This window comes from Phoenix dactylifera, chromosome 5, assembly GCF_051530095.1.
Source record: "Phoenix dactylifera cultivar Ajwa chromosome 5, Ajwa_hap1_PhDact_Kaust_v1.1, whole genome shotgun sequence".
In the NCBI taxonomy this organism is placed as follows: Eukaryota; Viridiplantae; Streptophyta; class Magnoliopsida; order Arecales; family Arecaceae; genus Phoenix; species Phoenix dactylifera.
This window is the reverse complement of record NC_143194.1, coordinates 19,473,501-19,616,321: the sequence shown is the minus strand read 5'-3', so window position 1 is coordinate 19,616,321 and position 142,821 is coordinate 19,473,501. Positions and strand designations below refer to the sequence as shown.

Below are 142,821 nucleotides of genomic sequence, written 5' to 3'. Positions count from 1 at the left end.
GGCGTCAAATTCTTGATTCATAGCCTCCCTCCAATACGCAGGTTTGGAAGCTTCTGTGTATAATGTGGGTTCTGTAAGTTTAGGCAATGATTCTGCAAAAAGTGCTTTTGGCAATGGATATTTTATCATGCCAACAAATGGTTATTTCGATTTAAGAGAGTTTGTCTAAGATTGTGTGGTCATGTGATGAGTTGGTTATTGTGGCAGCAGAATAGTGTGCTGGCGGTCTGTGCAACAGCAACATCTGAGCTGGGTCGATATCCTTTGCTAGAGTTCCATCAACTTTTGTTTCTATATTCCCATGTTGAGTGTCAGAGATTTGATTAGATTTAAGTGGCATGGTACTGGAGAAGACTGAATGATACCTACATGGTTAGTTGATAAACTCGGAAAACTAAAGGTTATATTGATCGTGGAGGGCAAAGGTCTAACATCAGAATTTGATGGACTCTTATCTAGAGTGTGGAAGGCAGAAGGAGATATGTTTTGATTGAAGACTACGTATCTGGACACAAAAATTTTCCCAGTGGACAAATCGAGGTACTTGTAGCCTTGGTGGTAGAGACTATAGCCAATAAAGACACATGTTTTTGAGCGAAAATCAATTTTATGTTTGTTGGATGCTCTCAAATTTGGCCAATAGGCACATCCAAAGACACACATGAATTGATAGTCAGGTTTCTTGTTATAGACCATTTCGAAAGGCAATTTTTGTTGGAGAATTTTTATGGGCAATCGATTGATAATATAGGTAGATGTTAAAAATGCATCTTTCTAGTATGATTATGGAAGATTGGAGTGAGCTAACAAAGCTAAACCCATTTTAACGATTTGCCTATGATGCCTTTCAATAGAGCCTATTTGTTCATGTGTGTAAGGATATGCTAATCGATGATGAATCCCACATGTTTTAAAAAATTGATTAAAGCGACGATATTCGTTTCCCCAATCAATTTCTATAGCCTTTATCTTAGTGTCAAAGTGGAGTTCTACATATTTTTGGAATTGAAGAAAAATTGATTCAACATCTAGTTTTTGTTTAATTGGAAAGAGTTAAATAAATTTGGTGATCCATAACTTGAAATGATCGAACTTGGTCCCCAGACATCATAATATAGTAATTCTAAAGGTTTTGAAGCTTGGAAAGCAGAAGGATGAAAAGGTAAATTATGGCTTTCAGTCATCTGACACTCAGGGCAAACATGTTGCCTCTTATTCGTACCAACTGGGAGTTTATTTGCTGAGATAACATGATCAACAGTGGAAAAGGATGCATGTCCCAACCTACGATGCCAATTAGTTATGGAGACTCGAACACCAACTAAGGTTGAAAGAGATTGCTATTGAAAGAGCTTCGAAAAACAATATAAACCATCTTGTAGATGGCCTTTATGTTGGATGCTCCCCGAGTAATCCTTTATCAGAAAAAACTTGTCATGAAATTTAAAGTAAACGTGATTGTCATGAGCAAACTTGTGAATAAAAAGAAGGTTTTTTTAAATTTGAGGGACAACAAGAACTTGAGGAAGTAGATAGTTCAGCGGTACCAAAGTGTGAAATGTTCAAATCTGTGTCATTGCCAACTTGAATTTGATCAGATCCATTGTACTCATCACTGCGAATATTGAGGTTATTAAGATTGGAAGTCAGATAATGAGTAGCTCCAGCGTTGGGATGCCAATCATTCTCAGAGTTTTGCTGATTGGAAGCGACCATGGCTTGTGGTTTCTTTCGTTGAAGTGGGTGGAGATAGGTGATATCAAAATGATGGAAGCACTTGTGGACTGTGTGTCCGGGCTTTTCACATAATTGGCACCAAAGTGAAGAGTTATTGTTACCATAGAAATTGCGGTTTGAGATGGTATTGTTTCCTCGACCATTACCTCTGCCAGCATTATATTGCTCATGCTGCCGTTCTCGATAATTATTGGAATTGCTATGGCCTTGGCTCGAGCTGTTGTTTTGTTGTCTTGTTGCAACGTTGGCATAACCTCCTGGTAAGGATGGGGGCTGGTTGTTGTGGATGATGCGAACCTCACTAGTGAGGAGTAGGGAGTATACCTCTTTTAGTTGTACTAAGTTCTGGCTGGAGTTGATCATTACAATTATGGAGTAGTACTCAGGGCTAAGACCCGCAAGTATATATGTAGGTTATGATGTCATCACACATCATCGGTTGACTAGCTATGGCAAGTTCATCGGTGAGTCTCTTGATATGCATGAAATAATCAGTGGCTGACATGTTACCTTTTCGAGCTGTTGCGAGTTTAGACGGCACTTGGATGGCTTTGGCTCTGAATTGAGCAGCAAACGCAGTTTCAAAGGCGTACTACACAACTTTGAAAGTTGTATAGTGGACAACTTGAGCGAGTTGATTGCACTAAGAATAAGATTGTTTTGTTTATCCCATACATCATAATCGGGATTTGGAGAGGTAGAGCTGTCAAGTGTAGTGAGCCTAGTAGGAGGTTTTTTTGTAGTGCCATCAATGTACCCGAACACTTGTTGTCCTTTGAGGTATGGCAGCATTTGTGCTCTCCATATGGGGTAGCTGTTGCGGGTTAGTTTGGAGGTATTGGGAGTAGATTGAAAATGGGAAGAGGGATTGTTGTGTTATTGGAGGTAGAAGATTGAGAAGAAGACATATTGAGTAACGTTTGTCTTAGAGCTTTGATACCATAAAAAAAATTCAAGATGAGAGTTGAGGGATAGAATTTTTCATTTTCTCTTATTTATTTTTTTTACATTCATCATGTTTACAAATTTATATAAATATAGCGTATTTGAAATTCAAATTTACAGCTGTTATGACAGCTAAGAATTTCTCTTTTGGTGAGTCCAAATTTGATAGCTATTGTGACAGCTAAGAATTCCTCTTCTGGTGAGACCAAATTTGAATGAATTTGAAATTCAAATTTACAGCTGTTGTGGCAGCTAAGAATTTATGGGATTGGGCTTCTCCTTCACTTGCGCAGAAGACTCGGACTCTTCTGGTGAGTCCATTCCAACACATGAGAGGCCACCTAATCCGCTGTCCTGTTGGCCTCTCTATACACATGCTTCGTCTACAAGGCCATCCCACCACAGACTATAGCCCGGATGTCCCAACAGTGGGTGGTAGTCGCCCATTTTTCTACTTGACTTTGTTTCAGAAATGTGCCTGCTGCAACCCCGACTTCTAGCTCCTCAATCCTTGAAAATAATTGCTACGGTGCCACTCCAAGGTCAACCTTGACTCGCATCAGGTATACACCCCCACAGGGAGAACCAATTGGGGTTGAAGTGAGTGGCTCAGAACAGGAGATTTCATCACAACCTATCAAAATTTTCAAAACATGCATAACTGCAAAATGATTGTAACAACATTTCGTAAACATATGCTCATTCCTGATATGGAATGCAAGGAACTGCTGAGATGCCTGAAAAACTAGGTCAATGACCTTAATATCTCAGACCTTGGTTTTTTGATGGCACGGCTGAAGTTGGCAGAACAGCATCAGGTAACCTCTGGTGATGTTTCAGCATGGGATGGCCAGTGGGAGAGCCTTTAAACAGATGATATAATGATATTCCAAGATGTATATCTAAGACAGGTAAAATTATGGAAACTTCAGTTAATGATAGTCAGGAGAATGAGCTGGTGGAGGTATTGGACCTGAAGGTGTCATATTCCAGATCATGGGAGAGCCTACTGGGGTCAATGCCTGAGTTGTTGGCATCAGCCTTGCTGCACACAATATCCTGGCATCCTTAGAAAATAAACATAAATAATAGACCATCATGCATAAAACTATGCTTCTGTATAAAACTCAAGACAAAAAAGTATTTAGGTATTGGCATTGCTAATAATGTGGTAAAGAAGAAAATTAAGCTAATAATTTTATACAGGGTGCTGATGCCATACACTGATTCAGTAGCCAGAAAGGAACAACAAAATCACTGCTGATGTCTGTTCTCATATGATCATATCAAGGACAAAGTGAAAAGATGAGAAGCAACCATCACATCTTTTTTTAGTACATGAAATTTTTAGAAATATTGAATGGTTTGATTTAAGTATCAGTTATGCCTCTATAATTGCACACCCTGGGGAATTTTCTTAGAAGTGAGAAATCCCTTAGTTAGTGTTGCTTGTTCTTTTCTGATTGTAAAGTGTTGCTGGAAATTGGACCCGGGGGCAGTCTTCGGTCGAGGAGAGGGAGCGGCGGTGAGTTCTCACGGCGGGGCGGCGGTCCGTCGGCGAGCGGCGTCCTCCGTCTGGGGCGGTCGGAGAGAAGGAGCGGCAGGTCCTCGTGGCGAAGCGGCGATCCGTCAGTTGGCGGCGTCCTCCGTCCGGGTGCCTGCACACGAACCGGTGGCCGGGTTTTCCGGCGCCGGCCCTCCGACGCTCAAGTCAGGAAGGGGGCAAATAGTGTAGAAAGGGAGATAAATAATGTCTGTAGAGTGTATAAATCTTCCAAACCCCTCCTGAGAGGCCAAGGCTCCCTTTTATAGGCGGGGGTCGGTTTACCTGCGATGTAACAGGGCGAGGCCGTAGTACGGCTCGGCATGTTGTTCAGGTCGGCGCATGGTCAGGCGAATCATTGCTCTGATGTCGGCGGTGAGGGCGTCGTATAACCCGAACTAGCACGCTGTCAGACGAATTATTGCATTGGTGTCGGAGGTATGGCCGAGATCGGAGACTTATCATAGTTGACTAGACTCTGCTGGGCTGATTTGCCGTGGAGAGCTGAGAGTCCGTAGATGACAGGAGCCATGCGCATTTATGGTGGAGTAAGCCGGAGATCTGCATTTATTGTGGAGTAAGCCGGAGATCCGCATTTATTGTGGAGTAAGCCGGAGATCCGCATTTATTGTGGAGTAAGCCGGAGATCCGCATTTATTGTGGAGTAAGCCGGAGATCCGCATTTATTGTGGAGTAAGCCGGAGATCCGCATTTATTGTGGAGTAAGCCGGAGGGCTACAGCGGCCATACGCAATAAATGTCAGAGGGGCGCCAGGGTATGGTCCTCGGCCGGACCTCAGAAGTGCACGGCCGTGGTAGGTGGTTGACAAGAGTAGACCTCGAACATCAGAGTTTTCCTTAGGTCGGAGGTCTCGAGGTTGGTTGTCTTGAGGTCGAGCGTTCCGAGGTCGGACGCCGACTTCGGTCGTCCGGGGTCGGAAGTTGTACGGCTTCTTTGGGGCATTTATGTCATTTGGGAAAAAATCTTATTTCCCCCAACACTACCCCCCGACTTCCGAGTTCGAGCGACTTGTGGGCTCGGACGTGGGAAGTAAAGTCTGTCACTAAGGTCGGGGGGCGAGTCTCGTCCGCCCCCTTGCGCTTCTCGGAGCTTTCATGGTGAAACCTGCGCCCTTTGGCGTCCCGAGCCTGCTTTATTCAGTGAGCCTATGATGAAGCTCGTATCATTACGCTTCTTGAAGCGGAGGTGGCGTCTCTTGAATCGCCAGGATCGCTTTACGGCGGATTAATGATGGGGGTCCTCGAGCTCGTCGAGGCGGTGCCTCGATCCCGTAATCGAGGCTTCTCGCTCATTAATGGGTGTGCCGTTACGGGGTTTAAAACGGACACGCGGCGTGACCCAAGGTCGGACGCTTCCGATTTCGTGTTAGTGGATCATAATTCCGGAGAGGTGGAGGCCACATCGAGGCTCCACGTGTCCCAGATCTTATTAAATGAGGGGAGCGGGGCAGCGTCCGCTCGTTCCTCAAGACGATTTGATTTTGCGGACCCATGATGAGGCCCCGAGATCCGATGGGACAACGCTTCGATTTCGTACCCGATTTATTAATCCGGAGTGAATACGGTGCCTCGGCTTCCGAGGTCGACACGTGGCGCAACCCGATCGGGGGGTGGGAACCGACCCCATCGATCTGGGCCGTCAGGGGGGTCTATATAAACCCCTCGAGGTTGCCCTAAAGGTCATGTTTGGCTGCTTCTTATTTTCGTTGCCTTTCTCCCTTGCTTCCTTTCTCAACCGAACCTTGCCGTCGGTGCCCGGAGCGATTTCCGGCGATGTCCAGTAGGTTCCTACCCCGTGATTGCTAGAGTTCCTCTCTTCTTCTCCTCCCCAGTTTCCATTCGCTGTCTTTAACTTTTATTTCGTTCTTCTGTCGGAATGGGTTTGGGTCCTGAGGAAGTGGGATCGAGCCTGTCGGGGGAGGAGTTGGAGCTGATCCGCTCCCGGTTCTTCTTCCAGCCCGGGTTTCGTCTTGAAACTGCGGGGCCGGAGGACAGGGTGACGCAGCCGCCCCCAGGTCGGATCGCGGTCTACCGCGAGACACTTTGGGCTGGCCTGCGTTTTCCCGCCCACGAGTTCGTGAGCCAGCTGCTGGCCGAGTACCAGCTCGTCCCGGCGCAGTTGGCTCCGAACTCGTGGAGGACCATAATCGGGTTCTTGTCCCTGTGCCTCGGGCACGGGATCCCGATCTCGGTAGGCCTCTTCCGCCGGTGTTTTCTGTTAAAGAAGAACCCGGCGGACGCAGGGTGGCTATACTTCGCCTTTCGGGGCGGTATGTCACTCTTCCAGGGTGCCCCTTCCTCGATTCATGAGTGGAAGGGGAAGTTTTTCTTCCTGGCGTCCGAGGCGCCTTGGGGGTTCGACCCGAGGTGGGGGGATCCTCGGTTGAAGACCCTCAATAAGCTCTCCGAGCCCTCGAGGAGGGAGCTGAGGACCCTGGACTCCGTGCGAGCCCTCGGGAGGGGCAACGACCTGACCGAGCTCCTACGGAAGGAAGCCCTGGCGAGCGTGGGTCTGAGCTCAGCGCGCCCCGAGGGTAAGGGTAGTTATATTACTTCCTTTCCTTATCTTTTGTTTTTACTGCCACTGGTCTAACACTCAGTGAAATTTTGATTTCAGACATTCCCCGCATGCCGACCAGCAACACATCACTTTTCTCTCGCCTGAGGAGGCGAGAGGCCGAGGCCGGGGGAGCTAGGCCCCAGCCCCGGAAGAGGGCGAGGTCGGACGGCGCCTCCAGTTCAGCCGGCACGAGTGGCCTCGAGGCGGGGGCCCCTGCAGCCGACCCGAGGCGGGAGCGGGTCGTTAGTGATGCGGGCCCGTCGGCCCCTCCTTGCCCTGCCCCCCTTGCCCAGCGGGGGGAGTCGTCCATGGCCCCGCAGCAGCCAGAACCCGGGCTTGCTCGAGGCCCCGAAGCGAGCGGCTCCGGGACCTCGGGCCCGGTCGTGCCGAGCTCTTCCCGGGCTTTCCGAGAAGAGTCGGTCGAGCCGGACTCCCCTATTCCCGAGGGGAGCTCGGCCTTTCAGGATGCCGAGGTCGCGCGCTCCATGTTGCGGCGTGCGGTACTTCCAGCGGACCGGGCCGTGTTCCGGAATGTTTCGCTGGAGGAGGTCGTTGGCAGCGCTTACTGCAACACCGCCCAGGTAAGCTTCCTTCTTAATCTCCTTGAGTTACTAGCGTACTTGTGTGCTTTTCAACTCACAATACCCTCGTTTCTTTCTTTTCAGCATATTCTCGAGCTCGACACCTTGGCGTTCATCGCCCACGGGTGTCGGGAAGAAGTCCGACAGCTCGGCCAACAGCTGGAGCCGGCCAAGAAAAGAGTCGCCGAGCTGGAGGCGGCGTTGGCCGCGGCCGAGGCTCGGTGGGCGGCCACCGAGGCTGAGCGCCTCGCTATGGCGGAGGGGCTCGGGGAGGAGAAGGCCGCCCACGCCCTAACTAGGTCGGCCTTGCGCGGCACGGAGTCGCGCTTAGGGGAGGCCCAGGCCGAGGTCGCGGCCCTCAGGCATGAGGACGGGGTCTCCCGCCTCCGAATCGAGCAACTTGAGGCCCGGGAGAGGAGGGCACTCGAGCGAGCCGAACATGCCGTGGAGCTCTTCAAGGAGTCGCAAGAGTTCCGCGACATGTTGGAGGAGGAGACAGTGGACGGGTTCCTCCGAGGTTTCGAGAACTTCCGGGCTCAGATGCGCCGGTACTGCCCTCAGTACGACCTCTCGACGGTCCGTCCGAGGGAGGACCTGGGCTGGGGGTCCGACGTGGAAGCCCTTCCCGCCATCCTGACATCCGAGGCGGGAATATATGAACAAGACCCCGCCGAGCCTTCGACGGGGGTGGCCGAGGCGGTCGGTGTCGTGGAGGCGGCTCCAGCGGCCGAGGTGGACGCCGTCCCGGAGCCGGCGCCCGAAGCTCCTGCCCCCGACCCCGAGCCTGTTCCGGATGAAGATCATGAGGTTATCAATGTGCCGGACGACCCCCCGGATGTTGCTCCCGCCGCTTAGGACTTAGCGTATTTTTCTTTTCTTTTTCGTTGTATCCGGGGTCGGCCCTTGAGTGGCCGACTTCCAATTTTGTAATTGGCCTTCCGGCCCTTTGTTAATGAAAAACACTTTCATCATTATGTGCTTGCCTTTCTTTTTTGTTGCGAACGAGGCTAGAGCCTTAGCTAACTGCCTCGACGACCTCTAACTTCACATTTTAGTTTTCGGGTTGCTTAACGAGGTTGCTCCTTTTTTCCGAGCTATGTCTTAGCCTCCTCGGGTTCCAGTCATTCCGACCAAAAGGAGCTCCGAGTCTTAGGTTTTTTAGAAAATTTCTCTAAGTCCTACAGCTCGGATCTGAGAATCGTGGAAGTCATCACGTTTAGCCTTCAGGGAAATCCCAAGGCATCGAGGTCGGGCCTTAGCCCTTCAAGTAAGACCAGACTAGGTCTGTGCGTGCCGCTATTCGGGGAGTTTAGTCGGGTTTCCGAACTTAACTCCGAACCTCTCATAGGGGGCGCGGGCTAATAAGCAAGTTATTGCCGAAGGTTTTCGTAGTTATTGTTCTCGGACTCTGCCGAGATTTCGGTAAGCAAGGCTGGGATTTCCACAGGCTGTTTTGGCACCCGTGTTTGGCTGGTACACTCGTGGCCGGGACCATTTTCTCAGCTGGACGTCGGGGCTTACGCAGAAGAGCCGAGTTGGGCCCTAATTTATGAAGCCTTCGTACAGATTGCGGAGACTTGACGAACGGAGCCTGCATAATGTAGTTAGGGGGTCGATCTTAAGCCGACCCATTGGAGAGGCCCGACTTTGGGGCGAGATAAGACTCCCATGTTGAGATTCCGCTCAGCAATATGTAGATAAAATTTAACAAGGAGGGCGTCCAGTTGGATGTACCTCTTGCATTCTCCGAGTCATGCTTCGCATGGTGGAGTAGGTTGCCTCCTTTTCTCGTCGACCTCCAGAGTCATTTTGACTTAAAGGGGGGCTCGGGTTTCTCACGGACCCAACAGCGCCCACCGAGGTTGAGAGGATTTGGCGAGGCTTTATTGAATTGTAGCTCTCTGCGAGGTCGAGGGAGTTTCAGACCCCATGGTAGGACCTCGGGCGCCTCAACCTTGGTCGAGGGATCTTGCGTCAGGTCGGCGAGTCCGTGGACGCTTTGCTGACCTGTGGTGCCTTCCGAGGTCGAGGGAGTCTGGTTCTCTACGGTCGACCCTCGTGGCATCCCGACCTTAGTCGAGGGATCTCTCGTCGGGTCGGCGGGTCTGGGCACGCTCTACCGACCTGCGACGCTTTCCGAGGTCGAGGGAGTCTGGTTCTCTACGTTCGACCCTCGGGGCATCCCGACCTTAGTCGGGGGATCGTTCGTCAGGTCGGCGGGTCTGGGCACGCTCTACCGACCTGCGACGCTTCCCGAGGTCGAGGGAGTGGTTCTCTACGTTCGACCCTCGGGGCATCCCGACCTTAGTCGGGGGATCGTTCGTCAAGTCGGCGGGTCTGGGCACGCTCTACCGACCTGCGACGCTTCCCGAGGTCGAGGGAGTCTGGTTCTCTACGGTCGACCCTCGGGGCATCCCGACCTTAGTCGGGGGATCGTTCGTCAGGTCGGCGGGTCTGGGCACGCTCTACCGACCTGCGACGCTTCCCGAGGTCGAGGGAGTCTGGTTCTCTACGGTCGACCCTCGGGGCATCCCGACCTTAGTCGGAGGATCGTTCGTCAGGTCGGCGGGTCTGGGCACGCTCTACCGACTTGCGACGCTTCCCGAGGTCGAGGGAGTCTGGTTCTCTACGGTCGACCCTCGGGGCATCCCGACCTTAGTCGGGGGATCGTTTGTCAGGTCGGCGGGTCTGGGCGCGCTCTACCGACCTGCGACGCTTCCCGAGGTCGAGGGAGTCTGGTTCTCTACGGTCGACCCTCGGGGCATTCCGACCTTAGTCGGGGGATCTCTCGTCGGGTCGGCGGGTCTGGGCACGCTCTACCGACCTGCGACGCTTCCCGAGGTCGAGGGAGTCTGGTTCTCTACGGTCGACCCTCGGGGCATCCCGACCTTAGTCGGGGGATCTCTCGTCGGGTCGGCAGGTCTGGGCACGCTCTACCGACCTGCGACGCTTCCCGAGGTCGAGGGAGTCTGGTGCTGGAAATTGGACTCGGGGGATCCCTTCCTCTAGCGCCAACTGTTGCTGGAAATTGGACTCGGGGGCAGTCTTCGGTCGAGGAGAGGGAGCGGCGGTGAGTTCTCACGGCGGGGCGGCGGTCCGTCGGCGAGCGGCGTCCTCCGTCTGGGGCGGTCGGAGAGAAGGGGCGGTAGGTCCTCGTGGCGAAGCGGCGATCCGTCAGTTGGCGGCGTCCTCCGTCCGGGTGCCTGCACACGAACCGGTGGCCGGATTTTCCGGCGCCGGCCCTCCGACGCTCAAGTCAGGGAGAGGGCAAATAGTGTAGAAAGGGAGATAAATAATGTCTGTAGAGTGTATCAATCTTCCAACCCCCTCCTGAGAGGCCAAGGCTCCCTTTTATAGGCGGGGGTCGGTTTACCTGCGATGTAACAGGGCGAGGCCGTAGTACGGCTCGGCATGTTGTTCAGGTCGGCGCATGGTCAGGCGAATCATTGCTCTGATGTCGGCGGTGAGGGCGTCGTATATCCCGAACTAGCACGCTGTCAGACGAATTATTGCATTGGTGTCGGAGGTATGGCCGAGATCGGAGACTTATCATAGTTGACTAGACTCTGCTGGGCTGATTTGCCGTGGAGAGCTGAGAGTCCGTAGATGACAGGAGCCATGCGCATTTATGGTGGAGTAAGCCGGAGATCCGCATTTATTGTGGAGTAAGCCGGAGATCCGCATTTATTGTGGAGTAAGCCGGAGATCCGCATTTATTGTGGAGTAAGCCGGAGGGCTACAGCGGCCATACGCAATAAATGTCAGAGGGGCGCCAGGGTATGGTCCTCGGCCGGACCTCAGAAGTGCACGGCCGTGGTAGGTGGTTGACAAGAGTAGACCTCGAACATCAGAGTTTTCCTTAGGTCGGAGGTCTCGAGGTTGGTTGTCTTGAGGTCGAGCGTTCCGAGGTCGGACGCCGACTTCGGTCGTCCGGGGTCGGAAGTTGTACGGCTTCTTTGGGGCATTTATGTCATTTGGGAAAAAATCTTATTCCCCCCAACATAAAGTACCATTGCAATACTATGGCTCAAAACATTACAACCAAAATCTAATGCAGCAGTGCAGCCTAAAGATTTATCATATTTTGAAAATGAATTAGATATTCATCGCTTCATCTAGTAATTCTTTGGATGACAAATTGTTGTAAGAATATTAACTTACAAAGGGTCTTCCTTGAGACTCCGCAATATGTGATTTCTACACACATGCCTGGAATGCAAGGAACAACATGGCTAAAGATGTAACATAATTTATCATGAGGGACAAATATATGCATATTCCTCTGTTTTATTTTTAAGTAGCACTAAGCAAAAGAGAAAAAAATAAATGTCCTCCTCTTCTCAATTTTCATTGATAATCTTTACTCCTCTTGCATCATATTCAATTTCTTCTCCTCCATCCCTTCCTTCCACCTGAACTTACTCTTTCATTGCTGATTTCAGTTAAGTACTGCCCAACCATTCCTCACCCTTTTCTTTCTTTCTTTCTTTCTTTTTATTTTGGTTCTGAGAAAAAAGGAGTGCAGACTCTCTCATATTATAATCATCCAAGTCTATATTTTTGAGGATGCACCACCCAGGAATCAAACTTGGAACCTCTTGTTGCTACGTAGAGGAATGTGACCATTGGGCAAGCCCCAATGCATACTCCACCCTCTTCCATCCTTTTAGCATTCATATTAATGGTTCTAGAGTTCATAAAGCACTATGCCTCATAAATCTTATTGTACATACATGATCTGCCCCTTAAAATAACAGGATGAGCTTAAGGATGACCCTTTGTTTAGCATGACCAGCTTGAGTTAGGTTTATCCCATTTTGCAGTTGTAGTTCTACTCTTGTATATGCTTCTCGTTATGATATTTACATTATATATTGATTTGCAGGCTCCTATTACAAATCAATGCCGTTCTACTGCTACTGATAAACTATGTGTAATGGCCCAAGAGACGGAATAACGTGTGTTGTAAACATAAATGCATGATGTTCGCATCTCTCTCTCTCTCTCTCTCTCCCTCTCTCTCTCCACAGAGGGAGAGAGAGAGGGAGAGAGAGAGAGAGAGCAATTCTCATATTCTTCTACGAAGCATGGAGAGCTAAAAAATATCATTAATTTTATGGTTTTGTTTTTGTGGTGAAAACGGCAATTCATATTGCTCTAACGTTAGTATATCCTGCCAAGTCAGAAGCAAGTAAAAAGTATAATGAGAGCGGGAGCTCTATTGTGGACGTCCATAGGAACTCTCCGGAATGCCGTGCAATATAGGAGGTGACCCAATCTGCTGCCCTGTTTGTTTTCCAAAAAACATGTGCACAACCAGCCTGTATGTCTTACGAATAAGTAGATGACCATCTCTATATCTGTCCGCACCCCATATCCACTCGATCACCATAGATGAGTCCCCTTCGATGTGCATCCGCTCGACACCGAGCACTCGCCTCGCATATGATATACCCTCCTAGGCAGCCCGAAGCTCTACAATTTTATGATCTTTAGGGAAACATATGACCATACATGACTTTGTATATGTGTGCAAACATAACACGTTGACATTGTAGAGTAAAAGCGAAGAACAGATTTTTTTTTTTTTTTAAATTTTAAAAAACTAACAGTTAGCTACTAAAGCCTAATTCTACTTGAACATTTTTTACTAACTCGTCACTAAAAAATAAAAACAACCGCAAAGAATAATGGTTAGCATCCCAGCTGAACTTTGATTCAAAGGACCTCCACTTAGACATGTAGCCCTTCACGAACTAGATTGGGGCTAATGGTAGTTTGATGTCAGCGTGCCGCCATTTTGGATCAAATGATGATTCCCTCCTCCTCACCCTAATCTCTTTCTGCAATCCAACCCACAAACCTATCTGCAAAGCATCGACTTGTCAATCTCCAGTGCAGTGTTTTTAGCAAAAAAAATCTCCAGTGCAGTGGAATAAAAACAGCCTCCCCAGTGTGTGGACTTTGGACTCTGGACTCTGGAGTCCTCTCCGATGATGCATGAGTTCTAGGCCTCCCGAGCTCTCTTCCCTCAGTGTCCCTCTCCCCTCTCCTCTCCTCCGGATTTTTCGCCTCCCGAGCTCTCTTCTTTGCCTGTCCCTCTTCCCCTCTCCTCCGGACCTCCGCCTCCGCCCTCTCCTCCCCCTTGCCGACTACTTCCGCCTCCCCGTCGACGGCGACCGCGGCGGCGCGGTCCGGTGCTTCTCGACCCGGCCTACGACGTCGTCTCTTAACGATCCTTCGCCGAACTGGAGAAACCGGCCGCCCAAGGAGACCATCCTTCTCGACGGGTGCGACTTCGAGCACTGGCTCATCGTCATCGAGCCCCCCGATCCCAGTCTCACCCGGGACGAGATCATCGACGGCTACATCAAGACCCTCGCTCAGGTCCTCGGAAGGTCAGGGTTCTCCCTTCTCCGCCTCCCTTTCCCTCGCGCTTCTCTGTATGCTTAATTTCTCTGCTTCTATTTTTTCTTCCTTAGGGAAAAAACCCTTTCTCTCTATTTTTGCGCATTATATACAAAGTCTTGGTTCATTGATTTAGCAAAATGCAAAATAGGCTTGAATGTCTATAGGGCAGTATACTTTCGACTACATAATTATACCATCTTAATTTAAAGGAAAACATTGTAGTCAAAGGTAGATCAAAGCTAGTCGTTTATGTTGGAATGCGAGTATCTTGCTCAATTGACCTCGAGTTAATTTTTCTTCTTTATGTGTCCAAAATATGTGGCCAAATTATGATTTCTTTATTTTTCCCTAGGAATACAGCAACTGCATAACAAAGTATGGAAGGATAAATTGTCTAGCTTTTAGTGCTGTTCTGGGGCTTTTAGCACCCCTTGAAGTGCTTAAAATTCCTGGCAATCACTGGTTGTCAGAAGTTGATTATTTATTTTGCTGCCCATGGATTTTGGTTGTTGGAAGGATGAAAATTCAAAGCTATTAGCTAGTTGATAGATGCCATATTGGTCTATAAGTTTATAAAAATAGGCCTTTTTGATGCATGATTAAGTTGTATGAATCATTTGATTTGATCATATTTTCTGTTGCATAAGAATTAAGGATATGAAAGTGAGTGTATGCGAAAGACCAATTGTTTAGAGTTTTTTATAAATAAAATAGTATTATGTAATTAAAGCAATTATTATCAGGAAAGGATTGCTTTGTGGGTTTTATTTGCTTACATTTAAATAGGATTATTTTGTAAGAAAGTTGTTCAGCTATTAAGGATAAAAGGTGACTGCTGAGTAGAATTGGAGCAATATATACTGTTTTTGTCATCAAGTCATCCCCCCATCCAGCCGTGAAGTGCTAATGATAACAAAGTAAATAATAGCAGACCCTTCTTTTCTCTTCTATTAAAATGTTCTTGTGATCACAATACACGGAACTAATCTTCTAGGAATTTCTCTTATTATAAACATATAAGAAATCACTCCCTTGCACATACTTCAGATTTGTCATTAGACTGATGTCTCAACACACAGTGGCATCAATCCCGGAGACTAATATTTTTCGAGTTGCATGCATCTATTGATTTGATATTTGTTAATGCTACTCTTGTTGTTGATCATAGATAGGGTTTAATATATATCAGATAAATGTCCAGTAGTGCCAGTGGTTAGTGTGTGTTTTTTTTGAAGAAAACAAAATTTTGACAGAGATGGTTTAAATATGTACACCATAAGGAAGCTACAAAGTCTGGAAAACTAGTTCAGAGAATGGGGACTGAAGATTCTGGATGTAACAAAGTTCAATTGTTTTGTAGGTGTTGCTTAGATCAAACAGGAAATTCTTACACTTGGGAAGTTATATATCACCCATCAGATGCAGTAATTCAGATAGTAACTCTTGAGCTATATAATTGGATTGGGGTGGAAAACAATATACAGGACATGATCAGGTCATCAGATTACGGGCTTCTTTTGCCTCCATTGTTCATCTCTAACATAAATTGATGGTCATCAGATTACAGTATTCTTTTCCAGCACTGATCTTGCTGCACGACGGCCAAAACTCTCATAGGCAGATGGTTGCCAATCTCTGGTCCTCTCCCTGTCAGATACCTGCAGAGGCATGTCATTAAACATATTTTACTCATCAGATTTTAAATTCCGACGACCATTCTTGTGATCAATTTGGATTATTGTAGGCTATTTAAATTTTTTTTGTCACATAGTAGTGAAAATAGTATTTTAATGAAAATAATATTTTAATGAATCTTGAGTACAAAAGTTTGATTAGTAATTTTGCATCTCAAAAAGCTAGGCGAATTATGTTTAAATAAATTTTAAAAGTATTTTACACTTATTAAAAAAAATTTATCATTAAAAAAAAAGGCCTCTCTTAATGAGTTCGCCTTAGGCCCTCAAATGCATTAGGCCGCCGCCGTCTTTACGTGGTTTTAAGCTTGGTGGTGGATGAGTTTCTTAAGTCATTACTTTTGGGATGCCATTTTGGATTGTTTCTGTGTTTCTTAAATGTTCGGTAAGGGAGTCCATGGACGACAATACGTGTATTAGATATGCATATATGCATATATATATATATATATATATATATATATATATATATATATATATATATATATATATATATATATATTCTCATGCATGCATGTCTGCAAATGTTTTAAGAAAGTTTTCTGTTGTTATACTTTTTACAAATCATAGTTGTATACACCAATAGATGAAGCGTATAAAATGTTTACAAAGGATGAAGCTAATAAATGAAGTCGTTGACCTGACATAAGCTATATAGTTTATAGATTCAAGTCACTACTTGATGTAGATTGTATTCAAATTTGGTTTAGTTTAGTTATTTTATTTCTTGGTTTTATTTTTTGAGCTAATATGCCATTTAAGTGAGTCTTAGAAGTCTTATGTTCAGGTCTTCTTGGAGAAGGTTGGGAATTTTAATTTGCTAGGAATTTTCATACTTAATTCTAGGCTTAATGTTATTGGTGGTTTCTGAATCTTATCTTGAACTGGCATCTTTTTTATGAATTGAAGAGATTCTGGTGGCTTTTATGTGGGGTACCCTAGAGATGCCTCTTGCTATTTTCAGAATGTGTAGAAGTATTTTTCTTTCTTTTCTTATTACTTTCACAAGGAAGAAGTATGGAAGTGCTTTGGTCAATTATAGAGTTGTTTTTACAAAGTCTCCGTAAGAATTTATCTACAAAATGAGGAGGATGGTCTAAATGTTCCCCCGGGGTTGAGCATTTCACATATGCTTCTTTCTTCCCACCTATTTTTTCTATTATATCTTTATTCCTTCTATTCTTTATTTCACATAGCCTTCGACCAACCAATCAATGCCCGTCATGTGGCTGACTCTAGGGTATGTGGAAAGTCCTTTCAATTTCAAACTTCCCCTTTGCTGGTGACACCTCGGCCACAATCGTGAACAATTTTCATAACTGCATGACGAACGAGTGTGATACGCAGGCATTATGACCTTCAAGACATGCAATCGGTTACCAAAAATGTCCAATCCCCACGTCCGAATTTCTTGGCGACGGATGCTGGCCTTTGCCTACATAAACCACTCTCGGGGATCCTCTAGGTAAGTGCTCTCAAGCCTTCTTATGCCCTTTTGCTGCCACTTGGTCGCTCTCGCAATTCTACTATTCCTTGAGAGTCCATTTGACTTAAGTGATGTAGGGTCCCCTGCCGAATACTTTCCGGCAAGAGAACTTTCTTGTCTTTGTTATTTTAAGTTGGATTAGGCATTTGAGCGAAGGTTCGAGCATGATCTCTTCCAAACTCCATCTCGAGAGCGACTAACATTGGAGGCATCGCCATCCGAGCATAGCGGCCACCACATCACCGCCTCGGAGACACATCACAATCTTTAGCTGACCTTTGCGATCGGAACAATTGATCTTCCAAGCACTCTAATAACTCAGCCAACTTGGTGCCTTGGTTGGACCAATTTTCAGCGGTAACGGCATATAAAATATCTTGCAACTGGAGGGGGCTGATTGAACTGAATCCCAAACAAAAACATCCAAGTGGCTAGCCACATATGAAGCTATCCAATCCGCAACCCTATTTGCCTCATTTATAATATGGGTAGCTTTGAACGACCATAGGGTGGAGATGATCCTTCTTAAGTCCTCCAAAGTAGGTACAATTCTTCTTTTTTTTAATATAGTTTGAACCATGGTCTGCCGTACCGGCCGGTAAGTACCGATACGGCCGGTACGTATCTATCCGGCCTGGGACCGGTACTGGATCAGCGTGAAATCCAGTACCGGTAGCTTATCGTTGGAGAAACGGTATGAGACCGGTACGGATCGGTACAGACCGGTACGGGATCGGTATGGGACCTGTACGTACCGGTCCGGATCGCCACCGGTACGCCGATCGGTACTAGTACGGCGGACCTTGCTTTGAACCATTTGTTTTGGATCAACGGTCCAATAACTTATATATTATATAATTTTTTTCAAATATATGAATATAAATATCAAAAAAGTTGCGTACTACATGGATATGATGTGTTGAGTGGCACACCTGAACTGAGTAGTAGGTTGGGATTAGCTGACCGGAACCCTTCCCCCTTACCCTGATTGATGTTGGGTCAGTTTTGGGTTTGAAATTGCCACCCCTTGCTAACGACGTTAGGGCATGTCCTTGATGTCGGTGTGATTTCGTGAATTCGAAGCTGGAGTGTGGACGTTGAAAAGGAAAAAAAAAAAGAAAACGAGAAGACTCATCTGTCTTCATCCCAAAAAATAGAGGTAAGAAGCAATCCTTCGGGGCTCGCTTTATTTTGACAATCGTCAGTGCTCTTTTTGGTAATCTTTCTCTCCCATATTCGATCTCTTTTTGGTCTCCAATTTGATTTGCAGTTGGTTCGTTTTGCTCTCTGATGAAGCTATTTTTCCAAAGGATTTTGAGTTTTATGGCGATTCATACATCAGATTTGTAGCTGCTAAATGATGGGTTGTTCCTGGATTTTGCTATCTAGATGCAAAAATGGGTGGCTGATTGATGTTTTTAGGATCTGTTCCGGATATTGAATTCCTCTGGTCTAGATTTTGGGTTTCTTTGCTTCTCTTTCTTTGGGTATTGTTTTGTTGTTTACTTTGGAAGAATCTTTAGTTCATGTCCGTTATTACATCAGATTTTCAGTAGCTACTGGATACCCAAATTTTAGAGTTTAGCGGTTTAGGTGCTGGATGGTTGGTTGGATCGATGTTTTTAGGTTTTAGTCTTTTTTATTTTTGTTATTTTATGGATTATGTGATGGTTGATATAATCTATGTGAATGTTGAGATTTTTGTGGTTGTGGCACTGGACTCCTAACCAGTAAAAGATGTTCGAGGGTTCTAGATTTTTTGTGGTTGTTTGACAAGCAGCTTTAGATTTTGCTGAGAAATAATTATGAATCTATATTTTAAGTTCTTCTGTGGATCCAGATTGAATCTTTAGAGTATCTTTTGCTACTATAGAAGTATCTATTTGGTGAAAACATAAAATATTCAAACTTGAGCCCATTTGCTTTTTTAGTGAGATCTGTAATGAGAAGGATAGAACCTCTGGGAACTCTTCTAGAGGAACGAGGGAAAGCCCTTTTGATTTTTGACAAAAGGAAGAAACCTCTTCGTACATTCTGTCTATTGTTTTTGGGACTGAGGATCTTTCTATGGACCAATAGCGCCAGATAGTGATGCCGGCAATTTTTACAAGATAATTTGAATTGAATTGGTTCATTTTGTTTTCTTGTTCTTCTTTTATTTACATGGTTGTTCATAAACTGTCATTGGCCATGTTTACAACTTTGGCTCTAGGTCCTACTTCCTCTAGCTTTATTCTATTGTTTCTTTACTTAAAGATTATCACTACCTGACCTTTTAAATTGAAGATAGGGAGGAGAAAAGTACAATCTTGTGAACCGTTGCTTTTGGGTTGATGTAGGTTCATGTTGTTTGGACACTTTGGTTTGATTTAAGAAGGCTTGCAGAGTAGTATGAAGCTAAAAGTGGTATGTAGGAAAGTGTATGATTATATTCGCTACGATCTGAAGGAAATTGCTTTCCCTTCTTCTTTGCCTGATCCCCCGCATATCAAAAAACGACAGAAACTGACATGGATAGAGCGGTGGTATGTTTTGAAGGAAGCATCTAGGCTTTATGCAGCTAGTTGGGTGCGGGATATAGGGCCTGACCTCAGACCGAACGACTATAAAAAGGATTCAGGGGATGATAGCAAACCTCATGAGGAGAAGGCTGCATCTAAAGAAAGAGAACCCTCAACGTTGGAGGATCTTGCGGTTGCAGCAAGAGGCGGAATGGAGACCCTAAGGCCTGCACTGCAGCGTGTGTATATGACACGTGCCTCTGCGTACAGGGATGCACTTAAGAGCTTTATAGAAGGTTATCAAGAAGGGATAAAACAAGTCATGGAAGGGAAAGATGCTAAGCCTCAACTGCAAGATGATGAACCAAAGAAATCAGTATGATCTTTCTTAATGACAGGAAAGAGGAACTTTTGTAAGTTGTTCTCTATGCCATGTTATTGACCAATTTGCAGTAATTTTTCAAAAGTCACTAAAATAAAATAGCATCTAATGATATAAACTCAAGTGCAAAAAATTCTTTCTGTAGTTGGGTCTGGGCTCTAGCATAGTTTAAACATTGATTGCCCCCCCTCCACCCCCTCTCTGGCCTTCCATGTTGTTGGATGATAAGGCGAGGACTGTGGTCCTTTTCTTTCTGATTTAATTGGCTTTGTGACTGTATTTACACGGTGCTTTTTCTTTTTGGTGTTTGAGTGTCTAACTGAGCCTTCCATTCACTGGATTTAGCATGCTTCTACTTTTAGGACTTCTTAAATTAGTCCTTTTTTACCCTTTGGATTTCTTACAGTGCTACATGAGGTTTATATATCATGCTCGGCACTAGTTAGTGCAGCCATTAAATTTTGGTGATTTGATGCTCAGACGACCACCGGCACAAGTTGTATCTGGTAAGAAATGTTTGATGGATTTTTGAATTCTGCACTGCAGTTTAGAGTTACTGCAAGTTTGGTTTGGAGTTTTTGTATTTTTTTGTTGCAAGTACCTACATCAATTTGTATTAGTTGTAGTGGCATGACATGGAAATTACAATCACCTGCATCCTAGAGTCTTAAACATGTAGAAAAAATTTCTGTTTCTTCTATATGCAGAAATATGCAGGATTTTTTTAAAAAAAATTGGCAACATCTGTTACCACCTGCATGACAGGGAAATCGCAATCACCCGCCTCCAAGTCTCAAAACCATGTGTAAAGAAAAACATGTTTCTTGCATATGTCATTTCTTTTGAAATATGCAGGAAATCTTTTCAATGATCACATCTAGTATCAAGCAGTGCATAGTGATAAAATGGGTCATAGGGGAGATGAGTTTGATAAAACATACAAGAGGTAGCCAAAGATTGGATCCAATAGCTGAGATTCTTTTGGTAGGAGACTGCTCGCCAGGTAAATGTATTTTGTGGATTTGCAGTGCTATATGATAATCTTCCCAAAAGAAATTTCGGGACTTTTTTGTCGCTCTGCATCTCGTGTGCATTTGTGTAGGGTTCAGCATTTACTTGAACCTCTGAAATAGTTTTTTGGAGTGAGTACACTGCACAGCACAAACGTATCCCAAGTCAAGATGTTGGAAATTAATTAGCAGCTGTCTGTCATTAGAAAAATCTCAAATACAAGGTTAGACTATTTGCAGATAGTGGCTTAGTTACTACGATAATATTCTAGCTTCAGTTTTTTTTTTCCTCGTTTTGTTATTTTTTAATTTTTTTTATATCAGATACTGATTTTATGGTCGGTAGCTACCTTATGTACTCCCCAGAAGACGGTAAGCTCTTTATAGAGTGACTCAGGTAGCAGTGAAAGGGGTGATAAGTTGCCACCAAGGTGGTAGCTTGGTGGTAAAGGGCTTGGACTCCACCTGAGTTGTCCGGATTTGAAACGCGCGGGCGTCGATTAAATTAGGGGACCGCATGCCTCATATCTGGATGGTTTTGTGTGGATATGCTTTTTTTCTATCGGTACTGAGGTGGCGCTGGGGTGACGTACTTATACGTGGTTGGGGAGGGCACGCGGAAACTTGCGACCCGCATCGAACATTCTTTGGTAGAAGAGGGGCCCAGTGGAAGCTGCTATGCGGGTGGGGTTCTGCCCCTCCCTCCTTCCTATTTTTCTACCAAAAAAAAGAAAAGAAAAAGAAAGGGGTGATAAGTTTCTGACTCGACTAATTTTAAAGGTGGTGCTATTATTTCTTTAAAAAGAACCGAAAAAGGAAAAATTTGACAAAGTAGAGACGTGTGGATCTACGATAGTCTGGTTTAATTTTACCGGTCTATTACAATTCAAAAAGGAAGGGTGCAAATGGCTGTCAGTTTGCAGTGATCCATTGCGATCCAATTAATGCGCTGCTTTTGATCCCCATCTTCAGGCCAAAATACTTGACGTGGTAGATGTTTCTTATGGATGAGAGAATGACTTCAATCACTTTCTGCTTCAGCACTTTCCTGGTTTTATGTGGCTATTGCGGACAGATACTGCTTAGAACCCTTGAATGTTGTTAGAGGAATGCGTTGACAAAAATGCAAGCAATATTAAATGTGGAATTTTAGCTGGTACAAACCATTGAAAAGATGATAAAACATTTTTGAAGCTGAATATTTGAAGGCCACAGTTTATTAGCAGGTGCATTTGATGGATGACTGTGATTGCAATATATTTGTTGAATGCATTCTTTCCTTTAGCTCCTATACTTTTGCTCGGTCATCGAGTTGAGTTCATAGAGTGAATGTACAGAAAAAGGATCGTATTTGAGGAAATGGCATTAACAAGCTCCACAGCAGCATTCAAGAAAACTGAAGGCCTTACAGCGGCGGGAGTTCAATTTGTCCCCACCCTCCGCCCTCTCTGTTTTGGGTATCGATAAAATAATCTGGCTGAGAATTAAGAGTGCAGCAACAAAGCTTGAAGAGATTTTTTTAAGTCAAATAATTCGGAAACATACCATAACTATGTTGCATGGTCATGGTTAGAATTCACTAACAAGTTCTACCGTGAGCGCCAGTCTGTCTTTGAATATAATACTCAATTGTTAGGTTCTTGAGCTTCTTCACCTAAAAGCTTTGATCCATCCTGCTGAATTAATACAATTGACTTGTGAAATATCCCAGTGATCACACCTCTCAATTTGACCACGTCGGAGTTTAAGACTTTTGGAGGCGGATGAACCCCAAGTATTTGGCCATTGTTACTTTTCATCTCTCTCGGGGAAAATAAATAAATAAACATAGATCTCGTTTTGGTCACATTCATGCTGCGTTAGCAAGTATTTGAAAAATTTATGCGTTGTCTTTATTTGGATCAGGTCTAGTTTGACTCTGGTAATCTATATCTCATCCATTGCCTTGGTTCTGAATGATCTGACTGTGCCCTTTTTGGTTTTTATGATGCCTCTAGATTAGATCCTGACTGCCAAACAGTATCTTTGATCTGCGGGGTCCACCATCATTTGTCTTTTCTTTCTAAACAGCCAAGCGCTGCCATCTTCTCGGCACCAGAATACTTGAGATTTTACCAAGCAAACATAGCCTTGAAAATGATGCTTAAATAAATCTACATATTTACATATTCATGCACTCATCTCACCCAGATTTGGTTGCGTATCCAGTTCTCTTTTCCGCACCTAAATACATGACTGACTTTGCAAGGATATGAACCAAAACAACATCGAAACCACCCTGAAAAAAAAGAAAAAAAAAAAATCATACTACTGTTGAAACTCTTAAACACAATGAAAACCGAAAATTGTATTCCTTGCTTTCCAAGAATCTGCTTGTAAACCAGGGCAGGATCCAACCTTCTGAACGCCAATTTGCGCAAAAGCCTACAAATATCTGTTTTACTCTTCAGATTGTCATCTGAAAAGCAAAAATTTAACAGCCTAAAGTCGGCAATATCATTGGGGGGACGCCAGGATGAAAGGGCAGTGCAATGCTTTATCTTTTTAGTTAATTCTTTCAATCATTACCGTGGGTGGAGGAATCATATCCCGAAGAAGATGCCAGCGGTTTCACCACAAATGGATGCTCTAATAGTTGATCAGCAGAAGGCCGTTCTTCTGGGTTAACCTTCACACATTGACTGATAAAATTACGGGCATCTCTTGACAGTAGTTGGGGATAGGAGGGTGTTAGCCTTGGCCAATGCTGAAGAAAGCTTGAGTCTGCAAATTAGAGAGAATGAACAATTAGTAAGAACATCGTAGGGCATTGAGGTAGGTAGCATCTCCTTTCAACAATTATAAAACCATTGTTTGCAGCTTGCAACATGAAACAGAAGTAAATATATCTTCAGACTTTCAAATTTTGACTTCAGAGGAAAAGGCGAGCATAGAAGTTGCATGATAGGCATGGAAAACTAATAAGATGGAGAAATCTAAAGAAGCTGCAATATCTACTTCAGCTGCGTTAACTACTAGAAGCACGTTCTATGACAACAAGGCTCAAAAGCAAAAGTTATTATGATCTTCTGCTATTTACTTTTAGGAGATAATGTTTTGTTCTTCCGTATCTCTATAGGATGGGTAAGATATTTTCATCAATAAGAATTGGATTCATCATCTCAAACTCCCGTGTTTTATAAAATAGCACGAAATTTTCATCAATGAGAATTAGATTTATCTTCTAAAATTCTTGTATATTTCTGGTATAGGAGATGGCCATTTGGCCGATCAAGGTCTGCCGAGCTCGACAAACATAACCATTGTCAAGGGGTCCGGCTAGTTCAATAATGAAGAAAATTCTACATTTAGGCTCAACCTACTTGCTATACGTCATAAATAAAGCCTGGTGACATTATTTGATCAAGCAGCCAGCTCGAATAGGTTTCACCTCCAATCCTCTTAGGTTTGACCCAACAAGTTTGTCGATATACAAGTACAGGGACATACCAGACAGATCTAACCAAGTTGTTTTATATGTCAATATTCGTGTTTTTCCATCACTTTATGAGAAATGATCTGTAAAGATATTACCTTAATTACAAACTTTAAATAATATACGAGCTATTATACAAACTTGCTGCTAGAGCTACTTTCCTTCTTGGGATACAGTTTCATAAAGAGTTGTATATGATTCGAACAAAGTATTTTATAACATCTGGGTCACTCTGGATGGACTCATCTTCTCCAAAATTATATCAACGACAAATTATTCTGAATAAAAGATGCGATAATAAGTATATTGTCACTCGAACTACTATCTAGCTTTTCCTAATTGCATTATAAACTACTGACATAAATGTGGAACAAGTTTGAAGAAGTCTTGAGCTTAAAAGTTTAAACATTGAACAATTTTGAGCAAGGGATGAAAAATATACAAACAGCCTGTTGCTTCAAAACTGCCATAAGTTAGTCATTATGCGAAAATTGATATTGAATTTTCAAGGGACCTCACAACCCACATGTATCAGAGAGTGCATATGAGCATCTTTATCTGAAAGCATGTAGAAAAAATTTCTGAATTTTCGAATTTTAATATCTAATCCGGAACAATCTATATGATCCCAAGCACCTTTTTAAACCCACGTAAAGGACCCATGAGCTTGCCCAACTCACCTCCTGGAACATCGGGTCCGGTTGGTTGAGTATTTTAGCCTTCTGAAATTCTTCAGCTTCCGTTTCTCGGAATAAATTAGTCCAACATAAGTGTAGTAGCACTGACCAACTATACATTAAAATAAAATAGATTAAAGTGGAAATATAGAATTATATATGCAAGCATATGAGGATTAGCATGCAAAAAAATTCCCTTTTAGATATCTAATTATTTCTAATATTTGATTGTAATAGTTGGAGAATATGAGTTCAAAATGATCTTGCTCCGCCCTGACCAAACCAAATGCAGTCTTGTATCCGAACCAAATAGTTCCATGAACACTCAATTCCATGCTTTGATATTAAAGGCTGCAACAACCCAATCAACAAATCTTAGTATAAAGTACATGATGGACAAAGTTAAACCTTGCAGCACCTCGATGTCTACTTCCTGTCAGTTATCAAAATTTGAAGGTCAAGAATTTGATGATCCCCATCTCTATCGAAGTATTGTTGGCGCCTTACACTATTTGGGCTTTACCAGACTAGACATCACATTCGCAGTCCACATAGTCAGCAAATATATACATCAACCCCGGATACCTCACTAGTAAGCTGTTAAAAGAATACTAATGTATCTCAAAAACACAATTTTCTATGGTCTCCACTTATCCACTCATTCGGGTCACACTCTGCATGGTTACACCGACGCTAATTGGGCCGGGGACTGTGATGGCAGAAGAAGTGTTGGTGCTTATTGTATTTTCCATGGTGCAAACTTACTAAGTTGGAGCTGCAAACAATAGCAAACAGTTACGAGAAGTAGCGCTGAATTAGGGTACAAATCCCTGTCCAACACTGCTGCCGAGCTTCAATGGTTGCAGTCCATACTTAATGATATTCATTTGCTCTTTCAGGAAACTCTTATATTATGGTGCAACAACATAGGTGCTACCTACCTCTCCTATAATCTAATCTTCCACGCCAGAACGAAGCATATTGAAATTAGTTTCCATACCGTGCGAGAATAGGTGATGAAGAAATAACTAAAAGTGTTATTTTTATCGTCAAAAGATCAGATAGCCGATCTACTCACAAAACCTCTATTGGTAGTGAGATTTACGTATCTTCGAGATAATCTTCATGTGCAAGAACATCCCATTCGATTGTGGGGGTGTGTTGGAACGGAGTCACCAAAAGAGTCCGAGCTTTCTGCGCAAGTGAAGGAGAAGCTCAATCTAAAAAATTCGTAACTGCTCCAACAGCTGTAAATTTGAATTTTAAATTCATTTAAATTTAGACTCACCAGAAGAGGAATTCTTAGCTATCACAGCATCTATCAAATTTGGACTCACAAGAAGTGGAATTTTTAACTGTCATAATAGCTATAAAATACGCTATACTTATATAAATATATAAACATGATGAAAATAAAAATAAAATAAAACAAAAAAAAAACTTGTCCTCACCTCTCATCTTGAATTTTTTCTTGAATTTTTTTAGGGTGGCATACCCTTGTCTAGCTGATCTCCACCAATACGCGAGGAAGAGAAGCGTTAAATAAACTGTTTTCCTTAGGTGTCAATCTTCCCGTCCACTGACTCGAAGGACACAAAATTTGACGAGCTGCTGGATGCCTGGATGCATTCCAAAGCAACAAAGAAAACCAGCATTCCTTCCGTCCATGAACGCAGCCATTCATACCAAGCTGAGACACCCATTCCTCCACCTTCTCCACCAAAACTCCTCCCTCTTATCCACCCACCTCCTCCTCCAACTCCACTCCCACCTCGTCACCACCGGCCTCATCGCCGACCAATCCATCCTCCTCAAGCTCTTCCACCTCTGCGCCTGCAAACCATCTCTTCTTGATCATGCCGCCCTCCTGTTCAACTCCATCGAGCAGCCCGATGCCGCCACTTGGCATGCCATGATTCGCCGCCATGCGTCTGGAGGCAACCCGCGCCGATCCCTTCATCTCCTTAGAAATTTGCAATGGAGTGTGAATGGCAAAATGCCATCCTTTACTCTCGACCTCTTCACCTTTGCGTCGGCCGTAAAAGCTTGCGGTAGGCTGATGGCGATAAGAGAAGGAAAGTCTATTCATTGCCAAGTTCTTAGACGTGGACTGGAATCCAACCTAAATGTCCAGAACACCCTGATCCATTTCTACTCGAGCTCTGCGAACTCGATTGGCAGCGCTTGCAATCTGTTTGATGGAATTTCCTGCCGAACTATAGTTACGATCAACTGCATGCTTTCGGGGCTCTTAAAAAGAAATTTTTTTTGGATGGGGTTGAGCTTATTCAATAAGATGCTGGATGGTTGTCTTGGTGAAGAACTGAGTCCTAATGATGTTACTTTGGTGATTTTGATCGGTGCATGTGCTGAGTATGGAAACCTGAGTATTGGGAGGTCTCTTCATGCCTTTTGCTGCAAATCTTTTGGTTGTTCGATGATTTCAGTGGGTAATGCTCTTATTGATATGTATGCCTCATTTGGGTGCATCAAGGATGCTGAGGATCTGTTTCATGCAATGCCTGAAAGAGATTTGGTTTCTTGGAATAGTTTGATTGCTGGTTATAGGAAAAACGATGATGCTGATAAAGCTATATCCTTGTTCGAAGAAATGAGAAGCCAAGGTGTTGAGGGCGACAGAGTGACTCTAGTTAGCTTGATTTCTGCCTGTGCTCAGAGCAAAAATCTTGAAATGGGGGATTGGATCCATGCCTATCTGAGAAGAAGAGTGAACAATATTCCCGTTCCTGTAGCAACAGCTCTGATCAACATGTACTCTAAATGTCGGAAGATAGAGATTGCTCGAAAAATTTTTGATGAGATGCCCACCAGAAATATTGTCTCTTGGAATTCAATTATTTTGGCTTATGTTGAAAATGGGCTTTCTAATGAAGCCGTGAATCTCTTTGAGAGGATTCAAGTGGAAAAGCTGATCCCGGATGAAGTGACAATGCTAGGTGTAATTTCAGCTTGCCAAAACTTGAAGGCGTTTGACGACGGTGATCGGATTCTTTCTGACATTCAGCAAAATGGTCTTGCTGGGAGCACTGTGCTATGCAATGCTCTTATAGACATGTATGCAAAATTTGGGCGCATGGATAGAGCTGAGAGAATATTTAGTATGATGCCAAAGAGAGATGTTATCTCATGGACTTCTGTGATTGTTGGATATGCCATCAGTGGTAGAGGAAGGGAAGCTCTGGAAGTCTTTCAGCAGATGCGTGATGCAAGGGCTGAACCAAATAGCATCACATTCATAGGAGTTTTATCAGCCTGTGACCATACTGGTTTGGTTGATGATGGTATAAATATGTATAGAATCATGTGCCAAGATTATAGTTTAAAGCCTGAGATCGAGCATTGTGGTTGCATGGTTGATATGTTCGCCCGTGCAGGGTTGCTGGAGGAGGCGGATGATTTTGTAAAGAACATGCCTATTGAACCCAATGCAGTTATTTGGAGGATGCTTATAGGTGCTTGCAGAGTCCATGGGGAAGTTGTTCTTGGAGCAAGTTTAGTTGATAGGCTGATACAGCTGAAGAAGTTTTATGATCCTGAAGATTATGTCATATCTTCCAATACTTTTGCTGAATCAGGAAGATGGGATGATGTGTTGCTAGCAAGAAGGCTGATTGGAGCTCAAGCATTCCTTAGAACGCCAGGAATAAGTTCAGTAACTGGAGTAACAGAATGATTCTAAGAATTGTCTCCTGTTGGATTCGAGCTCTTTTTGTTCTACATATTTTCACTACTAAAATCTTAGACTCCAACTTAACTTGAGAAAGAAGAATATAGTGAGTTAGGAGGTTGTATTTGGAGTATTGAGAGCAGACATTTCTTATTCCTATTATGCAAGGATATGGTGAAATTTGTTCAAATCTGCTACCAGTATGGAGGCACAGTTCTAGTTTTTGCAGCCAGCTGCAGCATTGGATTTGCAGCAAAACTTGACATATCTGCAGTCCAGTAGAGCTCTAAAAATATCCTGGTTGGGCGTCTGATACTTTGTGGCTATCAAGTTGTGATGGCTCTTACGAGAAAGATTGTAGCAGCGTAGGTGAACAGTTTAAGAAAACAGATGCACAAATTGGAGGGGAAATAGCTGTTTGTCCAATGGGGCTGTTCCTGGCAAATGAAAGAAAATATCATGAGATTAACAAGGTAGCAGTTTAATGAGTGAAATCAAATTCCATAGCCTTGGTGATGATAGTGGGGATATAGCTGTACCTTGGTAGCTCTATTATTCTCTTGAAAGAATCCAGACCATTTTGTCTTCCAAAGCTTAGTTAAATGCATTGAAGGAGGAACAATCTGGAATTCTGGACTACATCTCAGTACCTTTGATCAAAGATGTCTCGTAGCAGTTATGACCATTGTGATATTTTGTTGCTAAATGGGCATCTACTACATTCCAAAAAACGGAGAAAAAATAACCTGTATATTCTCTTCTCAGAGAAAATAAGCATAAAATCTGGGTTTTGAAGCCAGATGGATCTTGATATCAAAAAGTCGAAGACTTTGCTTCCAGGGTGTGTCAAAAGACATCTCGATTTGTCTATTGTAAGTAATGAATAATCAAGAAAAAGCATGGGTTTTCTGTCATTATTGTTTGACATCAGCTAGCCTTCTTTATATCCATTTGTAATCCTGAAGTTTTGAGTTTATTACATGTTGATGCTCATTCCATTGAAATGTCTTGTTATATGACATTGTAAAAAAGTGTCGTTAATTTTATCACATATTGGCAATGGTGAATCATAACTATTGGGAAGCATTATTGACGCATCATGTTCTAATTTATCAGATAATTTCAATTAACTCTACACCATATTATTTCTGTATCTGCAAACGATGCATTGGAGCTTAGCAGATCTATCAATTTGATATAAATAAATAGCAGTATATAATGAGATCTTGTGCAAACATTTCTTTTGAGGGATGAGCGACAAATAAGCACTAGATATTAGGCTTAGTTCTGGAATAAGGGCATGGTTATATCTCATACATGATCTGAAGGGGCTGGGAAGAATTATAACTTGCAAACACTGGGTATAGCTACAGCACCTGAAACCAATATTTCTACGACTTTGATATTAACTTTACTTGAGAAGGTTTTACAAATTCTAGACATTAAAATTGTAATGACATCGAATGTTGCGCCTTAAATTAATCAGCATATTACTGGAAAGATTGAATCAAGGCTTCTGGGAGAACATATGTGAACCCTAACATCAAATGGAGACAAACTCTCTGAAAGGGCCAGAAAGAAGATAGTCATAGAGATCTGCCTACAAGTATGTATATTACTGTTAATTTCAATATTTTAAATAAATTTAAAGAGAACCCATGAATACTAGTTCAAGAGGTAAGCAGGGAAGTTCTGGATTTTCCTTGTAATGCTTGAATGATTCATTTGGGCAACCTCGCAAGACTAGCTTAGCCAAATTAACCAAGCTTTTAGTCATTACTCCTAAAATTCTGTGACCTCAATTTTGAACTAGCAGCCTAAGACAGACCCTGCAAGCCTTGCTTAAGGAGCAAGAGGCACCCTCTATAACCCTCTGCTACAAAGAAATACTAGCAAAATGGCTCCACTTTAAGAATCTTGTCTTCAGGAAGAGGGCCACATCATTAAGACTTCCTCATTTCCTTTTAATTTATCCTTTTATTCTGTCACTACTCTTTTTTTGTCTGAAATAACTATTTTGATACTTCCTCTTCTTTTACAAAAAATCACAATCCTGTGGACACCTCTTATTTTTAAAACCTTAAAACAAGAGAATCTATCTTGAGTCCCAGACCTTAGAAAAAGGGAACATAGATCTTTGTATGTAATAATCACTTGCATAATTGCTACAGAACTGCAAAAGACTACTTGGCTAATCGAAGAGAGAGCCGAATACTTATAACAATAGCTGTACAGATATGTACAGATGTACAAAATGCTGAGGGGAAATGTGGTTTACTGAGAGAGACTAGTCAAACTATAGGCTCTTATACCCTCACATGAATATGAAGTAATACCTACTATTTCAGTTATTAGATACAAAAACACTTTAATGCCTCAATTTATTTTTGTTGATGTGCATCAGTACATGCGACAAAGAAGACTATATACCCTCTTGTTTGTTTCTTCTTAAGACAAATTCACAAGAGGGGGATAATCTAGAGGTTGGATGAAGCCCAGCCACATCCAAACAAACAACCAACCCAACAAATTATTCCCTTTGAATAATGAACAATACATGAAACACTAGACAGGCTAATAACAAGACTCTAAGCACCTTTCTTTCAGTTTCAGGTGCTCTGTTTTCTAACCTGGATTATAACTACCTCTTTGTTGTTATCTGTTTTGCTCCAATATGTATGCATGGAGATCCATTCTCTATTGTTCTGCATAACTGTTTGAAGATGGCATTAGTGTTCTGTAAGGCCTGCTTTGTGCATACTTCTATTTATCTGTGTCAAGGGTGTAATATCTGATTTAGACATGGTTGGGTTGCTATCTTGATCCTCCATTTAAGTGGTTTGGCATGGTCCCATACCTTCCGTTTTCTCTCTCGCATAATGACAACATTGTATCATTGTTGTTGAAAGAACTTAATGACAACATCATATATCCATTTAACTGGACTAATTTGATGGAATATTTCTGCTTAATTGTACAGAATATTTTAGGCGCAGCAGCAAGAGATGCATTATAGATTAGCTAGTCTATTGTCAACCACAAATTATAGTGGTTTGCCGGTCTGCATTTTTGAGTTCAGGACCATCAATGCTTCACTCAAACAGAGTGGGATTAACTTTTGGACGAGGGGGAGTCGTATCTCATGTTTGATTTGAAGGGGCTAGTACAACTTGGACGCATTGCCTGGGACAGCTAAGGCACTTGAGACTAATGTTCTTACTGACTTCTATATTAGCTTACTTCTAGAAGGTATCATGAAACTTAGACAATAGATTAATGCCACTGAATGTTGTAGCTGAATAATTCAAAGTTGGCAACTGGGAAACATGTGTAAACGCTAAACATCAAAAGGAAATCGAGTCTCTGTAATGGCAAAAACATTTTATGTTTCTCTCATTTGTTTCACCATCCTATATGGTACCTCATATAAACAAGATCCTAGTTCAGGTAGAACCTTTAAATGCTAGTTTAATTGCAAAGCAGGGAAATGGTGGATTTTATTTTCTCCCCCTTTCTGATAAAGCAATGGATATTCTTTATTGCAGTTGCCATAAAAACAAGAGTCTGATAAGTTCCACATGTTTGTGATTTCATTCTTTTTCTGTTCAGTTTTTGAGCATAATTCGCTTTTCTCATGATCTATCCATGCTTGCATACGATGTACTGCTTTATGCACATGTATTGTTTTGGTGGCAGCACAGAGGTTTCCATTGCTTAGAGGGGAAGGAACTATCACACTTTGAGCTTCATAATTGCCCTTCAAATGCTGCAACCACTCAAGACTAGTTTAACTGGATGAACCATGCTTTGTTTAGCTGGATTAACCAAGCCTTTAGTCATTGCTTCTTTTCCTTAAATTCTGGTGCGACAATGCTAAACTAGTGGCCTCAGGCAATGCAACCCTTGCTCAAAGGAGCAGGAGGCACCCAGTCCAACCCTCTGCTTTGGAGAAATATTAGTAAAATGCCACACACTTTAAGAATCTTGCCTCCAAAGAAGGCTCGGTTAAAATTCCCTCGTCACTCTTTAGTTTCTTCTTTCTTTATTTCCCTTTTTTTCGGTAGTAACTTCTGTCTTTCCTTCTTTTACTTACCCTTACTTTACAGCAATCACATTCTTGTGGGCACCTCTTATTTGAAAACCATAATATAAGAGAATCTATCTTGAGTACAAACCTTGTACAAAGGAATCCAGATCTCTTTATGTAATTATCGCATGCATGATCGCGTCAGAACTGCAAAAGACTACTTGACTATTCTAAGAGAGTAACTTGTGCCAACAGTTGTCGAAATTTGAGTAGATGCATAAATCTAAGTTGATAAGATTGCTGCTTTGCTGGGTTACTTCAAACTCAAACTATCTAGTAGTTAGTGTGCAAGCCAACCCCCTTCAAGGGAGGTCGTTTACGAGAACCACTTTATAGAGCAACGGCTACTGTCGCTCTTTTGCTTTAACACAAAGGCAAAGGATAGCCCGACTGTTTGTAGCAAAATCTTGATCTCGGTTGCTTTGCTTGGCTTGGACTATGATCAGTGCACCACAATCTTGATCTCGAATGAAACCCCATCCCTTAGATTTTGATAAAGTGGCAAAGCTTATGCTGTTAGGAATCCTCCAGGTTGCAAGTGGTTATATGTGCCAATGGATATATAAAAGCAGCAAGTAAAAGAGAAGATGGTGCGCATAGGAAAACGAGAAAACTAAAAGAGGAGGAGGATTAAAATTGGTGAAGATGAGGGAAGCTAATTGTGGGTTCTCTTTAAAACTTTGAATCAAGTCTGGAGGCTTGGAAAATTTTAAGGGAAAGGGAGTTTGGCTGCAAGATAGCAAACAAAAGCGCAAAGAAGCCTATTCTAGCACGAAAAACCAAGTGCTGCTGTTATTAGCTGCATGGGTAGATGTGCTTTCAGAGGGGAGTTCAAAGTAGAGGAAGATCACAGTAGAGCAAAAAGAAAGGTTATAGCTTCCCAAGGACTGGCTTCCAATTACTTTATTCATTCCTGTGAGAACCTTCTAAAACAGCCTTAGATGTGCCTTGGTTGCTGGCATATGATTGAAGTGAATCTCAGTTTGTGTGAGTGTTTTGGGCCCCTGGGCAAGCTTTATTGCTTTTAGACCCAAAATCCAAACAGGGATATATCTACATAGACAGGACATCAGAAGTGAAGATGATCAGAGCCTACTACCATCTCTGTCTTCAAGCGAAGGAGCAATGGCTTTTCTCACTTACAGGCTCTTTGCTCTCCTAGTTTGTGTTGGTCTCTTGGCCATGGAACCAAGGATGGTCCATGGCCTTGGAAGAACAGACCTCGTCCACAGGCTGGGTCCAGGGCATGGGCTAGCAGCAAAGAAGCCACACATCCTCAAGAACATTGGCGTCGCAAACTTGAACACCAAGAAGAAATCAACTTCGGGATCTTCGTCATTCCAGTCTACCCAAATGAGCAAGAGAAGAGTTCGAAGGGGGTCCAATCCAATCCACAACAGGAGCTGATTTTCTAGTGTCTCCCTGCTGTATTGCAGAGCTGCCATGGAGGAAGAAGCATGAAGCTGGAAGTGTCCATGTTTTGGTGGAGAAACTACAAGGTTTTATTGATTTAAGGTTCCTTTTCTTTTCTTTCTTTCCTCATCTGGTTCTGTTTTTAAGATTAGTATTAGAAGGTGGTGGAGGATGATGTTGGATATCAGAAGTTACGAAATCAATATAGATTGTTTCATTTCAAGAGAGAGGAGGATTGATATGTGGTAGATTTTGCCTCTTTTTTTGCTGCAAATTATAGTGAAGTAGAGGAATTCTTTCATGTTCTCTTATATCACTTAATCCAAACTGGATTTAATCGAATTGGACATAAATGGTACAACGAAGTCAGATTGGCATGCTCGTTTTTTTCCTAGTGCACTTACACGACATCAAGATGTTTCAAAATCTAAGAAAATCTGAGGCCGCCATCTGAAAATGCCGCTCCATCAGGTACATCAGGTCAACAAGAAACTCCAAAACCTAAAGCTATAGGATCAATTACCTGGTCCCTTTCTCTTTTCTTTTTTTTTTTTTTTTTGGTACAATGGCTGCTCACATGTGTCGAGCATGGGTAAGGCCGACCGAATCAGAAAAGAGTAAATGACACAGAGAGTGGGTTCCTTCGAAAAACATATGCATAGCAAGAAATTTATCCTGTGAACGCCTACATCACCAACACTTAACAAGGATAAGTGGATTAAGCTTTCCCATAACCCTAACTTTGACTCGGGCATAAAGCTATGACATTGGTGAAGGCAGAGGGATATTAGTAAGTGATGGATTTTGCATTGAAAAATTCACTTGATTGTGGATTTTTTTTAAAAAGTTGGATTTTTTTTTTCCTTTTGCAAGTTGATACACATATAGGGGCCTTGAATAATTTTATTGTCATGTCCAAGTGCAACATGTGACATTCTAAATAAATACTTATTGGATGTGTAATATATATATATAGCGGATATACAATAAAATGCATCAAACGTATAATAAAGATGTATTATCTATTTCATACTTAAGCAGCTAGCAGTGATGATATAGAAGGATGCAGATAGAGGAAGATCTGGAAGCAGCCGCGATCCATCCGGAATGTGTAGATTCTTTCTTCTATTCTTGATACAACTGTTCCAATAACAAAATTGCATGCAACATCGAAGTGTTAACTTATACTATTCAGACATTAAGGGCAACCAATATTTACTTGGAGGTCGATTCTTTGATTGTTATTAGATGGCTCTCAAATCTATCTAATGCTGAAATCAAATTCCATCTTCTTCTCTAAGATTTCTGTTGATTGTTGTACACATTTCTTTCTTTTAACATTATATATATATATATATAGGTTAGTTAATAGTGCAGCTAATTGGATGATATCTTATATGACTAAATATATCAAAATTGCATTATGGAATTCTACGATAATTCTTTTTTGATTTATTATTAAATATTTTGTTTATTAATTCCTACGGATATACTTATACTTATTTGGATTAATTTGTTCGATTTACCCAAAAAAAATAGCACACGATGATCGTCCGGAAATATAAAATCAATATTATTTAGCGATCAATGCTTAGGAGCTATAGATGATAGACAATTACTAAATAGCCAACTGAAAATATTTTATCAAAACAATATTTGTTTTTGCAAGTATATTAATAAAATTTTTGAGATGTCAAAATTTGGGTCCCCTCGCCGGTCCGACAACATTCTTACCGACACATTCCATGTCTACGTGGCGACAAATTATTGCTTGTGTCACGGACTCTGTACGGTAAACAGTTTCGGGTTGTATCTTTTGCGCAAAAGAACCATTGATCTTCCCTCGCGAGATAGACCGTTGAATCGAGATCCGGCACAACACTCAAAGCACTCCAAGTTTCTTCTGGAAGCTACCAACTTCGCAATCCAACGGTGGATGCGCGGGAAGGAAGGTAAATCCTTCTTTCGCCCGAAAGATACAACCCCCATCCTTGTGAACAGCGGGCGTCACGCTCTTATCAAATGCAAAACAAAATCGGATTCATGTCCGGAGGCCTTTTCCTCCTCCCAAAGACCCCTTTTTTGTCTTCCTCCCCTTTCCCCTTCTTCTTCCTCCTCCGTTCTCCGCAATGCAAGAAGCCTCCGAGGAGTGATAACCCATCTCCCAGGTATATCCCCCTTCTTTGTAAACTGCGCGATGCTTTGTTTCCATTCTGGCTGTGTTATCGTTGCTTGTTGAATCAATGATGCAGCTGGTCGATCCGCTGGGGGAGAAGAATAGAAGGAAGGAAAAGACTCAACGGATGATCCTAAAAATGGAGGATCAGAGGAGAAAGGAGAGAGGCAGGCAACTCGAGATCCAGATGATGAAGGAAAAGAGGATCCAGCATCAGGTGGGATATGGCTCCTCCTCATCCTCCAATACGCCGCAGGTATACCAATCCCTTGAAAAATTTAATGGCTTCTTGTTTTTTTTTTTTTTGGTAGAAGGATGTCCTTGCATATCAAAAAGTTTTATTAGACTAATTATAACAATCTATTTCACATGTGGCTACATCTATGAGTACTTATTTCAAGTAACCTATTTGTTTAAGAACCCGAAAGGGCTTCAGATACTTCTCTGATGCCGCCGGCATACTCTGATGAATAATGATCTTTTTGACTTGATGATGGATGGTTAAATAAAAGTATATGATGTTGGATATTACTGCATGGATTGATGACTATGCTATTGTAATAGCTTGTTATGTTTGATGAATACTTGTTAATATATACTATGTAGATGCTAACATACATACATAAATAAATAAATATTGTTGCCTCCTCGATGTATTGTATCGCATTTTTTTCAAGATTTGTTGTATTTTTGTATCCATATCATGTCTTGTTCTTGCCTCTTATTCATGTGAATAAGTGCTTCATAGATATGGAATATGTTCAAATGCCACTTTTTATCAGGTTATGTCCTAACCTATGTCTACATCGCACTATGCAACCCCATATTGTGCTAGAAGCCCTTTACCAACATATCAATTCTTGTCCTTCTTTCTTATGGGGGTAAACTGGCGGGCTCAGATTAATATAGATTAATAATACAAACTTTTGAAACTTTCTATCCTTTAGTTGCTATGTATTTTAGTTACTGTTTGTTTGCTTCTATATTCACATATAGGTAATGTGGTGTATCATATAAGTTGTTTCTGCATGAATAGTATTGAGAACTTAACTAGGTTAAACGCTGAACTTGTAGTCTAGACAAAAGCCTCAGAAATCAAGGATTTCGAAATTAATAGGACGAAATAGTATAATGAATGACGTAAAGTGGAGATAGGAGTGAAATCGAGTTTTTGTTTGAAGTTGATGGGCATAATCATCCAAAACGGTGCTATTCATTTGGGCATAATGATCCAAGATTGAACTTTTGAAGGCAAATGAAAACAATCAATGTACACCTTAATCAAGTTTCCAACTCTTGGTTTATTCCACTATCACCTTGCACTTAACCTCAAACATACTGTAATTCAGCCTTTATAGAAAAGAGTAGTCCAAGTCTCTAGTACCACCTCTTACTCTAGCATTCAACTCCCAGAATGTTCAAAAACGCCAGCAAGGTCTGATTCTGGCTTTGTTTAGCAAATTTAGTTCTTCTTGTAGGTCCATAATGCCAGTTACTTCCCATTGATTTTGCTTTCATTGTGCAAGCAAGGAGGATATAAATTGAGAAAAGCTCAAGTGACCAAACCTTGACTACTGGAAGAAAGGACAATGTTGGTTACATCACCTTATGTTTTTACTTTGAGCATCAAAGCTGCTCGAGAGCTTGTGAAGGCACTTAAGTTTGATGACTCTAGGACAAACTGGGACTAACCCTTGTGTTTGCACCCATCCTAAACTCAAGAGGAGGTTATAGATTTGAAACTTGAGAGATGCTTTCCAAATATTTAAGTTAGGATTTCCTAAGGTGGCAGTTCGACTATTATTTACAAAAAGAAAGGACCACTCTAGCAATCTTTCTGCTCATATGCTCTCCACCTCTTCTTTGCAAATTGCCAACTGTGGCTTCTTTCCATAAACTTCTTCCTTCATCTGCTTATATCCCTTGTCATGTTCTTATATCGACTAGCTCTTTCACAACAGAGTGGCTGTAGTCATTCATCATCTCCTCCGAATTATGTGGAGAATCCAGCCTTTTTAAACATGGCTGAATTTTGCTGAATTTCAGTTAGAAACCTCTGGCTTTAAAAGAAATGGTTTAAAGGCTGAGTCCTCATGAATTGCCGAATTCTTTTAAACTGGATGATGTGCAACCATCTGAGTCAAGAGACAACCAAAGTCACCCTAACCTTCTTCCCACATCCCTACTGATATTTGCTTCATAACCAGAGCTAGCTATCTGTTCTTGTCAGTAAGGAGGTGTCACGCTAATTTTTCCACATTGAAAACAATCATTGTCCTGTTCCAAACAGCTTGCTTGAAAAGGATATACACTCTTGGCTTCTAGAGGTGTCAAACTTGATAATTAGCTCTCCATAACATTATGCATACGATGAAAGTCACCAGCACGTAAATCTAAATCTGAAGGAATCTTCATGTTCTCTTCAAGCTTCCAAAATCTTAATGAATTCTAATAGGCTAAGAATATATTCTATTACTTAATATAATAGGGTTTTATCAGTATTATGGATTGATAGAATATCTAACAGAATGTAGAACATTTTGGACAATATCCTGTTATCTGTATGCTATATTATATGTGATATTGTCTCTTAGCAAGTCTCAGTATGATGATTATACTAGTTTTCAACAGTTTGAATTGATTGACGCTAGTTGATTTTCTGTTACAATAGATAGAGGAAACAAAAGATAGCCAATAGCTGTTTCAACATCTGCAATAAGAAAGCATCTCCTTTCAAATTGCCTTTCACGAATATATCTTGTATCTGCTCATGGCATCCATCTTAGGGCTCGTTTGGTTCGCGGGAAAAGAAGGGGGGGAAGTATGGTCAACGGAAAAGTAATGAGATGCCTTTTGTTTGGTTGGAGTTTTCAAAGGAGAGAAATGGAAAAGTTGTATTCCCATGGGAATATGATTTCTACATTTCATGGAAAAGTCTTTTCTATGAGAAACATGAAAAAGTTATTTTCTCATGAGCCAGGAATAACTCCATTTTTATTTTTTTTTCCAAAAAGGCCCTTCAACGTTAAAGAGGCATTAAAGACCTAAATTTTGTTAAGAGTATAATAGGAATTACACATAACTTTTTTAGGAAAGTGGATGGTCAACCAAACATAAGTACTTTGAAAATCTATCACTTTTCCATGGTCAACCAAACATGCCAAAAGTACTTTTTCAGGCATCCTTTTTCTAGAAATCTGCTTTCCAGGAATCTTATTTCTAGAAGAAAAAATGCTTTCCGCAAACCAAACGAGCCCAGTTCTCAAAGACCTTTTGCTAGAGCCTCCTACCGAGCAGGAACCCAGAAAATACAGACACCTTCTACATAGACTTACCTAAGAAGTTAAGAACAAACTCAAATGATTCATTTTCAAGTGACTACATACATGATATGGTTTTCATGGATTGAGGTTACTTTCTCTAGTCTTCACCACCTGTACATGCTTGGTTACTGAACGGGATTGTGTACTTGCTCTATTCTTCAGCCTGAGATTTCCAAGATTTATTGATAACCTTTTGAAGGGAAAAAGTGGTTGGCTTCTATTCAAGTCCATGTATCCTACATGTCTCTGAAGATATCCAAGCTAGCATTTGCAGAAGGGCATCATCATCACTATCTCAAAGATGGATCTTGGAGGATCAAATAATCATGATCCACATCTTTAATGATTATCTGCATCATTTATTATGGCTAGAACTAAACAAATTGTTTCGTTACTTCTAATCTCTGTGATTTCAGAAAATAAGCTTCCTTCTGTCACATGGCAAAATAATTTAGTTTATTTTAATTTGGATCTATTAGATATAATTAAGTTTTGGGATGTGAGTTTTAAGATCTACAGATTGTGATCGACAACGTATATTCTCATTTCATATGAACCATTGTAGACTTTACAACCCTAGCCATGCCAATATCAACCATGTTGTGTACAATTAATGCATAGGTAAGAGAACTTCAAGATATCAGAATTTTGATTTGCTAAGTGTTCCAGATGTTATTTAGATGGTTGCAAGATGAATGGTTTATTTGAAAATAAGAAAAAAGGTTTGTTTTGATCCATACATATATGGTAGCCAAAGCACTTGAATTTTTATTAACTTGTGCATGATATAAAAAGATAGCAGGAATAGTTTGTAACACCAATTTGGATACCCATACACTTCTGATGCTACTTGGGCCTCAAGTAACATCAAAGTTGTCCAATACAAATTAATTTAAATGTTTCTATTTTATGTATATTCGCTACAACACCTATTTTTTCGAAAGTTTTTTCTTAAAGAAAAAGTTTATCATGATCTGGTTATGAATCGAAACAGAGTAGGATATAATTTATATTGATTTGTAACTAATCAAAGTTGCTGTTTGATATAATTGAAATCATTATGCAGTCATCGGTCATGAATTATGATTGCTATAACTCAGAAGTCTGTCTTACAATGATAAATTCTTTTCCAATTGTTGATTCCTTTTCTTAATGTTCTTATTAGATCATGTGTAGTTGTCAAGCTGTTTGACCATTGATCTTGTATAATTTTGATTTGTATAATCCATGCAGAAGGGAAGTACCTCATCATCCCTTGTGAAGGTCCCCACCTTGATTTTTACTCATCTACCCTTGCAAAGCATTTCCTCAATATTCCCACCTGAAGCACCGCTATCCTTGAAGTAAGTAGTAATATTTTCTGTTTATGTCAATGGTGAGAATTTGAGACAATAATATTTCTTATCAATCATTAGCAATGTTTTTATGCGACATACAATTGTCGTCAAATTGCAACTCTAACTCTCTTGCATGTACGCCACCTGCATATAAATTAGAGTCCAATGCACTTGAAAAGGGGAGACTCACAGAAGTTGATCAAGGTTCCATATTATTTTTGCAGAATTCGAATTTCGAGGGTGTTGAATTTTTCAATCCATATACAAGAGGAGTTGTCAGATGAACATCCAACAACTGAATGGTCAGGTTCTTTCTAAAGAGGTTGCTTATGAGATTAGGAAGTGGTATCTAGCTAAACTTTTCAAATGTAAGCATCACATAATTGCCAGTAACAGCAGTTAATTTTATGTTTTAGCTGGAGCTTTCACAACACCACAATCAAAGTTGGATTTCATTATAATGCTTATCTGTATTCATACTAATCCAAGAGGAGGAATTTGCGTAATGATTCGTAAAAATGGTCACTGGATGAGAGTCAACCTTCCGTATGGGGATGTGAGCATGAACAGCTTATACTGCATGATGACAAGATATATTGATAAGTTGTTAAAGCGGATTATATGTTATACTACTAGATTAAGATATAAGATTACAACTCTTTATCTCTACAAATTTTAAGTGATGTAGAAAATCAAGAGATAACATCGAATATTGAGCAGTTAATGTTTGAATGGATTCCTGCAAAATCCTATCCCTAGTTGAATTTCTTGGTGCTAACTTTTAATCTCCAGCGCTAAGAAATTCAACCGGCGGTAAGATTTTGTAGGAATCTATTCAAACATTGACTGCTCGATATTCAATATTATCTCTAGATTGTCTGCATTACTTAAAACTTGTACAGATGAAGAGTTGCATTCTCATATTTTAATCTCGTATTATGACATATAATCTGCTTTGATTACTTATCCACATATCTTGTCATCATGTATAATTAAGCTGTTCATGCCCACATCCTCATACAGAAGGTTAGCTCTCGTCTTGATCATTTTCATGTACTTATTACATGAATCCCTTTTATTTGATCAGTATGATTGTAGATAAGTACCATAATGGAATCCAGCTCTAATGGCGGTATTGTAAAAGCTCCTGTTAAAACATAATACTGGTTGCTATTAACAGATATCAGTAATTGTGTGGCTCTTGCATTTCAAAGATTTAGAAAATAAATATCGTTTGTTGATCTCATAAGCAACCACTAAATCTAGTGTGTCCGGCCGTGCCATCTACATCAACAACGAAGACCATTGGATCTCAATGCATATGATCTGCCCTGGAGATGAAGCTTGGAAGGTGTATGCCTTTAAGAAGCATGAGCGATTTACTTCTATAAGTGCTATGACTTTAGTCGGAATGCAGGTTCTGTGCATTGATTGTAAGAAAGGGAGGTTTGTCACTCTTGATCTGCTAGAAAAGAGTTGGATGTTCTTCTCACATCACCATAACCTTATAGGTGGTTCGAAAAACATTGTCGAAGGTGAAGGGGAAATTGTGAGGGTCTATTTTGTGTCTCCATGCTTCAGCTCTTTAAACTTCTCTGAACTGAATATCTGGATGATCTTGAGTTGGAGAAAACCAGTTGTTGCTCATTTTGCATGGAGGAACAGGGGAAGGAAGGTTTCCACTTTAAGACCGAATGAATATTGGGAGCCAAGATGTCTGGACCTTGAGGCAGCAAAACGGAAGAGATTCATCTGGGAAGAACCAACTGATCCTGATATGGAGTCAAATGTCTATATCCACAACTTGGCGGATGGCAGCTATGAAAGTCTACCGCCAAATTCATTCCCTGCTAAGCGCGTGGCATGGATCTTGTCAGCTAACAAAGAACTCTTTCTCAATCTGTGGGCCATCAGCTCTTTCTGTTTGCATGGTCATTCTATGTAAAAAGTCATTGACCTAGATTGTGGTGTTTTAGGGGCTTTTGCCTAAACAGATGCGAGTATGGAGGGGGATGTGACACATGACACATTGCTCTCTATCTTGCAATCCAACTGATCAAATAGATTTCAGGATCGCGTTTTGGCATTTTGTTTCATTTGGCCGACCGTTTTCTACATTTCTAACTGGTTCGCATTTATACATTTGATGATACGCTGCATCGCATGAACTGATGCATTTTATTGAGACGTGTGGGACTTTGTGTCCACGCATTTATCTGCCTTCAAATTTTTTGTCGTCCGCAGTGTTGTCTTGTTGCTAGTTTAACCATGCCGTGCTGTGATTGTCAAGCAAGGTTTTTTGAGAATGTTTCCATCGCTTAAGATTTTTTCAGCACCACAAGGCAATGGACTGCACTTGTTGGCTCATCGAGCCGTCTACTCCTCTGTCTTGGCCCATGGATGGATGCCCCTCACGAAAGCAGAGTCTTAGATGAAGATCATTAAGCAAAAAGAAAAGAAAACTTAGCAGCCCCTCATGGGAGTTGAAGTAATTAAAGGAAAAAAAGCTATCAGCATGCAAATATTTGGATGGAAGGCAATTCTTAAATTGTTGTTACCTGGATCAAGCCGACCGAAAAGAGGGAGCACAATATTATTCACATAGTGTTTCTCATATAGCATAGGTTATGAACAAGTTTCCTCTTGATGTTTACTTTCATTTTGCTGAATGAAAGCTACGAGGCATCGGCCTAATTTTCTCCTGAAAACACGTTTTTGCAAGATATCACATTTCTTGAATTAAAATTTCATATGAAGAACAAAGAGATTATGAGTGGGATATGAAGTCCTGCTCACCTTTTATGTTCCATCAAATGCTCAAGTTTTGCCTAGATCCCAAGACATCTGGAACTGCAGTTCTGTTCTCCAAAGAATCCACAGGTATAATGTTTCATTTGCTGGATATCCAATATAGAGTCCCTGAGAGAGCATATTATTGAAACCCTTAGTTCTGTCTTCGTATGTGCGTTTCTAACTATTCCATGTTTCGTTCCAAATGTCGATTTGATGTGAGTGGAAGGAAGAATGCATGAAGCACGGCAAAGGAAAATGGACAGATCACCCCTCGATCTATACATTTTTCCTTCCACTTGCATCAAATCTACGTTCCAAATCCACCAAGAGTGGAAGGTTCCGTATAGATTTTATGGTTATTACTGCTAGTTATGCTGCTTTTTTAGTACAACAGCGGCTCACACGTGACAGATGTGAGTGCAGCTAACAAAATTAGAAAAAAGAAAATAGAACAGAGGATAAGGTACAAACATGTGGTCTTCTTAGGTGAAGCCTTCAGAATGGTGAGCCCCAAAGGAGGCCGCCTAGTCAGCAGCACTATTCGTCTCCATGTAGACATATGTGGCCCGATAGAAACCACACTCATCTAAGAGCCTGTAGATGTCGAGGAGCAGCGGCCTAGAACCAGCGGTACGACCCCGACCCCGGATATACTCGATCATTGTGGCCAAGTCTCTCTCGAGGAGGATACAGTCCGCACCCAGCATATACCTCGCATAGGTGATGCCCTTTCATGCAACTCTAAGCTCAACACTGATTATAGATTTGTCGAAGATTTGCCAGCCCCTAGCCACTATCAGTCTGGCATCATGGTCTCTGATGACGAATCCTATACCTTCATTGCTTCCTCTCTCGCCAACACACTTCCTAATTATGTTGCTTTCCTTTCGTGGTTGTGGGCAAACTTATCAAAGCAATTTCTAGAGGTGCTTGAAAGTTCTGTAAAATTCATTAATAGCTATAGAGACAGGAATGATTTTAGATGTCTAGTAGAGCTTCAACTTGCAAAAGAGACAGGTTGTTTATAGCTTTTTGAGTGCTTAGGGACCAATAGTGCAGAGCACATTGCCCTTGGTATTTTTGAAAAAACACTTCTGCACGCTCAAAAATATCCAAGCACTCAAAATTATCTTATATTTTAAAAAACTTTATTAATAGCCATACGCAATTGCACGTGCATTATAACTATTTAGAGATGAAAAATTTATAAAAAAATCCTTTATATTCAACCGCTATTTTCACTGGTTATTTTTGTTAGCATTTGCGGTCCAATAAGCATTTTAAAACTTCACATAACATATTATGTTTATAAACTAACTTCAATGCATGCTATAATCTTATATCATTCATGTTTAGAAAGATTATTCTTAACCACCTTTTTTCCAACAAAAAAAGTGCCATACAATGCATTTGTATAGTGTCTAGCACATGCAGCAGATGTTTGTAGTTCAATGATGGAAAGAGAGTAAATATCGGAGAAAGAGAGGGAGAGCAATCCATCAGGCTTCATAGTTAGCTTCTGAGTATCTTAAGACCTTTTCTGCCTGATTACCGAAGTACCTCCACTATGATTTCTTCTACAACCCTGTTTGTCTCTGGTGCTACTAAAATTATCTCTTGCTTTGGATCCTGCTCTGCAATTTCTAGCCCCATATTCTGGGCGTGTTATGGGGGAATATTTGACGGGAATCGTGCACTTCTCCTTTCCTGAGTTCAGATCAACCACCGAACACACTGAGAATACAGATTCCTCCCAGAATCGATGGAGATTAAAAAAAACTTGGATCATGAGATGCAAACACAAACAACAAAATAAGGAAGAAACAAAAAAAAAAATCCAGAGAGAGAACACAAGGATTTTACGTGGTTCACCAAAACTTGGCTACATCCACAATCTGGAACACTGCCCAGGAGGATCTATTCAAATCCCGTTTAGAGCCGCCGCTTACACCCCAGAAATGCCGGCTTGACTCCGAGAAGAAAATCCAAGAGCACAACCACAAGCCCTAGCAAGAAAACCCTAGAGCACAACCACAAGCCCTAGCTTCTCTCTCTCCTTGATAATTCTTCTCTCTTATATCCCTAGGTCTCATAAGAGACCTATTTATAGTCCCCAGACTCTCAGGTGATCTCCACCGTTGATTTGCCACGAATAGGTAACTTAAAATCGTGACCGCACGGATTCCGCGCACAGTTGTCGACAACCCAATCTCCGTTGTCGACAACTGATGCCAAGATCACCAAAAAAACACCTTTCTGTCCTTCTGTCTTCTGTTCACAGTTGTCGACAAGTCTGGCTGACTTGTCGACAAGTTCTGTCCAGTTGTCAACAACCAACTCCCCGTTGTCTACAACTCCACAGTGCAACTTTCTGAAACAACCTGAAACGATCTTCAAGCATTCACCTGTAACTCAGACAGTCTTCCAGATCTTGAGTCTTGGCTCAAAACAAACTTGCCGAGCATGGGGCTGGACCTCTCCCCCAACAATCTCCCCCTCCAGACCCATGGGAAGAAGAGAACCACTGCACATCTTCTTCAAGTCATGCCCACGAGCTTAGAACAAAGCTCGTGCTTCCCTCGAGTCACAATCTTAGTAGCCATATCTGCGGATTTTTACTTGTGTCAATTTTCTTGATAACCATCTCCCCCTCTTCAAGCACTTCTCGGATCCAATGATACCTAATTGCTATATGCTTGGTCCTCGAGTCAATTGCACTCTGAGCATCACAATGTAATACAAAAGCCTCCTGCTTCATACCCAATTCAAGAAGAAACCTCTTCAACCAGAGAAGTTCCTTGCCGCCCTCATTCACAGCAATATACTCAGCCTCGGTTGTAGAAAGAGCCACACACTTCTGCAACTTCGACTGCCATGATACAGCTCCCCCTGACAAAGTGAAGATATAACCAAAAGTCGACCGCTTCCTATCAAGATCACTTGCCATGTCTGCATCCGTATATCCTTGTAAGATTGGATTGTCACCGCCAAAGCACAATCTGAAATCTGAAGTTCCCCTCCAGTATCGCAGTATCCACTTCACCGCCTCCCAGTGTTCTTTGCCTGGGTTTGCCATATATTTTCTCACCACACCCACAGCATGAGCAATGTCCGGCTTAGTGCACACCATGGCGTACATTAGGCTCCCCACGGCTGAAGCATAAGGAATTGACACCATCCTTTTTTTGTCTTTTTTTGAATCCGGTGACATACTATAACAAAGTTTAAAATGACCCACCAGAGGAGTACTTACCGGTTTTGCATTCTTCATACCAAATCTCTCAAGTACCTTCTCAACATAAGTATTCTGAGACAACCATAGTCTTCGACCCTTCCGATCTCTCTCGATATTCATGCCAAGAATGTGCTGGGCTGAACCCAAGTCCTTCATGTCAAAAGCTTTGAAGAAGTCCCTTTTCAATGCCCTAATCAAATCTCCATCCTGGCCAACGATCAACATGTCGTCAACATAGAGTAGAAGAACTATGAATCTCCCACCGGTAAAACTCTTTCGACAGACACAATGATCTGCAGTTGTACGAGTGTATCCCTGACTTACCATAAAGGAATCAAACTTTTTGTACCACTGTCGAGGAGCTTGCTTCAGACCGTACAAGCTCTTCTTCAAACTACAAATCATATGTTCTTTGCCTTTCACCTCGAAGCCCTCTGGTTGCTTCATATAGATCTCCTCCTCGAGCTCTTCATGAAGAAATGCAGTCTTGACATCGAGTTGCTCAATCTAAGTCCATCAAAGCTGCCATCGCCAATACCACCCGGATTGATGTCATCTTCACCACAGGAGAAAAAATCTCAGTGAAATCAATACCTTCTTTCTGCTCAAAACCTTTGACCACCAGTCACGCCTTGTACTTTGCTACTTGATCGGTACTATCTCGTTTGAGCTTGAACACCCACTTGTTGTGCAAAACTCTCTTTCCCCTTGGAGCTTCGACAATCTCATAAGTGTCATTCTTCTTCAAGGAATCCATTTCCTCTTCTATAGCTTTCAACCACTTTATCTTCTCTTTAGTACAAAGAGTTTCGTTGAAGTCCTCTGGTTGCCCCTCTTCTGTAAGCAAAGTATATTCCTCTGAACTATACTTTCTTGATGGTATAGGCACTCTAGTGGACCTCCGGAGTTGAGGCACTTTCGAAGGTGGGAGCTCTACTTCCTGCCTGGTAGATTCATCACGTACCAGAGCTTTATTACCACCAGCATCCTCAACCACTGGTTCTTCATGAGCCTCTCCCTCTCCCCCCTCTGAGAGCTGTGGGGAAGAGATGGGAGTTTCATCTTGTGGACTTCTATTATCATTTGGCTTCATATTCACCTGGATGTCGGCGATAGTCTCGTCTTCAAAGAACACTACATCCCGACTTCTCACTATCTTCTTGGCTTTAGGGTCGTACAAGTGCTTGCCGAATTCCTCATCCCCATAACCAACAAACATACACGGTATGCCTCTATCATCGAGCTTTGACCTATTCTCCTTTGGGACATGCACATATGCTTTGCATCCAAAAACTCTCAGATGGGTATAGGAAATCTCCTTCTTCAACCAAACACTCTCTGGAACATCCCCCTTCAAGGCAACTAAGGGAGACCGGTTGACTATATAGGAAGCAGTTAACATTGCCTCCCCCCAAAATGTCTTTGAAAGCTTTGACCTGAATAGCATCGCCCGAGCTTTATCCATCAATGTGCGGTTCATCCTCTCCACCAACCCATTGTGCTGAGGGATGCGGGGAACAGTCTTCTCATGCTTGATACCACGCTGAGCACAATAGCTTTCGAACTCATGGGAAACATATTCCCCTCCGTTATCACTACGGAGACACTTGAGTTTCTTCCCAGTTCCACGCTCTACTTTCATATGGAACTTGCTAAAAGCTTCAAATACATCAGACTTGTTCAGCAAAACATAAACCCATACCTTTCATGATGAATCATCGATGAAAGTGAGGAAGTAGCGGCGCCCACCGAGTGTAGGAACGTGGAGTGGCCCGCATACATCGGTATGGACAAGCTCCAGGAGCTCTTTCTTCCTCTCTGAGTGTTCTGTGAAGGACACTCTGTATTGCTTTCCTGCTAAACACGCCTCACAAGAGCGGAATGCCATCGATCCAGCATTTGAAGGAATAAGGTTCTTCTGACCGAGTAATTTCATCCCTTTCTCGCTCATGTGGCCAAGTCTTTGGTGCCATAATTCAGGAGTAGCTTCAAGAGCATTTACTGACTCCCTTTGAGCATCTATCTCCAGATATGTCTTGTACAAGGTACAACATGCTTTGCCTCTAGCCACTGTCATAGAGCCTTTGCTCAGCTTCCATGCACCCTGTCCAAACATACTCACATAGCCATCCTTGTCAAGAGCCAACCTTGAAATCAAGTTCAGACGAAGATCGGGGACATGTCTGACATCCTTCAGAACTAAGGTGCAGCCAACCTCTGTCTTTACACATATATCACCGATCCCAAGAATTTTCGCCACACTGCTATTTTCCATCCTGACATTTCCAAAGTCACCAGTTCTGTAGCTTGTGAAGAAATCCTTCCTAGGAGTCACATGATACGATGCTGCGGTGTCAACTACCCATTCAACTTTGTTGCCTGAGGTATGAAGGCATTCTCCTAAGTCTACAAAGACAATAATGCCATCATCCGAAGTAATGGCAGCCAATGTGCCATCATCCGAAGTAATGGCAGCCAATGTGCCATCATCCTTCTGCTTCACCTTTCCCTCCTTCAAGTCCTTCTTAAATTGATAACAGTTCTTCTTCATGTGGCCCTCTTGCTTACAATACCAGCACTGATACTTGGACTTCCCTTTTGACTTGGACCGAGCAATAGACTTCCCTCTGCCACAGGGCTTCCTGCTATTACTTCTTCCACGGTCCTCATTTACCAAGACTTGCGAAGGCCCTTCACCGTTGGCCATCTTGCGAGATTCTTCATTTAACAAAACACTATGAACTACTGGTACTGTCAAACCACCTTTTAGAGTCAAGTTGCTGATTGATACCACCAAGGTATCCCAGCTACTTGGGAGAGAACTCAGCAACAAGCTAGCCTGAACTTCCTCCTCAAAAGTTGTTTTCATGACTACCAACTGGTTTACAATACTCTGAAAAGCATTCAAATGTTCTGCCATTGAAGATCCATCTCTATACTTCAGGTTCACAAGTTTGCGGATCAATAGAGTCTTGTTTCCCACGGACTTCCGCTCGCACCTTTCGTGTAGCTTTTGCCACATCTCAAATGCCGAAGTAATTCCAGAAACATGGGGATAAATGCTTACATCAAGCCATTTTCGGATCATCCCGCACGTTTTCCGATTCAACACCCTCCACTGTCTAGGATCCATGTTATCTTTCATATCAGCATCTTTTAGGATAGGCTGATACAAATCCATGCAGTAGAGTATGTCCTCCATCTTCTCCTTCCAGATCGGCCACGAGTTCATGCTGGTGAAACAAAACATTCCAGTATCCTTGTTGTTGCTTCCCATGTCCATCTCTAGATCTGGATCTAGCAAAAAAAAAATAATTTCTCCACTCACTTGAACCAAAGGCTCTGATACCACTTGATGGGAATCGTGCACTTCTCCTTTCCTAAGTTCGGATCAACCACCGAACATGCTGAGAATATAGATTCCTCCCAGAATCGATGGAGATAAAAAAAACTTGGATCACGAGATGCAAACACAAACAACAAAACAAGGAAGAAACAAAAAAAAAACAATCCAGAGAGAGAACACAAGGATTTTACGTGGTTCACCAAAACTTGGCTACATTCACCATCTGGAACACTTCCCAGGAGGATCTATTCAAATCCCGTTTAGAGCCGCCGCTTACACCCTAGAAACGCTGGCTTGACTCCGAGAAGAAAACCCAAGAGCACAATCACAAGCCCTAGCAAGAAAACCCTAAAGCACAACCACAAGCCCTAGCAAGAAAACCCTAGAGCACAACCACAAGCCCTAGCTTCTCTCTTTCCTTGATAATTCTTCTCTCTTATATCCCTAGGTCTCATAAGAGACCTATTTATAGTCCCCAGACTCTCAGATGATCTCCACCGTTGATTTGCCACGAATAGGTACCGTGCACAGTTGTCGACAACCCAATCTCAGTTGTCGACAACTGATGCCAAGATAGCCAAAAAACATCTTTCTATCCTTCTGCCTTCTGTTCACAGTTGTCGACAAGTCTGGCTGACTTGTCGATAAGTTCTGTCCAGTTGCCGACAACCAACTCCCAGTTGTCGACAACTCCACAGTGCAACTTTCTGAAACAGCCTGAAACGATCTTCAAGCATTCACCTACAACTCATACAGTCTTTCAGATCTTCAGTCTTGGCTCAAAACAAACTTGCCGAGCAAGGGGCTGGACCTCACCCCCAACAATATTTTTGCGATAATGGAATGCACGCATTAATAATATAGGCGGTGGCATATCAACAAATGTCATTATTGTTATGCTGACTACCAGGCCGTGAGGCTTTCCCAGGATATGTTTTCTATTTACATTCCCGTCTGTCTAATGGTTCTATCAATCGACCAGACGGGTTGTGTTCCAAACTTCCAATCAAAAGGAAGCACCTAAGGAGGTTGGGTTGTTGGGAGAGCCATTTTGCTCCCTGGTCTCTGGCCCTCAGAGGACATTAGAAGCAAATCTGGAACAATTAATGCATCCTTGTAAGACTAATTGTTGGCAGGCCACTCAGGTAACTGATTAAGCCACTAATCATGCTTGCAAGCATGAATGGTGGACTGTGGCTGTCTAGACCCTGCATGCTTTTTTCCAATGTCCATCAATAACAAAAGAGGGATGCAAGCCGCAGCTCGGTTTTGATGCTATGATGGGATGATGGAAGTGTCTTGGTTTGAGGCTCATGCAAGCACTTGTTGAAGAGCTGCCATAGTAAATTACCAAATTCAACAAAACATTTGATTCTGTTTTATCCTGAAACCAATTTCTACTTTTTCATTAGTAAGTTCAAGCTTAGTGACTTTTTGTTGATGGAAGATCATATGATACATGGACAAAATCTTGTTAGCTACGCCTATTGCATGTGCCTCATACTAGCATAAAGGTAAGAACCTTGTATTATAAATAAAATTTGGTTCAAGTTCAACTAGTAGACACTGCTAATTAGTTAAAGAAAAGCATTATCTCATATCATAATCACAAAATTTAATTAAAATTATCATGATATAGTGAGTTAATTAGTTTCATTTCTCCTACAAATCAAAACCACGTGTAAGCATAACTGGGCCGGCTGAAAATTTCAGGCCCAGCCGTGAACGTTAGACCGTGTCAATAGGCCTTATTTATCCCAAATATAATAGATGGAGCAATATATAAGGCTAACGATTCCAAGATCCAACGGCCGGAAGCGGGAGATCACCAGATGAAAACCCTAATTAAAAGAAGAGAAACCCTAGAGTTCCCGGGCTCTTTCCCTCTTTCCCTCCTCCATCGCTCCCTCTCTTACCCCGGCTGCCGAGCCGCCGAATCCCTCCGGCCGTCGCCCCTCCGTCGAAGACCGGAGCCGGCCATTGCTTCCCTCTGCGGATTGCCGGTACTCTTGTCCTCACCCGCTCGTTCCCCCTCTTTTCCCGTCTTCTGTGAATCATAGCTCACTTATATTACTTTTGGAACGGGGCTTCATCGCTATTGCCCTAACTTATAAACTTTGAGAGCTGGAATTATGTCATCTGCGCTCAAAATCACTTTTTTTTATTTTATTTCGTCAATGATTTCAAACTATATGATGATATAGTGTGTAAATTTTTGAGTTTCTTCCCAAATTTACTCATCTATAAAGCGGTAAAAGTTTGCATCTTTTACTTGATTTGATTTGTAACGAAAGTATTCTATTTGGTTAACGAATCCGATCATCCTCTCTTCTTTTCCTGGATATTTCTTGCGCTATAGGTTAGTATTAACTGTGAGTGGATTATTTGGTGAAGCTGCTTTGAAGGTTATCAGATTTTCATGGCGGAGGAGGAGCCACAGCCCCTCACTTATGTCCATGAGACGGTGCTAAAGAAGAGGAAAAACAATGAAGAGTGGGCTATCAAGAGGAGGGAGCAATTGGAAGCACGAAAGAAAAGAAACAAAAGGGACTTGAAATTCGCGATCAAAAGGCCCGAGGAGTTTGTCAAGGAATACCGTGATAAAGTAAGCATATTGCATTATTTATGGCTGCAATATTGCTGGTGCTTGGTTTGGCCTATTAAGATTTCTCTACTTGTTGCTTATTATCCATTCTTGCATACTTTCATCAACATTTTGTAAGTTTGTTTATTATTTTCCTTTGTTTGTAATTCTTCAGTCTTCTTTGGTTCCTGATTTTCATTTTGATATATATATATATATATATATATATATATATATATATATATATATATATATATATATATATATATATATAATGACCTAAATTTTTTTGTGAATAATTTTTTAAAAAAATATAGAAGTACAGTTTATGTAACAAAAGTCCAACCACCATAAAGAAAATTGGAAACAAAATATTTGAGTTCTTTTTGCGTAACACCTGTAACCTTAATATCATAGATACTTAGCTCATTGCTAAACCTAGGCCATATCAATTAGATGACATGTTCATTTCTTGTCACTGCAAAGCTTTTTTTGGTTGTATGTTTGGCATCTGAAATTTGTAAATAGTTAAATTTGGAATTTTTTTTCCTGATTTTCTCACTCATTTTCCAGGAATTGGACCACATTCGGATGAAACAAAGGCTGAAGCTGCGGAAATTGGCTTCTGACAGTCTTAAATCTGAGTTACTTTTTGTTATTCGTATTCGTGGGTGAGTTGGGGATGTCATAATACCTCTTATTTTGCAAATTCTCTTGTTCAAAGCTGATTTTGACATGTTTGCCTCTGCTAAATCGGTTTTCTCCCTCTTTTTTGTGATAATATTCAGCTCAAGGGACATGCATCCTAGAACCCGAAAAATCTTGGACTTGTTGAGGTTGAGACATTTTTTAAGTGGTGTATTTGTGAAGGCCAGTGAAGCGACTTTGAAAATGTTACTCAGTGTAGAGCCATTTATCACCTATGGGTAAGAAATCTGATATGTTCTTCATTATTTTACCATAGTTCTTGTTTTCTCTTATGTTCATTTAAAATTTTATGTGATCGCAGCTATCCTAACTTGAAGAGTGTGAGGGAGCTGATCTACAAGAAGGGCTGTGGAATGATAGATAAGCAGAGGGTTCCTCTCACAAATAACAATGTTATTGAGCAGGTGCAGTCTCCTGCATTCTGTATAATCTTTCACCTGCCACATAACTTATTTTCTGTTTTACTTTTTCATGCATGGTCTGTAAATTTACTGTGACTATGGGTTAGGAACGGAAACCATCACAACAATAATTCATTTCATATTGCTTTGCATTGTTAATTTTTGACTGTACAAATATTTGAAATTTTATTTGGAAGGACAAGAACAAGATTCGCATTGAAATTTCTGGTAGCATTGTAATTCCTCGAAGTCAAAGTTCAAATGCTGAAAGATTTCCTAGTCATAGGCCTTGTCTAAGTGGCTTATACTGCATCTCATTCAGAACACAGAAATAACATCATGCTGTACCTTGGCCGTTTCCTCTCTCTACCTTAACGTTCTTGGATACTTCTCATGCACCACAATTCAAGACAGTGTGGAAAACAGTCACCACCTGATCGGATGTTTATTTGGCGGGTCGTCCCACCTTCCTACGGGTTTGGACAAGTTGTATTTTTCTCATTGCAGCTACATGTGACTTGACAAGTCTGAGTTGACCTGAGCACCTACGATGTTAACATTGATTCTGACCTGCATTTTTTGAATGGGAAAACAAATATAAACTCAAGTTTTATGCCTCGAGTAAACTTGGTAGCGATGAATGTGTTAAAGCTGCCTGTTCTCCATTGAAGATGATGTGCCCCACATCATCTGTTTCCTGCTTTAATTTAGGAATAATAAATACTTACAAATTGTTTTGCTGCGTAATTCAGGCACTTGGAAAGTATGGCATCATCTGTATTGAAGATATCGTGCATGAGATTGCTACGGTGGGATCACATTTTAAAGAGGTGACCAAATTCCTGTGGCCATTCAAGCTTAAAGCTCCTGAGAGACGTTTGCAGTTGAAGAAAAAACCCCACAAGGACGGTGGTGATTCAGGCAATCGTGAAGAGCGCATCAATGAACTCATAGATAAGTTCAATTAAGGTGGTATTTGGAGATGCAGTAACAGCATTCATGTGATGTAGCTTGACCATCATCAATAGTCTTAAAATTGTGATTTAAAGCAGAGATCTTATTGTATGTTTATGGTATTTGAACATATATTCTCTGATCCATTGCAATTTTTCATCTTTCTCTAAGTTTTTTTCTTTCACTTTTGTAATAGATGTCAAGAATTTAGTTGTTGAATCCTGCAACTTATGCCTGGTATATTTGTCTTGTTCAAACTTGGAGAGCAATTCGTCGGTGAATTAGTTGATTATTCTTGTTTTTGAGCTTAATCTTTTATTGAACTGAATCCTCTAAGCTTGGGAGATTTCTGTAATTCTTGACATTTGTACTTTTTTTGTTCTGCTGCTCGCTATACGTGAGAAAGTCTGCTACCTTAAATTCTATTTCGTAATGACAAATATTTGCTTATGCCTTTACTCCTTTTTTCTTGGTGGTTGGGTTGTGGGGGGGGGGGGGGGGGGGAGGGATGGACTGAATTGCTTTCCACATTTTTGCACAATGACTCTTCAAAATCCTACTTTTTGTATTAAGACCAGTTCCATAGACCAGGAGGAATTATCAAAAACAAGTCTTGAAAGACTAGTACTGTCTGTACTTGGGAGTTATTGAAAAGAAAGTCCTCAAAAGCCCTGGAAATTCTCGACATTCCGGCTGTGGAATTGTTGCAGATTAGGTTGAGGGAACCATTTTTCAAGGATGATATTTTGGAGTGCCCAGACTGTTATGATTTCTTGAACAGGTCAAGCTTCTTGTGAAGCAGGGTGTGTTGTACCTTGGCATCAAAAGAAAAAAAAATGATTGGTCTTCTTTCTTGTAGATCATTGGATCATGCTCTGTATAGATCTCAAAGCACTCTAAACTTCTTGATTCATCATAGCTTCACAGATGTCGAAGCGATCATCAGGCAGCAACGCAAGAGCCCTCCACTGCTATCCCAACACGCTTTTCCTTATTAGCAGGTGAGAAAAAATAAGGATATTTTGAGGTTGTCAAGCTCTATCTTTATCTCATGAATGCTAGCTAAGTGGTCGTATCTCTTTGCTTATAAACGAGGGTATCAGGTTTATGCCTCAAATGATGTTATTACAGCAGTCTTATTTCTCTCTTATCAATGTGTTTCTCCAGTTGCTTCTGGGTATTCTGTAATACTCCTATATTATTTTTCTGTTTTGGTATTTTGATACCTCATCTCCTACAGAGATCATCGCTTTTAACCTCTGTTTTCGGTTTTCACTTCATCTTCCAATGAAGATGAAAACTCCTCCCTATTTCTGAAAGAAGAGAACACCCTATCGCATGATCGGCCGTCCAAGAGAAAGAAGGAACGAACGGTGAAACTAGTTCTGGATATCAAACAAAACAGGACTGGATATTTTAAGGTTTGCAACGGAACAAATCTGAGCCTGAAACAGATGTTATATAGAACTTACAAAAGGGTGGCAAAGCTGGTCAAGAAGTTTCCTCATGTCTGATAACTGATTCTTATAATTAAGGAAACTACAGGTATTAATATTTTGTTCAAAAAACTGCAGAATCTGTATGATTCCTAATCTATACCTGACAACAGTTTATGGAGCTATATATCACAGTAACTTGTGATAATAATCAGCTCCGCAGAAGTTAACAAGAATGTCCGATAGACAGAATTTTGACGCAACAACACATGAATCTATGGAATTTAATCTTACAAGATGTCAGACTGCCAAACTTCTGAAAGGAATGAAGATTCATGATGACCTATTTTTCCTGCAAGAACAATCACTCTATGGCAGCAAGCCACTCGCTACATGGACGTATCCATTAATGAATTGCAGTACATAATAATTATAACTTAATTGCGCAAACATTTCACCAAACGACGGATTTTTTGTTGACGCTTGCATGCATGCATACTGGGCTGGGCAGGAGCCCTAATTGTGACATTTTGGTGCTGGGCATAATAGGCTGTGGAGGAACTTCCTAACAACAGTCTGGAAGCCTTATCCTGCCCGCAGGCATCATGCACCCGGACCAAATTCTTCCGAGGTCTCGTACCATTACCCATACCCGCCGTGGATCGAATAAAGTTACAAAAATTATTATTTTTAATATATGTGTGTGTGTATATATATATATCCAAATCAGATTTAGAGCTGCTTTTATCATTATCTATACCAGCTTCGGATCCATTGTGAGTCAGGTAAAACGGTGAGGACCCATGCGGGCCTGTATTTAGACTCATATCGATTATTTACTAGATAAATCTTGAGTGCTTATACAGGATTAAGAAATGCAGATAATTTCTTCCGATTAACCATTTTGAATGAGGTCCTGAGTTGTTACAATTGGTATCAGAGCGAACCTAACCCATAACCTATCTAGAATAGGAAACACTGCAATATAGATTTATTGGGGCTAACAACGGACCGATCATAATGCTTTGATTAGATTTGATTGAATTTGAACCTTTAGCCTGACGGATACGTCCGAACTTAAACGGAAGGAGTATGTAAGGATCTGTGCACGCATGTGTTTAGTCCCATATCGTTTCTTCACTGGATAGATCTTGGATACTTATATAAAATCAAAAAATTCAAATAATATTTTTCAGCTAGTTATTTTGGATGAGGTCTTAAATTGTTATAAAAACTCGCCCAATTTGAATTAGGTTAGGTTGGATATTCGATGCAACTGAGTAAATTGTCATCCCCATCAAGAGTAGTGATGGTGTTTCTAATAGTAACCGTAACAGGACCAGAAAGCCTGCTCTCCTTTACTTTGGCATTATGGTATCATAAATGAATTACTGAGCTGTACCTTGAACAAGAGGAGAATTGATGTCAATTTATGCAGGTTTGTGGGCAAAGGGATGAGATTTGTGGCTCATGGGTTCAGATCGACCTGGATCGACCCTATTGCCAAAAGGATACTTGAACCCATCATTCATGTCAGAGAACAAAATAGACCTTCATCACCAAGTAAAGCTCCTTTATGAACAAAATCTTGGGGATGCCATACCTAGCTAACACCACGCATGCTCAAGGACAAGTCTTTTTCTTCTGTTTTTCGACTTTTCTCTCTCTCTCTCTTTTTTAACCCCCTCCCTAACTTGTTGATATTACTGTTTGTAGATCTGTCATGATATTCCTGAACTCCTAGCAGCCCTGGAAAGCTTAGTATCGTGGAAAGGCAAGACCCCCATATTCTCTACAAGCTACACGATATTCCACAATTTCATGTCAAGATAGGTGAAAGGATAGGATCCTCATGAATGTGAAAAATCTTCTTGAATGGTGTAACAATAGTTGCAGATCTAAGCAGAGAGAGGGAGGCAAATATGGCCAACTAGTTAAATTAAAATAAAAATCGAATCAAACTGTAAAAATTTAGATTTACAGATAAAAAATCAAAAGGTGAGAGGCTTTTAATAGAGGTTTTCATGCAGACATTTTGATAAAAAGATAGTACATTTGATTAGGGGTCATACAAGCCAAGAGATTTTGGTGGTGGATTGAAATTCTATATAGGTAAAATGTTAGTAAACTAGAGAGGGGAAGGTAAGAATGAAAGAGAGAAAATTTTCAACCCAAAAAGGAAACAGTGGAATAATTTAAAGTAAAAAACAGTTTCCATAGCATCTTTGTGAAAGTGAGGTTTGTCTTTGTTAATTCAACCCTGATCACTTTATTTATTTATAAAGAAGGACAATCACTTAGGAATCCATTGAGAAGGAGAGATATGTCTCTTCATTTTTTGTCTCTAAATATAATATAAGAAAAATTTGGCCCAAAAGTTGTGTTATAAACTATGGGATCTTTTTGTTCAAATCGAACTAAATTAGTTTTAAAATTTTAATAATTCTTGGAGAGGACTATGGATGGTTTCACTTTTTTTTTAAAACAAAAGGGTGATGTTTCGCCTGTATTATATTTATCTAGGTTGGTAACTTGACTTGCACTAGTCTAGACCTAAACCTAGAGTTTCACTACACCAAAAAAGAAAATTTCCGACTCTTATTTGCCGACGCTTATTCCAAGCGTCGGCAAAATAATTTCTCCGTCAACATTTGCCGACGCTTTTTAAAAGCGTCGGCTAATGACGACGCTTTTAACGACGCTTTTTAGCGTTGTTAAATAACGACACTTTTAAGCATCGTTAAAAGCGTCGTCGGAAGCCAAAAAACCACCTCATTTTAGTCCCACATCGGTGGATCTGAAAAAGAAATAACTGTTTATATAGCCAAATCCAACCACTCTGCATGGATGGAATGAAGGTATCGATCGGGGAGGTTGTTTGCATTTCTCTTTGTGTTCCATCAGCACCATGGAATGGAGGAGAAGATGCAGATCGTCAATGGAAATTTTCTTATGATAATTAGCGACGCTTTAAAGCGTCGGTAAAGAGCGACGCTTTAAAGCATCGGGAAAAGCGAAGCTTAAAAGCGTCGCTAAATTGTAATTAGCGAAGCTTTTGGAAGCGTCGGAAAATGTTTTTTCCACTGTAGCATAGGCGACGCTTTGTAAAGCGTCGGGATGGTTTCTACCGACGCTTAAAAGCGTTGCTAATGTCCAAGTTTCTTGTAGTGTTTGGACTTTCAAATGGAAGAGTATGGCCACCGAGAATTCTCAATTAATATATTTTTTTTCTCTTTTTGATATAGATTTATTATTTTTATTAGAACTCCATTCATGAAATTCCTCTGGCAAGAAGAGACACTATATGAAATGTAGGTTGGAGAAATCAAGAACATTCTCTTCTATTTTTTTCCGAAATAAATTAAATGCCTTTCCTTAAAAATAGAGGAAGCCTATGTTTCTTCCTCTTATCCCATTTAATAAAAATTAATTAAAAACTTCTCCATAAACCAAAATTAAACACAAAAATGAATTTAAATATTTACTTATAAAGTTAGAAAATGTTTTGAATATTTTGATTTTCGCTAAACACTACATAAAATATCTTTTAAAGTTTGAAGAGTCTAGTTCACATCTGTTATCTAATACCCACCACGGCCGAACTTGCATACCACTTTAATACTCGTAGACTCGAGGCTTTACAGATCAAGAACAAAAAAATAAAAAATATGAAATTAAGCTAAAATGTGAAATTGAGTATCCTACCCAAGTGCTAAATAATTTATTAATATTTATTATCATCATTTTTAAGATATATAATTATAAAAATATGCAAAATAAATTATTTTTTCAAAAGTAAGAATTTTTGAAAGTTTACTATTAATTCTCAACATTCTTACAAAAGTAATTTTACTTTTCATTACTTTTCTTTCGGTGCATTTCACTGCAACAAGAATACCTTCAAAAATTCCACCCATTGTACGGCAGAAATCTAACCAGACAAAAAACAAGGGAAAAAAATAACTATGAAATGCATTTACTCTAACTTTTGCTCAACAATGAAAGACATTTACTACAGCCACTTTAAATTCTCATCAAAAAGTTCAACACACAAATAAATAACCATAGTAAATTCCTTGTTCAACAAAAAATAAATGCATGCTTAGAGTCCGTGACACTTGTACGCTTCTCCATCTCTCTCTCTCTCTCTCTCTCTCTCTCTCTTCCATATCTCTTTTTTTTTTTTTTTTTTCTTGGGCTTTTTAATCCCCTTACGTGCTCTTTTCTTATCATCACCGCTATAGTCTCACCGAGGCAACCCAAGGACTCCCTTCCCACTTCAACTTCGCCTCTCTCTCTCTCTCTCTCTCTCTCTCTCTCTCTCTCTCTCTCTCTCTCTCTTATTTTATTGGGGTAATTAATTCCCCACCCTCCGGATGACTCGGCTATAACAAACCGTCCCTGTTGACTGAAAATGAATTTTGTGGTCCAACGGCTCTCCAAACTATAATTCCCGGTTCCTGGGAGGATTAATCTTTGAAGATAATGTGCCGAATATGCCCCGATCCATGCCAACGCTAGTATTTTGAAGGCAGAAATTGAGACGTTTGGAGTTTCCGTAATCCCTGTTCGCGTGGCCAACGGAAGGCATTTTCGGTTTGAAGGCGGGGAAAAGTGAGTCGTTTGGAGTTTCCGTAATCCCTGTTCGCGTGGCCAACGGAAGTCATATTCGGTTTGAAAGCGGGAGAACTTCACCGTTGGAATTCCAGAGAAGACTTTGGAGCTCCACAAGCATAGTCCTCTGTTCTTTGAGGTTCCAACGGACGGTATGCTTATCGGGGGGCCAACGGAAGGGTTTTGGTTTGAAGGCGGGAGAAGGTTACCGTTGGAAGACCAGAGAAGACTTTTGAAGGCGGAAAATGAAGTCCTCTGTTGTTTGAGGTTCCAACGGACACCTGTTTGCCACACCTATTTGCCGTTGGAAACGCCTGCTAGTTAGATGTGGGACATCAACGAGGACATATACTGGTAGACGAGATGGTTGGCATGGTGTTTATATCAAAGTATTCAGAGCGATTCTAGAAGAGTTGAACCGCTACTACATTTGGCCGCGGGAACTGGAGTCGAGAGAGAACTCCATTTTCTGTTTGAACTTCATCCGGCAAACAGATTATATGCAGATTGCCCATCTGTTTGAACTAGAGTCTTCTCTTCTTTGATAAGCAGATTACCCATCTGTTTCCCATCTTCTTCCGTTTTGCCATAGGGTGTGGGAAATTAAGATTATGTTTTCTTTGTTTATGAATGCCCTGTTCTGCTCCAGTCTACCATCTTCTTCCATTTTGCCTTAGGGTGTGGGGAATTAAGGTCAGGTGTTTTTTGGAAGTTCATGAATGCTCTGTTGTGCTCCACTCTCCCTCTAAGTCTGTTATAATAGAGATATTTTGCTAATGTGCCTCTGATTCTGCACTCTTCGTCTGACTTTGTTATAACCGAGCTGAGCTCCAAGAATTGCCGTGACCTATTTCCTCCCGTATAGCTGCGATTCCTATGGCGAATAGTAAGAAAACATCATCTTTTTTTTCTTTGTTTTTGGATCTCTTTCTCGGTACATTTCAGTATAAATCCTCCTTTTGGATCCTTCTGTGTAGTTTTTTTTTTGGCTATTTGTTGTTACAGTAGCGAAGCTGTTATTATTTCCATTTGTGAGGACACAATTCTTGATCAAATTTTCAAGAAAATAGTGGAAAGGTGGAGACATTTATCTTCTACAATGATAGAAATTAAGTTTTATATTCTAAACAAATCTAGAATGCTTGTTACGCTCATGAGCGATAAGGATGTTCGTAACATGCATCAAATACATGTGAACTTAAATGCGGCAGTGATCGAGATGGTTGTTACTCATTCTCTAAGCTTGATCGATGCTGCTGATATGGTAATCAATACGAGCTATTCCATATTTGAAATTTTATTTTGTTCATTTGAAGCTAAAAGAACATTAATAAGTGTGCTGAAATTATGTTTATCGTTTTGTATGGACAGTGGCTCATCCCATGGTGCTGAAATTAGTTGGAGATCCAAAAATATTTCAAAGAGTAGCTCAATTAATTTTGTCCAAGTTGTTGAAGAAACAAGAGCTGCAATTGAAGAGGAAGAAAGTCAAAAAAATTCCTTGGATGCTTGGAAAAGCTGTATAGAGGGCGTTGGTCAGGAGTTCAAGAATGTCGAAACTCTTCGTGACACCATTCACAACTTTTGTATCGCAAATTGTAGAGATTTTGTGTTCATGAAGAACGATCGTGAGTGAGTTACTGTGGAATGTGCATATGAAGAATGTGAATGGCATATCCATGCTTCTCGACTTGGTAATGGTGAAAAGTTTGCAATTAAAAAAATGAACGGTAACCATACATGTGGAGGAGGGATGCAAGTCCGGTCGCATCCGAAGGCTTCAAAACGTTGAGTTTCGAACATTGTTAAAGATAAACTTCAAGATATGCCATTATATAAGCCGACTGACATTGTAAAAGATATTCGTCGGAAATATGGTGTTCAATTGCCGTATCATCAGGCTTGGAATGGTAAGGAGCTGGCTATGAAGGAGATTTATAGTGATAGATCACTATCTTATGACTGAATTTGGTGGTATTGCGACGCCATTGTTCAAACCAACCCCGGCAGTATTGCAGAGTACGAAATAATTGAAGGTCGATTCAGACGTCTGTTCATTTATTTTCATGCTTCACTATTGGGTTTCATAAAAGGATGTCAACCTTTAATTTTTATGGATGAGATATTTATAAAACATAAGGATGGAGGTGTATTGCTTGGCGCCACTGCCAAAGATGACAATGATGATATGTTTCCTATAACTTATGGTGTGGTAGATACAGAAACTGATGAAAACTAGGAAAGATTTTGCCGGATTTTCAAAGAAGCTATTCATAGTTGCAGTGAGTACCGTGGTCAAAAGTTGACATTTATGACAGATAGACATCAGGAAATTATTAAATCGATGCCGAAGTACTTTTCTGGTTGCTACCACTTATATTGTATTCATCATGTGAAAGAAAACTTTAAGAATCAGGTTTGCATCATAATATTCTAAATAATTTAAAGTAGAAAGTATCTAAGTAATATACCATCCGATATATCTGATATTTAATTGTGATCGCAAGTGCTTGTCTATTATCATGCAGCTGACAGAAAGAGGCTGCTTGATTTACTAAATACTGTTGCGTATACTCCAAGGCTTAATGTTTTTCAAAAGCTAATTGGAAAACTTACATCAGAAGCCCCTGGTGCTTCCACTTTTCTCCTACATGCCAACCCCGAGGATTGGGCAAATGCAATTTTTCCAGGTCCACGCTGGGGCACTACGACATCTAACGTGGCTAAGTATTTTAATGGTTGGATCTTGGAGACTCGTCATCTGCCCGTCCCTCAGATGGTTGACCATATCAGGCTTCAAATTATGCAGATGATGCATGAACGGCATAATCAAGGATATAGCATTCAAACCCACCTATGTACAGATGCTGAGAAAGTGTTACATAAAAATGCAGAAGACGGTCGGAGATAATCCGTGTTTACATCCAACATAATGATATATGACGTAAAGGATACAAACTACTCATGCAAAGTTGACCTCCAGAATTGCAGCTGCTCTTGTGGCGAGTGGCGAATCTTCGGCATGCCATGTAAGCATGCTTGTGCTTGTATCAAGAAGGCCGGCAGATCATTGTACCAATTCATTGACATTTGGTTCCAAACTGAATTGTATAGAGCAACATATGACGAAGCAATTAGTCCAATTCCTGATATTGAGGAGCCGCACAGTGCATCTGAAGAGATTCACATTCTACCCCCTATGACAGACACATCCTGGCAGGCCTAAAAAGAAGAGAAGACCTTCTCAAGTTGAGTTAGTACGTGATATGAGATATGGACGATGCGGGAAGCTTGGGCACAACAGAAGGACATGTAATGAGGTTATAGTGTAAACAATATGGTGCTCTAGTTTACATTGAAGGTATGGAACACTTGGCACATCCTTGGCACACCTTTGGCACACCATGGCATACAGTTTCAATCCCATGGCACGCCATGGCACACCATGTATTCTTATTATACATGGTATTATACTCCATGTTTTTATAATTGAAATCTGAAAAAGAAAAAAAAAATACCGTTTTTAGCTCTGTGCACATAATTACCTGTTCCCTGCACTCAGATATGGTTTCTATGCACACTTAAAACTTAAGCAATCTATTTTTTTTTCCTTTACTTATCTGGTACTTTCAGATTCGAGATGGTCTAAAAATGGTGCAATTGTAATGCCCCAAATGCTTATCGATGGTGCAGTCGAGTATGTATTCCTAACCTTTCATGTTTATATTTCTTTTTCTTTGCCTTTCTGAAATGTATTTATGCTGCAAGTTCACATTACTTATATTTGGTAAATTTTTCCATTGTCGTCGCAGATGGGGAAGGATGTGGTCACGTTGTAGTAAAGGAAGACCTTCTGAAGTAAAGGAAGTTGATTGTTGATATTGTCAACTAATTGAATTTTTGGATTATTTCAGAATTTATCAATGTGGAATACTATGAAGTTCCTTTTTTAACTTAATTTGTTGATGTTAGCTTATGCTATGCCTTTTTGGATGGCTGATTTATGTGGAGAGACCTTCTGTTGACTGGAATTGTTCAGAGATAGCTTTTTAGGGCTAACTACAATATTTGATCTATATACATGGTGTGACATGGCACATCATGGCACACAGTTACAATATATAAATCAACCATAGCCATGGCACACCAAGGCACAGTTTCAAAACTATCTGATTTTTGTCCTGTACTGCCAATGGCACACAATCATAAGATAGCGGCACAGCATGGCACAGTTAATTTATGTGACCTGGCATTTTATAAATCATTACAACCAATTTAGAGCACGACATAGAAGACAATTTGGTGAATCATCTGAATAATACATATGTATTCATCATAATTGTATGAATGTTACATTACGTAAAAAAATATAATGTCTCAATACATTGCCTGCTCTAATCTCTCTTTGTACATGTCTTCTCATACCATATCCAGAAACTATCATTTGTACTGCAGTGGTCATTCAACAAAATATTGCCTGCAATCCAGCTCCTGTATAAAGAGGGATCCTTGAACTGTTCTAGCAATGGTCTCGAAGTGCCCCATGTCAGTACCTCTACATACATGAGCACGTATACCCCGCAGTCGAAACTATCCGGCGTCTGCTGTGGACACTCTCGAATTTCATGAATGATAGTTTCGGGGATATGGTATCCCACGCGGTCGCTTAGCCAATATCGCAGAAAAGATGCCTACATGGATGTGCAGAATATATTATTTTTAATGTACATGTGAGTATAAATAAAAATATCACACATCTTTCAACTGACACTCACAAATTTAATAGTATCATTTGCAACATTGAAGCTCCACATGGAATTGTAGCATTGAAAACACTGCTGCTTCAAGTCCAAAACAAGTAAATACCAATACCATCCTGTATTCATTGGAATGAATAGATATCTACAGTTTTGGAGATCGCAGAGTTCTATGTCCCCTAACCATTTGAGAATACTAGGCTGCAAGGACTGTAAAATACTTTTGGTAACATCAACAGTTACCTCACAAACGCACAATAGATATCGATTCACGGCAGTCTACAAAATTTATTATGTCAGAATACACATAATTTTTAATACAATCTTAAAAATTTAAGGATGATTCAGAACCTGTATTTCATAGCACAAGAATATAGATGGGTTATCAATGCACTCAGTGTTTTCTCGATGCAAAAGCTCCAAGACACGAAAGTAAACATTGATGACCTGTGTTTATTAAAAGAACTTCATAAAATAGAACCGTCGATATAAAATTAAGTGAGGTATATGTCTTTAATTAACCTACATCACTGCGTAGTGGCCCATCATGTAGGAGCTAGACTATAGCATCACCATTGCATGATGGTTTCAAAGTATCTGCATCCTCCCAAATGGTGTGCCTACAAAATTCATTCCAATGTTTAAGCTACTTACATTATGATAAATGTGAAATTGCAAACTTAATTTAGGTAACTTACTCCATGTGATTTTCTTCAAGGAAGAAATCAACAGCTTCTTCATGGTACATAGGGAGTACACCTTCCCCCTTCCCGTGATAGGTATGTTTCCTTGCCACTTTCAGTTTACTCTTTGGTGTCTCCACTCTTTCAACATCAATAAATTTAGTGGTTTATTCTAAAAGCTAAGTGAAATGAAATGAGAATACGACAATTTTACTTAGCAAAGAACATGATATGGACTTAGCAAATTGCATATGTATGCATAATATTTAAGGAACTGAACAAATTCGTATACCTCTATAGGGGGTGATGTTTCTTTGTCGAGTGGAATTGACTTGCGGAGCTCCATAAGTGCAGTAGTGATAGGCTCCAATAATTTACTCGACCGAGTGGGCAAATCCTCCTTTTTATTTGCTAGTGCCATCCTACCTTCACCTAGAGAGTCTATTTTTTGTTTCTTTTTTGCCCTTTTATAAGTATTTGGAAAGTGTGCTATGGCCTTTGCTTTCTCTGTTGCCTTTCGCTCACGTGCTCCGAACTTCACGCGCCAGCATAAGGAGGAAACATATTTCGTGGAAATGGGTCCACCTTCTTTCTCACCCTCAACATCAGTGGGCCAAATAACCTGATAAAAATATGCATTTCATGTAATAAACAATATATTATAATGATAAAAAAATATTTTATCAAAATCAAATAATTACATACCTCCACCTCATCTGCACTATTGTGAATCTCATCTTTCTCCACTACACCTTTGTCCTTAGCTTCAACTGTATTATGCTCTTCACTCACCTAATAATGAGTTGTATTTAATTCATAATAACAACCATGATCCCCACGACGACATAGTTAATAATTCATCAAACTTTGCTTACTTCGGTAAAATCTGTATCATGCTGAACATTTTCGTCATCCACCAAGAGACCATTATCTCGGAGGACCTTCTCAATTCTGGACACCCTCTTATCAATCAAAAACAAAGACCTCTCAGCCACTTTTAAGCGGGTCTATAAGCTTTCCAATGTAGGTCCTTCACTTTGGCTGGATGACGGAAACTAAAACAACACAATAAAAGGAATTAAATGTGTACCAAGTGGTTATAAGTATGTGCCGCAAAATAAAAGGTGTGTGCCACATGGAAATAAATCTGTGCCAAGTACTTCTAAATGTGCACTACTTGACTTATCTCTTTCGGAGCTTCTAATAGTGGCCTTCCTCGCGAGAGAAGGTGCAACTCCTTCTCTCTAGGCTCTAGCTTCTCGATCACCTGTCGCAAGCAAAAACTTAAATCTTGCATCATGTAAAAATAAATGTGATGTTACAAATTAATATTCAAACCTAAATTTTTTTTGAAGTTCTTCATAACTTTGGCGATCACATCCACCTTGCAAGAAAATTTGGCGCTGCTCCAATGCAACAGATGTGGATACATAGACGGTGGTCGGTGGCTGCCTAAAAGGGTATTCGAATGCTCAACAGCCCATGCCTGCCAAAAATCAATGCGAACATCAAATTTCAACACAATACATATCTTAACAATGAAATTAAAAAAAATATAAAGATGCTTACCACCAGAGCCACCGTGCATCCATCCATATATCCACCAGATTCATTCCCGCTGATGTTCCTTCTCCTCACACTCTCGGATATACTAGGTATCTGCTGGCGAACAAAAGCAAAAACGGCAAGACCCCAACTATTAAATCATCAATATATGAATATAGTGCCTTAGGAACATTGTAGTATATAGTTGGAAACAGAATCGTCACAAAGAGGTATAGAACCCATAATTTGGTAAAATCTTCTACATCTTGTCGTCCTCTCTTTCCAACTAGTAATTGTAATCTATTTTCTATTGCATCCCTACCGGCCTTTTTGTGATCACCATAAAAAAAACGGGTGATAAGGTCAGAAGTAACCCTCCCCTCCTTATACAATTCTACCTCATCGCCCATGGCACTCAAACCAAGGATGAGTGCAAACTCACTTCCTAAAAAAGGCACTAAAACTTTACCAAACCAAAAACCTTCCTTGACATCATCCCAAAAAGAAAGCAAAGTGTCTAAGACAGGCCTACTTTGCTTGATATATGGCAAACTTAGCATATGTCCAAAAGGAGTTGCCGTCACCCTATCATTCTGCGGTCACCCTATCATTCTGCTCCCGAGACATAGACTGCACAAGGGTGGTAATAAATTGGACATAGTGGCTAAAGTAGCACCTTCCATTGACCATATTATTCGGACCAACAGAACATGCTTTGCCTCTACTCTGAATTGGAGCCATATAAAATGTCTGTATCAAAAATATTAATGAAACACATTATCCATAAAACAAATCTTTCAAGAATGCATTGTGAAACAATTAATAAACATCAAATTAAGAATCACTGCAGGGTAAAATTAAAGAAAACAGCAACCTTATATGATGTATTTGCAGGAAACTATACCAATATATCACCTACCAATAATCTTTCCTGGGCGAAATCAATAATCGATTCCATTGCATTCAAAACCGAAATCAAAAAATTATTCGGAATAAAAAAGTGGGAAGCAAGAGAGATTACGATTTAGTTTTGACTATAGCCAGCATTATGGTTCTCAAAAAATAAGAACAAATCTTCCCTGGGTGAAATCAATATTTCATTTCGTAACATTCAAAACCGAAAACAAAAATTTCTTCGGAACAAAAATACGGGAAGCAATAGAGATTAGGGTTTAGCTTCGATTATAGCAAGCATTATGGTACCCAGTAGCATTGGGCGAGTGGAACCTTACCTGCGATTCGGTATGCTTATCGGGGCGGACTCGGTCGACAGGAAGAGGACTTCGTCGACACGAACATGACTCGTTCGAGAGGAAGAAGAAGAAGGAATTTTTTCCGAAGGCGAGAAGAAAAATACTTGGTCGAGAGGAAGAGGAAGACGAAGAAGGGTTTCTTCCTGGGTCCAGAGGAAGAAGATAATGAGAGGAAGAGGAAGAGGACTCGCCCGAGCGGAAGAGGAGCAAAGAAAGCCGGAAAGCCCAAGGGATGAATAAAGGGTAGTTTCGTCAAGTAGACCTCAGAGCGATAGATTCCCAGTGCAAAACAAGGGTTCTGTTGAATTTCAAGTATTAAGTTTCACCAGTAAGATACGTAGACTTACCATATAGAAATCCAAAAATCTCTTGGGACCGAGAGTTAAAAGATCGGTCAAGAGGGACTATTCTGGTCCAACACTGGACCGGTGATTAGTTTCCCCTATTTTATTTGTTCTCTCTCCTCCTTTCTTCCTCGTTGCCGTCCACCTTCCGACCGTTCCTAATCTCTGAACCCTTTCTTTACCTCTCTACTAATTCTCTAAGAAACAATTATGGATTCCGTCACGAAAAGCTTCGACCTGGACACCCAAAAGCCCGTTTCCTTCCCCAACGGCACTCTAAAGAAGCAACTTCCCCGCCCCCCGGCGCCGGCGGCGGACGGCCACCACCAGTACCGAGAGTGCCTCCGGAACCACGCCGCCAGCCTAGGCGGGCACGCCGTTGACGGCTGCTGCGAGTTCATGCCTTCCCCCTCCGCCGACCCAGCCGTCCCCACCTCCCTCACCTGCGCCGCCTGCGGCTGCCACCGCAACTTCCACCGCCGCCTCCCCCTCGACGCCCGCCTCCGCCGCGACGACACCGACCCAGACGACGACGACGACGAGGAGGAGGAGTCGCAGGACGACGACGGGGAGCGGCGCCTCCGCCGCCGCCTCCGGAGCTCCGGTTCCCCGCCCCCCTACTCCTCCGCTCCCCACATGCTCCTCGCCCTCAGCGGCGCCGGAGCCGGCAGTGACGGGCCTGGGTCCACCCAAACCATGGCCGCCCCCATAACGGCGTCTCCGGGGGTCTTTCAGGCGTTGGCGCCGCCGTATGCGGCGGCGGGGGCGATGCCGAGGAAGAGGTTCAGAACGAAATTCAGCGGGGAGCAGAAGGAGAGGATGCAGGAGATGTCGGCGCGGCTAGGGTGGAGGATGCAGAAGAAGGACGAGGCGGTCGTCGAGGAATTCTGCCGGCAAGTCGGCGTCGAGAGGGGAGTATTCAGGGTGTGGATGCATAACAACAAGCACGCATATCTTGGCAGCCCCTCATCGAGGAGAAGTGAGATGGGAGGCAGCGGCAGTGGCGGCGGCGGCGGCGGAGATGGCGGCGACGAGGGGAATGGCCTTGTCAGCGGCGGCGACACTAGGGGCGGCAACAATTTAGCTGTGAACGGTTCTCCTTCCTCTTGAACCTCAACGAGATGCAGCGGTCTTTGAAGAGAAACTAGCTAGGGAGAGTCATGAATCATGTTGCAGCTGCTGTTCTTGTTTTTAATCTTGTTAGTCATCTTTTCTTCCAGAACAATGTTGTTATTAGCAGTGAAACTCGGTGGTTTTTTGACCTGTCTTGTTAGATTCCGTTTTTAGATCTACTGGGAGAAAATCGAGTGATGCATGGCAGAGGAGAGGAGACGGTAGATATGAGAGAGAAATGATGACCTTCAGTTTTTTTTTTTTTTTTTTTTTTTTTTTTGCTTTTGCCCCCCATCCTTTTCTTTAATGGATATTTGATATGAGGTTTGTCTTCTTTGTTGTTGTTGGTCTTAATTATCGGCTTTAAGTTTGAAACTAATTTCCTAGCTGCTGGTCTAATAATGCACAGGGATATTAGGAATGATAAATAAAAATTTCGAACATTGTAGCGATTGGGGTTTGAGTTTCGAAGCGACTATGTGCACTTGCGTATGTGACGAATTAGAATTTCTGATATTTTTTTTTGGGGCCTGGTATAGATTTGCTTACTCTACCTTAGGAATGATATTGGCCATTGCATTCATCTTTCTCCTGCTGTTAAGCTTTCGTTCATGTTTAAACTAATCATTCTTTCCATCTCGTTTTCATTTATTTGCTGCCTGTATACTATGTCAGAGTCTTGTTAAGCTGTTTTTAAAGGTTATTTAACCTTATTATTTTAATGGATGGAGTATTAATTGTTGCTTTTGGTATTGGGATTGATGGAGCGTCATGCGATTCTTTTCCACATGGAAAGTGAAAACTGCGTGTTATCTGCCTGCATCAGCAGCTGCTTTTATTAGTTTAATGATGCTTCGGAACTTCTAATCTCTGGGTATGCAAGTTGATGAAGTTTAACTTGTTGGGCTTTCAGGGGTCTGTTGTTACAGATCTTTGCCTCATGTTTTCTCATCTTATTGCAGGCACATGATTTAGACGATGATTCTGAGATTTTGCTGTTAGGTTGGCAGGGTCCATGAGATCTTTAACCTTAATATTGTAGTTCACTCTCCTCTAACTGTATACTGTATCAATCTTTTCTACCACAATGATGAACTATATTAGTGGATTAAAAGAGAGGTGCTCGCACTTAAAATAAGCCATGCTCATGCTGCCTGATACTCCCACCACACGCTTGTCAGATAGTGATAATTTTGTACCCACTTCTAAAAACACCCAATCCCACTCTTTCTCACTGACAGGGAACCACATTGGGTGGGACCCAAATAACAATGTGATGGATGGAGTTTGGTACTTGGATGTTTCTCATAGTAGATTATGTTAGAGTATAAACTATATCATTTTTAAATGAGAGATTCTCCCTAATCTTCTGTGTTTAAGCAAGGGACCAACTTCAGGACTTCCCTTCTCAGAAAAGGATGTTTCTCAGAGTACATGGGTCGAGCATAAACTGTATCATTTTTAAATGAGAGATTCTCCCTAAGGGACTATCATCAAGACTTTCCTTGTCGGAAAGGTTGCCATCAAAAGAGGCCAGCTACACGGAATATAAAAGAGCTTGTTAAGCCTATGTCATGCCTTTCCTTTAATGACCTGTCGTGAGGCTTGGAGTCAAGGATATGGTTATGGCTCCACTGCCGTTTCTAGCCTATCCTTATTTAAATTGGTGTTGGCGTCTTCTTGCAAGGGTTATCTTCTGGGATTCTGGAGTGGAGGTCGGCCGATGATGTGATCATGTGTGAAGCCATACTCCATTGCTTTAAACTAATCCTTTTACTTCTAGGAAACGGAAGTGGAATGGGATGCATGTACGTGTAACGTTTGTTTTATGTGTTAACTGACATCCATGGGAAACTTGTGGATATACGGAAGGGACAGAGTGTGGATGAAATGACAAGATTAGTACCTTTCGACAAGGTTCGCTAATGGTGACGCTCAATTGCCCTTCTTTTAAGCCATGAGGAAGCAATATAGTACCGGCTGTCTACTGAGTACATGACACAAGTACAGGTTGCAAATATGTATTAGCCGAGGCTTCAAATGATGCATCTGCTTTGATTTATTCAAACGAAATGTATCTTAGGGAGAAGTACTTCCTCAAGGTTGAGCATTTTCTTTTTATGGATGGCTATCATTCCGCGTTGCAGCATCTTTTATCTTTCTTTTGTTTCATATGTTTGTGTGAATATGATGGTGCGTTTATTGAAAATATGGTGTAGAAATGAATAGGGAAGCATAAAAACAATTGCAAACGGCATAATCAAGCCATTTGGACTGCCTGATAGGAACATGGCTTGGTCAACACATATGCTAGACATATGACTGATGCGAGTTGATTGAGTCCGGGTCTAATTTAGCCTAAGTTTGAAATGAAACTTGGTTCATTTATTATTTTGTAAACTTATTTCAATTAGCTTGATAACCTTAAATTAAGTTGACATCTAACAAGATTGTATCAAGCTTGAGTCAATCACTACTTGAATTCGAACAAAAGATAGGTTCCAACTTGAATTATAATTAAGCTTCTAATGATGGTGGAGAGGCATAGCTTTCGGCGGAGGGAGGGTTTGGTGTGGGCGAAGAGTTGGGCGAGAGAGAGAGAGATAGAGGAGGAGAGTTGTGGTTTGAAACGAAAAGATTTGAGGGACAGGCGCGCGTGCGGGCAGCTCATCCCATCACATCTCATTAATTACTTTTTTATATTTTTCCTTCTCCCAAACAGCAAGAGTTAGGTCGATTTCTAGTGAAAAGCAGGATTTTTCCCGAGATCCAGTCGAATGGAGCCTAATTTCTCTCTCTCCCCCTCCCTCCCTACCTGCATAGATATTTTACATATACATATATATACATACATAGATAGATATTTTACATTAGTAGATTGTTTGCTATATTCATGTTGAAAAGAAAAACAATAGGAACCGCATGTCTTTGGTAGCAGAACATCTTGATAAATCAAGAACTCAACCATGCAGCCTTTGCAAACATAATATTGCTGGTCCAAGATTCAAAAATAATTTAGCTGAAGGCAAAGACCCGAAAAGAATTCAAGTATTCAGAAACAAAAACAGAAATACATATGTTGAAGCAGTATATATATTATACTTGTTCATGTGAAGCTTGAGACAAACAAGAGAAGCAAATATAGCAAACAACAACAATATCACCAATTTGTAACCAACAAGTACTCTTTGAATAAGACACAAACAATTTGCAAATATATTAATCATAATCATAAATTACTGGATAATTTCTAGCTAACACAAAAATTTAATTAGCTTTAAGGGACATTCGACTCATGAAAAATTTGTAAAGACTCAAGAATATTTTACAGATCTGGAAAAATTGTTGATGTGTCAATAATCTACTGCAACAGTCTGCATCCCATGTGCTGTTTTCAGTAATCAATAGAATAACCATGGTCACAAACAAGATTCTTCCAAGGCTCCTCGTAGGATTCTGAAAAATGAAGTGAATGTCAAGTGGTACAAATCGGAACCAAAAAAAAGAAAGTCGATAGTGAAATCAATGGATGATAGTTAATCAAGCAGTGCTTTGTTCTGTCCATCTACCATGAGATGGTTGAGATCATGAGATGCGGCCACAATTTGATTCCAGCAGCTATAAGCATGATTAGCCCAGATACCCTAGTAATGAAGCAGATCGTTCTTCTTTTCAGCTGTTGCACCGTCCTTAGGCAAATAGGTATCAAATTATCATATCTAATTTTATGCAATTTTAGCTTTTGAATACAATAATTTCTGTATACCTAACAATCAGCCAACTCTCAATCTACAAGGTGCTGAAAGCAATAAGATCAGAAAGACTGCTTACGAATTATACAACAGAATTCTCCTGCATGAAGCCAAATCCATAATTGGATGAGGACAATTCAAAGGCTGCGAAACATCAATCTTATCACAACCATAAATAAAACACTGGTTGCACGCACATGAACTTCCTTGAACCTTATTGAACTCTTAAACAAGCAACAGGTAGCCAATTTAATTTATCTTCAGTGAAGTATGTAGGTATGTGAATCTCATCCAGTTAGGCAATTCTCATTGATAGGGGACAGAATGGATTGTCCTGCTCAAGACAGGGGACCACCCCATTCCGGCTAAGCAGACCTCAGCGCGGACCAAATTTGAACCACAACACTCATCATTATAAGGATTACATTGACTGTAAGGACATTGCAGTATTCCACTCATTAGTCCTATATACAGCATCCAGAAAATGAGATCATTTGCACAGTTGTTACTTCAATAGTCAGAAACAACAGCCGTCAGCTTTTTCTTTAGTATCTTGACCTTTCATTTACAAGTGTGGAATAAAAATGAGGATTCACTAAAGCTTTATATCTTTACATTCTCATGGACTTCTGTGATTTAAGCAGAAGCCTGCCTGTGGCTATTGCCGTCATCCTTCATATGATGAACCTGATCAAAAAATCATGCCCTCTGCCAGCAACTCCTTCAGTACATGCTTTAAGCAATTCATCCTTTTCCTTGCTTCCTGCATCAAATTTAGAGCAAAATGCCAATGCATGTCCTATAAATCTCAGGTCGATGATAATGACAAGCAAGATTAGTTTCTTTCTCCCACTAATGGTCCAAGGTGCATACAGATTGATGCCCTTAATTTACACAGCCACAAGCACTTGGACCTATCCACTTGCAGCTTTAGACAAAAGTCAAAAAACCAGGGTACAAGTATGAAGTCAACTATTTTGATACAGGAACAACATTCAACAACCAATATTCATGTTATATGCCAATGTGTACTGCTGCAATCTTTTCAGTAATTACAAGTTAACAAACAACTCACCTTATGAATTGTGGAAATACTTGTTTCTGCATCATTTAGCTGAGCCTCCATTGCTTCTTCAACTTGCAGGAGAAGCTTCCTGTGTGACGCCTCTACTCATATACAAGAACCGACAAAACCAACAAGGTTATTAACAACAATAAAGGACAAAGATATTTATATAATCACAAGGTAAGATCTCCCCAAAAGCCTGGCAAACTATTTTCAGAATACATAAGTTCATAATTTAGCTGAAAGGTGACTCATTGAGCAGGTTAAGGTACCGGGAAGGTCTCAATTTTACAGCTCCTGGAAATATCTTTTTGATCTGTTCTCTGATAATTATTTACCATTTCTGATTTCAAAAGGGAAAATAATGAAAATAAGGATCCTAGAGGTAACCTATGAAAACAAAGTTAAAGATAGCAGTGGAAAGGCCTTCAAAAATTTTCATTACATCAAAAACCTTTTTTAAATTAAGGAATGCAATCATAATCAAGTTACGGGCATCGCCAATATAGAATAAAATAAAACAAAACATAAGATTAGTCCAATGATTATTTGCATATGCTACTACAGAAGCCAATGTAGAGATGGGCACACAATTTGTACATGTACGAGTTAGACATCTGCACCACAAGTTCTACTGGGTGATTGGTGTTAGGCAAACCACAAACACTTGAGCAGTGGCTCTATTGACATTCAAAATAGGGAACTTAAAAGATGTTTTGAGGATGACTTAGTACAAGAATACCAATAAGAAAAAGAGAAATAAACAAATTAACACCCAACTGATTTGAGAAAGCTTAATCATTCCAAGACGTGATATGATGCATGATCATATCCAGGCTATCGAAGGATGAGAGAAGACCCCAGGTCATTCCCCTTAAGCTTATTTTTGTTATAACATCTGACCAAGGTGTAAACCTCACTTACTCTGCTGGTCTGCACATCCTTTAAGTTCTGTTTGGTATGCTCCAAACTCTTCCAGGGTGCTCCTGCAGTCCAGGAGGTGCTTATTGATCTCCTCTTTAAATTTGTCGTGTATAAACTTCAGCTTTCCTTGCTGCCTTGCATCCAACCAATTTCAGCTTAAACCAATTTAAATAAGGAACAATCTGAAAGAAAAATACAAGATGTATCAAAAACAACATATGGATGAAATGGGGAAAAAGCAGTAAATCTGCAATTAAAATATAAGAGTCATGATATTATATGATATGCATATTATATAACATACCTACTAGCTTATTGCTAAATAATTTAAGTTTTCTTGAAGAAGGATCACATAAAAGGGGCCCATAACATTGTTATCCATTTCATATTCAAAAAACAGAATTCCCATGCTTATCGAAGCCTGGAAGCGACTTGGTTTGACCAGTGATCTTGTAAAAGAATGGATAAAGTAATTTACTTAGGTGTTTAACCATTTATATAATCAGATATCTACCACACTGGTTAAAAATGTGGCATTTTGTTCTTGTTAGACAAACTTGGTGTGTTGATGCAGTTTCTGTTATCTGGTTCTAAATATATTGCACCTTGTTTTTTCTTGAAGGTAATATATTGCACCTTGTTATGGGCATGATAGCACATATATAGTGTGTTGGCAACTAAAAATTCACTTTCATGTCTTTCTTTACATTTGTATTTAAAAACGATATGCTTTCATTGTATCCATAAGCTCTTTTTTTTGAGATAGAGTTTCTTGGAAGATTTTATATGAATGACAATACATATTCATTCATGTTATATGGTTGTGCAATAGTATGATTTCATTTTCTTATAAGTTTGTGTATATAAATATTATACAGAAGTTTTATATTGGTTGTAAATACGTAGTGTCACACTTGCAGGGTCTGACTCCTAATTATATTTGCTTGGTCCACATTGAACTTTCGTGATTTCAGGGGCAACAATTGCTCATTTTAGATCTCCACATAAACTTTCAAGGTAATTCTGTCATATTTGTCCATATACTGAAAATATTCATAACCAGACTAAAATCAGCTTGACCCCCACTACAATATGTTGTGCTCCCAACCTGACCTGAATAAGTTAATGAAATCATATAAAAGGGACTCATAAAATTGGTATCCATTTCATATTCAAAGAACAGAATTCCCATGTTTATTGAAGCCCATATGCTACTTGGTTTGACCAACCATCTTGTAGAATAAATGGATAAAGAAATTTACATAGGTATTAACCATTTATATAATCAGATATCTACCACACTGGTCAAAGATGTGGCATTTTGGTCTTGTTAGACAAACTTGGTCTTTTGGTGCACTTTCTGTTATCTGGTTCTAAATATATTGCACTTTGTTATGGGCATGATAGCACATATATAGTGCGTCAGCAACTAAAAATTCACTTTCCTTTTTATAGTTGTATTTGAATATGATTTACTTTCATTCTATTCATAAGTTCCCTATTTTTCTCTGAGAATTTATCGGAAGATTTTACATAAATGATGACACATTCATTCATGTTACATGGTTGTGCTAGCGTATAGTATGATTATACTTTGTTATAAGTGTGTGTACATAAATATTATACAGAAGTTGTATAATGGTTGTTGACATGCGGTGTCACACTTGCAAGGTCAGTGTCCTAATTATATATTCTTGGTCCACGTCCTACCTTAGCATCATCAAGTGATTCAAGTTTCGTGGTTTCAGAGGCAACAATTGCTCACTTTAGAGCTCCGCATAAAACTTTGTTTAATTCTGTTAGATTTGTCCATATACTGAAAATATTTGTAACCCGACCGAACCAGCTTGACCCACTTTACAGTATGTGGTGCTCCTGACCTGTCCTGAGTAATCATTAATTTATTTTGGTCAAAGGAGCTATCTTCATCCTCTGATGGTTCATTTGATCAGATTACAGCAATAGAGCCATACATCTTGTATTAGTGAATAGGGCCCAGAAGAGAACATCTAGTTTTGTTCTTTGACTTTAGGATTTATAGGAGGCCAGATTCCTCATCATGCTTGGCCCTTGTTCTTCTTTTGCTAAGTTTTCTAACTTACTAAAAGAAGAGGTGGCAAAACCTGACCCCGACCTGCCAAACCCGTGAACTCATCCGAAAAAATGGGTTCAGGCTGGCCTTTTTTAAGTTCGAGTAAGCAATGGTCAACTCGAAATCAACCCATTATAAGTAGGTGGGTTAAGGTTTAGCTCCAAAACCAGGTGGGCACCAGGTCAAAATATATCACAAATATATCAGATTTTTGAAGTGTAGCAAAGGCAGCAAAATCACTTGCATGAAGATACACTAGCCCACAAAACAAGGAACTTCTTATTGCCTTCTCTGTTTTTATTATTACATTTTACTTAGCTCATCATTAACTAGTTTTTTATTATAATATATACTAAATTTCAAAAATTTTCGTCCTTATAAAAAAAATTGGAAGTTAAATATGTTCTTTTTTTGTTTGTGATGTTTGCATACTATGTTTTAATTTGCTCTTTAGTTTTATATAATTGACAAGCGAAAATTTAATGGGTTGGTGGGTAAGGTCCAGGTTTATGCAAAATAAATGGATAATTATAAATGGGTCTTGTTTTGGTTGGGAGTTTTTTGACCCAAACCTGCTTTGACCAACCAATTGCCGCCCCTAATTAAAGCCCACCCTATCATATTCATTTCATTTCATATTCTAGTACTTCATCCCTCATCAGCCTCTAAATCAGTGCTGGAAGTTCTTTTATGTGTTTTTATGCATTTTTGAACTATTTTATATCATCTCCAATCATCTGGGAGTCAGTTAAATTACATTGTTCATAATTTTGTTTTGGGTTGGAGATCATAGTTGCACAAATTTTCAGCTTTCAGACCTTCAATGCAATCTTGCAAATTTTGAACTTCACATGAACCTATAGTTTGAACTTTGAACTTTCTACCAAGATGTTTTTGTTTGACCAAAGTATCTCTAAAGAATTGATTGATCATTCTGATAATTAATAATAAAAGGAGCTATGCCATCAATAGATTAAAGTGATTTTAGCTAATAGAAAGTCAAAATACTATTATATGCCAAAATTTAGCACTCTAAAAAGATCCATCAAAAAGTATAAGTTGCATTTGAAAATGACTAACTTAAAGGAATATAAATTAAATTGGAGAAGAAGCATATAATTGAACACTTGCTGCATCAAGAATGAAAAAAAGAAGACACCAAACATTTGAAAAATAGAGGCAAACATGTTTTGATTTACAAATCCAGCCAGGCTTAATAGGATATGAAATCAGCAACTTCCAAATCCAACATGGAACAGGAAACAGGCATTTTGGACCAGGGAGTAATTTAAGTGAGCTTCACTAAGCGTGGTCTGACCAAGCTTAGCTTGAAACTAATTTTTAACTGAAGTTTGCTAACAAGATTTGCTCATTTGTTGTTTGACTTAGCCAAATTTTGAACCAACCTGAACAAGAACCTATTTCAACCGACTCAGTGACATTAAATTGTGTCAAAATCTATCATGTTGCATTCTCAGTCCAAGTTTGAATTAAGTTTAAACTGATTCTGACGATTTAATCAATCCATTGATCAAAACCTTGCTTTGCATTAGAAGCACCCCAAACATTAGCCATTGGATTCCAACCATTGATTACATATAGATAAACAGCATGTATACCACTATTTATAGTGTATATCAAACATCAAATTCCAAGCATTATCAAGCCAAGCTTGATTGAGGTGGGTTTTTTTCAATCTTAGCTCAGAATTAATTGCAAGACTAGCAATTAACTATTGAGCTTCATTGAGCTATTGTATTTGAGCCAAGATTGAATGACACTTAGGGTCTGTTTGGGGATGCTGTAGCTTTTGGCTGAAAAACAGTTTTTGGCAAAAGCTTCGTTTTGAGGTCAAATGCTGTTTTGAGGCAAAACAGTATTTTTGCTATAAAAGCGTTTGGCTATTAAGATCCAATAGCTGTTTTGAAGATATAGAAGTGGTTTGTTGTGTGTTTGGTTGGAAAACCCAAAAAGCCGCTTTCGAATGGAAAAACGACCAAAAAGGACAAATGTCTAAAATTCTCATCCTGTTCATGCTATTTGAAATGACATCTGTTGATTTAATTACAATACTTATTTTGGTATGTGACTTTCTTATTGATGCTCAAGTAGAGTCGATTTTACAGGACTCTGCTCCTCTATGATCTAAAGCTTTCGAGTGCTTGTACTTTTTGTCCTAAATGAATTCCGACATCAAAGCAAGCAATTCTCAAAACCTCTACAACTGTCCCACCTGGCAAATAAAATTCTCGCATTATGAATTCTGACATGAAAGCAGGCCCTTAGCGGATATGTTGTTGAAGGCGCCTTCTCTTTTATATATATAACAAGAAAGCCTTGAGCCTGGTCATATGTTGTGTCCAACATTGTCTTATTTTTCAATATAATCCAATCTTTATGAGAGATCAAATGTCTGCAAATTCCGACCTCTATAACTACACTAATTTTAAAAAGGAACACCTCGCTTAGTTCAACAATTGTTCTGAACTAGAGAAACAAGACTAAAAGTTGAACATATTTTAAAATTGCATAAATAATTTAATCGGATCGGGATACATTGTCCTATTTTTCTGCCCAAAAATCACAATAAACCCTCCATGATTACAATTTTTCAATGTTCTAGCGACATCAAGGAGGATGACCTAGTGGCACTACTGCCGCTATCACCACTATTGCCATAAGTGGAGCCCACGTATTTGTTGTTGCTTTTTCTCTTGCCATCGGATGGCAAGGTGAGCATCGACAACCTGAGGGGCGACGATGCCACGGCAAGCTCCTCCCAAGCGAATCGCTTTAGCAAGCTCCCCATGGTGGCGAGCACCTGGAAGTAGGCAGCATGGGTGACGACAAGGGCATACCAACATTCTACCATTATCCGGATCAGCTCTCTCTACTCCCAACACAACAATGCCACCAGAGACTCCTCTAACCGACCTCGGCTAGAGCCGACCTCGGGACCCGCTGAGGACCGAGCCCTGACCAGAGATCGGGGCACCTTGCAGTGTCGGCCGCGAGCCCAAGGCTCCCTTGACCTCAGAAAAAGTTTAAGGGTACGGGTGTCGAGCATAGTAACTTAGACAAAATTACTTGGTTATGTGAAAGCTGAGCCAGCACCTAAGTTATGCAGTTCGGATCCTGTTAGCCGAACACAAAAAGTCAACACAAGATTTAAAGCAGGACGAGCACAAACACTTGCCAAAACTTTGAAGCACAAAGTATCAGAAAAATGCATTTTATTGATATAAAAAGGCCAAAGGCCGAGTACAAAGGATTCCGACCTTGAGGTCTGATCGAATACAAGAATAGTCAACTGTGAAAAGCCTAAGTAGCTTACTTTACAAGAATAACAAGAAAAGGAAAAGAAAACAAGGGGTAAAGCTCAGGCGGCTTGCACAGTCTTGGGCCCGACCTCGTCAGCAGCCCCAGCTCCAACGTCAGCAGTGGCCACAGTAGAGGTCTTAGGAGCATCCCCGTCCTCGACGACGACGAGCTCGTGCGACGTAGCAAGTTCGCCCGCTTCAGCCATAATCGTTGCCTCGGCGGCCCCACCCAGAAGTGGACGAAGGCCGTTGAAGTCGACCTCAGAGCAGAGTCGCTTCGCTTAATCGCGGCAGTTCTCAAAGCCCCGGATTAGGCCATCGGTCACCCCCTCCGCCAGTTCATCCAGATACTCCTCGGACTAGCGGTAATTTTCGATAGCCTCTCGGACCCGCTCCTCGGCCGACTTAGCAAGCTACTCGGCTTCGTGCTTCTGGCCAGCCAGTGCAGCCTCGAGCTCAAAAATGTGACCTTCGGCGACTCGGAGCGTCGAATGAGCTTGGTTGCACTCGAGCTCCGCCTCCAGAATTCGGGCGAGCCCGATCTCAACCTGAGCTTCAGTCGTCTTCACCCTCTCCTCGGTCTCTTGCTGTCGTTGCTTGGCAGCCGCCGCCTGAACCTCGGCCTCCTACTTCTGTCGCTCGGCAGCCTCCACCCTTGATCGAGACGACCTTGCCCGATCCTGGTAGTTAGACGCGGCGTTCACCAACATGTCAATCACATGAAGGTGCTGACACCAGAAACAAAGCATTAGCCGAGGTCAAACACTTAGAAAAATATAAAAGACAAGAGTGTGATATCACTCACCATGATGCTAGCAGAATACGCCTGATCGACGACTTGGCTACTTCCTTCGCTCGAGCCAAGAGACGACTCGAATTTGAAAGTCGGGGGGCAAATGATGGGAGGCAAAATAGATTGTCCTATTCCGGCATGGAGTCACCCAATTCCGGTGGAGCAAACCTCAGAGCCGAACAGGCCGAAGGGGCAGACCTCGGCCCCTACCAAGAGCCAGGCAGACCTCGGCCTCCGCCAAGAGCCAGGTAGACCTCGGCCTCCGCCAAGAGCCATGCTGGGCTGACCTCAGTCCGCCGGAGGCTGACCCGAGCTCGACAAGCACATGCCATGGCCTCCGAGCCTGCTCGATCTCACCCGCAGCCGCACCCATGCGCACGCCCACGCCCACACGTGTGGCTGAACATTCCAGCCTAGCCAGCCCCATTCTTCAAACCATTACTTGCTGGTCACATCATGACATGCCTAGGTCCATACCCGATCACACCTATCAAGGGCCATACCCAGTCACACCCGTCAAAGGTCATACCCTGCTACACCTGCCAGGAGTCATACCCTACCACACCTACCAAGGGCCATGCTCTGCCACACCTGCCAGCATACGCCATCTTCAGCTATTGGCCAACTGATCACAGCTCGGCCTTTGATTCAGGTAACGGCCAAGACTCTCACCCTATAAAAGGGAGATAGGAAAAGACCTTCGGTAAGAAATGATAGGCCTTTACAAATATCATTAAGCTTCTACAAGCTATTTTGAGCAACAAAAAGCCATGAAAGGCACTCAGACAGCTCTCCTCTCCACATAAAAGGCTCGGCTGACTTATCTATCGGAGCGCCTTCGCCGGAATCTCCGGCCAAGGCTTTGTGCAGGTACCCCGGAGTGCAGGGAGGTGGCTCTTCTTTTCCGTCCCGGCCGGCGTCCCCTTGACTCCCTTCCGGCGTGGTCACCCCTAGGCTGAATTTCAACCACAACACTCTTCATTTGAGTCAATCATATATAATAATTTTTTGTTGTAAGGTTTATATACATGCGTGCCATATCAGTTGTCTACAAAGAGCAAAAACATATTGCCCTGGTGGCATATATCCAGTAACATAGTGTGTGCATTCCAAAGCATGCTGCTGACCATAAGTTTCAGGTTTTAACTTCATAATTGGTGCTATCAAGCTGACCATCTAGATAGAATTACTGAAGGCCTATTTTCCATTTTTATCATCCAAAAGATCTGCTGTTAGGTATCTTACCTTGAAATTTAGATTCCATATGCTTTCTCTGGGAACTGCCAGTGCTGATGAGATTCCCCCTGCAGGCAGAGAAGAAGATAAGGTTTTTGTTAGTCAATCAAAGTTATTTAGGAAGGAAACATTGTTTATAATTGTTATCATTTGTAGTATCTAAAAACTTACACATCTGCCTGTATATGAGTCTCAATATCTTGTAGCTGCAGATGTATTTTTTCAGCAGCAGCTGAGAGTATCTCAGAGCTTTTCTTGACTGTGTGTGATTTTATTTTGCTCTTGAACCTTTCCAAAACCAATGCCAGTTGGCAAACAGCCCTGCCACATAATGTAAATGGCTCATCACAGGGAATAAGCTAAAAGTGTGTGGAAAAGATTGAGTATTTACACCAAGAAGAAAGAGACCCTGCCAAGCTGTCCTCTGGGTATTGCTCTGAAGACTCGTGTGAGCCACTAGTTTCTTCAGTTCCTGAATCACGGTGAGTGCAAGTAAAATTATTGAAAAGAAAATTTTAAAGGTGGTTGATGGAAAAAGGCTAGCATTTCAATTACTGTAAGTGCCAATTGGAGATGGTGAAGATAGGTTGATTTTGCATAATTTTTCAATTTTTCTGCTGCAGACCCTTTTCCTATGATGAAGTGTGAGCTGAGAAATCTTTGGGCTATCCGCATCGGAAAACAATTTGTCAGTCTGTCTACAACCTGCACATGGAATTGCACATTATGCAAAATTTGGATTTTGGTAATACTTTGTTTCCAACATAAGCAAAACAAAAGGCAAAAAACTTTTGGAAATATGTAAGAACCAGAAATGTTACTATCTTAAAATATTGGATACAATTATCGTTCCTGTGGTCAAAACTCACGATGTAAGAACTAGAGGGACAATGACAACACTGACAAAAATGCTGAAACTCCATGCTATTATTAGACAAAATTCTAGTGGTAGCACCGATTATGGAGATTCCAAAAATATTGGATGGGAAAAACTGGCATATCACTAGACAATAGAATCATAACAAGTTAGCCTAGGAACGATTAATCTATTTTTTTGTGTGAGAAAGAGAGAACTATATACAGGTTTCAAGAATTGAATTTCACACCACATATAAGCCCCAAAACCTGCAGTGGATCCCAAGAATTATCATATAGAATGCTATATGATGGCATCTACCTGATTAACCACCATGCGAGCCAAAAAAAAAAAAAAACAGGACAAATGAAGGTGAATAAAGTCATTGAAAATTATCCACCAAAAAAACAAGAGCAGCCAGATGACATATTCTGAATTTCTGATCTCAAGCTAATCACATCAGAATCTGAAATTTTGCCAAAACCCCAAAACCAAAAACTGGTACTTGGTTTCACACAGACAATCTAAAGCCAGGGTTCAATTCAGAGGTTTGCCCACAACTAGGTTATGATGCTAAATTTATTGTGTATATGAGTAATTAATGCAGCCCCGTTGGCATTTCTACATTTTTCCCAGATTCCAAGTAACGTTTTTCTCATACTCAACTAGGATTTTGCAAGTCAAGAAGATAACAAAGCATGACAACATAGGACTCCAAAGAAATTCAAAAAAGTTTTTTTTTTATATATATTGTTTTGCTTGGGAGTTCAAATCGCTAGACATCAAATTTCTCATGCTTCCAATTGTCCACAAATAATAGCATAATATGTAACAGTCGAAATGATTTTTACCTCTTTAGGAAAAGTTATAATTGATTGTTTCAACATGTACCAAAAGATCATAAAAAATAAAATAAAATTTAAAACATTTTCTAAATTAATTAATTTTCTTGTCCTATTTTTCTTTTTTTTCTGATTTTACCCAAATACTTTGTACCAAGACCATAAACTATCAAAGTCAACACTCATCTGTCTCAGTTGAAACAATGATTGAAGCTGAGATTTCGAACCTTAATTTGTTAAAATAATATAATAATAATGTACATCATATGTGATATCTCGATACTGTTACTGCTTTTTGCATTAAATAATTCCACTTCTGCCTGCTGCAAGTCATGGGGTATCCTTGGAGCAAAAAAGATCAAAAGACTGTTCCAAGCTGAACAATTTTTTATTTTTTTTGGCTACAAAGAATTAACTAAGACACCTAAGCAAGTAGTGTATCTTTGAGTTCTACAGGATAAAACTGAAAAAACTTATTTGGCACCCATGGTTTCATCAAAATCACATTCATAATAAAAGATTAATATAGTTAATAGGCACAACCATGTACATGCATCCTGGCAGATGATATTTTTTTTTCAAAAAAACTGCATTACTTTTCTCTGTTTTGGGTCATTATGGGTAAGATAGCTCAAAATGAAACTAAATAGACAAAATATTTTGACCTAAGCCTAGGTTGATATTTGCAAGAAACCAGAACGTCAGCCATTTGAATACACTCATGGTGCGTATAAATGGTGATAACAGTTACAAAAGTTAGATCCTTCTTGAATGCAGCACATACTCAATGGGACCAATCAGAAACCAAATGCAAGATCATAGTAAGTGAAGCCATATGCACCTACCTCTATTCTTTCTTGGAATAGGCAAGCCATGCAAGTCATCTCTTATTTTAAGATTGAATTTTAATCTTATTAACATTCAGATGATATGTTTCCCTCAACAAAATGAAATGCAAAAGGAAGAGTTCTTTTTAATTTTAATATTTGATTTCAAAGTACATACTATGTATTCGTGCAACCTTAGCCTCATAAAGTCTACTGAAATCTTACAATATAATTGGCTCGTCACCAATTGGGGGATCCAACTATAATATCATAAACAACAACTCCATCATAACCATCTAGCTCTAGCAATAATGACTCAGTAACAAGATAAAGTAGTACCAGTAGTATTGGTAGTATCTTCATCTCAGCCCCATATCAAGCTACATATCAAGGATCCATGATTCTAGAGATTTTGAATTTTGAGAATCATGGATCCTTGATATGTGGCTTGATATGGAGCTGAGATGAAGATATTGCCAATAAGTAGTTTCTTCTTTTTGATACATACCAGTAGTTTTCTTGGACCACAATAACATGGCTTATCCAATGCCAAAAATTATGGCTTGCATTATATGCCTTTGCCGGAATGGGAAGTGGGTGTAGGAGCGGACACAGGCGCAGGGAAGCAGATATTTAGGAAGGAAGCGCATGAGAAGCAGGTACGGCATTGAGAATCTGGAAGGATTCCAAGCCGGCTAAAAGGCACATGCACTCCTTAATGGCAAGCAAAATAATCTAGCCCATGAGCATGACATCCCTATGTTTCAACAATGTGGTTTGGCATCATAGAGCACAAAATAATAGACCAGTGTACTTTTTCTGGTAAAAATACATCAGTGTACTTTGGGAGAAGAAAGCAAAATCATCCACCATGTTTGATATACGCATGTATTCATGTGAATCTATGCAGTAAATAGTGTCCATGTAACATTTTTTTGACCAGAATAAATTCATGGTTCCATTGTTCTATCTTTGTTTGATTATAGGATGAACTGAGCATCAACTGAACTGCCACCAGTTACATGCCAACAAGTGACCAGTAAGTGATTAGTATTGACTGTCTTCATCATCGATGTATGGTTATGAAGCAGACAGAAAAAAGGCAGAATCAAAGGGATAAATGATACTAATGGTGCACGTACATATGCTATCAAGTGAAAAATTGATTAACCTTTTTTAAAGAAATTGTTTGCCTCAGAGCCCTCAGTGTCCTGGTCATCAACTGGGGATACAGACGGCTGCTTCTCGGTTTCTGTTTTTCCCCCAGCATGTGGTGTTCCTGTCTCACGAATCTCCCTAGTACCATCCTGAATGCACATTAAGGCAAAACCCAAAGGAAAAATGGAAGGACCGATTCAAGCAATCCAAACATAGTACTTAGAAAATAGCAAGATGAAGGATACAGAAGTTTCTGTTTCTGCATCTGAACCATAATGTTTTCTTCTGGAGTTGCCCAGACTGTTAGAGCTATAAACTTTTCTTGCCAACATTCTATTCTTAACCGGTACAGGACTACAGAAAGCCTCATTTGGTTGTTCACTTCTTGGTGAAGGTGTATGTGTACTTGCATTCATAGCAAAAGCTGGACTCTGAAAGTCATCCAAGGGATTACTACTCCTTGCCACTGATGGACTACCAACACTCTTGTGCTGGTAGGCATCGTTTGGCACTGGTGACCTGTTCAAATGTTCCCACGAACGTGTTTTCCTTTTCATGAATGAACTACCATTATATTCATGAGCTTCTGCATAACCTGTTAGAAATGGATTGGCCAAATGTTTGGGTGCTGCTGTTTGTGAATGATGATTAACATCTGGAACTTCAGTGGTGGTTTGCAAAATGTCTTTCTGACCGTGACCTGTCAGAGAAGCGGAATGTGTTTTTTCCTTGCTCTGTGGTGAAGCTTTATCAGGTGATGGCAGTGTTTGTTCTTTACTCTCAGTCTGCACGCTCTTGTCTGAAGCCAGTTGTCTAGGAAAACAATTCCTCCGAGGTTCAATTCTAGTCCTCTTCTGCTTGCTTCTCTTCCCTTTAAACCTGACAGCCTGTTCTAAGCTTTGTTCTTTCCTTTCACCTTCCTCAAAGGAAACGATGTTCTTCCCATCAAGTTTCGGTTTAGAACCTGAACTGGAGGAGAACAAAGGCCTCTTTCCAGAGCTAACCTGACCCTGCAACTTGTTCCCTGTAGTTGATGGCGCTTTCTTCTTTGCTAAGGAGCGAGTAACAGGTCTTCTTATGGTTTGAATTGGGATTTCAGAACCAATCTCAATCATATCGGGGTTCTGCTTAAGCTTCTCTGATTTGTCCATCTGGGTTTCCCTTTTAAAATTTATATCCAATGTTCTGTTTCCAAGGTTTAGTGAGTTCATATTTTGCTTGTTCAGTGAAGCAGTACCGAGTATCTCCCACAGCTTTATTCTCAGAGTTTCATTACTGTTCTTGTTCATTCCCTCGGGATGTTCTCTGCCAGTACCCTTATATGGCGCATGCATTTCCTCCATAGTAGTAAATGCAACTTCTTCCACCTTTTCACTATTTCCATCTTTCTCTCTCCTTTTTCCAAAGGCAACAGTATCAATTTTTTTGTGCACCACATCATCTGACTGTAGTACTGAAGCCCTATTTGCAAAGATCTGCATTGTCTCCGTAGTTGGTGTTTCATGACAAACAGATCTTGTAGAGAACCATGCAGAAGCCTTCAGATCTTTAGCTGGAAGTTTTCCTTTGGAGGCTTCTGCAATTCCAGGTACTCTGTTTTCTTCTAAAACATTAACCTGAGATGAAGACACTCGCTCCCAAGTAGGCAATGCAGCACCATCTTCTTTTGTTTTTCCAGATCCCATCTTTAGGCAACCCTCAACTGTGATCCCAATAGAGACCTTTGGAAATCGACCAGATGGATATTTAGGACTGCCCAAACTCCGACATTCACTTGATCCAGCCTGTTATTTTAGTTCAGAGTTTAAATGCTCAACATAAGTACATCTATCCTGTATGAAAACAACTTCAAAGGGACAAAATGACTGAGTAATGAGAATCACAAACTTAATCCAATATATGAATTAATGAAGCAACTAAAAGAATCCTATAAAAGTTAAAACAATATCATGTCAAGTCCTAGTTGATGAACTGATGCAGACCAACAATATACAGACACAGATAAGGATAAGTGCCCTAGCTAAAATTTCCCCAGTATGTTTACATCATGAAAGTTCAGATACAATATGACATCTTTGAGATTTCTTCAAGAACCACTTACATGTTGCATTTTTGGCGGACCAATCTCCACCATTGCAGCTTTGGATGAGGAACCAATCAAAAATACAGAAGAAACTGGGAAGAGGAAAAATTCCCAGGAACAAAAGGAATGAAGAGAAGTCACATGCCATATAAAGATGTAAGTGTAACCATTACAACTCAAGCTCAACTCAACTCAACCATGAAAAATATGCCCAATTGGAAAAGAACAAAAAAATGCGAATAGTCATATCTCAGCCAAAAAAAGCCCTGGAATGACCTCCCACACTCTTTTTCTTGATTGCTAACTTTGCATCCAACTTTTGTACCACGGATTCCTTGCTTACATGTTTAACCTCATGACCATGAAGCATACCAATCGAATTCTGGATAAAATGGACAGAACACCAACCTCTAGAGATTTGACACCTTGATCTCCTGCTACTAGATGGGTTCTTTTTACTCTCAACTACAACCTGAGACCTTTGAATCTTACTCTCACCCTCCTAGTAAGCAATCAACTTGACTAAACGAAAAAGAAAAAAAAAGATGCATATGCCCCACATTTGCCCCCCAAGCATGAACATTCTAGTGAGAAAAGCAGAACCGAAAAAAAAAAAAACACTTCTTGACCCATCCAATTTTATGGCCTTTTAGAAACCAAGGCACGCAAATCTTGCATTTAATGCTAAAAAATGAAGATATCGATAAATTCATTAAGAATTGACTTCTGGCTATGAGAAGCATTTATCAGAAAAGCATTCTATCCAATTTCAATAGAACTTAGGTGGCAGTAACCCCAAAGTCATCACAGAAAAAAAAAACCAAGATTCCAGAAACCCACACAGGCCGGCAATTAATAACTTAAATGTCACTTCAGCAAGTCATGAACTACTAGATCCCAAACAGTATATTTCTTACGATAGCTCAAATAAGTAAATTAACGATCAAATTCCTGATCCAAGAAAATAAACAAAATTTCGCCTCACAGATAATACAAGCACATCAATTAACTCAGTCACCAACTACAGAAACCCTAAATTCACTCGCGAAACAACAAAAAAAAAAAAAACTGACAGCAGAATTGATGCAAGATCACATCTGGCTCGATCAAATCCACGATCACTCAAGAGACACGAATCCAGAAAATGACGGGCAATTTTTTTTTAAAAAAAAAGTGAGTTAAGAGGAACAGATCAAGGGTTTTATGAACACCTCCAATTCCAAAAGCTAAGATCGACGGATCCTGGAGAATTCAAAGATAAACGAAGCAGAGGCTAGATCTGATGAGGAATCTCAGCATTAATCGAAGGAAACAAAAAAAAACAAGAAGATTCGAGGAGATCTCACCTCCGTCCTCATCGCTTGGAAACCGCAGACGACGCCAATGTCCTCCCACTCGCTCTCTCGCGCTGAAAGACGCTTCTAATTTTGAGGAAGAGTATTTTCCCTCCAAGCAGGTTTCTGAAAAAATATTTTTAATATGTTTAGTTGACAATAAAAAAAAATAAATTTTCATGATATTTATATTTAATTGATCATCTATTTTTCTAAAAGAATTATGTATAATTTTTATTATACTCTTAACAAAAATTAGATTTTTACGCCTGAAGAATTTTTTTTAAAAAAATAATTTTTAACTTTCGAAAATAACTTTTTCATGTTTTTTATGAATAAATTTTTTTTATAAAACGTAAAAATTATATTTTTATAAAAATATAACTTTTTTTTCTTTTTTAAAAAATTTTAATTAAATAAAAAAATATTTTATTATCTTTTTATTGATCATACTATCCTCGCTTTTTTTTTCACGAATCAAATGGGCCCTCATCATCTATACTGCATGCATCGGTGGCCGTGCATGCAGCTAATTACAACCGCGGATTTCTGTGATGGTCCACGGAGATGCTGATTCACTGCTACGGAGTGCACGCGATAACTTGTCGGCCTGCGCGCTCCCCGTTCGGGTGGTTTGGCATGACTATTGTGGGACCCGCTGTAGAAAGAAACCTGTAAGATGTATCGTGGCGCTTATGATGTTCTGTGCAATGAGATGTACAGATGATCTCCTTAAGCTGTAGTGGTTCCAAAGCGGTAATGGACGTGAACTGGGCTTGGGTTGATGCCGTGGCCGGCCAGTGTAAAGTACGTGGTTGTTTTGTTGGGTCACTGATGTGCATGCTATTCAAGAGCACGAAGTTTTGATGGACGGCTGTGATATCCATGATCCATTTATTTTAGACCCTATGTTATCTTACTCCTCGCCATAGAATTTGTATGGAGCAGCATATTTATTACTGTAAATATGAGAGGCAGGAAGTTGTGCATCCGCTCTCGCTTGAAAGTGTTCGGAGGACGCTGTGGGAGGAGGCATCCAAGTTGGTGGATCAGGGGCACCCAGTGTTGATTGCAGGAGATTTTAATTGTATCGATGGTCCACAGGAGAAGATGGGTGGGAGGCATTTCTCGTACCAGAGGAAGGTAAAGGAGTTTCAGGAGTTTATTTCGACGAATGGGCTGATAGATCTGGGCTTCACAGGGCCCAGATTCACATGGTGCAACAATCAACAGGGCACAGCTAGAGTGTGGGAGAGGCTTGACAGGGCCTTTGCCACGGCTGGTTGGATTCAGGAGTTCCCAGATTATCATGTCAGACACCTCCCGCGGATAGCTTCAGATCACAGCCCGATATTGGTGAGTACTGACAGACCCATCCCTTTTCATTGCCCTTTCAGGTTTGAGAGGTTATGGCTATGTTACCCTCGGTCTTGGGATGTTGTGAGCGAGGCATGGTGTATGCCGATCCGGGGGGATGCAATGTATCGGGTTTCTCGCAGACTTGAGTTGACAAGGAGATATCTTCGGAGGTGGAACAGGGTGGAGGTAGGGAACATATTCCGGAGAATTGAGGAGTTAGAGGAGGCCATTGCAACTCTACAATCACGAGAGGCGGCGGGGGGTGGGCTATCAAATGAGGAGTTGTCGGAATTGAGGTCCTTCTTATCTATGCATGACTCCCTTCTTCACCAACAAGAGATCTTCTGGAGGCAGAAATCGAGGGTTCAGTGGATTCAGGATGGGGACAGGAATACCAAGTTCTTTCATCAGTCGACATTGATCAGAAGACAGCGGAACAGGATCAGATCTATTAGGGGTGAGGATGGCCAGACCACAGAGGACCCAGATATGATAGGCAGGGTATTTGAGCAGTTCTTCAGGGCCAGGTGGACAGAGCGGACAGGGAGTGGGATACATGATGAGCTACCCCCTCCATCTGAGGGGGTGTCCGGGGAGGATGCTCTAGCACTGATCAGACCGGTATCGGGGCAGGAGATCCAGGAGGCGGTGTGGTCCCTAGAGGGGGACAAAGCCCCTGGGCCGGATGGCTTTCCACCAGTGTTCTTTCGCAGGTATTGGTCGATTGTTGGACATGATGTTATTGAGGCCATCCAGCAGTATTTTAGCACGGCTATGATGAGTCCGGATTGGCAGAGGACATTTATCACATTGATTCCCAAGCGCCAGGATGCTTCTGAGCCTGGCCACTTTAGGCCAATCAGCCTATGCTCTACTATGTATAAAGTCACGGCAAAGATCTTGGCTGTCAGATTGAGAGGGATCTTACCCAGGATCATTAGTCCAGAGCAGGGTGCTTTCATAGGGGGGAGGAGTATATCGGATAATGTTCTAATTGCCCAGGAATTCATGTTTGATCTGGAGAGGGCTCCTATGCGGCGTTGCCTCATGGGGGTCAAACTTGATATGGAGAGGGCATATGACAGGATGTGTTGGAATTTTCTCCGTTCTTCCTTACAGAGCTTTGGCTTCCATGAGATGTGGATTAGGTGGGTGATGGGCTGTGTGATGGGCTCCTCCTTCTCCATTCTGGTTAATGGCACACCAACTCACTTCTTTGATACATCAGTTGGGCTTCGTCAGGGCTGTCCATTGTCCCCTCTGCTATTTATCATTTGTGCAGATGCATTATCCAGAGCTCTTCGATCTGCAGTGGGCTCACAGACTCTGGAGGTTTACAGGCCGGTGCAGAGGGCCAGGCCGATCTCCCACTTGCTTTTTGCTGATGACTGTTTACTGTTGGTTAGGGCGACTTGTCAGGATGCCCAGATGGTCCGGAGGATCCTTTATGCCTACTGTACTGCGTCTGGTCAACGGATCAACTTGGACAAATCGTCTATTCTCTTCAGTCCGAAGACCAAGGCTCAGATAAAGGCAGCTATTATGGAGATCATGGGAGTTGGTGAGCAGGTGGGCATCTTGACATATTTGGGCGTGCCGATTCTTGGACGACGCCTGCGCAGTGGAGATGCTCTCTCTCTTGAGCACAGTATCAGACACAGGTTGGAGGGATGGCAGATGCATGCATTATCTATGATGGGTAGAGTTACATTGGCACGGTCAGTACTTAGTGCTATTCCGATATATCTTATATCCCATGCTGTCCTCCCCATTTCTTTGTTGAGATCAGTTGAGCGACTTATCAGAGATTTCATTTGGGGGAGGCGTGGTGATAGAGGTAGAGCACATCTAGTGGCTTGGGAGGTGGTCTGTCAGCCGATTAGGCATGGTGGTTTGGGCGTGCCGTCCTTGGTGGCACGACGGGAGGATTCGGTTATGCGGATGGCAGCTAGTCTCATGCTGGAGCCCGAGAGCTTATGGTCCTCCCTGATGAGGGCTAAGTACGGTGCATTGACGGTTGGTGTTAGGGCGGGGCGGCTCCACTCCCCTATCTGGAGGGAGATCAGTGCTAGGGCTTCATCAGTGCTTCCGGCGATCCGGTGGGTTATCGGGGATGGTATGTCAGTGGATGTCCTTGAGGATAGCTGGGTGACTGAGTTACCGATCAGCAGGTTGCCGGCCATGGTGGACGCAGGTAGGCTGATGGGACGGCGAGTTACTGATCTGCTAGTTCCAGGGGAGGGGAGATGGGATGAGGTGTTTGTTCGGGAGACTTTTGGGGAGCACCTGGCGGAGAGGATTTTGGCCTTACCGATCCCACTCCGGGCGGAGCCTGACAGATTGGTATGGGTTCCGACAGGCCGGTCGAGGGTGCGTGCCAGGGACATCCATGTGTGGACCAGTAGGGAGCCGGAGAGGCGGATTGATGGCAGATGGATATGGAGGATGAGGGTGCATCCCCGGGTGGCGCTTTTTCTATGGAAGGTGGCCTGGGGCTGCCTTCCGACCAGGAGTGTGTTGGCCAGACGGGGGATGCGGATGGGCTCCCTATGTGAGATGTGCCTGGATGCTGAGGAGACCATCGGCCATGTCCTGCTCCGATGCCCGATAGCAGTGCAGTGTTGGAGATCGGCCTCGGCGATACTCCCTCCTTTGTGGGAGTCGGAGGAGGATTTGTTGCGGTACCTGTGTGAGGCTAGTCGGAGACCGGACGATGCTGAGACAGGTTCCATTGTGGCTTACCTAGCCTACCACATATGGCTGGCTAGGAATGACCGTCTGTTCGAGGGCGGGCGGCTATCCCCACGGGTTGTGATGGAGAGAGCACTGCGGCAGGCAGCAGAGACATCTGTGCTGTCCACGTCGGCTCCACCTGGGAGGACTAGGGATATCTGGGGTACCTTCACTGCTGTTTCAGCGTCCAGGTTTAGTTTTTTCTCTTGGGTACCCCCACCCCCTGGCTATCTTAAGGTGAATTTCGATGGTGGTATGGCGGAGGATGGCGCATCCGGGGGTGTGGGCTTCGTGATCAGGGACCACTGTGGTACACTTATCGCGGCTGGAGGACGGAGTATCTTTGGCTGCTCGGTGGTGGGAGCAGAGCTGCAGGCTGCTTGGGAGGGCGTTCTGGTCGCGAGACGGGTTCTGGGGGCCGACAGACTTGTTCTTGAGGGTGACTGCTCGACAGTGATTGACTGGATACGAGGTGTGGACACGTATGGGGATGGTCACCCGCTGATACGGGATACACGCAGTCTGGTACGAGAATTGACTTCCTGTCAGATTGTCCATGTCTACCGAGAGGCGAACAGTGCAGTAGACTGGGTCGCCTCTCACGTTGCCCGGCATGCTGGGGAGGTCTTCTGGTCTAGATTAGAGGGCGTCCCACATGCTTTATTTTGTCTTCTTTTCTTTGACATGTCTGGATGTATTCACGTTAGAGGTATATGAATGAAATACCGTTTTCACCAAAAAAAAAAAAGTGTTCCATAAAAGGCCAAATGACGTATGGATTGAACATGAGAAAAGCATGCAAGGTGGAGACACACAGGCCCTATCCTCGCTTTGTATGCGAAGAGATGGCAAGAGTTTGCAGCTTATTGGTGTGAGTAAATAATGAGAGTTGTATTAATTTGAGTGGTTTGTAGCAGATATGGGTGGGCTAGCTAGCTCCTTTGAGTGGTTTTTAGCAGATATGGGTGGGCTAGCTAGCTCCATGCAGTGGCTTAATGAGATCGAGTCTTTGTCGGTGAAATATGATATTTATCGATTGCTTGTTTGATTTCAAGCTTAATCGAGCTCAACATAAATGAGCTAGGAAAAAGCTTAAGCTTATTCACTCATGGATATGGATCATTCATATTGAGCCGAATTTCAAATTAAATATGAACCAAGAGAGTTGTATTTTTTAAAAAATAAGAAATTTATAAATTGTGGAACATTGAGACTTAGATTCTTGTCCAAGGAGTCTATGTCTGGAAAAATCAAAGCCAGCTTAATATTTAGGCGACTGAAACGGTCGCCTAAGACCTCGACCCAAAAGAAGGCCGATCGCAAAGAGAAAGAGAAGTTAGAATAAAATGAATACCAGAGAGGGAAGGGAAGGAGGGCCGCTTCTTCGGAAGGGATTCCCGCAGATAGAGGGTCTGGAGTTGCTAGTCGAGCTTCTAAAGCGCTTCCCGAGCATTCTTCCGGTCGATTTCGAACTGGCTTTCTTCTTTCTCTGCGGCACCACTCGGAGGAGGAGAAAACCTTATTCTGCTCGTTCTCCATGACAGACCGAGCCTTGTGGTGTACTTATGGTGGCCAACATTGGCATCTAAACATGATGACAAGGTTGTGGGTTTGGAGTGGAAGAATGGAGAGGGTGGTGGTGGGACTATGCTGAAGAAGATGTTTGCTAGCATTTTGGAAGCATCATCGATTACGCTTTGCAGTAGTTCATAGTTGGTGGCGCTAGTGCTGCTCGCCGACACCTCTGAGTGGATATGGGTAAAAACGACTTTCAAAGATATGAAGTAGGGATCAGGTAGACTAAGTCGAAGGCTAGAACCAAATCTTTATTGACTGGAAGTAAACATTTGAAATAGAATGTCCACCTTCTATCCATCCAGTGGCAAGAAATAATACCATCTTCTCCCCTATCAACACTACCACCTTGCCATCAGCCATTCACCCTATCACCACCTCCACCATTAATAGCCTTCCCATAGCTCCACCAATAAAAGTCCTTTTAATAATTTTTTATTTTCATTTTAAATATCATAACTAAGTTGTCTACCATCTGTTTGTTATAATGCCCAATAAATTTAGTTTTTACTTTCATTTTAAGTACCATGAATGAGTTGTCTGCCATCTGTTTATTATAATGCCCAGTAGATTTATGGTTATTGTAATGCCCAATTATTTTAAGTTCCATGACTGAGTTGTCTCCCATCAGTTTGTTATAATGCCTAGTAGGTTTATGTTTGTTGTAATGCCCAGTAGATTTAGTTTTTACTTTCATTTTAAGTACCATAACTGAGCTGTCTACCATCTGTTTGTTATAATGCTATGTTTGTTGTAATGGCTGATAGATTTAGTTTTACTTTTATTTTAAGTACCAGGACTAAGTTGTCTCCCATCTGTTTGTATGCCTCGTAGATTTATTGTTGTTGTAATGCCTAATAGATTTAGTTTTTACTTTCATTTTAAGTACCGTGACTGAGTTATCTCTCATTTGTTTGTTATAATACCCAGTAAATTTATGTTTGTTGTAATGCTTAGCAGATTTAGTTTTTACTTTCATTTTAAGTACCATGACTGAGTTGTCTCTCATCTGTTTGTTATAATGCCTAGTAGATTTATGTTTGTTGTAATGCCCAATAGATTTAGTTTTTACTTTCATTTTAAGTACCATGACTGAGTTGTCTACCATCTGTTTGTTGTAATGCCCGGTAGATTTATGTTTGTTGTAATGCCTAGTAGATTTAGTTTTTACTTTTATTTTAAGCACCATGACTGAGTTGTCTCCCATCCGTTTGTTGTAATGTCTAATAGATTTATGTTTGTTGTAATGCTTAGTAGATTTAATTTTTACTTTCATTTTAAGTACCATGACTGAGTTATCTATCATTTATTTGTTATAATGTCCAGTAGATTTATGTTTGTTGTAATGCCGAGTAGATTTAGTTTTTACTTTCATTTTAAGTACCATAACTGAGTTGTCTACCATTTGTTTGTTATAATGCTCAATAGATTTATGTTTGTTGTGATGCGTAGTAGATTTAATTTGTACTTTCATTTTAAGTACCATGACTGAGTTGTCTACCATTTGTTTGTTATAATGCCCAATAGATTTAGTTTTTACTTTCATTTTAAGTACCATGACTGAGTTGTCTACCATCTGTTTATTATAATGCCCAGTAGATTTATGGTTGTTGTAATGTCCAGTAGATTTAGTTTTTACTTTTATTTTAAGTACCATGACTGAGTTGTCTCTCATCAGTTTGTTATAATGCCTAGTAGGTTTATGTTTGCTATAATGCCCAGTAGATTTAATTTTTTACTTTTATTTTAAGTACCATGACTGAATTGTCTACCATCTGTTTGTTATAATGCCTATTAGATTTATCTTTCTTGTAATGGCTAGTAGATTTAGTTTTTACTTTTATTTTAAGTACCATAACTAAGTTGTCTCCCATCTATTTGTATGCCTAGTAGATTTATGTTTGTTGTAATGCCTAGCAGATCTAGTTTTTACTTTCATTTTAAGTACCATGACCGAGTTGTCTCTCATCTGTTTGTTATAATGCCTAGTAGATTTATATTTGTTGTAATACCTAGTAGCTTTAGTTTTTACTTTCATTTTAAGTACCATGACTGATTTGTCCACCATCTATTTGTTGTAATGCCCAGTAGATTTATGTTTGTTGTAATGCTTAGTAGATTTAGTTTTTACTTTTATTTTAAGCACCATGACTGAGTTGTCTCCCATCCGTTTGTTATAATGCCTCGTAGATTTATGTTTGTTGTAATTCCCAGTAGATTTAGTTTTTACTTTCATGTTAAGTACCATGATTGAGTTGTCTCTCATATGTTTGTTGTAATGCCTAGTAGATTTATGTTTGTTGTAATGCCTAGTAGATTTAGCTTTTACTTTCATTTTAAGTACCATGACTGAATTGTCTACCATCTATTTGTTGTAATGCCCAGTAGATTTATGTTTATTGTAATGCCTAGTAGATTTAGTTTTTACTTTTATTTTAAGCACCGTGACTGAGTTGTCTCCCATCCATTTGTTATAATGCCTAGTAGATTTATATTTGTTGTAATGCCCGGTAGATTTAGTTTTTACTTTTATTTTAAGTACCATGATTGAGTTGTCTACTATTTATTTGTTATAATGCCCAATAGATTTATGTTTGTTGTAATACCGAGTAAATTTAGTTTTTACTTTCATTTTAAGTACTATAACTGAGTTGTCTACCATTTGTTTGTTATAATGCTCAATAGATTTATGTTTGTTGTAATGCCTAGTAGATTTAGTTTTTACTTTCATTTTAAGTACCATGACTGAGTTGTCTACCATTTGTTTGTTATAATACCCGGTAGATTTATGTTTGTTGTATTGCCCAATAGATTTAGTTTTTACTTTTATTTTAAGTATCATGACTGAGTTGTCTACCATCTATTTGTCATAATGCCCAGTAGATTTATGTTTGTTGTAATGCCCAGTAGATTTAGTTTTTACTTTCATTTTAAGTAATATGACTAATTAGTCGACCATTTGTTTGTTAAAATTTTTTCATCATTTTTCAAAGAAAAAAAGGGCCCCTTTAGTTAGTGCGCCTTAGGCCCCCAAAGGCATTGAGCCGCCTCCGGTAAAAACACAAGACTTAAGATGTGTTTCTCCAGGAGAGTGGAGCTTGTTTCCTCCACTGGTCTAAAATGATCAGCTAATAGTGAACTAAGAATTGGAGTCTTAATGACAAATAAAGGTGCCTATTTGCAAAGGTTTGCATTACACACTACTAGGATTGAGCATGCGCCATGCACATAATTTTCTTTTTTTTTTTTTTTGTAAAAGAAAGCAATTGATAGATGGTTTTTGATTCCATACTGCTTAGAGTATATTTATACTCACATTTTGATTCCACTCCTCTTCTATTTCGCACCAGCCTTTTTTGTTTCCACTTTTGCCCTTTTCTAGGGTTGTCGGTCAATACATGCTGCTATCTTTTTTCTTTTATCTATCTATTCTAATGATTGGTTGGATGAAAATTTAAATAAAATGTACATCTAATTAAATCATAATACATGGCCACTATTTGAAGTAACAATACTTCGTTCCTCTCTCGAAACATGCTTACACATGCATGGCAAATGGTGGAATCTTGGCCATTTATAAAATCTTGTGCCCAACTACATACACAAATCATCTTTTAAACAAAAATAACAATGTTGGGAGCACCACTGATCCTTGCAAAGAACAACATAAGAGTTATCTATGTAAAGCACTTGGGAAAACATCTTCTAATATTTGAAGCAGAATTATTGTTACGCCCCAAATTTAGGATAAAACATGCTACCATAGGGTATTGCCCATGGTAGCATGAAGCTAACAATAGTATTCCTTTATACAAATCTATCTCAAATAAAATATAACAAAAGAGTCCAAGTCTATCATCTATTAAATAATAAAAGAAATGCAGGTACAACACCTTTAAATTCAAATTTAAATACTAAAAATTATATCCTCGAGGTTCATAAAGTCATCAACTACAAAGTTATTATCAATTTAAAGAACTAAAATTTTTGCTACAAAACCTCCAAGCTTGGTAGCATGAACTCCAAGCTTGGACCATTCTTCATTCCAAGTAACTCTATTTGTCTGAATCAGAAAACAAAAAAAGATGGGAGCTGCACAGCTTAATAAGCAAAACTTACAATATCTTATCGATCAAGCATGAGTTTTTATATTAATCAATGCATCATTAAAAGAAAACAACTACCATTGCAAAATAAAATATTTCATTGTACATTATGATAAAACAAGTTATAACCAATCACATATGCATAAATCATGAAGATTTCATAAGCATGGTAAATAACGTCATAAACATATGCCATTTAGCCAGTTCATGGTGGAAAATATTGCTCATAGACATTCAGTGCTATGGTTGCTTTATACCTATGATAGGGCCTTCATCATAATTGATAAAATATCATAATTCGTATTTGTTATCAACTTTATATCTGTTGGTAGAGGGTTATTTTTGTTAAATGCTAGCTCTAGAGTGTCAATTGACCTCTAATTCTAGGAGCTATCATAGCTATCAGAAAGTCCTTAAAAGATCTATGTTTTTTTTTAAAATATACACATATAAGTAGGCGAGAAATCACTTAATGATATGATAAGGTTCCTACTTTATAAACATGTTATTTTCAATAAAATATTTATGGAACCATTCTTTTTATAATAAGGCATAATTTTTATAATACATATGCTCGATTCTTATTTAAAAAAAAGCAAAATTATTCTTTTCATGATAAAATAATTGGTAATTCAAAAACTAGTAAGAAGTGTTTGGATTACTTACCTCTTTTCACCTTAAAGCTTTAAAATTCAAGTATGCGAATCAGCTTAACTTATTCAATACCATGCAAAAGCTCAATTAATGCATATTCAATAATTTTTAATAGTATTAAAATTTTAAGAGAGAGAAAAAGGGGATGATTGGCCGAGTGACGACATTCAGTGGCTCCAAGTAGGTCTGATCTAAGCGACTCAATCAATGGATCGGAATAGAAACTTGATGTGGGTTCCAAGGATATTTGACAAAAGCTGAGGTGATGGATCCAACATGCCGCCTGGGTAGCAGGGCAATTGAGACCTTTTTATCAGGATCAACTTAGGTCTATAACTAAAGGTCTATGGACCAGGTAGAGAGAGAGAGAAAGAGGGAGAGAAGAGAGAGAGAAAGAAGAGAGAAGAGAGGTGTTTTGCCGCCTCTCTTAGAGGAGGATGAAAAGGCGTGTGTTGTGGGAGGCCGAGCTACGGGATCATGGTTGATGGTCAAAGGCAATGAACAGCCGGTGGCGGCAACTGACTGGTGAGGGAACAAGGGGAAAACAACCAAAAAATAGGAGAACAAGAGATTTTCTTCATTTTGGGCATTGGCTGTTCACCGGCAGATCTTAGAGAGGCCAAGGAGCTTGGCCGAGGGTCTTGCATCAAGGGGCGATGGCACCGGTGGCTGGAAAAAGGGGTAAAAGATCAAAAAACAAGGAAGAGAATAGGGTTGCTTCCATAGTTGATTTCTGACGAATCTATCAACTAACAATGGTAGTTCAAAGTAATGGAAAGAGGAGGAAGCAATGGAAAAGAAGATGGGGCTCTACCTTGGCTCTCACAAGTATCGAGGCCTTGATTTCCAGCTAGCACAGCAACGGGATGCTGCAAACTCAAGGGGAAAAAAGATGGAGAAAATGGGGTGATGCTCAACAAAGGGTCGTAGAGGGAGGGGAGGTCTATTTATAGACGACATTAGGATTCCGGCAGCCTTAGGTCTTCGATTTTTGCTCGGAATCGTCGAGGCTTGTGAATGGAAAGTAGACTCCCATCAAGAGTTTGCTAATCCGATTAGAAAAAAAAAAAGATTTTCTTCAAACAGCTCAACTTGAATCTTTCAAAAGAAAACTATAAGAAGATAAAAGAATTATGAAAGTAGGTCTTAAGTCCCATTTTCTTTCATAGCTGATTAAAAAATTAAGATACATAGCCTCTATTTATAATAGTGAGAGCTGCTCTTACACAATTTGAGTCGGATTTCTTTTTCTAATTCTAATAGGACTCTCTTTTCTAAAATATACATCACTAGTAAAAATATTTTAGAGAAAACTAAAAATTTTAAGAATGTAGATCTCAACTTTTACATCAATTCTACTTTATATCTCTTTGCTTGATTTTTATCATATAGAGAGATACGCCTGGTTAAAGTCTTGCCTAAAAAGTAAGCATTTGGTTTGACCGGCCCATTTTAGGCCCCAAACTATAGAATTTGGGCTTGATAGCTGGGGGGCGCTGCCTCCTAAAGGACATGACATCATATTGTAGATATCAAAAAACTGCCTGATTTAAAAAAAAATATCTCAATCAGATGTCGTATGACTAAGTTAAGGTCTCTGAAAGTTTGGCTTGTAACTCGGCTTTCCGATGTGGTCAATCTTGCTTGTAGACCTATTCAACCCTGCTCGTAATGGCCAAAGTAGTCTGCATCAAATATGAAGATCCTTCTAGATTATTTGTTGCCACTCATCATGTGCAATGCATGCATGGTCCAGCAGTCACTCGAAACCCTAGTTGGGCTAATCAAGTAGACTAGGCCCTGATTGGGCCATCTTAATTATGATGATTATACATCTAACTGCCTGGATCACATGCACGTGCCAGTTGCTACCTAGGTAATTACTAAGCTGGATATTTATTGTTGAGATTCTTCCCTATTAGCTTAAGCTAAAGAATTGAAGTTAACCTACTTAACATTGTAAGATCGTGACTATTAGATGTAGTCCATATACCCATACTATTGATCAGCAGAATCAAAGCTCCCCTGCTTTGTATTTGATTATTTTCATTCATATCTCAAGTGTTGTTGGTCCCTCCTCTCATCAGATGTGTGAGCATCACTGAGCTAGGCTAAGGGCCGTCATGGGTTGAAGTTTGGTCAGATGGCCTATTTAGGGGCAACCGAAGTTTCAAGGTTAGGACTTAGGATCGAGTATGAGATATGGATCCAGACTAGGTTTCAAGTCTCTAAACTAGGACATGGGTGAGGGTACAGAGGTGCATGCAAGGCTACACAATTAGTTAGGCGGACCAGGAAAAAGCTGCCAAGCTACCGAATATTTATGTCACATGATATAGACTACAGTGATGTGCTACCTCTGGAATCTGGATTGCTTGTGTAGCACGCATATGGCTCGGCGACGGTAATTGGCTGGATTTAGAGGGCACCAGCGGTGTGGTTGAGTGTCACCTCTTGCTCTGGAATATTTGAGTCAGGGTTGGTGGAGACGTCGTTTTCCAGGCCAAGCATGTTTATAGAGAGGCCAATAAAGCTGTGGATTGGGTAGCCTCGTGTGTGGCTGACCACTCTAGGGGCCCTATAGGTTGGTAAAAGGAAGTTATATAGAGCGTTCCGTGACTTGTTATCTTTTGTTTTTTCTGGGTATATTCATACTAGAATCACACTAGAAATATATGAGTCATCAGTTGTAGCCAAAAAAAAAAAACCTTCTCATGTTATTTTTTTCACATTCGAACATTGTGGCCTATGGGCTTGGGAGCAGGCCATGGATGCTGTAACTCCAATTCCATCAGTGTACAGGCAGCAGAATAGATCACAAAACTTACAGCTGCAGTTGGAATTGAATGTCCTAAAGTTGGACCTCCGGATGAGAATTTTATCCTGCTGAACTAAATTATATCTAAATATCAGGCTGTAAAGCTAACTATGGTAAATTATGCAAAGTAATCTACATGAAGTACTTTTATTACTTAGGCATCCTGACTTAACTTTCATACAAGAAAATGAGCAAGGATTTAGGGAATACTTTTCAGCCTGGCAATTATATTGCGATGGTCCAGTAATCTTACGGACTTATCAAGCTATCAAATCTTGTGAACATGAAGCATTGAATAATGAAGGAGGTGTGGGGGTTCCTTCTCTTGAAAAATGAGGCGTGATGGTTTTGGCTAAGCATATTTCTTTGAATCTCAATAAGTTGGTCATAATTGTGATGCAATGGACACCTAATGCATCAATGCAGCACGCAGAGCACGAACCATTGGATGTTTATTCTCTCCATTAGTCGTTAGTCCTTTAACAATGATCGACTTGATAGCGCTTTTAATTCATCATCATAAAATCCCCTAAAGGGATTGACAGTTGCAGGCGTATCCGTTTGAACATGGAAACCAGACACACTCAAGCAGCAAACATCATTCTCAGGTATTGATCATTAAAATTAATTTTTCAACCAGAGACTATTAAAAGTCTCTTTTTTTTTTTTTTGCTAAAATAAATAATTCATATAATTCTAGTACAAACATATCCAACAAAATTAAAAAACAACAAATTTCGGAGCGCTCTAGACAGCTTCCTCTCTCCGACCCTAGGGTACCTCTAAAGTGGTTGGCTACGTACGAGGTCATCCAGTCTACAGCTCCGTTGGCCTCTCTATAGACGTGCTTGGCCTGAAAATCCACATCGCCGCTAATCGTAGCATGAATGTCTCGAAGCAAGGGGTGGCACCCACCCATATTGCGGGCACCTCTCAGGATCCACACTACAACAAAAATAGTTTTTGCCGACTCTATATTGCCGACGCTAGATAAAAGCGTCGGCTAAAATTTTTCTCCCCACAGTAACCGCCGACGCTTCTAGGAAGCGTCGGCAAAAAAACATCTACCGACGCTTATAAGCGCCGGCTTAACGGAAAATACGACGACGCTTATAGAAGCGTCGGCAAAAAAACATCTACCGACGCTTATAAGCGTCGGCTTAACGGAAAAATACGACGACGCTTATAAGCGTCGTCGGAGTTTACCCCTCCCACAACAAAACCCAATCGACCTTCTCCCTCCGCAGCCCTAAATTCCTAGCTAGCTCACGCCGACCGACTCCCAGCTCCCTCCTCAACCCTTTTCACCGATCTCAGCCATTCCCTCCGCCGAGCGACCCCAAATCGCGTTCCTCCGCCGCATCTCCTTCCCCTCTTCCCCCTCTCCGTTGGCCTCCTCTCCGTGGACATCTTCCACCTCCTCCGCTGCAGAGCACTCACGCGGCGTTTGAAGTTTGGAGCCGGCAAGGACGGGGACAAGGCCGGGTTTGGGATCTTCTTCTCTTGCTTCGATCTTTAAATTTTGGATGTTTTGGATTTTCTTTTGTTTTTATAATCGGATTGTTTAGGGATTTTGTTCTAGTTTCTCTGTTTCATGTATTTATAATCTGGTCATTAAATTCATTTATCCGTTATAGGAGGAGTTTGTAAGATTCTACTCTCCTGGAAAGGGGCGATCCTCGCTACCGTACGAGTCTTTGCTCAGGTGAGTTCAACTGCTAACCCAAGCTTCCTCCTGTAATAATCCCCATATTCGTTTGAGGATAGTGCGGAATAAGCTGGTATTATCCTCCTTTTTAATATATATGCCGTCACAAAAAAAGCATCAGTAGTTTCATTTCTGACACTTTCTAAAGTGTCACAAAAACATCCATACCAGTAATGATTTTTTGTTGTTTTTATATTTGATACCTAGATTGTTTTTATGGCTTGGAAATGGTCGAACTAATGGTGTTCCTCTCTATCAGCTTATAAGTCAGAAATGATTTCCTAATTGAGGGTGATCTTGCATTGTTCAGATATGTAAATGTTGGTTTGCTCACCAATATTCTATGCATTTTATCTGGCTCTGAGTGTAAGACATGCATTATCTCCAATAGGCAAAAGTATTCATGCAGACATTATAAGATGATATCGTAACTCATAAAGCTCTGTGGTTATTGGTAAATTAACCTAAGAACTTTAACTGTGTTGGTTGGAAGTGACCCATACACAGCTTCTCACTTTTTAAGTCACCACTTAGAGATCCGTAATTTGAGCGGTGTGATTCCAACACTTTTGTACTTTAAAGAGGATGAATGTGCCTCTTTAGAAGCCTTCCAAACTGGACTCCTAGGTCTGCACATTGAACTGCCTGATCTAATCTAAAATTTGTTTGGGCTTTGTCTTGACCCAAGCCCCAGCTTGTTCTTGTCAGATATCCTCATATCTCAAGCAGAAGTCAGTTTGCTCCATGTATTGGGTTGGGCAGGCTACCTTTAGATTCTGGACACCATCCCAATAGCTACAGTTATTATCCTTTTGGTGTATGGACTTACCATGACGGTATGATAATAAGGTGCAAAGAATAGATATTGGAGTAATTTGTTTCTAACTAGGGTTTATAAGAAGACTCCTGTGCGGACTTAGATTGGTGGGTGACAGAGATGCTGGTGTCTGGAAGTTTTGTTGGGGAATTGTATTAGGTCTTATAACATTTGCATGGATCAGTGATTCTTAACATTGTCTACACTTCTTCACTTAGTTTAAAGTTTCTACGGCAGGATCATCTTATGGATCATTTTAGCAATAGAGTGTTATACGTAACGTGGATGTAATGAGAAAATGCTTAAATGATCCAATTGTTTGCATAAGTCAGAAATTTTCATGAGGATTTTCTAGAGATTTTAGTGTTTTGTTTCTATTTAATGATTAATGATTCATAGATTTAGTTCTAGGAAGTCTGGAAGGTATTCTTATGACTTTTTCCTATAAAGCTAGTTGATGTCTAACTTCTTGTACATCAAGAAGGAATTTGTTGTATCAAAAAAACGTCCAGGAGGTTGCATTTTCAGTTGGAGTTATTCTAGTTAAGGGAACTGTCTTTTTTATCTTTTTTTTAATGCTTCCATGTATGAGCATATTTAATGGAAACTTTGAAGGTGTGAACTTATGTGAAAAATGTGAGGTGTAGAAAATTTTGCTTGGGGCACGATGTTTCTTGTATGAGTTCTTTTCTCTGTAATTCCTTTCCTTTATATGCTGTTGATATTCAGGATATTGATACTGACAAAAGCTGATAATCTTTTTTTACAATTCACAAATTATTGCTGTTTTCACCGACCATCTTAGTGGATTCTCTCTTGCCCTTCTTGTCTATAGCCCTTCTTGAGCTTTCTTGCCAGAACCTTCTGACTTGGGCGCTGTACCCACTCCATCAATTTGCTCTTTCTCTTGTTATAATCCTGGATCACAGGATTTCACATGCTCTTATTCATTTTATACTATTATTATTAATTTTTATGCCTTGTTATGCTCTAATATAATGATTGTCCAGTGAAATTGACACTGTTACTTTAGGTTGAATCTGATTGATTAATCAAAACAATGTTTTACTAAATTTTCCTACTGTCTCATTTTCCTGCATTATGCAACTGTCAAATTGGTCATTTTAAACTTGGCAGGACATGTATTTCTTCTGACTGTTTAAATTTGGGAAAGTTATCAAAGGAAGACTTGCTCTCTTATCAGGTACTTGAGAACTCGTTTTCCTCTGTCCCTTTTTTAATCTCCAGACAATATCAGTTAATGTAGGCTATGCAATCATTGAATTAATTGATTAAGGGCTATTTGTTTAACTTAATTTTGCTTGAGTCAGTGTACGCATGTATATTTTTGACTGTATCATTTACCTTGTTTTTTCTTAGAATGGACAAAAGTTGGATGAATAAGCCGAGATACAGTGACGAATATTTGAATGGAGTTCAGAATTTCATTAAATTTGCTTTTCAGAAATCTAATATGAATGGGAAGATTTTATGTCCATGTCGAAAATGTGTAAATGCTTCTTCTCTTGCTCCAAAAACTGTTGAAGAACATTTAGTGTGGAATGGTTTTACAAGAGGTTATACTGAATGGGTATTTCATGGAGAGTTGATATTGTCATCTCCATGTAACCAACCCTCGTATATAGAAGACACCTCTAGTTTTGCATCCAGTAATACAGAAAAAAATCCTGTAGGAGAAGATGATATAAGGGGCTTAGTCAGAGATGCTCTTGGACATAGTATTAGAAATTTAACAGATATTAGTGGAGGACAAGAAGCAACTGAAATAGGTGATGAGCGTACAGCAACTGATTTTATGCATGTTGAAGAACATATACACTCTGATGATGACACAGCTCGGTATCATATCTTGCTGAAATCTTGTGATGAAGAACTATATCCGGGTTGTAAGAATTTTACAAAGATTTCTTTTCTTGTGCTTTTGTTCCATTTGAAGTATTTGAATGGGTGGTCTAGCAAGTCTTTTACTATGCTTCTCCAATTATTAAATGATGCATTTCCGGAAGGCGTTACTTTGCCATCATCTTCTTATGAAGCCAAAAAATTAGTAAAAGAATTGGTTCTTGGATACGAGAAGATACACAGTTGTCCGAATGACTGTATTTTATTCCGTGGTGGAAATATTAACGAAGAGTCATGCCAAATATGTGGATCTTCACGATGGGAGAAATCTAAAGATGAGCATGATTTTTTGAATGAAGTGGATGCTGCACAGACTAAGAAAAGACCGGCTAAAGTGTTGAGATATTTTTCTCTCATACCTAGATTGAAAAGAATGTATGCATCATCGAAGACGGCTTCCTCTATGAGATGGCATGACGAAGGCCGTACAAAAGATAGAATGTTACGACACCCAGCAGATAGTTTAGCATGGAAAGCATTTGATGATAGGCATCACGAATTTGCTTCTGATGCTCGCAGTGTCAGACTGGGTTTGGCTACTGATGGGTTTAATCCCTTTCGAACTATGAGTTCTACATACAGCACTTGGCCGGTTGTTTTGGTTCCATATAATTTACCACCATGGATGTGTATGAAACAGTCTTCACTCATTTTGTCAATGGTTATTCCAGGTGATAAGGGCCCAGGTAATGATATTGATGTTTTTTTGCAGCCTTTAATAGAGGAATTGAAACAGTTATGGGAGGGTATTGATGCATTTGATGCTTTTACTGGTCAAACATTCAAATTGCGTGCAGCTCTTATATGGACTATTAATGATTTTCCTGCATATGCTAATTTATCCGGTTGGAGCACTAAGGGGCGTATTGCATGTCCTTCTTGTGGAGATTCAACCCATTCATATTGGTTAAAAAATGGAGGAAAGTTCTGTTATATGGGCCATCGTCGATGGTTAGAACCAAACCATCCATTTCGATTTCAGAATGATTTGTTTGATAGTACCACAGAGTTGCGTTCTGCCCCTATTCCACCAACTGGTACCGAAGTTCTTAGACAAATGCATGGCACAAATTACATACCTGGTAAGGTCTCCAAATGTCTAAAGAAGAGGGGAAGGGAGGATGTTGGTAGCTCATTAAATGAAGGGTTAATATCAGAGATTTTAGAGGATGCTAACTTTTTTGAGAATGATGACAATGCATATGGACAGGAAAATGATGATGACACATTGGTTGCTTCTACACAGAAACAGTTATTGAAAAAAAGGAGTATTTTTTTTGATTTACCTTATTGGGAGTATAATCTTCTTCGACATAATCTTGATGTCATGCACATAGAAAAGAATGTTTGTGATAACTTGATTGGAACATTGTTAAATCTTGATGGAAAGACCAAAGACAACTTGAAAGCGCGTCTTGATTTGAAAGATATGGGCATACGACAAGAGCTTCATCCGAAAGAACTTGATAATGATAAATTTTTTATACCTCCTGCATGTTACACAATGTCTACTCAAAATAAGGATCTTTTCCTAATGGTTCTGAAAAATATGAAGGTTCCTGATGGGTATGCATCGAATATTTCACGGTGCGTAAATCTTAAAGAGCGAAGACTTTCAAATCTTAAAAGTCACGATTGTCATATTTTGATGCAAGATATACTTCCATTGGCTTTAAGATCGTCAACGCCGAATCAAGTTCTTGTAATTGTTTCTCAGTTGTCATCATTTTTTAAAGCATTGTGTTCAAAAGTTCGTGATCCTAGGGTGCTTGATCAATTGGAGTCTAATGTTGCCCTTACATTATGCCATATGGAAAAGATCTTTCCTCCTGGATTTTTTACTATTATGGTTCATCTACTTATTCACTTAGCGGCGGAAGCTAAACTTGGTGGACCGGTTCAATACCGATGGATGTATCCTATTGAGAGGTGATTTTGCTAAACTCTAATGTCTATATTTCTAAATCATATCGGTGTTGATATTGATCTTAAAAATTTCTCGTTGAAGGTTTCTGATGCGCCTAAAGGATTATGTACGCAATCGAGCCTATCCCGAGGGCTCGATTGCTGAAGGATATATTGCTGAGGAGTGTTTGACATTTTGCTCGAGATATCTCGAAGGTGTTGAAACTGCTCTCAATCGACCTCCAAGGAATTTTGATATTGTAGAGAATGCAGGAATTTACAAGTTCTCATCTGCGGGAAGAGTTTTGGGGACAGTTAAAAGTGTTGTTCTTGACCAAAAATCATTAGCACAAGCACATCGCTATGTGTTACTTCACAGTGATATAATATCCGAGTATCGCAGGTTAGTATGATTGTAATCTTCTTATCTGTCATATCAGATATAAATGCTTAGCTAAAGAGTTTATGATCGTGCAGAGAATTTTTAGTAACTCAGCGAAGCATCAACAATAACATTCGTCCTACCCCAAGGATTGAGCAAAGATGGTTGGTTGAGTTATTTCCTGAATGGCTATTCAAACAGGTTAGACATTTAATACATTAGGTATTTTCATAATTTTTTAATACATTGTCATTGAATAATTAATCATTGCTTCTATAATTTTTTAGGTGCCCACGATGATGGAGGAAAATTGTTCCGATGAATTAATAGTCATTGCTCGAGGTCCGAACAATATTGTTAATAGATATGATGGGTTCATTATAAATGGTTTTAAATTTCATACTAAAGAACGTGAGAAATTTAGAAAAACCCAAAACAGTGGTGTTATGGTTGATGCGGAGGGAAAAACTTATTACGGTGCACTGAAAGATATTTATGAGCTGGATTATTATGGAAACTTTAAGGTAGTACTATTTCGATGTGATTGGGTGGATATAAACTCATCTAGAGGTTTGAGACAAGACATAAATGGTTTCACACTTGTAAATTTTTCAAAGTTGATACATACCGGTGTGCTATTGAAAGATGACCCATTCATTTTTTCATCTCAAGCTCGACAAGTGTTTTTTGTACAAGACTCAAAAGATAAAGATTGGTCTGTTGTCATTAAGACTAAACCTAGGGACTTGTATGATATAGGAAAAGGGTTGGAAGAGGAGGATAATGAGACTTATACTCAGTGTATGCCTTTTAATATTATGCCGACTGATGGACAATGAAAGAGTATAGTTTCGTAATGGTAAGAAAAATTTACTAGTCTGTTTCTATGTTACCGATACTGACTTTTCTACTAGTAGCGTATGAATATTATGTTGTCATTCCCTTAGCTTTGCAGTATGTTATTTTGGATTCTCTCCTTTCATAATTACAAGAATATTATGTTGTCATGTGTAATGAATGATCTTTGCAAGAGGATAGTTCCTTTTTCAGGCAGGTGATGCCATCGGATATTAGTTCATAAATGACTAGTGAGAGCAAATGGGAATGACAACCCTTTATTTTTGTTATGTGAATTCCTTTGCTGGTAAGCTCTTAAAAATTTTCTTTTCAGTCTCAAGGGGCTGCCTTGTACCAGATCACACTAAAAGGGTTGAACATGCAATTGCGCACCCCTGGATACTTGTTTATGACTACACAAGTTCCTATTGGAGGGTTAAATATGTCCGAGTACTATGGATCTATTACCGATCACATTATTGCTCCCAAATTAAAATATGCTGATACATTTTGTTTATCCTTTTTCAGCAGGAGACATTAGAGAATTTTAAGAACATTATCCTATTATCTTCACCACAGGTATCGTTTCTTTCTCCATTAATAATAATGGCTTCTTCATTCTCAGATAGTTTTAGTTTCCAGTGAGAGATATGGGATGATTATGCTGTTAACGTACTCTTGCAGGCATGCCATAATACACAGAAATATTATGGCATAATACACAGAAATATTCTTGCTTAGGTAACAAAATGCACCGAGGAAAACGATTCAGAGATGTGGAGTTCCAGCAGTCTCAGGTGGGATCTTCTTCTGCTCAGTCCATGCGATCCCAGCAGCCCCAGCAGCACGAGTCCGAGTCTCAGCATGAGTTCCAGTCTCAGCAACATCCAGGCCAGGAGGTTATGGATGACTTGCATATCCAAGGTAATTTGATTTAAAGTGCATATGTTAAGTTCATTTACAATCTAATTATTTTAATTAATTTGCCTCCAATGTTTTAATTATTATTTTTTATAGATGAACAAGTGAGAGTGAGGTTGACACGGGGTTCCTCTCGAGCACGGGATGTGTGGCAGCTTCGTGAGGATGAGAAGATGGTCGTCGAATGCAACGAACTAGGGCAGCCCATCATGAGGGCTGGAAGCGTTTTATCAAGTTTCTTAGGATCAGTTGCGCATAGGGGTCAGTTGTGTCCGCTCAACTATCATAAGTGGAATGATATGCTTCCTTCTTATAAAGTTGAGCTTCTTAAATTTGTACAGGTAAAGAATTGAATTTAATATTGTTAATTTGATAGCTACTGTATGTTAATTTGCTTACTATTATAAATTTAATTTTTTGATTTAATATTATTATAACATTCTTTTGTTTTGGTGTAGAAAAAGTTTGTGCTCCCTCCAGAGAGCCATGATTGGGTGCTAAAGTCCCTTAACCGCAAATGAAAAGAATATAAGTCGAAGTTGAAGGCCGACTGGAAGCGCGAGGGTATGACAGAGGAGGAGGTTGCTCGTGTTTGTCCTCCTGATGTATACCATCATCAGTGGAGGGAGCTTGTTCACTATTGGTTTTCCGAGAGAGGACAGGTTGTGTATTCTCTCTTAATACCTTATATAATGTTTAATATATTTAATATATTATAATGTTTAATTTTTTCGTGGTAGACATATTCTGACATTGGTCGAGCCGCACGAGCATCTCAAACAATTCCTCACACTTCAGGCTCGAAGAGTTATGCGAGGCTCAGAGCTGAATTCGTAAGTTTTTTTGAAACTTTTTGAAACTCTTGTATCATATAGCATGTATCATGATATAGTTCTATAAGATGAAACTCTTCCAATATACTTTTTGTTGTAGATGGAAGATCATGGGAGGAAACCTGGTGAGGTGGAGTTCTATAAGATGACTCACACCCACCGAGATGGCAGCTTTGTCCGAGAGAAGTCGAGAGATATAGTTGTATGTATTTATTAATAATTTCTGCAATGATTTTTTATATATATTAATTTTTCAAAAATTAATTTGATTGTTTTTGAGAGATATAGGACAGAGCTACATCCCTTATTTCAGAGCGTATCGGAGAGTCATCTTCAATCGGCAACACCAGAGGTGTCGAAGCTCAGGTGTTTACCGAGTTGATGGGCTCGGAGCGTTATGGACGAGTGAGGGGTTATGGCGTTGGAGTTACCCCCACTCAGTTGTCTGCAGTGGGTAGATATACTCAAGATGTTAGACAGAGTAGTAGCACTGCAAAGGTTAATGATCTGAAGGCAGAGATAAAAGAGTTGAAGCAGAGCCACCAGACAGAGATGCAATCTTTGAGGGCTCAGATTAATCAGATTACATCTTTGTTGCATCAGTTTGTCCCTCCTCAGGTAAATTACTACATCTACTTGAACATTTTGCATAAGTATCATATTTTTCTTAAAGAGTGTAATAATTTTCGTATTCTTAACTGCTTTAGTTTTTTTATTACAGGTTCCTGATAGTTCATCTGCACGTAGGATGGTGATGCTAGCGACCCCTGAAGCATTTATTTTGGAGTTTATATGTATTTTTTTATGCTTTTTGAAGTACATTGTTTTGTACTTCCTAAATGCTGTCTTGTTGCTCTTCTCTTCTAACAATGGAATTTTGACTCATCAAACAATGGAATTTTGACTCATCACGTATGTAGCTCATCCTCCCCATCTTCTTAGTTAATGTGTATGTTAAAACTTTAATCGGACACTTAGTTTACCATACGAGTTAGTGACATATTCTCAGGTAATGATGTATCTTAGTAAAGTTTAATTCTGGAAAATTATTGTGGATGAACTTTAACCAGTAGTATAAAGTATCACATGATACATGTTCATAACAATGGATTACTGTTTGGCCTAACTACTAGGTTATTTTGGCTTTTGTTTATATCCTATTTCTGCTGGTTCTGTAGTTTTATCTTTAATCTGGCTTTGGGTGTGTTCAAGGACCAGGTAGTTGCTTTGTTATTAGGTTGTTTATTCAAAGTTTAGTCTTCTGTCATTAATGGTATGAGTCGTGTTTTTCTTCCTGCTATAGCATGTGCTTCATTGTTCCCGAGGTATGCATCAGATTTTGGCTTGGTTGTGGCAAATGGGAGTTATGCAATCACTGCTAGTCACTGTGTCCAATGCAGTTGCGGACCAGGAAATCTCAAGTAATCAATTGCTCCATCACCATCACCAGTGCAATCACAACCTTGTGGACCAGGAAATCTCAAGTAATCTTCAGTGGCTGGTACTTTCACACTTCCTGGTGGATCTCCTGCCAATGGTCCTTCTGGGAGTATGTCGGAGGCTCCTACCGTTAAACCCTTGAAGCACATTCTAGTAGTTTTTATTTTTTGTCAGGTTCACAACTTCCTTCTGTAAATGGTGATGCAATTTTTTGATCGAATGTGTACTGAACTGTTGAGTTTCATTCTAGCTGGATTGACTCTCTTCCTGTTGGGCTTGTTTGTTGTATTTGACCTTTATTATTAGACTTCGTTTGCATGAGCTGATCAGGAAATCATTAACATGCTTATGCTGTAATCCTTGTGCTAATGAATAGTTATGATACCAAGGCCGGGAGGAGCCAGGAACCATTTTGTCCAGGGGAGTTGTCAAAATGCATCATTCCAGAAGACAAGAACTACTTTTTGCAAAAGGGAGAACAAACCCATAAACAGGGATTCCATGAAATTTTAAAAATTATTTTTAAAAAAAAATAATATTCTAACGACGCTTTAAAGCGTCACTAAAATTTCGACCAGAAATCAATTAGCGACGCTTTAAAGCGTCGCTAAAATTTCGACCAGAAGTCAATTAGCGACGCTTTAAAGCGTCGCTAAAATTTCGACCATGTCACGCCCCGAATTCGGATCATGACACGGCCGTGCTATTGCAAACCTTTACCCGCAATAACACGCAGCCACTTCAAAACTTCAAATCAATTATGAACAATTATATTCTTAAATGTTATCAACTATTTCATCAATAAAAGATTGATTACAAAGCATCTAAAAATAGCAACATTTAATGTTTCATTTTCTTTTCCCCATAACCCTGAAGCATGTCACGCTCCTTGTTCCTAGCATCTCCTATTCATCTGTAAGAACATAAATAAATGGATATGAGCTATAAAGCTCAGTAAGTAACAATGCATAATCTTATCAGATCAAGCATAATATTTTTCATACTAATGCATTATTTTAAGAAACTAACGATTGTAATAAAGAAAGCATTTTCTATAATCAAACCAGATGTAAACCTTTTGTCTTTATTCACTGCTTTGAAATCCGTACTTATCATTATTCTTGCTTTGAAATCCGTACTCATCATTAATCATGCTTTAAAATATGTGCTGTTATTATTCATGCTTTGAAATCTGTGCTTGTAATAAAGTAAACATTTCAAATAATCCAACCAGTCATAAAACTATGCATGTCCATTCATGCAACTTCATAAATATGATTATGCATCATAAAACTTTTGCCATTATTCTATACTTTGAAATTCATACTCTCAGATGGTAGTGTAGCTATGGCCGCTCTTATTCCCACGGCAAGGCCTTTACCACTGCAGGGTCTATCTTCCAGTTACTATTACCCACTGGCGGGGGTCGTAAAGCCGAGTTATTTTTACCCACTGGCTGGGGTCGTATGCCTAGTTACTGTTACCCACTGGCGGGGGTCGTACATAGCAATCTGAGAGTTCTTTAAAACATATCATGCTTTTCATAAATCTTTTCTCATCGATACATTGGAAAGTGAATAATGGCATCATGCTGAATAAAATTCATGATCATGCTAAAAACTTTATTTTTTCTATGCATCTTTCTATAACATCATAATCATGTGTACATAATATAATAATAATAATAATGATGGATGCTATGTATCCAAAATCATGTAATCATTTGCTAACACATGCTTGATCTTAATTTTGTGAAGACATAAATAATCATATACAATTTCATAATCAAGTAATCACAAGTATTTGATAAAATATAAGATTATATTAGGTACTTTTTCCACAATTCTTATACATAATTCCAATTGCATAAATAATACTTTTTCATCTTATAAAACGTGATACATGATCCATAATAAGATTAAGACAAGTTACTTACCTTAATTTGCCCATCAAATGCCAATTCTCCAATACCTAGCAAGATCATTAAATTACATGTCACTTACATATTTAATTTCTATTTATTTATAATCTTAAAGTCATTTACAACCCATCCATAGGACTCAATTTCATTTTCGGGTCCATAGCCCAATTTAATTTATGGTTCAGGCCCATGGCCCAATTCAATTTCTGGTTCCGGTCTAATTTACTTCCTAGTTCGGGTTTGATTTAATTTCTGGCTCAGGTCTGATTCAGCTTCTGGCTCAGGTCTGAGCCAATTCCACTTCTGGTTTAGACCAAATTGCCCTCTGGTTCAGGTCTGGGCCCATTTGCATTCAGGCCCGCTGTTTAATTGGGTTCTGGATCAGGCCCTTGGCCTGATTCACTTACTGGGCCCATTTGTATTCAGGCCCAGAAACACAATTAGTTAATTTATAATTAAACCTTATCAGTTCTAATTAATTTAAAGGGAGCCTAGTCTCAAACTATATTCAATTTAGTCTCTATATTAAAATTCGAGCTCTTCAAGCCCAGTTAGTTTTGGTTTTAAAAACACTAAGCTTGAATCAGGGCCCAGCCCGGCTTCAGGCTTCTAAAGCCAAGTTTATTTGAAGCCCACTCCGGAATCAGGCCCATTTCGGCCCACAACCATTTTTTTATTTATTTTTCTTTCTTCTTTTCTTTTCCTTCTTTCCTTCTTTTCTTTTCTTTTCTTTTCTTTTTTTTCTTTTCTTTTTCTTTTTCTTTCTTTTTCTTCCCTTCTCCGTTCCCGAAGCTTCCTCCCTCTTCTTTCTTTTGTTCTTCTCTTCCCCTTCTTTCTTCTTCCCTTCCCGATCTCCTCCTCCTCTTCTCCTCTTCTCACATGAAGCGAGGAAGCTCGTGGGAGTGCTCGGAGGGAAACGGGTCCGAGGTCGGGGAAATCGGCGACCAGCCAACATCGCCCGCGGCTCGGCCTGTAGCAGCCGATCCCCCCTTCTTCTTCTTCCATCTTCTCTTCAGAAGGGAGGAGGGCGACTCCCCCTCATGGAAGAGGTCGGTCGTGACCGGCGGCGCCCACGGCCGAACCCGTGGCCGCGCCCGCAGCAGCCGGCCCCCTCTCCATTCTTTGGTGCAAATGGGGGTCGGAACCACCCCCTTGAGAAGAAGGGGCCTCCGTCCCACCGCGGCTCCGACCGAAGCCCGCAGAGTCTGCGGTCGGAGCCGGCGGCTCCTCCTTCGTCCCCACTGCGGGTGGGGGAGAGACCCACCCCCACGGCAAGCCACGACCAAGGAAAACCCACGGCTGAGTTCACTGCGCCGGATCCACATCTGGGGACCCTAGGTAGGCTCTTCCCCTTCTTTCCCTCTTCTTCTTCTTCTTCTTCTTATTCTTCCTATTCTTTTTCTTTTGTTTTCATTCTTTCCCTTTTTCCTGTTTTTGATCTCTTATATTTCGTTCTCTATATCTTGTTGTTTCATGATTAAGCTAGATCTACTTGCATATTACAATGGAAGAAGAAGTCAGGGACTTACCTAGTTCCGGGACAACCCTGTGATGTTCCCTCCGGCGGCTCAGATCCCTACTCTTCAGTTCCTTGTAGAAGGAGAAAAAAAGGGAGTGAGGGGCAGTGAGGTGAGGAATGAAACATCCGTGAGAAGAGCCCCTGGTTCTTATAGCATTCGGTGGGGAGGAAGAAGAGTGGTGGTGATCGTGGCTGTCAGGCGGTTGTAACCGCCGAACAGCTAGCGATTACCACCTCCATCTTCTTCCCGAAAGGCTACTTGGATTTTCAGATGGGCCAGCCACGTTGGGCTTGGCCCATTAGTCCACTGTGTGTGGGCTGGTCCTCACAGACCAGAAATCAATTAGCGACGCTTTAAGGCGTCGCTATTTACCGACGCTTTAAAGCGTCGTCAGAAATTACAGCTAGCGACGCTTTAAAGCGTCGCTAATTTTGCACTTGCCGACGCTAAAAAACGTCGGTAAATCTCGACGCTTTTCAAAGCGTCGGAATATATTTTCTCCACTGTAGCATAGGCGACGCTTTGCCGACGCTTACGAAAGCGTCGGGATGGTTTTTAGCGACGCTTAAAAGCGTCGTTAAAGGCGAAAAAAAGCGTCGCTAATGACCATTATTCTTGTAGTGCCAGCTGATAACCGTAGCCGAATCGCCCTCAAGCAGTACTACTCTAGCTTGCAACACGCGCTGAGCATGGCCTAGTCTGGCCTATGCCGTCCTCAGCTCAGCCTCTGAGATCGAGGTGTTGAAGATTTGATAATCCCCAACCACAACCATTCTGGAATCTGGGCATCTGATGATAAAGCCAGCACCTTCCCTCCTGCCGCCATCTAGTATACATCCATCAAGAAAATATCTATTATCAGAATTCATTAATCTTGGTAGGTCTTATATGTTGCTTTTTTTTTTCTCTCTGTATGGGGTGCTCTTTAAAAGTTGAGGCTATCATGTGTTGGCATATTCTCTACAAAGAAAAACAATATGTGGGCATATTAAAGGGAGAGCAGAGATATTGACAACTTTTTCCCAATCTTTTTATTTACCCGCAACAATTAAGGCGTAAACTTTACCCTGCGAGGGTGACCGTCGGCGGGAACGAGACGGCCAGTTTGTATTCCATAGGTTGTTCTTTGGGACCGCTTTTAGTTGACAAGAAAGCGATGACGTCAGAGTCCATGAGCGAGGTTGATTTGAATTTTGTTATAACTACTATTTAGCGTAAAAGGGTATGAGGGTACATGAGAAGCAAATCCGTTCGCGGCGCCGGCGAGCGCGGACAGCACACGGTAAGAAATTATGTATTAGAGGCCCACCAGACAGGCCGACGTTAATTTTGGAATAATGAGACGGCCTTCTTTTGTCTCGTTTATTACTTCCTTGCATCTTTCATTGGTTCGTTAAATTAGTACAGAATTAGTTGAATTAATCATAAAGTCCAATCACCTGCTTCATCGCTTCTTGAATGACGATGGATCAAATGAATTCATCATAGTTCGACGGACACGTTTGTCACTTCATTCTCTTGTTTCATATTGATTTATCATGCTACGTCATGCTTCTTATAGATTGATTCACAAAAATGACACCATGAGAGGTTGCGCAAGCAATTCACAAGGCATACCTAAGTGAGTTCAAATTATAAAAAATTAAGCTATTTGTATGATAACATATTAGCTTAGAAGCACCTAATTTGGATCTCATACCTTCTTTCATATTAATACATTTCAACACAAGAGCCGGATATTATCCAATTAGTTGCTTTAACAAACCTGATATTTCATGTGTAAATGGATTAACTAGGTTAATTAACCTCTCGGACCATGTCCTGAGAAGATATGCAAAAATAGTAAGATTGTAATACCAGCAAAATGCAGAGGTCGAATGTAGAACATATGGATCTAGAGGGGCACCGGCGGCGTCAGTGGGTGCCACCCCTTATTTCGAGATATTCGAGCCATAGTTAGCGGTGACGTGGCCTTCCGGGCCAGGTATGTTTATAGATAGGCTAACGGAGTCGCAGATTGAGTGGTTTCGTATGTGGCTGATCACTCCGAGAGGCTCTGTAGGTTAGGAGAGAGAGTTGTTTAGAGTGCTCCAAGGCTTGCTGTTATTTGATTTTTTTTGATGCATCTTTTAGAAGAATCAACATTGTCACACAGTTTTCAAATATCCAAACTAATCTAACTAAAATGCCAATAACTGAAGAAATCATCGGAAAATCTAACGCACTCTCCAATCCCGTGCGATCAAGCCTCTGGATCTGAAAAACAAAAAAAATAAAAATAATGAGCTACACAAGCCCAGTAAGCAACAAAACACCCCAAAGTGGGGTCAGAACATATCAGATCAAAATACAGAATAATGTCTGGAATAAATCATAAATAACATCGTTTTACTGTTTTCAAAACTTATTATCATTTTTCCAAAAACTCTGATATCAGAATCTCAACATAATAGGCTACGACCACGTAACCTAGTGACATGGGTTGCACAAGGTGCCAAACACTACTATTATTAAGCACCGGTGGTACGGTGTCCAAATACCACTATTCTAATCACTGGTGGTACGGTATCGGAACCGGTTCCTCACAGATTATAAGTCAACAAGTCCAACGTATAATCTCCATTGGCGGGGCCAAAACAGAACAGAACAGGTCATAGCCATGCTGAGAATGCATATATACAAAAATAGATTTCATAAATTGTCTAATCATATTTTATGGATTTCAGAGCATATAACATAATTTTCAATAAAATTTAACATGCCTCACCCATTTTACAGAATACAAAACATATATCAAAATTTATTCAATTTATAAAATAATTTGGAAATCACACTTGAAGTATTAAGTTACTTACCTCTTCTCGCTTAATCCCTACTTCAGATAGGCGAATCAGGTTCACCTATTTAAATTTAATTAATTTCTTGTTAATTTCAGAGCTAAGCAAAAATTCAGAAATAATACTACTAAGCACGGCCCAACAGGGCCCAGAGTTGGTCCATAATGAACATGGCCCGATAGGACCCACATCAGACACGGCCCAATGGGCCCACATAGACTCAGCCCAATAGGGCCCTCCCAAGGTTGGCCTTTAATTTGTTTATTTATACAATAAAAATTCGTTTCAGGGACCAATGTCTAATTACATAGCACCGTTCCGTAATAAAACTTGGATAAAAGGACCAAACAAATATAGTTGATGGCTTTTATGTAATAAATCTTTTCTATAGGGATCAAATACAAATTACAGAATACCTTTTTGTGAAATAATATACTGCCAAGGGCTAAATTGAAAAATTTCATTTATTGGCCAAATAGGTTCGGATTTTGGGTTCGGGATTTCGGGTTCTGGGTTTTGGGTTTGGGTTTTGGGTTCCGGGTTTTGGGTTCGGGTTTCGGATTTTGGTTCGGGTTCGGGTTCCGGGTTCGGATTTGAACTGGGCCCACAAAGGTACTGCCCAACTGGGCCCAACCGGATTGGACTGGGCCTAAGTTGAGACTGCAATGGATAGGGCCCAACGGGCCCAGTTTGGCCCGTGATGGGCCTCCTCCTTCCCCAAACCCCCCACGGACAGGGGAAGAAGGAGAGACAAAAGAGAGAGAGAGAGGGCCAGCGGGGTGGCCGGAGGCCACCCCTCGGTCGACGGCCAGCCGACCGCCATGGCGGCCGGCGGCCGTTGCAGTGGCTGATGGTGAGGAGAAGCAACCGAGATGATCTCGGTTGCTGGGGCTGAAACAGAGGGGAAAGATCAATTCTTTTGGCAATAGAACGAAGGCAAGGAGGAGGGAAGCTCACCGGTGGTCGACGGAGATGGTGGATCTCGGCCAAGCGAGGCTCGATCCGGTGTCAAGCGGCGGCGGCGACGATACTTTCCGAAGGGGAGGTAGATCCAGAAACAGGGAAGGCCGCGAGGGGATTCGGATGGTGCTCGGCCGGAAGAGCTCGCCGGTCACTCGGGAGGCAAGAATAGAGGGAGTAGAGGGAGAGGAGAGGGAGGAGAGGGGCTCCGTGGTGATCTGGGAAGGAGAAGAGGGATTTTTATCATCCCTTCGTAACGGTTCTCTGCCGCGTGAATCGTGGCGGCCGAGCGAAATCCGCGGTTGGGATTGGCCGCGGATTGACCGGAGGGGGTGCGGCGCCCTTGCCCCGTTTGTCCCCGGAGGAGCCGGAGAGGATCGCCATTGCGATCCTCTGTTCCGGCTCTTCCCAAAAGAGGATGCGGCTGAAGTCGGCTGGGGCTGCCGACTTTAGCTCGTATCTCACATTCTCTCCCCCTTAGAAAAATTTTGTCCTCGAAATTTAACATACCTTAGCTTGCAAAAAGGCCCGGATATTTTTCCTTCATCTCGTCCTCCAGTTTTTATGTAGCCTCATGTTCTGAGTGATTACTCCACTAGATCTTAACATAAGGAATTGTGCACCTCCTCAACCCTTGTTACTTTCTATCAACCACACTTACAGGCTGCTAAATGTGCATAGCAGAGAACTCAAGGGAAAGTATAAGCACCACTACCTATGAAGCTAAATTCAGTGTCTCCAGGGATCTAAAATTTTATCCGTTTTCATGGCAGTTAATGGTCACAAAGCGTGACACTAACCAATCCATACCGAGAATTATGTCAAAGTTATACATATATATAACTATCAAATCAGCAGGCAAGTCTCTACCTATTATCTGAACCGGACAAGTCTTGCAGACCTGATTACCAATCATTCCACTTTCGGCAGGGGTGTTAACATGCAAATCATACTCTAACGGCACGTAAGGTAGGTCATGTTTTCGCACAAATATCGATGACACAATGAATGTGTAGCACCAGAATCAAACAGTATATAAGCATAAACAGAAGCAACCGGTAGTGTACCTGACACCACAGTATTGGATGCCTGAGCATCCTGCTGAGTCAGTGCATAAATACGATCCGGTGCGCGCGGTCTCCCTCCTTTCTGCTGCTTAGGAGAAGAAGGCTGAGCTGACTGAGCCGGAGCAGTAGAAGCTTGCACTTGCTGGGTTCTTGTAGTTTGAGGCCTCTGAACTAATTGAGAGTCTTGCTGATTATAAGGGCACTTCTTTATCCTATGATCCTGTTGGCCACATTTGAAACAAGCGCCGGACAACCGTCTACAAAGTTCTGTCTTATAGGCGCCTCCACATGCTTCACATTTAGGCTTCTCTTGTTGAATAATCCTCCATAAGATCCCTGTTTTTTTGATTGCCCAGACCTATTACGAGGTTTTGCTGTCCTGCTAGAATTCTGTCCACTATGAGTATCATCATCTCTACTCCTCTTATTTTGTATTCTATCTTTTGAATCTTGTGTTTCCTTCCAGACAATTTTCATATTCTTGGCCCTATCTACCATGTCATCATAGTTTGTTGAGTGCACTGCGGCCAAACCTCGACGTAAGTGAGGCTTCAATCCTTCTTCAAATCTCCTCATCCGGGACTCTGCATCTATGACGAGGGTGGGAGCAAACCGAGCTAACCTGTCAAACTCTGCCTCATACTCATCCAGAGTCATAGTTCCTTGAGACAGATTTAGAAATTTCCTTTCTAGCTCCCTAAGGCGAGTTGAAGGGAAATACTTGGAGTAGAAGGCTGTGCGGAATCTCTGCCAGATAAGTGCCTCCTGCTCGAGTGCCAATATGCGCTCCACAGACATCCACCAATGATGAGCTCGGTTCTGAAGTATATAGGTGATAAATCTGACCTTCTCTTCGTCGGTGCACTCTATTGCCCTGAAGGCTTTCTACATTTCATCTATCCAAGCTTCGGCCTCTTGAGGACTAGTGGTGCCTTTAAAAGCCGAAGGTGTCATTCTCTTGAATTCTGCTATACTCCTTTGCTCAGGAAGAGCAACATCCTGCTGGACTGGTTGCTGAGGTTGTTGCCTCTGTTGGCGTACTAACCCGACGACCTCCTCGATCAGTTCGAGCACTCGGGTTTGATTTCCGACGGCAATTTCTGGAGTTGATTGACCCTGGAGCCCTGAGCTATGCGATGCCTTGCCCGCTTGGTTAGTGGGGGCTCTTCCCCAAGGGCCCCCAACCATCCGATTCAAGCTACGGACACGGCGAGGCGGCATTCTGATTCAGTGAAAATATATAAATTTTATAAATTTATCCAAACAGAATAATACAAAATAGTTAACAAAGCAAATGAACATTATCCCTTTGTCTAGTTACTACCCCATCTCTCAACCTTTCCGACGAATCCTAGGAATCACTACACAAAAAAAGCCAATTACCGACTCTTATTTGCCGACGCTTATTGCAAGTGTCGGCAAAAATTTTTCCCCGTCAACATTTGCCGATGCTTTTTTAAAAGCGTCGGCTAATGACGACACTTAAAAGCGTCGTTGAAGCTAATATGTAATTGACGATACTTTTAACGACGCTTTTTAGCGTTGTTAAATAACGACGCTTTTAAGCGTCGTTAAAGGCGTCGTCGGAAGCCAAAAAACCACCTCATTTTAGTCCCACATCGGCGGTCTGGAAAAGAAAACTGTTTATATAGCCAAACCCAACCACTCTGCACGGATGGAATGAAGTTACCGATCGGGGTGGTTGTTTGTATTTCTAAATTGAGGAGAAGATCAGACCGCAAATGGTAACTTTCTTGGCAAATGGTAATTTGCGACGCTTTAAAGCGTCGGTAAAGAGCGACGCTTTAAAGCGTCGGAAAAGGGCGACGCTTAAAAGCGTCGCTAAATTGGAATTAGCGACGCTTTTGAAAGCGTCGGAAAATGTTGTTTCCACTGTAGCATAGGCGACGCTTTACCGACGCTTTGAAAAGCGTCAGGATGGTTTCTACCGACGCTTAAAAGCGTCGCTAATAGCCAAAACAAGCATCGCTAATGTCCAAGTTTCTTGTAATAAATCCTTTCATTTAGGCTCTAATATGACTGTTTTACTTATGGTCCCTAGTGATCTTAACCTGAGCTCTGATACCATTTGTAACAACCCAGGATCTCATTCAAAATAGCTAGCCGGAAGTTATTATTTGGGTTGCTTGATCCTGTATAAGTACCCAAGATCTACCGAGCGAATAACCGATGTGGGACTAAACACACGCCCGCACAGGTCCTCACAGTTGAAGGACACATGGCTGGTTAAGTTAGTTTTCTGTACAGTTGTAATAGGAGGCACATTTTCACTTACCTCATATTATTTTTTTATATATAAAGCATAGAGTTAGTTCTTCTTTTTAAATATAAATACATTGATGTAACAGGGAAAAAGGATGAATAAAATTTTCTTTCCTTTCTTCCAGTCGCCTGTCGTTTTCCTCGGTTCCTTTCATGTTCTTATTCACATCAATGGAGCTGGAGCTATTTTTTGATAGTATCCATACTAGAACTGTATGAATAATCCATTAGAGCAATCTATATATATATATATATATATATGGGGATTGATAACCTACTCTCTGTTATGGTATGTTATCAATCTACCCATTTTTCATTAGACAAAAAATATCCTTACTTTTTATAACTTTTAAGGGTACTTTATGTCTTTTTACAATCTCACATTTACTCACCCTCTTAACCCCTCCAATTAATGCTCTCTCCCTCTCTCTCTCTCTCATACATATACATATACATATGCATACATAAATACATACATACACACACACACATACATACATACATACATACATACACACATATACATACATACATAGACATACATACACACATATACATACATACATAGACATACATACATACATATACATACATGCATACATGCATACGTATGTATGTACATACATGCATACATACACACACCGGAGAGAGAGAGAGAGGGAGAGAACATTAATTGGGGTTGAGAGGGTGAGTTAATGTGAGATTGTAAAAAGACATAAAGCACCCTTAAAAGTTACAAAAAATAAGGGTATTTTTGTCCAATAAAAAATGGGTAGATTGATAACCTACCATAACAGAGAGTAGGTTATCAATCCATATATATATATATATATATATATATATATATAGAGAGAGAGAGAGAGAGAGAGAGCGCATAGGAGTCAGTGGGAATGAGGAAACCGGCACTACAAGAAAATTGGGCATTAGCGACGCTTTTTTTGGCCATTAGCGACGCTTTTAAGCGTCGGTAAAAACCATCCCGACGCTATCCCAAGCGTCGGTAAAGCGTCGCCTATGCTACAGTGGATAAAACATTTTCCGACGCTTTCAAAAGCGTCGGTCTTTAGCGACGCTTTTTAGCGTCGGTAACGTACAATTTAGCGACGCATAAAAGCGTCGCTAATTGCAATTTAGCGACGCTTTTTAGCGTCGGTAACTAGCGACGCTTTAAAGCGTCGTTAAAGTCAAACCTACCGACGCTTTAAAGCGTCGGTAATAGTTAAAACACCGGGATTTTAACGACGCTTTAAAGCGTCGTTAGAGTATAAATTTTTTAAAAAAAAAATTAAATTTTTTTTTAAAACTCTGTTTACAAAATCAAAGGCATTCACACTAAACGAGATTATACTCATAGCACAATCAAACATATTTATCAAAACATTCATATTGTCAAATTACATTCATATTGTCAAATTACATTCATATTGTCAAATTACATTCATATTGTCAAATTACATTCATACTGTCAATTTACATTTGCAATGTACTTCCACTATGCAATGTCCTGGTCATCTCCAATATGCGGTTGAATGATCCCTTCCCGGTGAAGCAACTCCACATCTCTTGAGGTGTTGATGATGGCATCCAGAAACTTGGTATATTCAGTGACATCCATCTCGTGTCTCCTGCAACTTTGCTCCAAAGCAATTAGGTTTGCAAAAAAGAAGTTCGTTGACTCATCAACAAAAATGGCCGGGATTCCCAACACCCCCTGATCCTTACAGAACGTAATGTCTAGAAAGCCAGATGCTGACTTGCTCCCCTCGATTTTCACTCCAGCCTCTGCAAGTCTAGTAATGGGGGGGAGGGTTCTTGGGAATACCTCTGAACTCGAAGAATTGGTACGGCGCGGCAACACCTTGGAGAGCCAATCCCCAGTCTTGTCGATTATTAGGGATAAAGCAGAATAAGTAGCCCTTGATCGTTTACTGTAGCTTGCTGTGTTGGTCACCTCTGATTTTGGGAATCGCCGGATCCATCGGTGGATCAAGTGGAGTAAATGATCCACATCGAAGCCTTCGGCGGGCAGCTCTGGCTGTGGACCTCTCCAGAACGATGGCGGAAAGTCATCGAACGCATCGATGGCAGCATTCAGAAGGCGGGAGCTATCCCACTCTGGCATCCCCAGTGTTTCGAGGAGATGCTGGACAATGAAATACAGAAGTTGATTTTCTAGCAACATCAGGTCTACAAGAATATGACATTTGAGGCACACATTATCGTCGAAAAGCGATCTGAGCTCCTCCGCTTGCAGATCCTCATTAAACATTTGAAGGAGGAAACATCCATCAAGTAGAACAAACTTTGACAAGAAAACCGCATACTGTCATAACAGAACAAACTTTGACTGAAAAAAAGAAGCTGAAGGACAAGAAAAAAGAAATAAAGAAAATGTGGTTATTATCTGATAAACAAAGTTAAATTTTTAATTATAAAGACGGTGATACATAATCACAAAAATTGAAAATATACCTAGGTGTTGATGAATCTTTGGGTCAAGAACTTGAGTGATGGATGCTAGAATTTGAATTAGAGAATAAGCGTGAAGAATCTTGGATCTATAAAAGAATAGTTAAAATAATTAGAGAAAGAAATTACAGGAAAATTTATTATGAGAATCACCCAATTAATTCTACCAACATGAATCACTCAACATTTCAGAAGCATTTCAAATGAGAATTGGAAGGGACCATATTCTCAAAGTTCTCACAGTCATGGATATAACTTCCTCTTAGGAATCTCATGAAGATGATAATATACAATTTACCCAACAGACTGAAGAACCTTCTCCAGTATTATTCACATATATGGATTCAGAGGAGAGATGCCCATGTACCTTGTTCAAGCTCAGGCAAAGAAATGGAAGGCCATATATTTGGTCGACAGTATGATGGGTACCTAGATGATAGAGTCCAATTGAAGTGATCAATAAACATAAGAGAACACATGTAAACATATGATTATAGATAAAGTCATAGTACTAAGAAGCAATTTCCTTGAAAAAAAGAAGACAAGGAAAAGGCACAGTAGCATTGAATGTAATGAATCAGCTTGTAAAGCTGTTCTGCATGACAATCATGATTGCCATGTTGGAGATGATATGAAACTGATCTAGTTCTTAGATCACATGAAGAACATGTAAGCCACATTATTGGTGCAAACATAAGAATAAAAAGACACCATATGTGTAAAGCCCTGTCAACATACGAGTATGTGTTGGGCCAAAAATCTCCTACAAATCTCCATTCAATGTTCCATATCACCAGTGAGTTATCAAATCAGAGTTCAAAACATTCAGTAATGCTTTAAACAAGATAATAACGGGAGGCACAATTTCAGTGAAAAATAAGCAAAAAGAGCTCAGTCAGCTAAACAAAGAAGCAGAACAATAGATCGAGTAACACAAATGGTGGGAAGGAGGGAAATACAAGAGAACAATCTTGTTATCTATTAATCATGAGCTTGTAACACAATTTTTTCCACCCAAAACAATTAAACCTCAAAAGCACACCAAAAGAGCAGAGGAAAGACCTTCAAGCAATAACAATGCAATGGACCAATTTCGGTCAATAAAAAGCAACAAAAGAAAAGGTTAACTCCAAGAAAAAGAGAATTACATAGAATTAGATGTGAGACATCCAAGCCCATACTTTATCCTCGGATTCTAGTGATAACAGCAAGTAAATGAAGAAAATCCCAGAAATTAAGGAAGAATATAGCTATCCACCAAAAAGCATTAACACAAAATAGACAACGTACAGCTATAAATCCAAATTTTATAGATTATGAAAAAAAAATGTAATGATTTAGACGAAATATTCTGAAAGACTCTGGAGATGCAATGATAGAACAAAAACTAGTAAAAAAAAAGAGTCAGGTTTCACTTTCGCCCATAAAGAGTCAGGTTTCAAGACCACATGCACAGCCATCTTACATAAGAAAGCATACCTCATTTGCGCCAATAAACACAAACTCAGACCACCATGGTCTTTTGGTATACAAACATTTGCTCAAGAAATTAGATGAAGACCCCTCCTATCAGAAGTATGTCCCCATAAAACAAAGCCCGAAAGCTCCTTGTCAAGTCTTGTATTGATAGATAAAGGCACACTGACACAGGATATACAACAGATAGGAATAGATGAAAGCACAAGTTGGAGTGAGGTTGTTCTACCAGCCAGAGATAAAGCCTTCCATTTCCAACTTGCAATCTCCGTTGCCACCTTATCCAATAGAAAATTAAAATTCAAAGAGGCCAGAGGCATACCTAATAGAGGAACCCCTACATATTTCCACACCCCCTGCTCTCCTGCATGGAAAAAACCTTGCATATATTAGACTTAATTGCTCTTGGGGTTCTTGGGATGAAGATAAGATGGGACTTTGATGTATTAATAGCTTGGCCGGCTATAATTAACAAGCATCAACAAGGGATTTTAAGTAGAATTCTATCCTTTACTATCGCCCTTGCTACTTGCATGTCATCAGCAAAAAGTACATGGGATATTGGAGGGGGTTTGGAAAACTCCCATCACAGCAGAAAACTCCGCCAGCCCCACCGCGTCGGCCCCACCTCTCAGGAGGGGCGGGAAGAAGAGCCAGTACCCGGTGCCGACGATCAACCCGAGTGCAAGCGGCGCCGCCACGACGGGGTGCGGCCACCACCAGCCGGCCTTCCGAGCCTTCCTCTCCGCCACCGTGAGCAGCCCGTGGAGGACGAAGAACGCGGTAACCTCCCCGGTGGGAAGTGCCAAGGTGAGGTAGTAGAACATGAGCTCGTGCATGAGGCCGGAGACGAAGAAGGTGGCGAGGATGCCAGCGTCGAGCCCCCAGCGGGCTTGAACGGGGTCGTAGACGGAGGGGCGGAGGATGGAAGAGACCATGAGGTTCCAGCGGCGGCCCCAGAAGTCCTGAAGGGAGGAGGCGCCTAAGGGGTTGTTGAACTGGGGCTCCAGCTCGAGGCCAAGGAGACCGGTGGCGATCTTGGCAATGGAGGCGAGACCGAGAACTAGGATCAGGTAGATGTGGCAGCAGTAGATGGCGAGGAGGAGGTACGGATGCATTCTATCACTATAGCGGTAGCTGGAGATGATGGTGGCCAAGAGGAGAACCCTGACGGCAGTGATGAGGCGGTGAAGGGTGGATAAAGATGAAGAGATGGGAGGTTTGGGCTTGGGTTTGGTTTGGATCTTGACAGGGAAGAAGGAGGTGAACAGGAAGGGGAGAAGGGGGAGGGAGGGGCAGAGGGGGCCGAGGCCGAAGGCGAGGAGGAGGAGCTTGAAGAGGGCGAGTAGCACGAGGATCGTGATCCAGGTGACCAACGTGGCCGGCACCGCCACGGCCAGCGCCGCCCCCATGGAGAGCAGGCCGAAGACCCCTCCGTAGAGCACGGAGGCGTAGAGGGCCTTCCAGCCGGCGGCGGCGCGGGAGGAGGCGGAGGCGGCCGCCGAGTTGTACCAGGAGCGGATGGAGAGGAGGAGGTTCCAGGAGGAGGAGAGGAGGAGGGAGTAGACGACGAGGAAGAGGAAGACCCACGTCCGCTGCTTGCTCAACGTCTGCATCAGCAGCGACTCCCCCCATCGCGACGACGGAGAGCGCTCGGCGGAGGAGAATGGATGAGATCGGTGAAAAGGGTTGAGAAGAGAGGGAGTCGGTCGGCGTGAGATGGGGATTTAGGGCTTTAGAGGGAGGGGGTCGATCCGGTTTTGGAGGAATGAAGTCCGACGACGCTTATAAGCGTCGTCGTGTTCTTCCGATATGCCGACGCTTATAAGCGTCGGGGATTAAATATTCCGTTCGGTAATGTACCCAGACGCCAATGCTTAAAGAAAGCGTCGCTGGAAGCTTTTTTACCGACGCTTCTCAGAAGCGTCGGCGGTTACTGTCCCCAAAAAAAAAATCGCCGACGCTTTTAACTAGCGTCGGCAATACAAAGCCGGCAAAAACCTTTTCTGTTGTAGTGCGGGGTCCCTCTCACCACCGTATCTCTTTTAGATCAGATGCGAAGACCTTGCAGCTGTTGTCTTTACCCATATCGTGCGCTTTAAGCACGGACGACGATGAAGGCGGCGAGTTTGACGACCAGTACTGTTTTGCCATCCTCCGCTGGTCATCGACGTTTAATTGTGCTAGCTAGATTTGGACTTGACCTTTTGCTGAAGGGGTCACAAACTAGTGGTATGGTTGGCTTTTTTGGTGGAAAGTACAAAGGATTCTTGCCAACTCCAAGGACCGTTTTGGAAGCGAGGGTAAGAAAAAGTTGGGGGGCCCTAGCATGAAGAAGGATGCCGTCGATGAGTAATTGCTTGACATTATACCCCAGAATCCAGCATAGCACTTGACAGAGTGCATGATGCAGTCGATGGTAACTTTGTTGATAGAACTAACTGCAAAAGAAGGTCTACTGAGACTACAAACCAAGGTGCCATGCATGGGGCCAAGACAAAGTTGCCTGGTTTATTTAGTATAAAGCGTGGGCCTAACAAATTCCACATCCATGTCGTTCTGATGCCACACATTTGCTGAGCAATTCCGCGTGCTCCATATCGAAGTCTCTTAGGGTTGCACATGGTAGTGTCTGCAAGGGGAGTAATGGTGGCAGTGCCAATAGGAGGATGATGGTAACCACAACTTGCATGACTGATGAAATGAGAGCTTCTTCTTGTTCTTTTTAAAGGTGATGTCCTTTCGCATGATGAAGTGGCCAATCGAGCAGCTGTTTTATGAGCCGAGGGGATGATCATGAGCCAGCTTTAGATCCATCACATATCCATGCATGGCACACTAAATGCTGTCTACTTATTGAAGGTACCTAGGAACGACTGAACAAGGGATACAAGCCCATTCCTCCGCCCCTTAAATCCTCACAACTAGGGAAAGAGAGACTTTCTTATTAGTTCTTACCGGCGAGACACTCACACAGTCACATGTGAAGTAGGGTGGCAGACGATTAATTAATTTTACTTTTTGAGAACATTTAAGGCACTTGATATTTATTTCCCTTCTGCAATCCAAAAGGTGAAAGGAAGGGCTGTGCTACTTTGCCAAGGTCATGGCATGCATGAGAGTCTTTTGAGGCCTTTTCCTTTGCAGCTTGGGGTTGCATGCATGGTTGGTCAGGTGATAGCATGTCATACTTCTAAACTTATAAAGGAGAAGAAAAGGTCAAAACTCTTCACATGTGATCCATTTAACCCTATCAACATAGTTCCAAGGCTCATCTTCTCCCTTTTCTCTTTCGTTTTTTTTTTTTAAAAAAAAAATATTACACTAAACCTGCAAACTCCGTAACTCATATGGTAACATCTATATATGATGCTTTTTTCTTCTTTTATTTGCTTCAATCATTCATGACAAGAAGTAATGAAATGCCTTAATATCATCCATCCAAGTGTAGACTTCACATACGGCTGCAATATCTTGTCAAGAATGACTACTAGTTTATCATTAGGAACTTCCAGATGCAGGACAAACCTTCTATATTGTTTCTCGTTTTTTCTGCTTCCATGTTAATAAAAACGAGGTAAAACTTTCATGGCCTTTTGGAATGGTAATTTAGGTGTGGGCCTTCCAGGAGTTGCTGAGGAGTCCTAATCAAATCCAGCGAATCCATTTAGTGAGCTTTCAGTGGTGGGACCCGATAAACTGGTGAGCGAGGAGGTCTCCATCTGAGGTCCACTTCATTGCATAAACGTTGATTTAAGACTTCACTGCGACTCTAACCTGATCATGGGGAAAACTCCATGCAGAATTAGATCTTTTGGGTGCGTTCATCTCTTCTCGTTCTCCATGGCAGTAGTTTGGTCAGTGACTTAGCTCCCATCGAAGAAACTTTTATTATTCTGTTTTATTTGAAAATTTTCTGATAGCTGAAAAACTGAAACTGTAAATAGAGAACATTTTACTCAGAGAAAAAAAACACAGAGACACACACACTATATATATATATATATCGAAAATATTCCCATATATATTGGCTAAATTATGTAACAGTACTGTCTATATCAGGAACTAGGTAATTTACACTTCTTCCCTTGCATTGATGGATCGTTTTCTCATCAAAGCATCAGTAGAACTTACCTAATTAGTTCATTACCTACCCAAGAAGAAAGGTGAAAAAAAAATAAGCAAAAGGCTAACAACACCCACTTTAGAACAATTCAGAAGCATCATCTAGTGCCATGTCAAGAAGGCTCAACTGCCCTTGCCCAACACTTTCATCAAGCAACCATGACTCAATAAGGGAGAGAGGCTCTTGCGCCTCCAATAACAGCTTTCTCTCCTCTCCCAGAAGGCTGGTCTCAGATGCCTCCGGGGTTGAGGAGTCGGGCCCGAACAATGACTCAAGTGGCTCCGGCGACAGGATGCAGTTGGTGGCGCTTTGCGTCCCCTGGCTGCAAGCTGAGTCAGTCTGTGTTGATCCTGAATTAGCCCGGCAATCGCCGGGCCTTGTCGATTTCCTCGTCCACGCCTCGAGAAGCCGAGATATGTTCTCGGTGCTTGAAGCGTAGGTCGCCGGCCTAGTGCTCAAATTGTAGCCACTGGAGGCGGCCTTGGAGTCAGATAGGCTACTGTGCTTCTCCAGAGACAGAGCTTCACAAAGAGCTTGCTTTGCATGGTTGATATCAGTCTGGAGCCTCCTCTCCCACTGGCCTTTGGAGATGGAATGATGGCTTGAGACCCCACTGCTAGTCAGGCCATCACCACCAGTTTCAAGCTTTTTGAGTTTCTTCTTCAGATGGGTGTTCCAGTAGTTCTTGATGTCATTATCTGTTCTCTCCGGGAGATAAGAAGCTATCGCTGCCCACCTGCATTCGAATAATACTGAGATGAGAACTGAATCCAGACTATAACATCCAAAGGAAAATATATTGAGGACTCAATCCATCTCATATCTCAGATCCTAGCCTTCACCTATTGCCCAAAAGAGCTTGGAGGTGGATGATGAGCTTCTCCTCCTGATCAGTAAAGTTGCCACGCTTGATCCCTGGCCTAAGGTAGTTTGTCCATCTAAGCCTACAGCTCTTGCTGCATCTCAGTAGGCCTGGAAGAGAAAAGAAGATATCCGTATATATATTAGGAGCTAGAGTATAGAATCCAAAGAAAATAGGCCTGCCACCTCAAACTCCAGATCTAAGCTCCCTAGGTCCAGTCTGACCAAAAACTATAAGACCCCTTTGGTTCTGTACTTCCTAGATCCCTGTGACATCATATATGATGACCTTATCCAAAGGAAACATATCAAAATAAGTAGAAGGCCACCATGACAAAACTCTCTCGCCTAATAAAAATAATACATGTTTTATTCTGAAAGATGTTCCTATTGCTCAAAAAAAAATTTGAAAGAAGTTTATGTAATACCATTTTAAGAACCCAAATGTCCTTTTGTGCCCGAGAATAACCATGCCAAATACCCACTCAAGAGAGGTTGCAAGAGATATATAGGAAAAGAGGCTCACCTGTCTTGGCAGGAACAGCCCTCCAGTTGCCAGGGCCATGTTCTTGGATGTAAGAGACTAGGATTATGTCCTCTTCTGGAGTCCAAGGTCCCTTCTTCACACCAACTTTGTCACAACAAGGTGGCCTCCCCATGTCACTCTCCTCCTCTTTTCTGTTCCCCTTTGGAAGAAAGGGGGAAAGAGCTATTTTCTATATATGATGGGCCTTTTCTCCTTCCCTTCCTCCTATCCGGCTCCACTCTTGGAAGGCAAGGACAAGGGTCCAAGGCCACTGGTTTCTACTCATATATATACACACACATGCACAAGAGAGATCTTGGGGGAAGGATGAGATCAGGACTCGCTGACCCTTTGGAAGGCAAGGTGGAGGCTTTGGGGGAAGGATGAGTCAAACGAGGACAGCAAGGAGCATTTACTCAGAGGGCTCTCAAAAGTCAGCTTGATGGAGTGGAACGGCTTCCCTTCTGCCTCACAGAACCGCGCGCATTCAATGTGGTTTCTCCGGGAAAGCCCCTAAACCTTTCTTTTGAACTTTTCTGGGCTATGAGTGCAAAGTTTAAACCTCTAGTTATTATTATTTTCTGCAGTAGAGGTGAAAGTTTTAAGGTAGAAACCACTTCTTATGACTTCTGTTTGTCCTTTTAGCGGCTTTTTATTGAGCTTTTATGGTTATGAGTCTAACGTTTTAAACCACTAGTTATTAGCAGCAAAGACGAGTGTTTTCAAGGTAGAAAGGGCTTCTTCTGGCTTCTGCTTTTTAAGCTGTTTTCTCTTGGAACTCTTCCTGGTTATGAGTGCAAATTCTAAGCCTCTAGTTACTAGCAGTAAAGGTGGGAGTTTCTAAGATAAAGAGGACTTCTTAAGGCTTTTATTTGCTCTTTTGGTAGCTTTCTCTCGAGCTTTTTTGGTTGGCGGAAAGTTTCCAATATCTTTTTATCAGCAGTAACTGTGAGAGTTTTTAATCTAGAAAGGGTGAAGGAAAGAAAAAAGAAAGCTTTGTCATGATGGAGAAGTGCATGCATTGGAGGGCTTTGTGGCGTGCATTCATGGGGATGGTTCATTTTTGGGAAGGAGGCTGGATGGTTCTTGGTGAATCTGCCATTGGATAAATATTTCAGTCAACTAGTGGTTTTAATTTCGCAGTCTAATTAAAAACATGGGTGTAATTGCTTTTCCAGGATGTCAGTTCTGACCCATCTCTTAGCTGGTGCTCGTAGTTTAGGCCTTTATCACAAAACATACAGCCAAGGTTCCTTTCTATGTCCCAAAACATACCGCTAATATACATACTGAATGCCACCAAGGTGGTAGCCTAGTGGTACTGAGCAGCAATTCTAACCATTAGGTCTTAAGTTCGAATCGCTGCGGCGACGATTAAATTGTGGACCGAAGCTCATTACTTTGGCCACTGCTTGGACTTGTGGTGTAGGACCGCTCTTGAACCGCTAGTAGCCGGGGTGGTGCCGGGTGTGACGTACTCATACGTGGGACTTGAGCCAGAGCTCAGAGGAGTAGCTGAGCCGGGCCTACGGGTGGGGAGGGTATGAGTAAAACCGGTCGGGGTGCCCAACACACGGCCATTTCTGCCCGCATCGAACATTCTCCTGGCGGGGCGGGGGCCCCCCTACCCCTTTTTCTTTAACAAAAAAAAAAAAATGTACATACTGAATAAATGATTAGTTACACCATCTTTTTGAGAAATATAATGGAAATGCTACCATGTATGTGAGTTGAACTTTGGACCTCACCTTTGTGGAAAGGGGTGCAAATTGGATGACATTAGCCTGGTTGAGAGCTAGACTAACATCATCACTTATTTCCCTTATTACCTTGTATCACTTGGTAACACTTATATTTGAGATCAAATAAATATCACTATGATATATTTCCATGACCAAACATAGGGCCTGCTTATACCAACAGGACTTTTGTCTGCTAGCTTACACCTCATTGAGACATGGGCGAAGTCCACAAAGTATATATGCTTGCTCCTCCCCATTGATTGAATGGAACTAAAATTGTTTAGGGCCTTAAGTTGGTCAGCAATTCACAAGGGTAAGAACGTAGATATATCATTTTACTATTAATTATGTGTTTATACTAAGTTAAAAGATAACCCACTTTTTTTTTTTCTTTCGTTTTTGTCTCTTTTGCTTGCATTATCTTCTTTTCCATTTCATTTTGCCTCTTAATGATGCCACAATTATACATCTATCCAAGTATCATTCTCAACATAGCAATTATGCTTGAAGATCATCAACTAAATTTGTCAAAATAGTCGGCAACAGTGGGAAAGCCCATCCATCCCGACAAAAAATAGGAGATGTATTAGCAAATAAACAGTGCAAAAATTTCACTTTTTTTTCTTTTCTTTTTGTCTCTTTTGCTTGCACTATCTTTTTTTCCATTTCATTTTGCCTCTTAATGATGCCACAATTATACATCCTTCCAAGTATCATTCTCAACATAGCAATTATGCTTGAAGATCAACTAAATTTGTCAAAATAGTCGGCAACAGTGGGAAAGCCCATCCATCCAGACAAAAAATAGGAGATGTATTAGCAAATAAACAGTGCAAAAATTTCACTTTTTTTTCTTTCCTTTTTGTCTCTTTTGCTTGCACTATCTTCTTTTCCATTTCATTTTGCCTCTTAATGATGCCACAATTATACATCCTTCCAAGTATCATTCTCAACATAGCAATTATGCTTGAAGATCAGCTAAATTTGTCAAAAAAGTCGGCAACAATGGGAAAGCCCATACATCCGGACAAGAAATAACAGACATATTAGCAAATAAATAGTGTGAAAATTCTAATTTTTTTTCTTTCCTTTTTGTCCCTTTTGCTTGCATTATCTTCTTTTCCATTTCTTTTTGGCTCTTAATGATGCCACAATTATACATCCATCCAAGTATCATTCTCAACATAGCATTTATGCTTGAAGATCAACTAAATTTGTCAAAATAGTCGGCAACAATGGGAAAGCCCATCCATCCGGACAAGAAATAGCAGCCGTATTAGCAAATAAACAATGTGAAAATTCCAACCTTACATTTTGGGGACGTGTTAGGTGCAATTTCATGATCTCTCACCTATCATCACAAAATCATGCCTTAGTATAGCAATAAGATTATCAGATGCATATACCGAACAAGTTTCGTCAATCATGACCTAACAGACTTAGTTCTATAGACAGCTTTGCATTTAAAATCTTCATAGTGGAAGGTAAATTCGTGAAGAAAGCATTGCAATGTATCTCAATCTATCATTGAAACCTGAATCGATCACTTTTAATTTGAAAGGGAAGGAAACCTTACTGAATTAACAAGGCGAGAAAAATACGAAGAGATGAAACAAAAATAAGAAAGAAGATCTGTCATTTGGAGACAACGAAGTAATTAAAGAGTGGTGAACCTACTTTTTTTTTTCTTTTATTTTTTTTTGTGAAAAGCCTATGTGGATGACATTGCTGGACCTACCAATGACATCAATGTTAGCCCAGACCAGTTGGGTGCAAATTAATTCTCTAAATGCTCTCGAGGACGGGCTACGAAATGTTTGTTGCTGGATTGCCCTGCATGGTCCTACCTATCTGCTGTATTCCACTGTTGTTTTAACCCATTTAGCTCCTTACCTTTGCTAGCCCAACAATTAAAACCAAGAATCAAATTGCAAAGAATACTATCCTACTGTTGTTTTAACCTTTTTAATCCCATACTTTTTGGTAGCCCATCAATTAAACCCAGGAAGAAATGCAACAAATACTATCCTACTATTGTTTAACCTTTTTAACCCCTTACTTAGTTACTTTTGCTCGCCCACATCGATCAAAACGAAGAAGAATTGCAAAGAATACTCCTGCAGTATGAGGAGAAAAGACCATCAAATACTACTGATAGATGAGTTCAAAGATCGAGGTTGATAGATTCCCTGTGGTTTTAAGAAGTGAGCCTAAAGCTCATGCTTGCGTCCTAAATTACATTCATGCGATTGAAGAGACGTACAAAATGGGCACTCATGGCTCAATCTCCTTGCTCTGTGATGTGCCACTATAGAGTAGATTGGGCGGCAGAGGGCGCCCCGTTCACTTTCTTTTCTTTCTTGGCTTTGTGCGAATGGACCTCGTCTTTTAATAAGGTGAAAAGAAAAGGTATTAAGAAATGGCAGCCGTATGATACAAGTAAATTGCTTTTCAGACCCCCACCATTCCTATATTTATTACGGAGTACCAAAGTTGAAATTTGTGTACGCATGGCTTGGTATGGGTGGACAAGTGTCATAAACTTGAAAAGACAAGATTTTAGAAATTTTGTTCGAGTAGTTTGAGATTGCGACTTCAATTAGATGTTTTTTTTAAAAAAAAATAAAAAAGATTTTTTGGTGTGGGGCTGATATAGTTCCATGGCACTGGTAAGTTGGTTCCTGGTTTAATGATGTTGCCATTTCCCTCAAGTGGCATTTTGTGGGGGCTGATTTGTTGAAATTTATGTTAAGAACTAATAATTATCGTAGGTCATTTGGGTTGAGGAGGGCAAGATAGGTCAAACATTGCCACCTCTAGCTGATTGTTTTAAGTAATACCACAGGAATTCTACCACCAAGCTTTAAATCCATGTCTACCAAGTGGTGGATTTAGCCCATTGGACCAATAAATAGCAGGTCAGCAAGGTTAGAATTAAATATTTGATTATTCTATGGTGCACGTCAAAATTTGGATCCATGTAGTTATATTGTATGTGGTTCTTCCCCTTTTGTCTCTCTTCTTCTTTTTTTTTTTAAAAAAATAACTTCACATCAGATTAAGTCAAACTTTCCGAGCTCAATTTTCTACTTTCTAGGAAATTGGCAATCCCACCTTTTAGGTTCAACATGAGATCTCTTGCATTCTCCAACATATCCATTGAAGAGAGTTGTGCCAAACAGTGGACTATGGTTCCAATGGCCTTTCTGTTTAATTTTGAAATCCTTCTGAATTGTGACAGGTATTTCTTCTAAATTTTCAGTTATTTTATTTTTTTAATTTCCATGCATATACTTGTTCTAGACTGGTTTAATAAATTTGATTTACTGGGGAAAAAAAATCCTTCCTTGAAACCCTGCTTCTCACCATCTTTTTCTTCCTTTCGCTTTCAAATTTGTAACAGAGGGAGCTGACACTAGAATTGGTCAGGCTTAGGCTGTGACCATATCATGGTTGGATCAGGTCAAGTCCTATTTCATGGGCTATGCCCACCCTTAATTTTTTTAAAGACTTAATAGCTGGGTCAGACAGTCAGCATGACCTTCTTACCTTTACCAAGCCACTTTTCATCCCTATTTAAGATGGTCATGGGTGGTTCTCTGGTTGACCCAGTGATGGATTCTAATTACTAATTAGGCAACATCTAGTCATTTGAGTTGGGTTATTGTTAACAATTTTTTTTTTTTTTTTTTTTTGGACAAAAACAGCAGTTCTTATAGCTCCAACGTGAGTACATCTTGTCAAATCAAGAAAAAGATAAAAAGTACAATGGGGTTGGGAGCTCTACTGTGGACGTCCATAGAAACTTTCCGGAATGCCGTGCTCTATTGTTAACATTTTTTTCTTGTCCCAAAATGAAAGGTGTGTTTGGTACGAAAGTGTGTATCAAGCTCATATAAATCTAAGTCGAACAAACATGTCTACTTTAGGGATATTTATCTAGCTAGACTGATGCATCCATCTTTCTGAGGTGTTTTGGATTAGTAATTTTCACTTGGTGGTGCTGTCACTATTATTTTCTAAAAAAAAGGAGAGAAAAATGGTTATCTATCAAAAGATTAATTTCGAGATTTCTTGTATCAAAAAATATTTCTTGTATCAACTTAAGGGAATCACAACCTTGGGATTGCTAAAACATATATGCCTGATGGTATGAAGATTGGAGGGTTGTGCAATTAACTTGGTGGGATGAATTACTTGTAGCTGGTGTTTGTAAGATGTGAATGATGAGTCACAACATTAACCAATATTAATAGCTACAGCGATGGCAGCGATAATGACTACAATAAAATTAATCAACATTCTCATTTTTCTACTCTTGGTATGAGATTATGCTGACATTTTGCCGAGAAAAAATGTCGAGGGAATGACACCTACCTAAATCGAAGACTTCATGGTTCGACAACCACGTAGAAAATTATGACAAGAATCGACATACAGTGGATGTTTGGATGCGCAGCAATCACGGTGCTTTATTTGTATAACATGGAAGTAGAATGCTAGCATAATTCATGAGTTGCATTTAAATGCATTTAGATATTAAAAATATAGTGCTAAATATCATTCAAAAATAATCACTCGGCTAATTTGGAGCTTTTTCCATCACTTTGTCCAAAAATAATGCCTAGTTTCAATTGCCCATAGTTATGTGCTTGTGTGTGTATGAGCCAACTAGGATGCAGTTATCAAAGTGGGGCATTGCCGGACACCTAAGGAAACGCAATGCACCCAAAGAAATCCAAATATGACTCCATATCAAGTCAATTAATACTATGGACATTTTTCGCCTACAAATAGCAAAGCTAATTGGCCGGAAGAAATAGAGTTGTCACCTTTCTCATATTCTAATCCATTAATTATACAACTAACACCTTATCTTATCTCGCTACCTAACAAACAAGAATATTAAACATAGAAAAACTCGTCACGTGAATGTTATATGTAATTAATTTGTATGCCACTCCAATAATGGCACAATGTAGAAGCTGGAGAGGCAAAATTTGACCTAAACCGATGTCTACACTTCTAGAAGGTTTTCTAGTTATACAAGGAAATCTTACCTCAAAATCAAGGCATGGTGTTACAATTGTCCATCCTACAATCAAAAGAAATTTGATCAGTAGATCTGCTAGCTTATCTTGGTGATATCATTTCTTGGTGGCTGTACTAAGGATTTGGATTGTTGCATCGCTTCCATCAAAATTAGGATAGCTAGAAATATGAATGCGAGCATCATCTTCGTTGCTATCATTTACTGTGTTCTTATTGGTAGCTAGCAAAATAAAAAAAAAAGATTAGAGAGTATAATCGTTCATGTTAGATTGGAAAATTCGGGACCTCATATTAGATCCACCTTTTAGTATAGAAGGTTGAGTATTAGAGTGGACCACATGGAGTCTTAATCTTCGTAATTATGTAAAAGCCTCGCATGGAGTCCGTGCCCTTTATGGTGTGCCACATGGCACTTCCACATGAAATTAATTCTCAAGGTCCAGATCCTCCCACTTGACCATGATTAAGCCACTCATCCATCTCACATCCGAACTAGCGCCACCTAACTATAGTTAGGCCATTTATTCGCCCTGGCCCATACGAATACGTGATTTGCCAAATCTATTCACATATAAATAAAAATTTGAGTATTCGACTAATATCTATATCCGTTCTCATATCTATTAAAGAAGAAAAAAAAAAACTTAGATAGATCACCATTCGATTTGTATTCGTAGCCATATTCGTATCTAAATATCCAATTCTATTTAACATCCTAAGATTAGGTTTTGCTCTTATGGGTTTCTTTTTTATGAAAGCCTTAGTATAACTAGTTAATTAATTAATTTTTTTTTTTTAAGTTTCTTGTACCTCATTGCAACTATCACAATAATTTTGTATGGGTTTTTCCTCCCTATTTTCTAAAAGAAAAATG

The 142,821-nt window shown here is 40.7% G+C and overlaps 9 protein-coding genes, 1 long non-coding RNA gene and 1 pseudogene across 23 annotated transcripts; 7 read left to right on the top strand and 4 right to left on the bottom strand.

The window, feature by feature from the left end:
- Positions 1-13,146: 13,146 nt before the first annotated feature.
- Positions 13,147-22,096, top strand: LOC148703439 (uncharacterized). 2 transcript variants are annotated; one of them, XM_089930706.1, is made up of 2 exons: positions 13,147-13,785; positions 19,318-22,096. In XM_089930706.1, the coding sequence occupies exon 2, from the start codon at positions 19,370-19,372 to the stop codon at positions 19,859-19,861; it is 492 nt and encodes a 163-aa protein (XP_089786832.1). In that variant the 5' UTR covers positions 13,147-13,785; positions 19,318-19,369; the 3' UTR covers positions 19,862-22,096. The 2 variants fall into 2 exon arrangements, with proteins under 2 accessions (XP_089786832.1, XP_089786831.1); XM_089930705.1 differs by lacking the exon at positions 13,147-13,785 and having other exon boundaries at positions 15,994-19,892; positions 20,268-22,096.
- Positions 22,097-27,082: 4,986 nt separating this feature from the next.
- Positions 27,083-28,717, top strand: LOC103701538 (pentatricopeptide repeat-containing protein DOT4, chloroplastic pseudogene; annotated as a pseudogene).
- A 7,511-nt stretch (positions 28,718-36,228) lies between these two features.
- On the top strand, positions 36,229-43,143 carry LOC103701539 (uncharacterized). 3 transcript variants are annotated; one of them, XR_003384587.4, is made up of 5 exons: positions 36,229-36,379; positions 36,464-36,643; positions 40,944-41,053; positions 41,272-41,415; positions 42,314-43,143. XR_003384587.4 is itself a non-coding variant. In XM_008783625.5 (5 exons), the coding sequence occupies exons 2-5, from the start codon at positions 36,515-36,517 to the stop codon at positions 42,990-42,992; spliced, it is 996 nt and encodes a 331-aa protein (XP_008781847.2). In that variant the 5' UTR covers positions 36,229-36,379; positions 36,464-36,514; the 3' UTR covers positions 42,993-43,143. The 3 variants fall into 3 exon arrangements, 1 of the variants encoding a protein (XP_008781847.2); XM_008783625.5 differs by having other exon boundaries at positions 41,272-41,349; XR_001879119.5 differs by lacking the exon at positions 40,944-41,053 and having other exon boundaries at positions 41,272-43,143.
- Positions 43,144-52,227: 9,084 nt separating this feature from the next.
- LOC103701540 (large ribosomal subunit protein uL30y-like) lies at positions 52,228-55,379 on the top strand. Of its 2 annotated transcripts, none has more exons than XM_008783629.5 (6): positions 52,228-52,424; positions 52,816-53,026; positions 53,579-53,676; positions 53,794-53,931; positions 54,015-54,117; positions 54,867-55,379. In XM_008783629.5, the coding sequence occupies exons 2-6, from the start codon at positions 52,841-52,843 to the stop codon at positions 55,080-55,082; spliced, it is 741 nt and encodes a 246-aa protein (XP_008781851.3). In that variant the 5' UTR covers positions 52,228-52,424; positions 52,816-52,840; the 3' UTR covers positions 55,083-55,379. The 2 variants fall into 2 exon arrangements, with proteins under 2 accessions (XP_008781851.3, XP_088577886.1); XM_088721760.2 differs by having other exon boundaries at positions 52,286-52,424; positions 52,781-53,026.
- A 10,096-nt stretch (positions 55,380-65,475) lies between these two features.
- Positions 65,476-69,183, bottom strand: LOC120111561 (uncharacterized). 2 transcript variants are annotated; one of them, XR_016413182.1, is made up of 9 exons: positions 68,128-69,183; positions 67,736-68,044; positions 67,434-67,613; positions 67,264-67,350; positions 66,851-67,180; positions 66,574-66,699; positions 66,402-66,495; positions 65,894-66,322; positions 65,476-65,809 (listed from the first exon to the last, which is right to left on the bottom strand). It is a non-coding gene; the product is annotated as an uncharacterized LOC120111561 (long non-coding RNA). The 2 variants fall into 2 exon arrangements; XR_016413181.1 differs by having other exon boundaries at positions 67,434-68,044.
- A 570-nt stretch (positions 69,184-69,753) lies between these two features.
- On the top strand, positions 69,754-71,145 carry LOC103709320 (zinc-finger homeodomain protein 9-like). Its single transcript, XM_008794615.6, has one exon. The coding sequence runs from the start codon at positions 69,911-69,913 to the stop codon at positions 70,808-70,810; it is 900 nt and encodes a 299-aa protein (XP_008792837.3). The 5' UTR covers positions 69,754-69,910; the 3' UTR covers positions 70,811-71,145.
- A 3,929-nt stretch (positions 71,146-75,074) lies between these two features.
- On the bottom strand, positions 75,075-91,213 carry LOC103718819 (meiosis-specific protein PAIR3-like). 9 transcript variants are annotated; one of them, XR_016413177.1, is made up of 10 exons: positions 91,109-91,213; positions 87,925-89,463; positions 87,693-87,828; positions 84,552-84,701; positions 84,405-84,468; positions 84,168-84,317; positions 84,006-84,064; positions 76,556-76,737; positions 75,641-75,732; positions 75,075-75,328 (listed from the first exon to the last, which is right to left on the bottom strand). XR_016413177.1 is itself a non-coding variant. In XM_039128843.3 (10 exons), exons 1-10 carry the CDS (start codon positions 91,118-91,120, stop codon positions 75,257-75,259), a joined length of 2,409 nt encoding a protein of 802 aa, XP_038984771.3. In that variant the 5' UTR covers positions 91,121-91,213; the 3' UTR covers positions 75,075-75,256. The 9 variants fall into 9 exon arrangements, 2 of the variants coding, with proteins under 2 accessions (XP_038984771.3, XP_089786830.1); XR_016413178.1 differs by having other exon boundaries at positions 87,925-89,511; positions 91,109-91,197; XM_039128843.3 differs by having other exon boundaries at positions 76,556-76,690.
- A 17,817-nt stretch (positions 91,214-109,030) lies between these two features.
- Positions 109,031-111,960, top strand: LOC148702958 (uncharacterized). Its single transcript, XM_089923524.1, has 4 exons — positions 109,031-110,718; positions 110,798-111,097; positions 111,172-111,277; positions 111,364-111,960. Exons 1-4 carry the CDS (start codon positions 109,163-109,165, stop codon positions 111,913-111,915), a joined length of 2,514 nt encoding a protein of 837 aa, XP_089779650.1. The 5' UTR covers positions 109,031-109,162; the 3' UTR covers positions 111,916-111,960.
- Positions 111,961-112,607: 647 nt separating this feature from the next.
- On the top strand, positions 112,608-114,575 carry LOC120107619 (uncharacterized). The gene is made up of 6 exons (XM_089923576.1): positions 112,608-112,837; positions 112,931-113,175; positions 113,293-113,496; positions 113,575-113,869; positions 113,956-114,285; positions 114,389-114,575. Exons 4-6 carry the CDS (start codon positions 113,768-113,770, stop codon positions 114,569-114,571), a joined length of 615 nt encoding a protein of 204 aa, XP_089779702.1. The 5' UTR covers positions 112,608-112,837; positions 112,931-113,175; positions 113,293-113,496; positions 113,575-113,767; the 3' UTR covers positions 114,572-114,575.
- A 15,175-nt stretch (positions 114,576-129,750) lies between these two features.
- Positions 129,751-131,575, bottom strand: LOC149753480 (putative long-chain-alcohol O-fatty-acyltransferase 5). The gene has a single exon (XM_089923522.1). It carries the CDS (start codon positions 131,254-131,256, stop codon positions 130,180-130,182), a length of 1,077 nt encoding a protein of 358 aa, XP_089779648.1. The 5' UTR covers positions 131,257-131,575; the 3' UTR covers positions 129,751-130,179.
- A 2,061-nt stretch (positions 131,576-133,636) lies between these two features.
- LOC103715730 (myb-related protein 306-like) lies at positions 133,637-135,422 on the bottom strand. Its single transcript, XM_008803465.6, has 3 exons — positions 135,154-135,422; positions 134,609-134,738; positions 133,637-134,502 (listed from the first exon to the last, which is right to left on the bottom strand). Exons 1-3 carry the CDS (start codon positions 135,284-135,286, stop codon positions 133,845-133,847), a joined length of 921 nt encoding a protein of 306 aa, XP_008801687.1. The 5' UTR covers positions 135,287-135,422; the 3' UTR covers positions 133,637-133,844.
- Positions 135,423-142,821: the final 7,399 nt, after the last annotated feature.

Excerpts from the sequence above, each read along its gene's own strand:
- LOC103715730 (XM_008803465.6), bottom strand. The coding sequence starts at position 135,286 with ATGGGGAGGCCACCTTGTTGTGACAAAGTTGGTGTGAAGAAGGGACCT. Across the intron at positions 134,739-135,153 it reads GGCTGTTCCTGCCAAGACAG|GCCTACTGAGATGCAGCAAG; the intron begins GTGAGCCTCTTT and ends TTTCTCTTCCAG. Across the intron at positions 134,503-134,608 it reads CAAGCTCTTTTGGGCAATAG|GTGGGCAGCGATAGCTTCTT; the intron begins GTGAAGGCTAGG and ends ATTCGAATGCAG.
- LOC149753480 (XM_089923522.1), bottom strand. The coding sequence starts at position 131,256 with ATGCAGACGTTGAGCAAGCAGCGGACGTGGGTCTTCCTCTTCCTCGTC.
- LOC148702958 (XM_089923524.1), top strand. The coding sequence starts at position 109,163 with ATGTATGCATCATCGAAGACGGCTTCCTCTATGAGATGGCATGACGAA. Across the intron at positions 111,098-111,171 it reads ATAATATCCGAGTATCGCAG|AGAATTTTTAGTAACTCAGC; the intron begins GTTAGTATGATT and ends ATGATCGTGCAG. Across the intron at positions 111,278-111,363 it reads CTGAATGGCTATTCAAACAG|GTGCCCACGATGATGGAGGA; the intron begins GTTAGACATTTA and ends ATAATTTTTTAG.
- LOC103709320 (XM_008794615.6), top strand. The coding sequence starts at position 69,911 with ATGGATTCCGTCACGAAAAGCTTCGACCTGGACACCCAAAAGCCCGTT.
- LOC103701540 (XM_008783629.5), top strand. The coding sequence starts at position 52,841 with ATGGCGGAGGAGGAGCCACAGCCCCTCACTTATGTCCATGAGACGGTG. Across the intron at positions 53,027-53,578 it reads TCAAGGAATACCGTGATAAA|GAATTGGACCACATTCGGAT; the intron begins GTAAGCATATTG and ends CTCATTTTCCAG. Across the intron at positions 53,677-53,793 it reads TTTGTTATTCGTATTCGTGG|CTCAAGGGACATGCATCCTA; the intron begins GTGAGTTGGGGA and ends GATAATATTCAG.
- LOC103718819 (XM_039128843.3), bottom strand. Across the intron at positions 84,469-84,551 it reads ATCTCCAATTGGCACTTACA|GAACTGAAGAAACTAGTGGC; the intron begins GTAATTGAAATG and ends ACCGTGATTCAG. Across the intron at positions 84,065-84,167 it reads ACTCATATACAGGCAGATGT|GGGGAATCTCATCAGCACTG; the intron begins GTAAGTTTTTAG and ends CTCTGCCTGCAG.
- LOC120107619 (XM_089923576.1), top strand. The coding sequence starts at position 113,768 with ATGGAAGATCATGGGAGGAAACCTGGTGAGGTGGAGTTCTATAAGATG. Across the intron at positions 113,870-113,955 it reads AGAAGTCGAGAGATATAGTT|GACAGAGCTACATCCCTTAT; the intron begins GTATGTATTTAT and ends TGAGAGATATAG. Across the intron at positions 114,286-114,388 it reads ATCAGTTTGTCCCTCCTCAG|GTTCCTGATAGTTCATCTGC; the intron begins GTAAATTACTAC and ends TTTTTATTACAG.
- LOC148703439 (XM_089930706.1), top strand. The coding sequence starts at position 19,370 with ATGAAGCTAAAAGTGGTATGTAGGAAAGTGTATGATTATATTCGCTAC.
- LOC103701539 (XM_008783625.5), top strand. The coding sequence starts at position 36,515 with ATGATCCTAAAAATGGAGGATCAGAGGAGAAAGGAGAGAGGCAGGCAA. Across the intron at positions 41,054-41,271 it reads GAAGCACCGCTATCCTTGAA|AATTCGAATTTCGAGGGTGT; the intron begins GTAAGTAGTAAT and ends TTATTTTTGCAG. Across the intron at positions 41,350-42,313 it reads GAACATCCAACAACTGAATG|TGTGTCCGGCCGTGCCATCT; the intron begins GTCAGGTTCTTT and ends CACTAAATCTAG.